This window comes from Micropterus salmoides, unplaced genomic scaffold (assembly GCF_014851395.1).
Source record: "Micropterus salmoides isolate LMB-PRFRI ecotype aquatic unplaced genomic scaffold, ASM1485139v1 Ms_hic_scaffold_12, whole genome shotgun sequence".
Classification (NCBI taxonomy): domain Eukaryota; kingdom Metazoa; phylum Chordata; class Actinopteri; order Centrarchiformes; family Centrarchidae; genus Micropterus; species Micropterus salmoides.
Window position 1 is genome coordinate 14,598,860 of NW_024040263.1, and position 129,986 is coordinate 14,728,845.

The window sequence follows — 129,986 nt, forward strand, 5'->3', positions numbered from 1 at the left end:
GTCCACATTTACTAGGGTTTAGGTCAGAGCTGTGAAGTTGTTTTCCTCTCTTGTTGTTCCTCTCCTCTCTTGGATTTTTCTTTCAAGGCTGAGAGAGGATCTCTGTTCCCCAAAACATAGAAATTTAGACTGTGTAAATGATTATGCATCCCTTTGCTCTGGGCCAGACGCCCGAAGCTGTCCTAGGCAGCAGGTCTCTGGACCAGCTGTACATGTGTTTTAGTACTTCTCTGATTATTCTCTTTTTTATTAATAAATTCTTCAAAGACAACGGTTGGTTGTTACTCAATTATATGCTGAATCCCTCACCAGGAATATAATTTCCACGACATTGGGTACACCACATTTGTCAACAGAGCTGGACCATTCAAATTAAATATTTGCCCAACATTTTCTGTGATGTCAGACGGGGGGGTGTGGGGATCACCCCTGAAATGTGATTGGCCATCCCAGGTGCCACCCAATTATCCTAAAGCATGACTGGCTCTCTGCACAGTCAGAGGTGGGATCTTAGTTCAAAAGGCTTGTTTGACAAGTATTTTTGAATGTGCATTGTCTTCTTTTCATTTACGGTATATTTAGAGCCCAAACACAAAAAGGTACGAGGACCTAATTGGAACTGAAGGAATAAAATATATTAAGGGCCCAAGCACAGAATGTGTGCACACCTTGGGGTGGGGCAAAAAATTATGTATTTTATGGGTCTCGCACATGGGCTAGCGCCCCCTACAGAGCAGCCACCTGCTGGCAACCTGAAATGACGATTTACTTTGTGATGGACTTCTCCAAGCAGGTTGGCTATAACAACTTTAAAACTGTCACAGAACACCCTTAACACATTGATAACGCCACGTTGTAAAACGTATGAGTTTTCGGTCAACAGCGTGTCTGTGGCATGGTGGCAAAGTTCCACACTTCACCATGACACAGAAAGTTTGGTACATGCTCAAATCTGTGAGTTTTTGTTATATTTTTTATCTCAGAGACATCTTTTTAAACAATAATAGAGACAACTTTTTAAACAATAATAATGATTATAATAATAGTGAATGTAAAATCATTTGTGTCTGTGATACAGCTGTGAATAATTTAGTTTTATTAAATCACAACTGTACAGGTTAATTAACTTGTGCACACAGGTTACACATTGGTTAAATCTTGTTTCCCACTTCATTGAATTTACACTCCAGCTGTTTCCATATTGAATTGTAATCAACAACATCAAACAGGTTTTCTATCTTGAAGTTAAGATAGACGGCTGTTGTTTCAGATCGTTTCAGAGTCAGACTTTCCCCACTGTTAGTGGCATGAACCACAGTGTTCAAGAACTCATTCAGTCTTCAGTGTCTTTTATTTCATTACACCTCTTAAATCAAATTTGATCAGATGTACACATTAACTTCAAGATAGAAAACCTGTTTGATGTTGTTGATTACAATTCAATTTCAGGTTCACATTTTTGATTGACATCGATCTGTAACATTGATTTAATGGTAGTGAGGATTGCGTCTATGTAACAAGACACAAAAGCTGTTTTCAGGCAATTTCCTGTTTTTATCTCAAGTTAGCCACCAGCCCCAACCCATCACCGGTAGTCTGTTACAATTCAAAGTGTGATAAATAAGTCTTTCAGGAAACCCACACTGATACACAGCCCCTCATATGACTGCAGAGCCCAACATGCAAACAGACTGAAGCTGCTGATTGGGGGCCTGCTGATGTAGGTGGAATTGAGTAAACACTACAAATTGTTCACATGGTAGGAATCTTCACTGACTCATTGGAAAGAGAGGTCAGTTGTTTAGTTAGATATTGTTAAAAATATGTAACTACAGTCAAGCCAAATCCTGGTAAGAATTCAGCATCTCTGTAGCCATAGATGTATCTACATCATATCAGTGACCACAACATAACTTTATGAGATCAAATCAGGCCAGCTCTGTTCACATTATGTGTGAGTGTGATGTGTTTGGAGGCAGATGCACTGTGGTTTCATAAACAGACATTATGGTCAGTGATAATATTCAAAATATGCTATTTGTCAGAATCCACTCTACACTACATCTTCTGACATTTTTGGATGGATAATCGACAATTGTCTGTTAAATTATTTTTATTGAGATGTTTTACCCATTTACACATATTAATATACAATTTACAATAACATGCACTGAGGATTGGTACATTGGAAAACACTTAAACATGAAATGTTTTTTTTTAACAGAAAACGTTGAATATGCTACTGATAATGTAATCTCTAAACAGCTCCAGGTGAAACTCTTCTGACCTCTAGTGGTAGGAAGTAAACAAAAAAGTCCTCAGAAAGCCAATTCATACACCGATTCCAATATGTACCAATCAGTGAAGGCATGTTAAAGGGAATCTGCTGGTAAAGCACTGAATTTTGTATCTTCAAAAAAAGTTCGTCATCTTATTTACAAAAAATGTTAAATGTTTTGTAGCAGCTTATGATTTCATAATGGGCAAGATTTTAGTGTAAACTTAAATGAACATAATCCGTTTGAATTGGTTAATACATCCATCTATTTCCTGCTCTTTATCTGGGTCTATGAGGCATTAATTAATTTAATTATATTAATAGGAATTATTGTTAAATACTGCTGGGAATATCTGAAAAACTTGATGTAATAGTAAATCATTAATGTCACTGTTGGTTTTCCATCACACTTTCATACTTTGTCGGTATGATCATGAAACAGACTGAAGTTGCATTATGTGTGGTATTAAAATGGTATATGGTAATGGTATACTGTTATTCAACCAGCAAGTTGTTTCTTGATTAGAAATGACACAGGCGTCTCCCAGAAGATAATAAGACGATGTACAAGAGGCATCATTGTGGAGGCATCATACCCGTCTCAATAATCAATCAAAAAGCCTTTATTGGCTATTACAGCAATCAAACGCTTGCTATAATTGCTGACCAGCTTTCTGCCTGTCTCCAGTGGTATTTTTGCCCATTCATCTTTAGCGATGAGCTCCAACTCCATCACCCTGATCTTTAGCTCCCTCCACAGATGCTCAATGGGATTTAAGTCAGGACTCTGGCTGGGCCACTGAAAAACGTTAATGTTTTTGTCTGCTAACCATTTCTTCACCGCGTTTGCTGTGTGTTTTGCGTCGTTGTCGTGTTTAAATGTCTACTGGTCCCCAAGGCCAAGTTTCTCTGCAGACTGCCTGATGTTGTTGTTGAGAATTTTGATGTATTGCTCCTTTTTCATGGTGCCGTTTACTGTGATTAGGTTCCCTGGTCCACTGGCTGAAAAACAACCCCAAAACATTAGGTTCCCACCACCATGTTTTACAGTGGGGATGGTGTTCTTAGGGTTGAAGGCTTCTCCTTTTTTACACCAAATGAAGGCTACATCATTGTGGCCAAATAATTCAGTTTTTGTTTCATCTGACCATAAGACAGAAAGACCAGAAGTCTTATTCTTTGTCCAGATGAGCATTTGCAAAGGCCAAGTGGGCTTTTGTGTGCCTTATCTGGAGTGCTGTCCTCCTTGGTTTGCATCCGTTGAACCCAGTGGTGTGAAGTGTCCGTTGGACTGTCTGCTTTGAGATGTTGCCACCAGCAGAGCCCAGATTCATCAGGATGGCCTTGGTGGTGATCCTTGGATTCTTTTTTACCTCTCTCACCATCATCCTGGACAGCACAGGTGTCACTTTTGGCTTCCAACCACATTCTCTGAGATTTTTCACAGTGTGGAACGTCTTGTATTTTTTAATAATACTTTGCACTGTAGCCACTGGAACTTTTTACACATTTAGATATGGTCTTATAGCCCTTACCTGACTTCTGGCCAGCCACAATGCGCAGCCGCAGGTCCTCAGTGAGCTCCTTTGTCTTAGCCATGACTGTCCACAAACCAACAGCAGAGAGCTTCTGATTCACACCTGTTGAGTTGATTAAGACAGCTGTTCCCAATGACTCAGGGTAATTAGGGTGCTTTAGAACAGCTTGGACTATTTGGAATGGTATAGATCTTTGGATTTTCCCATAGACTCTGACAGTTTGCAAAGGGTATGAATCATTTTGGACATGCCACTTTTTGCTCAAATGTAAATAAAAGATGAGTAATAATTTTTTCCACAATGATGCCTCTTGTACATCGTCTTATTATCTTCTGGGAGACGCCTGTGTCATTTCTAATCAAGAAACAACTTGCTGGTTGAATAAAAGTACCTTTAAGTCAGAATTTGCCACGGGTATGAATAATTTCGGGCTTGACTGCATATGTGTACATGCATACTCGTGAACACACTGAATAAGTAGTAAACCTTTTTTTTCACAATTGAAAATAAATGAACAATTTGGCCCTCAGTTGGAAGTTAGTGTAGTGTTATCTGAAGAAATCGTGTTTAATCTTTACATCTAAAACATCACTGGAGTATCACACCAAGAACAACCACAGAAATTTCCATGTAACGAGCCAATCCCCACTTACATTTCCTTTCATGGAAAAGTTTGCGCATGTCATGACACCCAGCAGTAAGAGCTGTTCCATCATCTTTCTACACCAGGTCATCGCACATGGATGGGCTGTGTATTTTTCTGGTCTTTCTCCTTGGTACGTTTCAGTAATATTATTGAGAATTATAATATTTATCAACATCTCAGTGATTTTGTATTGATCAGCAATCTGCATTTAGTGTAATGTGACACCCAGTGCCCAGGAAGTATGATTACTGCATTTTGTAATAGAGATTGGATATTTTCATTTCTATATGGAGAAACCATAAGGCCCACATTTCTTGCAGCAACAAAACAATCTGCTCAACAGACAAGAGCAGTAACAATAGAAACAATTGATAACATCCCCTAGTGTGATCAGCATATACATTTGATTTTAATGATGAGGTAAATGATGTCTTGAAAGTTTCAAAGCATGGCAAACTATGTTGGCAGATGGACTTGAAAAACGGAAATTGTTAGGCTACAAACAAAGGCATAGCCAGGGGGTTAAATAGAGTTTGGGTTTGAACCCCCAAACCTCTTTTAGGGTGCAACATACTAAGGAGTATTATAAAGTGTTACATGAAACTATGCTTACATGGTGAAAAAATGTCAAAAATCGAAATCTCTAAATATTTGATCCAGACTCCAGTGACACCAGCTCATGCCCTGACTCCACTGGTGTGTACTGGATGATGATGTTCACTCCAGCTTTTACTCTTCTCTCCTCCTTCATCTCCTTTGTTTTTGTTTGTGTACTCTGTCAGAAAACAGGTAATGAACTATAAAAAAACTTTTTTCCACTCTATTTTACTCCGGTAATACTTGAAATCTCCATGTTCATTTTCCAAAATCTTGTTTATTCCAGCATATCATATCTATTTATGTATTATAGGCATTTAAGGAAACTTGTATCAGATTAATCATTTTTTAATAACGACCTCCACTTGCAACCTCTGCTGGCCAGCTGGTATCGCCATAGCTCAGAGCAAGCATTCGCAGTGGTTGATCTCCCGGCCAATGTCAGGTCAGCAGAGTGCTCAACATCTTCTGCAAGAGACTATCAATTATGAGTGCTTGAAACTTATTCTACTGACATTCATTCTCTAGCGAAAGTGATCTATTGCCTTTTTACTTTCTTCGGACAAATATACTTATGGTAAGTGTGTAGGATAATGGTTCAGTATTCATTTGCGCAGATATAGAACCTCAAGTTCATCAGAAAAGGCCTGACACCAAAGGCCAAGCAAGGCAAAATCAGGTAACCAACAATAAGAACTTTTGTCTTCATATCTCTAATCTGCATGTTACTGATTATATTATATTATAGCACTTTTTATTTGTTTATACCTCTTATGTTGATACATGGCACACTAACAGCACCTGTCCAGCATGTTTTACAGTGGAAGTGATGTAATAATGTTCTAAATGACAAATGTCAAATTGTCCCTCAGGATGAAGATGCGTTTTTACCACGAGTTGTGTACCAGGCTCAGAAAGGATAAACACAGCAGCAGGCAGTGGCTTCACGGAACAAAAATATTTATAAATATTTTTAATATTTAAAAATATGTATAAATTCAGAAATTTCACTATATACTTTATGAAAATATATTTTAACCCCTTTTTATTCTATAATGACAAATATAACTGTCTCTGGCTGATCTTACTTCCTGAATAATGTCGTTATGTGTTTAATCTTATTTTTCTTGCTATTGTTTTTACATGTGGTTTTTGTGTGATTTGGTGCCCTTACCGTTTCAGAGTGTAATTCAGCACTGCGGTAAATAAAGAAAGCTGTACAGTGCATTTGTTATGATTACATTACAATCAAAAACTAGCAAGTAGCCAACTTTGCTAACACAGCCAAACATGAAGCAAGTGTAAAAATGCAACAGCAATACTACTTACGAGTCCAACTGTGTACACAGAAAGAATTCTAGCTTGGTGTCTGTCTTGCAGCCTTTTATTTCATGAAGCTCTCACCCACATCTGGCAGCCAATTGCTTGGTCACTCTTTTTCCTCCTTATAGCTTCTTCCATCAACATCCTCTTCCGTTTCTTTGCCTCTGTCATTAGTTAACATTATGTCCATAGAGGCTGATGAGTCTGGTTATGTTTCCCACTCGGGGCTCGCCAGCTCCGCTCAACAGACAAAGCATTTCCCTGTTCTCACAATATAAATCCTGCCCTGATATTTCAGCCTTAAATAGTTTCATCAAATAGTCCCATGGTCTGAAGTGGCAATGATAGAGACGTCATTCACATTCAAGGCAGTGGACCATCAAAATTAATCTGAAGCTGTTATTTTAAGATTAAAATACAACATAATGTTGCTTTAATGCCTTTGTAACAATCCGTTGCTTTATAACTTTGTTTGCTTTTGTTATTGTTATTTCAATTTATTACCATACTTTGTTAACAGGATTTTGAAAAGTGCTCTATAAATAAAGATGTTCATCATTGTTTTTATATTCATGTGTGTCTGTAAATGATTTCAGGTAATTTTCCTGTTCTCATCTCAAGTTAACCATCAGCCCACATATCCTTCACCAGTAGATTTGCGCAAATCCGCATATCAGTTATGGTGCAGTCAATTATTTTATGGAGAATTACGTACTTATGCGTTTCATTCAAACATCCCAAAAACATTCAGCTGCTTAGAAATATTTCTTAGCTTATTAATTTCTTGTTTATTATATATTTGTTAAATGCTCCTGTCATCCAAAAGTTACTGCACAATACAGAGGTGATAATTAAGTTAACCTCAACCATCATGTACTGATTAATTCTCTGTGGGCACATTAATACATTGCTGATATAAAACTATTGAGTATAGCAGCTTTAAAGATGACCAGTAGCTGTCAGACAATCACAGATCTCATTATTCTGCTTAACGTAAATTCTAAATTAAAAACACAGCATATGGAACTATATATTATGACCAATAATCTTGCAATGCTGGTTAAGACCAGCCAGTGGTGTAGTAGGATTTTTTAAGTTTTATAAACTGTACTCAGTCACAGCTCAACAAAATCAAAAGATTTTTTTAAAATAAATGAGCTTGTTTTTTTTTTTTTTAATACTATCAAAAAAGTGAGAGTCACCATGGCGATCAAGAAAGTCTCAAACAAACCTGGAAGTAAAAACAGGGCACTTTAATATGAAAACACATTACACTAATGCTAATAAAATATTATTTTAGTGCCACTGTGACCCAAAAACATCCTCATACAGACAGTTTGCCAGACTTTCTGCTCACTGAGTGGCAGAAAGAGGAGCAGCAGTGTTAGCTTTAATCAGCTAAAACACAAACAACACATCTAAAATGGGAAAGAGCTGGACCACTGGTTCTTTGGTAAGCAGTTAGGGATCACTGTCGAATCCGACTGCCTTTAATTTGAGCAAATAATCACTTGTTTTATGTTTGCTAAATGCATCCATGGTAACAGATGTTTTGCCACTCAGTCCAGCCTGTTCCGGAAGGGGAAGTGACATCACCTTATACCCTTTGCTAAGCCACGCCCCGAATACACAGCTGGCCAATCAGTGCATTATGGGACTCGCTCTAACTGTGGTCTGACACTTTCATGGCTGCGCTCCATTGACTCTAATGTAAAAAGAGTTGTTTTCTAGCTGTTTTTGGCTGTATTTTTTTAAGATATGGTCAAACACTGTTCCTGGGGCACTTGTAATTGTTACAGTCGCTACCCAGAGAGGTTGATAGAAGAAGTATGATTTATTCTCTTTCCAAAACCTAAAATAAATCCAGAAAAATGTCAGCTGTGGATTATTCCTAATGTAATGTTAGTTAGCTAACGCTAGCTAACTTACTACAGAATGTAACGTAATAAAGCCCTACTGTTCTGCTTTTTAATGATTGTAATAATGAATAGCTTTAAAACTATCAACACTGTTCCTGTATTTACCAGAACAGTGTTGATCCTTAATATTGTTGTCTTTTGTCTCAATCGTCGGGGGATGCGGTGGGTCACTTGAACTGTGTGATCGGTAGGCTTCTATCTTAAATTTTTTAGTTTCACATCCATTTGAGTCAGTTTGACATCCTGAATACAACCTTCAAATGTATAATGTAACTGTCTGCATCTTTCTGAGATTGCTCTTTCCAACAAATTTGACAATGTTTCTCTGGGGAGTGCAGTAATAGACTGTGGCAGCGCCAACAGTTTGTCGGACTTAGCCACAGTAACCAGCGAAGGTTCAGTCAGTGCAAACTCATATTCACTTCCTTTCCTCTCACAATCTACCACATCTGCTAGTCAAAATCTCTTTTATGTTTCAAAACGGCCACTTGCTAGAGATATACAGTATCTGTGAAGTCTCAGAACTGCTGCTCCATATTGTAGAAACATGCTTTTAGTTCACCTCTGTATTTTTGGAAGGTTGTCTACTTCTAGTATGCATCAAAACAGTCATGTCTGTAATAATCAATGCCAATTATACTGTACAGTGTACAAAAGCACTGTGATTCAGTCCCCAGTTGGATGTTACAGTGTAGTGTTTTGAAGGACTCTTGTTTGATCTTCATATCTAGATCATCACTTAGCATCACATCAATAAACAACCACAGAATGCTAAATGCTCCATTTAACCATAGGTGTCATTTAGACTGGGGAGGCTGGAGACATGTCCCACCACATTTTGAAATGGTTGATTTTGTCCTAATGACTTTTTGAAAGCAGTTGTTAAAAATGTTCTGAAAAATAGCTTGCACCAAGAAATGTTAACTAACAAATGAAAATGCTTTGAGAAAAGATGCAATACAATTGAAATATAGAAGAAACAAATGTGCATTGTCCAAAAAAGTAACTTAAGCTAAAAACAAACAAGCTGCTGATTACTACAATATATTATTATATTGTATATTATTATGTATTAGATTATTATTAGATTTTTATATTTATGATTTGTAACCTGCCAGATGAATTGTTAGTTTGGTTTCCTCTTAATATACAGTATCTCACAAAAGTGAGTACACCCCTTGTAAATATTTAAATTATATCTTTTCATGTGACACATGAAATGACACAATGTAAGGTAGTGAGTGGACAGCCTGTATAACAGTGTAAATTTCAAATTTCAAAATAACACATCACACAGCCATTAAGGTCTATACCACTGGCAACAAAAGTGAGTACATCCCTAAGTTAAAATGTCCAAATTGGGCCCAGTTAGCCATTTTCCCTCCCTGGTGTCATGTGAGTCGTTAGTGTTACAAGGTCTCAGGTGTGAATGGGGAACAGGTGTGTTAAATTTGGTGTCATCGCTCTCACACTCCCTCATACTGGTCACTGGAAGTTCAACATGGCCACTCATGGCAAAGAACTTTCTGAGGATCTGAAAAAAAGAATTGTTGCTCTTCATAAAGATGGCCTAGGCCATAAGAAGATTGCCAAGACCCTGAAACTAAGCTGCAGCACGGTGGCCAAGACCATACAGTGGTCCAACTGGACTTAAAAGATCTCACCATGGTCGACCAAAGAAGTTGAATGCACGTGCTCAGTGTCATATCCAGAGGTTGTCTTTGGGAAATAGACTTATGAGTGCTGCCAGCATTGCTGCAGAGGTTGAAGGGGTGGGGGGTCAGCCTGTCAGTGCTCAGACCATCTGCCGCACACTGCATCAAATTGGTCTGCATGGCTGTTGTCTGAGAAGGAAGCCTCTTTTAAAGATGATGTACAATAAAGCCCGCAAAAAGTTTGCTGAAGACAAGCTGACTAAGGACATGGATTACCGGAACCATCTTGGTCTGATGAGACCAAGATAAACTTATTTGGTTCAGATGGTGTTAGGTGTGTGTGGCAGCAACCGGTTACAGCATGGCGCCTGTGTTTGGCTTCGCCGCTGCGGCTGGTTGTTCGTCCGTCTCGTTTTGTTTGTCAACAAATGTTGTGTCTACTGCATGGGTGTACGATTGCCAAACAATGCTGTTGATCCGAATGATGTACCTGGAGTGGTACAAGCGAGTTTGCAGCCCCGTTCATACGTCCGACTGCAACTGCTGTCTGTATGGAGAGGGCCTAAAATGACCTACAAATAGATGGCAGAGAAAGCGAGGAAAAAGGGCAAGAAGACAGGTTCATCTGAAAAAACTCTTGAAGTTGGGGGTCTTGGTAGTCTTTGGCAACTCCAGACCTTCATGTCATTCATTCTGTCTTCCCTGACATCCCCAAGGCTCTGGTCCCGGTGCCCTGGAGAAACCCTACCACTGGTCGCGGTGTGTTTTCTGTGCATCTGAGGTTGCTGGCGCGAGCCTCTTTCTCTGTTTCAGGTGTTCCTGCACCACTCAGGATGGGTCTGATAAATGCCCGTTCAATAGCAAACAAGTCTCTTTTACTCAGTGATTTATTTACTTCCAAAAACATGAACTTCATGTTGCTCACGGAAACTTGACAACGGGATATGGAATACTATCACTTGAATGAGCTCTGTCCTGTGGACTGTAATTTTATTAGCACGCCAAAGCTCACAGGCCATAGCGGAGGTCTTGCTGTGGTTTTTAAAAAAAACGTCAATGAGCCCCAGTCAATGAGCACTGGCACGTACTCTTCTTTTGAACTACAGATGATCTTTTCTGACTTCTTATCATCTATTATTAAGCTGGACAGAGTGATCATGTTGGCGATTTATTACTGAATCTTTGAACTTCACTCAGCATGTCTCTGGTCCTACGCACAGCAGGGACATACGCTCGATGTTGTTCTTTGTCATGGTATAAACATTGTGTCTGCATAGGAGATGTATTTGTTAGTGATCACAAATGCATCTTATTTGATGTTGTTTGTGATGAGGTTCCTCTGCCTGCTAAACGAGCACCCTGCTCACGTTTGATTAACCAGCTTACTGTTGAGAATTTTTCAGCCACATTTGACTCAAGCTCGGTTCTTATTTTGATTGACGTGGACGCAGACTTTTAATGATCACTGCACCCTGCTGTTGGACAAAGTGGTGCCTCTTAAAACTAGAGAAATTCCCTCTGTTAATACATCCCCGTGGATGAATGACACCATTCGCAGCTTAAGGCGTGTCTGTCGGAGAACTGCTACTAGTCCACCACCTGCATCTTAAATAGCTCATATTAGACTTAAACGAAATGATCAAGGATGCTAGAGCCTCTTATTTCACTAATCTGATATCTGCTTGTAAAAAAAATCCTAAAGCTCTGTTTGAGACCATTAACAACATTGTTTCTCCTGCTGCATGTATTGTCCCTGTGTTTTCAAATGTTGACTGCAACCACTTTTTGTCTCATTTTGTGGACAAGGTTAGAGCTGTCAGGGCAGGCATTGTTCCATCAGCAAACCCCCATTTAGTTAAACATCACAGACTTTCAATACTGGACTCCTTCTGAGTAGTAAATAGAGGCCAGCTTTGCGCGCTCCCGTGAGAAGTATAATGTATTATAATCCTTATGCATATCACAAACGTTTAAGAACCCTATGAAGTTTGTGATATTAATTAAAGTGTAATAAAATCCTTATGCACATCACAAACATCAAGGAAATTCATGATATTATACAAATAAATTAATTAAAGTATGGCGTATTATAATCCTTACGCCTTGCTAATATGTTGGGACATATATCTAGATTTTTAACATAATGTAGAGAATCTTGCTTCCTTGGAGGTAAATTGTTATTTGTGTGATAAATGAAGTGTTTTCTGGGGTTTATCTTTTGACATTGCCCACCATGGGGCCACAGCGGTGCAATCACAAGTGTAGTTCAACAAAACACGTTAAGCCCTATTAGTTGCTGTTATGAGTTGTATTTTTTCCTGTGGGTTTTCTGAGTTTTTGTCATTGTTTCATATGTCTGTTTATTTGCCTGTTTCTCTCGTTCCTTGTCCTTAGTAGTTTATGTCTTGTCTTTTATCTTAGCTCTTGGTCCTGTGTTTCAGTTTCCAGTGTTATTTTCCAGAACAAACAGCGCAGCACATCCATACCATGCAGCATTTGGCACAATATTGTACAGCATACAAGTAATTAATGATTCCTGGTTAAACGATGATTGAGGTATTCTTTTGCAGAAACAGAATCTCCGCTTGTGTTTATTATCCTCAGTCATGGTTCTTTTTGTGTGTCGCATATCATCTTAAATTATGTTGGGGTTGTTTTTTTTTGTTTTTTTTTATAGCAGGGAGACTTCAGGGAGAGTCAAACAAGTGTCTGATTATTTAGAAAGGCTTTAGGCTTTAAGCCTATACTACTCAGAGGTATTTCGATATATCTACACAGTTGTAGGACTATTCACTTCAAACAGTTTCATCCTTCTGCCCTGTGAGTCGCCATTTCGCATTTCTCCTCTTTATGTGCGTACACACGGTTCAGAGTTTACTTAGGCCTACAGGATGCACATTTTCAATGTCTTCAACGAGTTTGTTTTTTATAGATCACAACCTTTGCTAGGGAACTGGCGTTAGTTGTTGTCACCTATATTGTAGTAATATTTCTTTCTATTTACTGTATTGTCGTCTTCTGTGTTTCTTTCTTAGACCAATCATGTGTTTTGCCTGCAACATCTTAATTATTAGCTAGTAAACAATACGTCAGGGCCAAAGTCTTTTTTCCGGTTTTATCCTGCATCACAGAGTGTCGGACATTATGTGATTTAAGCTGAGATAGATGTCACCCTATCTACTATCCTAACAATATGAGGCAATTTTAAGTATCTGAGAAATAAAAAGGCTTTCGAACTAAAAAATAAAACATATGCAGTTCTTCCTGATCTGAGAACTTTACCATACCATGGCTGTTAGGGAGACTGATGGTTTTGATTTTAGACTACAACATCCTTTTAGTCTAATTGTGTCCGGTCCTTCAAACAGCGGTTTATACCTAGTTCAGAATTTGTTTTTTCAAGGCAAAGTTAGCCGTACTATTAAATTGAATACCAATTATCTTGTGGTGTTTAAAAATCCCAGAGATAAATACCAAGTCATGCTAATGGCAAGACAAATGTTTCCTGGGAAGAGTCATTTTTTTTTATGGATTGTTTCGACGATGCCATGAGTGTTCCTTACGGTTACTTGATGATTGTTTTTTTTTTTTTTAAAGCTAAGACACCTGATGATTTCAGACTCAGAGCTGGCTTGCTTTCAGACCTGCCATGATTGCATTAAAAGAAACCTGTCTTTACTGCAAACTATGCACGGAGCATCTCCATCTCAGAGTAAATATTATTAAATCTGCATCACCAGACCTTTTGGTAGCGTTATGCGAAATAGCTCACAATGTTTTAAAAGGTAAAATTCCTTTAAATAAGACACAGTATCAAAAATTTAAAAAGAAGGCGGGGATTAGACTGCTTGCCAATAAATAGTTTGCGCTTCAAAGAAAAAAGACGTTGCTTAAACAGTCTGGCGGTTTTCTTCTCCCCCTCCTGAGTATCGCTGTGCCTTTTTTATAATGAGTCTTATTGGTTCAAGACAAACTTAGATGACTATGGAGTATGAACAAAAAATGTTTCTGGTACCTAAACAACAGCTTGATCTTTAAAGAAGACCTCTGGCACACGATTCATTTGGAGAAACTGTAAAAAATGACCTGGATGGTACTATAAAAGACATTCTAGATCAAAAGACTGAAGATCTTCATGGAAAAAGCAAAAAAATATTCCATCGCAATGCAGAGATTTCTCACCATGGTAAAACAAGGAGAAAAAGACCAGAACACACTTTGTCAATGCCGGTTGCTGAGGATTTTCACTCTTCAGAGCAGAAGAATCAAGAAGGAAGACATTTTGTTTTTGAAGAAGTCAATAATGTTATTAAAGGGTCTCGTGTATGATTTGATAAGAGGAGTAACTGCTTCTCACAACGTGTCTGACAGCCAGAGACCTACAGGTTGGGATGAATATCTGCAATCGTTGGCTATATTGAATGTACCTTTATCAGTTGTACCAAATCAACAGGTCAAAAGAAAAATTGATGAGATTAAGAGAAAGACTTTTGGAGAATCTTCTCCTCTTATTACTGGACCACCAGTAATGGGCATCGATTAGCAAAAAGTCCTGAAATATCTCCTGAAATGCGATTGAGTGATTGGATAACTTTTTAATTGTATATCGTTATTGTTTTTAAATAAATAGAGACATAACTTTATCATTTCAAAGTGTTTTTATTTCTATCACCATAATAACAAAAACCATTGTCGTACATGTTTCAATCTATAAATCATTTTGATAATGACTGGCACACAACTTCTAATATTATACACATTTAAAAGAATCTGATACTTGGACACACTGGTTACATTCTGTATAATTATTTAGACCACATACAATCAAAGGTCGTATTTTTTTCACTAATTTGCACACAATAAAATCATTGCATGACCGTTTATTACTATATTTAGTCATTACATTGTCATAAAATTATCCTCTATCCATATGGTAAAGAAAATACACACAATGCTGGCCGCACACTACAGAATCCACATCTTGCACTTGTCTAACAGAATGTTGCGTGGATTTACAATTACTGTTGAGAAAGACAAAAGGATTCAGGAAAATGTGAGTATACCGGCTAGTTCCCAAAACTGTCAAAGAATGATCCCACACCCTGCTTGTCAATATAAATAGCAACCTAGTGTTGTCCTCCCAGGTGGGAGGGGTCTGTGTTTGCCACCAACATGGCGGGTCTTTTTAATAACTGATTTAGGAAGCTGGTCACTAGCAAATACTCCAAGAAAGACTCTTTGCTTCACTACCTTATCAAGTACTTTTGACAGTTCTGTCGTATTCACACTATCGTTTGTTAAAGTTGGAAAAGTCAATGAGAACCTGTCTTCTTGATGATATCTCAATTATAGAATCATATGTGGCAAAATTGACTGCATTTATTGTGCGTTGAAGCGGATTTCTAAAACGAGGCTCTAATCTAACACTACCGTTTTTAATGAGCGACATATGGTCTCCGCATCCTTCATCAGGGCTCAGGTCAAAACGGAACAGACTATATCTATTACAAAATTTGTTGCGGGTTATGGCCATAGTGTTGTTTTTAAGATACTTTCCAGTTGCCGAGTACAACTGATGATACTCCCTGATGGCATTCCCTCTGGTAAAGTTGGGTTGAAATGGTTTTGAAGGATATTGTTGACTGTCAATGTATAAACAAACTCTATATCATAATGGTTAAATGGATTACGCACATAACTACCTGTATATGCTTCATGATCTACAAATCCTCCTACAATAAATTTAGGTATTTGTCCCAAGAATATTTTCTTGATTACAAATACGAGTGCCCATTCAGACGCTAACATTTTTAAGACACACTCTGTCTATGGGATATTTAATGTTGCTATGCATTAATGCCTTAGCATACGCCAGCTTAACAGCCGGAGATACGGTGACTTTCTTTACAAACAGGTTTGTTGACAAAATGTAAACCCTGAAAGTCGTCAGTGTTGCGCATTAAGCAAAATTCGTTTTTAGCTCTTAGGAATTTTATCTTGAGGTCTACGCCATTTATCATTAACTTGTCTTGAAAAAACAAGTCAGAATGTAAAGGGGATATTAGCTGCACTACGCAGCTACCTTGTGTGTACTCCATTCTTTTAACTAGTCCTTCATTGCGTCCTCTAGCCGTTGCGTCGTCCATGTGACCTGCTGTATCCATGCAAAATAGTCCGGATCCGGTCTGCAGAGCGTCCTATCCATAATTCAAAAGGCAATCTATTATACCCCTGTAAGGATATGTGTTTGATGATTGCGTTATGAGTCGGTCGACCTGTGAAAATATTGTACATCCAGGGTAGTTGATAAAGCCCACTTCGTCTGCTTGATCCAGGTTTCCGCCATTAGCTTAGGTGATTTTTACGAGCGTGTACAGAAACGTATTGTTTAGATCCAGGTAGTCAAGGGGTGCAGAGTCTGATACCGCTGCTAGAGGAGGGAATTCGACGTAGATGCATTTCTCAATACTTGTTTGTGTTAACGGCACCATAAACAGGTCTAGCTCCAACTTAACGCACTTGTGACTATGTACCAACAACATTCTCGTTAGAAAATGTCTCTTGTCTTCTGACGTTTTGTCGACTTGCTTCTCCTTGCTTGTTTATTTTTTCTAGTCTTAGTATGGGTCTTTGTTGTTCGGCTACGCCTCTTTGGTAGGGAACTCCCTCTTTTCCCAGGAGGTCGTTTTATTGGTCAGGGGGCCACGGCCACTACACCCGACCCCTCTTGACGTCTGTTCATGACATTCGTAATAACATCTGTAGCTATGCTTTTAGCAACTGTCTTTAAATGAGCGGCAACAAATGTAAATCCTTTCTTGAATAAGGGGAATGCTAATCTAAATAAACCCCTAAAGATACCCCCTAACCCTGCACCATACTGAGCACCGAGGCCGCTGTATCCTGGTAAATCACCACCCGCTTGGGCTGTATAATATGCAACGTACTTGTCCGTATTGTGAGCATATGGATGGTACATGTTTGCTTCTTGTCTAATACTGATATTTTACTTGTCAAAAGTGTAGCTTTATTGTCAATTTGCCGTACGTAAAAGGGATATGATATTCTGATCTGTCTTGAGAGAAATCTCGATACTATCAATGTGTTTTTTGCAGAGCCTCAGATAGTGTGGTCTGTCATAAGTATTTGTGATCATATGGTTGTTTGGCCCCGATATATGTACTATTCTTAAAAGAGGTCTCCTACTGTTTGATGATCAACAATATCGGTATAAACAAATATATTATACATCCCTACATTAACATCGGCAGAATGTGGCACCAAATATGGCATCTGTGTCAACACTGTGTTAGTTCGTGGCTGAGATCTAAATATTGCAATTCGCTCGTGAGATTTAAAAGCTACTCCGGGGATAAATCCCAACATTTGAAACGTTAATTCTACATCTCTCGTTGGTAAAATGCTTACTCTGTTGGTAATATTGTTGTAATCAAGCTCAATGTGACCCATGTCGTTTTCAGATAAACAATAGTTCAGCTATTATCTGTGACATTGTTGTATAGAACCCCTGTGTCGCTGATAGAACTACCCTCTGGTGGATTTTTTATCAAACAACTAATTTTGAGACTTCAGATGAAAACAATTTCCATGTTTTTGGATATTGTATTTCTATCAAACCCACCTCGTATGCTGATTTAAAGTGTAAAGGCTTGGATAGTTTTGTTCTAAAGTTTGCTATTGTATTGCTCGGGTAAAATAATGCAGACGAGCTGCTGGGCAGGGTGACAAATCCTTAAATATATCCATTTATACATGTGTTTGTAATCTGCTAAGGTAGCTAATTGACCTGTTTTTCCAAAATCCATGAGTTAAATTTATTTGGCCATCCGACCCATTTGACTAACACCATGTCACGGCCTTGTCTTTTCTTTCTAGATAAAATCTTTTCTATTTTAAATGTTTTGTTTTTATCTATAATAACTTTTTGCATCTCTTGCTCATAAAATGTTCCCTGTAATATTTTGCTGTCAGTCTTTTAACCTGTAAACAGGAGGGTCCCTTGACACGCATTCCTTTACAGTGAAATATTCATCAGTATAATTTTGCCCATAATCTTTTTTAAAAGGGCCGCGTAGTTTTGAAATTCTTACAGTATCGCCCACCTCATTTTTAAAATGAATTACTCTTATCTTTTGTTTTATACAAGTTGTTAAATACGATATCTTCATTGTCTTTTGTTACATCAATCGGTTTCATTTTAATACTACGATAACTATGATTGTAGGAGGTGACTAAATCCTGCAATATATCTACGTATCGTTTAGATTAATTGGCTGTTAAATAACGCCACATTTTAGATTTCAGAGTCCTGTTAAAGCGCTCTACTACAGATGCCTTAGTCTCATTTGATGTAGTAAAGTGTACGATACTATTAATTTTCATTAACGCATCGAAATCCTTGTTTAAGAACTATTTTCCCTTGACTGTTTGAATTTTATGCGGTATTCTACCTTCAGCTAAGATATCTTTAAAGGATGCTGTGACGCATTTACCACTCTTATTTTTTTAAATAACGCACCCATGCGTATTTTGAAAACAAATCTATACACGTTAATAAATACCATACCCCATCATTTTCAGTGTCAACTAGATCTAGCTGGAATTGCCAATCTATTGAATTCACTAAAACCTTGTTTCTCAAAATGCACTGGAGCCGTCTTGTGTAGAGTATAGGCATCTTGCTTCATGAGCCAATTTTCTACGTCTGAAGATTTCACATCTGCATATTTATCCACTGTCATTTGCACCATGGTACACCATCTTGAGGTCATTCGTCTAACGCATTGTTACGACCCCCTGTTGGTCTAGGGGAGTGGGGGCCATAAACATATAGGGAAAAACTGTTATAGTTCTTAAAAAGATAACTTTTATTTGGTAACCGGAGATGGAGTCAGGTAACAACAAACAAAAGGAGGGTGGATGAGGGTGCTGTGAAAATAACAAACCAAGTTAAAATAAAGAGGTCCTCAAAAAGACTGTACCTAACTATATATTTAAACAGAGTTAATTCTTACTACAAAAACACAGAGCACAGCACCCACTACACCTGATGAAAACTAACACAAGATTACTACGTGTGGCGGTCAGTGAGGACTCTAATTCCACCCTTTTGTTAACCACAAGCTGGTGAATGCACATAAACCAAAAAAAAGGTACTGTGATTACTGGCTACTAAACATAACCACAAATAGACTATGACAGACCTAAGTGAATTGCTCCACTAAACACAATGCAGAGTTAACTAACAAGGTACACAGTCAATACAAGCGGCACACAAGTCAATTGGCTGTGACAAGCTGCCTCGAGCAACTGGTGGGCTCTCCTTATGAGCAGGAGGTAATCCTGATGTGGTGACCAGCCATTGGTTGAGTGGGAACAGAGGGAACCAATGGGTGGGACTGAAGTCAGCACCCCAGAAACCAGGAAGTAGGCGGGTCTTCATTCCACCGGGACACACAGCCTACTTGGTAGAGGTGAGACAGAAAAGGGGGAAACACAAAGATGCACCAGTTGAGTCTGGTTTGAACCCCACAGCAGTACCCTGAGAGTCTGAGTCCTTTTTCCTAACATGATAGAGTTTTAGCATATTAATGTGACAAACACGGGTTTTCCTACGCCGATCAGGAGTGCTTATCACATAATCTGTCACGGAGTCTTTTGTGAACCTCATAGGGCCCTGAAAATCTGGCGGACAACGCGGTACCTGGTACCGGAAGTAATGCCAAGACTTTGTCTCCTACACTGAAGTCACGTTCTACAGCGGAACGATCGTAATTTCGTTTCATAACAATTTGTGCGGCAGTCAACATGTGCTTAGCGAGAGTATTAGCTCTGTGCAGTCGCTCGCGAAACTGACTTACATAATCGAGCACGTTGTGTGCAGGAACAGACTGCAGCGACAGGAACTGGTCATGCAATGTTTTCAGAGGACCACGCAGAGTGTGTCCAAACACAAGCTGGGCAGGGCTGAATCCTAGTGATTCCTGTACAGCGTCGCGTGCAGTGAACAAAACAAAGGGGATGCTCTCATCCCAGTCAGTGCCATTGTCATGGCAATGTTTCTTAAGCATAGACTTCAACGTCTGGTGACACCGTTCTAGCGCACCCTGTGAGTCAGGATGGTAAGCAGATGAAACAATATGGCGCACATTTAGTCCCTAGTACCTGTTTAAATAGTCTGGACTGGAAATTAGACCCTTGGTCCGACTGTACTACATGAGGTAAACCGAAAGTTGAAAAGAATTTAGTTAGAGCCCTAAATATGCTCTTTGCAGTGACGTTTCGGAGGGGGACAGCCTCAGGGAAGCAAGTAGCTGCACACATGATCACAAACAGATACTGGTTACCGCTCTTAGTACATGGCAACATACCTACGCAGTCGATAATCACTCTGCCAAAAGGTGCTTCAATCACAGGTATGGGATGTAGAGGGACGGGAGACTTTTTGGTTAGACTTCCCTGTCACCTGACATACATGACAACTACGGCAAAATGTAGGTAATCCTGATGTGACCAGCCATTGGTTGAGCGGGAACAGAGGGAACCAATGGGTGGGACTGAAGTCAGCACCCCAGAAACCAGGAAGTAGGCGGGTCTTCATTCCACCGGGACACACAGCCTACTTGGTAGAGGTGAGACAGAAAAGGGGGAAACACAAAGATGACAACGACAACCATGACACGCATTCTGTCTGTCAAATCTAGAACAACATGGTGTCCTATCTGTGTCACATATTGCATTGTTAACAGCTTCATACAACAGTGTTCTCATCTTATACACAATGTATCTCTTTTTGACATAGTTTAGTAGACTAGACACGTTCCCCATTGTTTTTTAGTGTTCCCCCTTCCAGATGTCCAAAGATTCCTTAACTATTGTGCTCACACTGTCCTCCACTCTAACTACCCGTTTAAGCGAAGCATTAAGAAAAGGGTTCCTCAGCCAAATCTGTAGAGCAGCTGCTGCAATCTCTCGAATACTGCATTCACATGTTGGCACTAACCCAAGACCACGTAGGACGTACTTTTGAGCATCAGCGAAATTTTTGTTAAAAAGCCTCTGCGTAATTTCTCTCATGTCCTTTGATATAAAAGAAGGGCAGCGTGTCAATGCATGTGTGAGGTTGTTTTCTACTCCATTCATCTGTATAAGCGCAATACGCACATGTTTGTATAGCTTTTTGCTGCAGTATATCGTATAAATAATAAGCTATGGTTACCTGTATAATACTGCTAGCTGTAGTGTTAGGAAGTGTGTCCTTGTCGCAACAATCCAGAGTTGTGCAAACAGGCACCCTTAAATGGCTTGACCCTGCTCTTGTCCTCTTCTGCTTTTTCTTCATGAACGAGAAATGTAAAATTTCTTTTCCCCAGTTTTTTGCCATTGTCATCCACCCATGAGTTATCATCATCCCGGAGTAATGGAAAATATTTAGGGCTGCTCGTTAGACCCTCACCCACTGCACATGTCCTCATACCTGCACAAAACATTTTAATTAGAACAACGTCACTGTCAGCCCCGTTGTGGAGGACTTTGAGGTTGTCTGCGGTGTTTGTTATTCATCTTGCTTGTCCTCAGGACCAAAAAGTTCTTTTAATCCCTACATAGCTAACATAAGGTTTATACCATCTGAATAATTTATCAATGTGTAAGAAGATTTCAAGGTTTCTATCCCATTCTCCAACACTGGACCACAAAGTCGGTGCTGAACCACGTCTCCCACTCTTTAGACGTGATGGGGTAACCTTTCTGTTGCTCTGGGGTTCCCATCCTTGCATTTTGAAGGATAGAATCGCCCTTGCATGATTTAAAAAAGATGTAGGATTCTGGGTTGTAGACTTCAAGATCTGTCTCTACACGTTAGAGTTCTCCTGGCACTGAGCCGCACTATTGTGTGCTCCTTTTGAAGCACTCATATCTTTACAGACTTTGTTTCTGAAGTAATTCTAGTCTTTGGCTGAAAAACTAATGTGCGGTGTGCTTTCACAAAGAAAAATTTCATCAAGCTCTCTTGTATAAAGATGAACTGATCCGTGCTCAAACAAGAATCCCGACATTCTAGTAATCTTCCACCGCCCATTCAAACTGAAGCGCCCAAGCCTTTCGGTCCAGAAAATCAGCCAATGTCGTTGGGGGAGTCTTCCTTCTAGGAGCCATACTCATTGCAACGGGATCTATAATTATACATCGTTTTGGAGTCGTTACTCCTAAATGATTACCTGTGACGTCCATGATTGTGATGCTGCAAAGATGGCACTGTACGAACATAGCTCTGTCTGATACGGATTCACTCAAAAATCGTTCAGTCACACTGTTCCACGCTCTCGGTCAGATGTAAGTCAAAAAACTAGCCCGCTATATATACAACCGATTGCTAAAGCCACTCCCAAACATCTGCTTTTAGAGGATAACATCGGACATCCCATATACACAAACCCCCCTTTTCACGCCCCTCTTCACCTTTTGGTGATCCACCACCACCGCTAATAGAGGATAAGGCTGGACACGCCCTAATACAAACACCCATTTTCACACCCCCATGTCTTTTTTGTTCAACCTTGCTATGACCCCAATCTTATATATATAATTTTTTTAGTTTTTTTAATTATTTTTCGATTAAAGAAATTTTTTTAATCAAAAATTGATTCACGTGCACGACTGTTACGCACGTGGACATTCACGCGCTTTGCTAACCTTTATTTACTACTCTTCTGCTCCTTTACCCTGAATGACATCATTAAGTTAGTGGACACGATGAAACATTCCCAAAGCCCTGTTGAAGATTTTGGACATATTCACTTTTGTTACCAGCTGTTTAGACAGTAATGGCTGTGTGATGTTTTATTTTGAGGGGACATCAAATTTACACTGTTATACAAACTGTATGCTGACTACATTGTAAAGTGTCATTTCTTTATTGTTGTCTCATGAAAAGATACAATCAAATAATTTCAATAATGTGAGGGGTGTACTCACTTTTGTGAGATATAATAATATTTGTTGTATTGCCTCCGTCTTTTTCTTCTGCTGAAAATTTTCAGGGGATGCCGTCCTTTGGCCATCCTACACACAAGTGGCTGACTGCTGGCACCAACTGGAGGGGGAGGAGTCTTGTTACTCTCTACGCTGCACACAACCTGTGGGACTTGCACTTTCCGTCTTTGAGGAGACATAAAAAAACAGCTGATACTGCAGTAACGGTGTGACCATGGAATACGTTAAAACCGGTACCCGGCCCATGCTTATAAGTGTATCAGACGAGCCCTTTTTAAATGGGCTGAGAGCAGTCACCAGCTTTAGTCAATCATAATCACTCAACCTAAGTTAGAGGGCCATTTCACAAAGTCAATTTGACTAACACAACTTTCTACATCACCAAAACTGATCTTTTGTGTTGCTGTATGTACAGGTGTGGTCATATAATTAGAATGTCATCAAAGTTGATTTATTTCAGTAATTCCATTCAAAAAGTGAAACTTGGATATTACATTCATTCATTCCACACAGACTGATATATTTCAAATGTTTATTTCATTTAATTGTGATGATTAAAACTGACAACTAATGAAAATCCCAAATTCAGTTTCTCCGAAAATTAGATTACTTAAGACCAATACAAAAAGATTTTTAGAAATGTATGAGCATGTACAGCACTCAATACTTAGTTGGGACTCCTTTTGCCTGAATTACTGCAGCAATGCGACGTGGCATGGAGTTGATCAGTCTGTGGCACTGCTCAGGTGTTATGAGAGCCCAAGTTGCTCTGATAGGGGCCTTCAGCTCGTCTGCATTGTTGGGTCTGGCGTATCGCATCTTCCTCTTCACAATACCCCATAGATTTTCTATAGGGTTAAGGTCAGGCAAGTTTGCTGGCCAATTAAGAACAGGGATACCATGGTCCTTAAACCAGGTACTGGTAGCTTTGGCACTGTGTGCAGGTGCCAAGTCCTGTTGGACAATGAAATCTGCATCTCCATAAAGTTGGTCAGCAGCAGGAAGCATGAAGTGCTCCAAAACTTCCTGGTAGACGGCTGCGTTGACCTTGGACCTCAGAAAATGCAGTGGACCAACTCCAGCAGATGACATGGCACCCCAAACCATCACTGACTGTGGAAACTTTACACTGGACTTCAAGCAACGTGGATTCTGTGCCTCTCCTCTCTTCCTCCAGACTCTGGGACCTTGATTTCCAAAGGAAATGCAAAATTTACTTTCATTAGAGAACATAACTTTGGACCACTCAGCAGCAGTCCAGTCCTTTTTATCTTTAGCCCAGGCGAGACGCTTCTGACGCTGTGTGGCTTGACATAAGGAATGCGACAGCTGAAACCCATGTCTTGCATACGTCTGTGCGTGGTGGTTCTTGAAGCACTGACTCCAGCTGCAGTCCACTCTTTGTGAATCTCCCCCACATTTTTGAATGGGTTTTGTTTCCCAATCCTCTCCAGGGTGCGTTTTTACCTATTGCTTGCACACTTTTTCCTTCCCTTCGCCTCTCTATTAATGTGCTTGGACACAGAGCTCTGTGAACAGCCAGCCTCTTGCAATGACCTTTTGTGTCTTGCCCTCCTTGTGCAAGGTGTCAATGTTCATCTTTTGGACAGCTGTCAAGTGAGCAGTCTTCCCCATGATTGTGTATCCTACAGAACTAGACTGAGAGACCATTTAAAGGCCTTTGCAGGTGTTTTGAGTTAATTAGCTGATTAGAATGTGGCACCAGGTGTCTTCAATATTGAACCTTTTCACAGATTTTCACTGATTTTGGGGTTTCATTAGTTGTCAGTTATAATCATCAAAATTAAAAGGAATGAACACTTGAAATATATCAGTCTGTGTGGAATGAATGTATACATTATACAAGTTTCACTTTTTGAATGGAATTACTGAAATAAATCAACTTTTTGATATTCTAATTATATGACCAGCACCTGTATATGTTTGACCCAGTAGACAATAAACTTTGTCAAATTTTCAGAAGACAAAACTGTATATTAACTCCTTTATATTCCATAATGATAAATATAATTGTCTCTGGCTGATATTAGTCACTGAATTATGTCTTTGTGTTTCATCTTATTTTTCAGGTACTTGTGTCTCTTTTATGCAGGTGCACTTAATACCTTTGTCTAACTATCCAATCCTTTGTAACTTTCCATTTACTTTTTTTATCGTTAAATTGTTACCACGCTTTGTAACCTGGATTTTTAAAAGTGCTGTGCAAATAAAGGTTTGTATTCGGGAGCACCCGATCTTCTCCCTTCATCTGAGCTGGTGGAGAGGGCAGACAAGAATACCGGCAGCTTGTGAGCAGTGCCAGTACACTATTAAAAGTCCTGGTACGCCAAAGAGTAAAATGTAATAGTGCCGTACTGGTCAAAGCAACGCAGAAATACATACAATAATTGCAACTGTAGGGCAAAAGCTAAATCCCGGACATTGTGGTCGATTTAGAAATCCTGGCCGGACGCATTTTTTAGCTCCCAAAGACACTACGTGTCTGGGAAAAAGAGAACGTATGGTCACCCGACCATAAGCCCATATTTCCTTCATCAGTAGATTTTGTTTTATCCTGTTTTTTTACTTATTGTTCATGTATTTTCCTATTTATGTATTATCTATTTTTTTTAAATGTACATAACTACTGGTTTTATTGTAAATTGTCTTTGAGTGTCCTGAAAAGCACTATAGAAATAAAATGTATTGTTATTATTTAGATTGTTGTGCAAATCCACATATCTGTGTGCAGTTGATCCTTTTTATGGAGAATTACACAATAAATAATTGTGTTTATGCAAATATCACGCAAAACTTTCAACTGCTGAAATCTTTCTTAGCTTATTTATTTTTGTTTATTATTTATATGCTGAATGCTAGGGGTGTGATGAGATCTCCCGCCAAGGGGTGTGACGAGATCTCCTCGCGAGATGAAATTGACGATATTTGTCGTCAGGTAAAAAGCTGTCTGGCGAGGTTCACGCATATGACATTTTTCACACGCTGTCAAGCCACACATTAATTTTCTCATGCAGTGAAATACAAATGTATAACTGATAAGATGAGTGAACAACTCCACCCAGCTGATTGACACCGGCGTAACCTGCTCCCGCTGTGAGGAGTGGTAACATAGCTGATAGAGTTTTGCAACATAAACATCTAAAAACTGAAGCCAGCCTTGCTGTTTGGAACTGAGAGCTTCACTTTATCTGAGCTGCTGAAGTTAACGTGTGGAGATTTTGTGGTGAGATGAAAAGTGTTTCATTTACTTTCGGTTCCCCTTCGAGGGAACTCGAACTGCGTCAGTTAAGACACTATGGGAACGCCTCTAGGCGTAGCAGGTCTGAACGTGAATGAAATCACTCCAATCCTATTGGCTTGTTGCTAGAACGGTAAGGTGTGACGGAATAACCGGAGGAGTATAAAGCACACCTGTACACACTCATCATTAGCTTTTTTCTATTCAGCAGGCGCTCTGTATGTTGTTTGAAGAAAGCTCCAGTCCTACAAGCAGTGTGTCTTACCTGAAGAAGAAGTCTACCAGCATGTCAGGCAACCAGATGTACAGAAGGTGTGTTTTTTTCTTGCCCTCGGTACATCACGGATGGAGATTCTCATGAGACGTGTGTATAAATGTAATTTGTTAAGCTATGAGGAGAGGAAAAGTCCGCTAGCCGCTAGGCTACATTATTATATTAAACCACATTTTATGTGTGGTAGTGGAGTCATTTTAAAGTTGACTTTACTTTAGTTAACCACTAACTATTTGTGGTGTTGTTTTTTCTTTTATGGCCTAAAGCACTGAAGACGAGGCAGCATGCTGTGGTCATCACACATTCACACACCAGTTTTCAGATCACCATTTACAAGGTTTCGAACCTGGAAAACAAACTAATACACTGGGAGAACACTGACAAATTTGAAAATCTGAAAAATTGTTCTGAAGAAGGAAAACTCAAAAACAACATAATGTTTGCAGAGATTTTTTTTATTTTTATTACATTTTGCAAGCTTGCAAATCTTAGTTTTCGATCTTCCAAAACCTTTTTTTATAAGATTTTGAGTTCTCAAAATCACTTAGCTTCAACCTTTCAGAACTTTATTTTCAGTTTTGAATCAAGGCAGGATATTAATCCCATAAAACACAGGAGCTATTAAAGTCCAGGAGTTTATAGCTAAATTAAAATTGAATAATTTATCATTGAGGTGACTAAATCATGACTCAGCAGGGATGATATTACATGAGAAAAGTTGATCTACAGGAAAAACAGATCTGAAAGTAGCACAGAATGACTGAGAGCTGCACTGCATTATATTCTTAGTTAGGCTATAGAATTTGAATTGTCACTTGCCACCTGAATTTTGTGTTTTTCTTTATGTAAATAAAAAAAATCTGCATAAACTGGTGCAGAAAATTCATCATAATGCAGGAAATAAAATGTTTAATGCTCAAAATTTTCATACAATTCAGCATTAAAGATTAAAAATAAAAAAGTGTTAAAATCTCGTCTCGTCTCGATCTCGTGAACCCAATCTCAAATCTCATGTCGTGGGTTACGTTTTTCATTACACCCCTACTGAATGCTCCTGCCACCCAAGTTGCCCGAGTTGAAGGTATGAGTAGGACTTTCCTAAAAAAAAAAAAAATCAATATATGGACTCAAAAGATTCCCTCTCAATCATCACTTATGACCCAATAGTAACAAAAGTCTGTGACAATGTCTATATCTTCAGAGACCTCTGCCTGTATTTTCTTATTATTTTGCTATGTTCGGGACATTTCTGAGCAGGTTACATCACTATATCCATCTCTCCTCTGCTATACCTGCTCAGCACCAAACAATTCCGATTGAAAGATACAATGATGAGATCTCTTCTGTTACTTCCCTTTCTTCTATTGTAATCTCAATTCAACATACATTTTTCTTACCTAAGTCTCAAAATCTCGGTCTCTCCTTATCTCATATTTTCTCCTGAGGGGGTTTTAGGAGCAACAATTTAGATTAAATTGATCTCATAAAGATATACAATAGAGATCTTAGTGCTTTATCAGGAGTTAAAGAAAAGACTATTCAGAGCAAAAGATTTTTCCCCTGGGTGATGGATGAATATCTAGGAAGTCTCACAGTGTGTCAAACTGTGGTACAGACATACCTAGAAACCTGGAAGTAAGAACAGGGCACTTTAATTTGAAAACACATAACACTAATGCTCTCAGTCAGAGAAAACATATAAGTAAACCACATTTCATTTATCTTTTTTTTTTTCAAATTCAGGCACAAATCTCTGTCTCATACTGAACAGTGTTACTTGGCGAGTGTTTTCAAAAAACAGAGCAACAGTGGTTGCCGAGCTGATCACACCATTATATATTTGTATGTGCATACTCGTGCACACATTCAGGTATGCACTTTAATTTGAAAACACTTAACACTAATGCCCTCAGTCAGAGAAAACATATAAGTAAACCACATATCATTTATCTTTTTTTATTTTTCAAATTCAGGCACAAATCTCTGTCTCATACTGAACAGTGTTACTTGGTGAGTGTTTTCAAAAAACAGAGCAATAGTGGTTCCCCTTCGAGGCAACTCGAACTGCGTCGGTGACGACACTATGGGAACGCCCCTGGGCGTGGCAGGGCTGAACTATGAAATGAAACTACTCCAATCCTATTGGTGTTACTGGAACGGTAGTGTGTGACGGCGTAACCGGAGGGGGTATATAAGCACGCCGGCACATAGGACACATTAGCTTCTTTCTATTCAGCAGGCACTCTGGCTATGTTTGGAAGTTTCATTTTCCTACCTGACATCGAGACGAAGCAGCAGATCATGTCAAAGCGATTCCGACAGTGTGTCTTCCCTTGTGAGCGTTTCATCACAGAAGGTGATACCCATGGCATGTGTGTCTCATGCCTGGGGATGTCGCATGCTCAGGCGGCTCTCGAGGGGGCTGCCTGTGACTATTGCGAGGCCCTGCCCCTGAGGGTGCTGAGGTCTCGAGCGGCTCTCTTCCTAGAGGATGGTCGGATGCGCTCCCCTCGTGGCACAGGCCCCGCGGTCACTGAGGCGTCGCGGCGGCTCCGATCACAACGCGAGATCGCCGAGGGTGCCGGAACGGCTGAGGCCTTTTTCCGGTCCTCGTCCGCGGAATCCTCCTCCCCTCGTCCCCGATCGGGAGCCCGTTTCTCAGTTTCTCCCACTCGAGGGGCGAGTCCGGAAAGGCTCACACGATCTGGCTCTGAGGAGCTAGATGTGCTTAGCATAGAGGAAACGGAACGTCATCAGCCCTCGCCAGGATACGAGGAGTTGTTGGAAGTGGTGACACGGGCCCTGGCCAAGCTGCACATTGATTGGCCACAGGCGGTGCAGCAGCCATCGGCAGGCAGCAAACTAGATGAGCGGTTTCTGCAACACCGAGCGCCACCCCCGCGTCGGCCCCTACCATTTTTTCCGGATCTGCACAACGTGTTGTGTAGATCATGGAATAAACCCTTCTCTGCGCGGCTGTCTACGTCCCCCCGTCTGTACTACGGCAACGTGACGGGAATCAGACAGCACGGCTACGGAGCGATGCCACGAGTGGAGGAGGCACTGGCTAGCTACCTCTCTCCCAACCTCGCCTCATCCCTCCGGACGCCGGCGCTCCCCACCAAGCCGTGTCGGATGACGTCCGATTTGGTGGTCAAGGCCTACATGGCAGCGGGTCGAGCTGGTGCCAGCCTACATACGATGGCTGTCTTGCAGGCATACCAGGCCGATCTCCTTTGGGACTGTGACGTAGGGGGAGGTCCCTCTGAGGAGGACCTGACGGAGCTCCGTAGAGCGACGGAATTGGCTCTCCGTGTGACCAAGGAAACGGCCTGTTCCATCGGCCGATCCATGGCGGCTTTGGTGGCTACGGAGCGCCATCTGTGGCTCAGCCTATCAGGCATCCAGGGGAAGAGAGGAGCTTTTCTCCTGGATGCGCCCCTCTCGCCTTCTGGCCTGTTTGGCGAAGCAGTGGATGCTGTCATCAACAGGTTCCAGCACACCAAAACTCAGGGAGAGGCATTTGAGTGATATCTCCCCCGCCGGTCAGACTCCAGGGCCGCGACGGCTCAGGAAAGGTGGACGCAGCCTTCATCCAGCACCTACCGCCACAGCCAGAAGCAGAGCGTCGCTTCGCGGGATCCCCCTCAACCAACCTGGGACGCAAGACGACGCGAAGAAGAGTGTGCTGACACCCGCCCAACGGACTGCGTTCCTAGGGGTGGTGTGGGACTCAACGACGATGCAGGCCCACCTGTCTCCCGCACGCATCGAGTCCATTTTATCCTCAGTGACCAGAGTGCAGTTAGGCCGTGCCATCACTGTAAAACACTTTCAGAGGGTGTTGGGTCTTCTGGCAGCAGCGTCCAGTATAATACCTTCCGGACTACTGCACATGAGAGCCCTGCAGTGGTGGCTAAAATCCAAGGGATTCTCCCCGAGGGGAAATCCGCTCCGTCTGATACGAGTTACGAGAGGATGCCTTCGTTCCCTGTCTGTATGGAGGAAGCCTTGGTTCCTGTCCCAAGGTCCTGTGTTGGGAGCAATCTGTCGCCGAACAATTATTTCAACAGACGCCTCACTCACGGGATGGGGCGCGGTCATGGACGACCGCTTCGCGAGAGGCTCCTGGGAGGAGCATCATTTCTCTTGGCACATAAATTGCCTGGAAATGTTGGCAGTTTTCAGAGCTCTGAGGAATTTTCTGCCCGCTCTCCGCGGTCGTCACGTCCTTGTCAGGACCGACAATACGGCGGTGGTGGCCTATTTGAATCACCAGGGGGGTCTGCACTCGTGCCCATTATGCAAACTGGCACATCGGATCCTCCTGTGGTCCCAGGAGAGACTGCTGTCCCTCAGAGCGATGTACATCCCTGGGACCCAGAATCAAGGAGCAGACCTGCTGTCGAGACAGGGGTTGAGGCCCGGGGAATGGAGACTCCACCCCGAGGTGTTGGAGTTATTATGCAAAAAGTTCGACCCCATAGACGTGGACTTGTTTGCGTCCCGAGAGACGGCACACTGTCCCCTGTGGTTCTCCCTATCACCCCCAGCCCCGCTAGGGCTGCATGCCATGGTACAGACGTGGCCGAGGCTGCGTCTGTATGCGTTTCCCCCAGTCGCTCTGCTCCCGGGGGTCCTGGAGCGGGTCCGCCAGGACGGCGTCAGCCTACTACTAGTAGCCCCGTTTTGGCCGGCACGAGTATGGTTCTCGGATTTAATATCGCTCCTCGAGGCCCCGCCCTGGCAGGTCCCTCTGAGGAGAGACCTGCTGTCCCAGGTGGAGGGCCGGATCTTTCACCCGCACCCCGCCCTGTGGCAGCTATGGGTCTGGCCCCTGAGGGGGCGCAGTTCTTAGAGGCGGGTCTGACAACAGGAGCAGTCGAAACGCTGCTCAGCTCCAGAGCCCCGTCCACGAGAAGGATGTACGGCTTAAAGTGGAATGTGTTCACCACCTGCTGCAGAGAACGGGCGGTGGACCCAGTTACCTGCTCGGTAATTGTGATACTGGAGTTCCTCCAGCAGCGTTTCTCTGCTGGCCTCTCCCCGTCCACACTCAAAGTATATATGGCTGCCATTGCAGCATTCCACGCCCCTCTGAGTGATGGGCCCTTGGGGAAGCTTCCGCTGGTCGTGCGCTTCCTCCGTGGAGCCCGGAGGATGAGACCCGTGACTCGTTCCAGGGTTCCCACCTGGGACCTGGCAGTGGTTCTCGAAGCGCTGGCCTTGAGTCGGCTGAGGCCAAGCACCTGACCCTTAAGATGACCTTTCTCCTCGTTATCACCTCTCTGAGGAGGGTGGGGGATCTCCAGGCACTTTCGGTGTCTCCCCGATGCCTGGAGTTTGCCCCGGGGAGGGTCAGGGCCATCCTGCACCCTTGTCCAGGTTATGTCCCTAAGGTTCCGGCCAGACTGGCAGGGTCCACGGTGCTGCAGGCGTTTCATCCCCCACATCATGTGACGGCGGAGGACGGGAGACTTCATCTGTATTTACACTCTGAGGTCTTCCCGGTGGAGGAAAGCAGACCAGTTGCTTCTAAACACACCATCAGCAACTGGATCGTTCAGACTATTTCCCTGGCCTATCAGGTGCGCAATTTGCCTCCACCTATGGCCGTAAGGGCGCACTCTACTCGAGGCATGGCGGCTTCTAGGGCCCTCCTCGCAGGGGCGTCACTCCAGGATTTGTGTGATGCGGCTGGCTGGGCCACCCCTCACACTTTTATCCGGTTTTACAATCTGGACCTGCCTTCTGCACCCGGCACCCGTGCGCTCTCCTCCTAGTCGTGCCATCAGGTTCTGCACGCTGGGGGCAGGCGGTGTTTCGCTGCGGCCTAAGTGGGTATCTCATATCTCGTTCCCATAATGTCGTCACCGACGCAGTTCGAGTTCCCTCGAAGGGGAACGTCTCGGGTTACGTATGTAACCCTTGTTCCCTGAGAAGGGGAACGAGACACTGCGTCGGTCCACCACACCTCACCCCGCCTGGAGTGCCTTGCTTCATAGAAAGGGCTAATGTGTCCTATGTGCCGGCGTGCTTATATACCCCCTCCGGTCACACACTACCGTTCTAGTAACACCAATAGGATTGGAGTAGTTTCATTCATAGTTCAGCCCTGCCACGCCCAGGGGCATTCCCCAAGTGTCGTCACCGATGCAGTGTCTCGTTCCCCTTCTCGGGGAACAAGGGTTACATACAATGCCGTTGTAACTATGAGTTTTCTTTTTGCTTTTATGATTAAAATGTTTTATCATGGGAGAACGCTTTGAAACTGGGATTTTGAAAAGTGCTCTGTAAATTTCAGGCATTTTTTCTGTTCTCATCTCAATTTAAGCATCATCCCATACACCCTTCACCAGATTTTTGTGGAAATTTAATCCACATATCAATTATGTTGCAGTCAATTATTTTATGCTGAATGCTCCTTCCATCCAATTTGTCAGAAGTTACATCACAATATAGAGTAGACAATTAAGTTATCAGCAGGACTTTCCTGACAAAACAAAAACAAATCAATATGTAGACTCCCTCTCAATCATCACTTACCACCCAATAGTACCAAAAATGCGTGACGATGTCTATATCTGCAGAGACCCTGCCTTCTACCTGTATTTTCTTTTTAATTTGCTGTGTTCAAGACATTTCCAGGTGTCAATCTTTGGGCAGTATTCCAGTCATGACTCAGCAAAAATGTAGTGAGCAGGTTACATTGTTGTCTCCATCTCTCCTCTACTCTCTGTCTGTGTCATGGATGTATAAAGTTCTGCAGGTCTGAGTGCCTTTTTTACCTAACTACACACACACACACACACACACACACACACACGTATTATCTCACGTTAATACAGTTTATTATTATTATTATTATTATCATTATTAGTATTATTATTATTTTGAAAGTCTGTTGCTCACTGGCTCTGAATACACATACTGTACAATCAATCCATGGGTCATAGGAGGGGTAGGATGTTGTTCAGCCTGCAAATCACCCACCCAAATTAGCAGTGGAGGGAGGCTTCAGCAGACTACGCTGGATGCAGCGTGTGGGAGAAGTAGATAAACAAAAGCAAGACAAACAAACAAGCGGCATAGTGAAGTGGATAGCTACACACTGCATGCTGATTAGTATTGGGGAACGTTCTTAAAAGGCAAGCACAAGTGTTTCGAAACCACGTTGTTGCACTTTTGTGTATATAGCAGTAAATTTTAATTAAAAGTTCGCAATACAGTACTTTAGAATTCATTATTCAATTTTGCGCATAACAATGAGATTAATCGCAGAAAATCATACACTTAATTGCAATCACATCTTTTAATCGTTGCCCAGCACTAATTATAACACATGGGCAGCGATTGTACAGAGAGAGCTGGAGGTGAGTAAAAAGTGTTTTGTAGTGAAAAAGTAGCTGCCTGCTCTGTCAGCTACCTGTTCTCACTGACTGGATACATTTGTAGTCGTCTGACTCCTCCAGATATTTAGCATGCTAGATATCTGGCTGGCGTCGGTAACGAGTCAGGGATGTGCTGGCGAGCCATTTTGGTGCGTCGTTGAGTAGTTCACACATTGATTGTTCCCACAGGTGCCGATCGATCGCTGATTTGCCCTTGATCACAGCCCGACAGTCAGCGAACTCAGTAACCAAAACAGTACAGGTCATAAAACCAAAACAATTAACTGAAGGATTCCAAGAAGCTCTGTACAGCTGAGGAGAGCTGCAGTTGGGTATTAATTCTCTGCAAGCACATTAATACAAGCAACCGCTTTCACATACATCTAGTCATTTTACGCGTTGCTGATAATACACTATTGACAGCGGCTTTAAAAAATCTTAATCTTGAAATGCTGGTTATGACTAGGCAGTAGTGCACTTGGAAGAAAATCTATTTTTTCAACCGGTTTTCCTAAATTTGATGCAAGGCCATTTATTCAACAAACCAACTATGGAGGTTTCACACCAGAAGTTTCTTCTCACTTCCTCAGGCAGATATTCTCTGAGGTGAAATGTGCAGAAAGTCAAGACAAGGGTTTATTTTTTTCATATTGTTGTGGTGTGAAGACATCACTGATCCAAAATGTGAACTTTTCACAAGTTCAGAATAACAGACTTGGTTTCTGATCCATTCAGTGTTCAAAGGGTTAATCGAGGATTCAACACAGTTCTGAACAAAGAGCCTAAAATTTTCTAAAATGTTGCAGCCACTGTGATATTACCCACCAACGTCTTTGTTACCGACAGTTTGCCAGACTATACTTGCTCCTTTAAGTGGACTACATATAGACTATGACTTAGCATCACACCAATAAAAAACAACCACAGAAGAAAATGTTCCATTCAACGAGCCAATCATCACTTACATTTCCTTTCATGGAAAAGTTTGCGCATGTCATGACACCCAGCAGTAAGACCTGTTTCATCGTCTTTGAAAACCAGGTCATCATCGCACATGGATGGGCTGCGTATTTTTCTGGTCTTTCTCCTTGGTACGTTTCAGTGATATTATTGAGGGTTAACATCAACATCTCAGTGTTTTTATATTGATCAGTAACCTACATTTAATATACTGTGACACACTCATCACATTTTAATTTGCTTTTATATTTTAGGAGGTGCTTTCTGCAGTCAGGGTTGGATCTCTGGATCAGTGTTAGAGGTGACAATCAGACCAGGAGACAACATCATTCTGTACTGTGACTGCAAAACATCATATGGAGTAAACATAGTGTGGTACAGGAACTGCTCTCATAAGAACCAGCCGTCTCTTGTCCTAAAACAAAATCTTAACGCATGGATACACAGCAGTGATGCTTTAGTTGCTCTGAATCCCATTCCCCGTTTCTATTTTGTGAAGAACAATTTCTCTGAATCCTACGACCTGCTGATCATGAACACCACTGACTCTGACGAGGGCCTCTACTACTGTGGAACTGAACAGACCAAGGTGGAGGATAATGGATACATTACTCGCAGATTTGTGTATAGATATGGCAACATCACAACAAGGATCCTATTCAGTAAGTATTGTGGTCTGATTTCTCATTGTGCATTTGTTACAATACTCAAATATTACACCCATATGTGTAATTAAACACCTCATCCCCACAGCATGACCATTAATATTGTAACATACTCCACTCTTTTGGTAATGCTCTCCACAAAGTGTTGGAACCTGGCTAAAGGAATCATTGTTCATCAACAATAGTGAGCTCAGATAGTAATGGAAATGCAGCATCAGTTCATTGTTGACCAGTGAAAATCTCAGTTCCCCGCAAAGTTGTCCATTTAATATTAATTGTAAGAGTTACAACCATACACTGCAGAGTTAATTGACAGAACTTTGTGTTTTATCCAGACTCCAGCGAGCCTCACCTCCTGATTACACGAGACTGTGGTGTGTGTTGGATGCTGCTGTTTTCTCTGTGTCCAGCATTTGCTGTTCTCTCCTCTCTCCTCTCATCTCTTCTTGTTTATCACCTCTATCGGAAAACAGGTATCTGCTGTAAGTTACTTTTACCCACTCTAGGTTTTCAGCTTAATGTGTAATTCAGTGGTTCCTTTAAGGTATATGGTGGGATATGGGGTGTAACGGTGTAATAATGCTGTTTACAGCTAAGGAACCTGAAACCAATGAGACAAGACCTGACACCAGAGGCCAAACCAGGGGGAATAAGGTAATTCACAGTCTGATGAATCATTCTTCATATGTAAAGATTTTTTTCATGGCAGACATTTTGTATTATTAAATAAAGGTAGCTAACAATATTTATAATTGCTGCATTGCATGTGGTGTTGCAGGGGTAGGACCCTGGTATTGTGCATGTTGTCTTGCTGGCACAGTTTACTGGCAAACTTAAATGTACAGTAGCTGAGTCATTAATGTTACGAGTAACACCTTTTCCTTGCCAAATGGAAATGTTGGTTGTCACGTTTCCATTTATTTTTTACCACAGCCATCTTTCCATTTTTGCAGCTTCACACACACGCTGCACAGATCAGACACATTACTTTCTCATTAAAAGTAGTTAATACTGCATTTTAGTAAATCATTGCATTGCATCAATACATGTTTATGACTGAATAATATAAGGCACTGTAAATATGTTTTCTGCTTTATGTGCTCAAGTGCAATTGAATGTAATAATTCATTGGTTTATATCTCTCAGGTTCTACTTACCTTGTAATTAATTATTGACAGGGGTATGGTCTCTGATACTTGTGTAATGTGACGTAAATGTATGGTGTGAACTGTATGATATATGTGAATGTAAAGTCCAAATGTGTTACTGTTGCTTACGGCAGCCTCAAAATTTCCCTTCGGGGACAATAAAGTTGATCTTAATCTTATATGTCAAATCTTAGGAGGAAGATCTTTGTTATGCTGCGCTGGAATTCCATCAGACATCACAGAGACCAACAAAGAAGAAAGTCCAGAGTTCTCACTTCAGCACCTATTCTGCAGTCAATACTTGTAGGATGTAAAGGGCCTAACAATTTACACAAACATAAGAAATTGTAAAATGAATTCATTAAAGCTGATATTTGTGTAATTTAGTTTCCCTTGCAAACCAGAGGAGCAATCAATACCACTTATGATATGCAGTATATACAGTATTAAAATATTTATGGAATACAGTTGGGGGTTTATTTTTTAAAAGTTCCAAAGCAAAAATGTGTTTTCAAAGTTGATTCTAAATAATTTTATCTGCATCACTTTTCCTCTGAGAATAAATATACGTTACAGAATTCTGTTGTGCGCGTGTGTGAATGTTGGAGCTGATTAAGAATTAGACTCCAAGTAATGCATGTGTTCCATGGAAAGATCACACAAAAGTGATAAACTTAAAACTTCTTCCTCCAAGAAGTTACAGCATAATGCAGAGTGACAATGAAGTTAACTGTGACCACACTCTGTCCCCGATGTGATCAGGCCACAGGAAACCCACATTGAAAAACAGCCCCTCGTGCAGGCAGCCTGAAGTTATATATATATATAAATAGGTGGCCTGTTGAAGGTGTTGGTGCATGGTTTCACTCAGCGTACTTTAACAACACACTCACCATTATACCATGGACATCAGAATAAGTTCGTGCGCCCAGTTTTCCAAACATGGCATAACTTTTCCATCTTACATTATGTAAGCCAGCTAAAATTATGTTTGTTCTTATACAATCAACATGGTGCAGTTGAAGAATTGATTTGTTAATCCTGGATGAAGGTATCTCAAAGAATGGTACACTCTTATTTTAAAATAAAGGTAATACACATTTGTTTTTTAACAGCTGCACAGTACAAGTAAATTTAAAGCTGGATGAACAACCTTAAAAACACTCTATGCAACTATGTAACTATGCAAAGAAACTAAAATCTCTCACAGAGCAGATTAAAGGCAAGCCAGGGATTGCATCATACATACACTATAAAGTGAGTTCAGCAATCAATATTATCAAATATTTCATTCCAGGTCATAGGATTTCTAGATGCTGGGGTTAAAATGTTCCCGTAGCAAAACAACATTTGGCAGTGGTGGATTTAATCACTTGACACAGAATCAGAGACTGGAACAAATCAGGGTGAAAGTCTCATTTGTTTTTTCCTTTGGTCACATCACTGAGGAAGGATCACCATCTTGCTGGCTGACAAAAGGAGATGCACAGCTGTGCTCAAGCAGACTCACCACTACAAAGTGATCACACTACTCTGTGATACAAATACAGATGAAACACTAATGTGAGTTGGTCTTAGCTGCCTACAACATTTGGAGAAAGGTCTGATCAGTCCCTTTATCATTGCCTTTACACAGAGAAGTTACTACCTCCCTCAAGATACACAGGAAATGACAAAATATTTTTGGTTTTATAAAATAAGACAATCCAAGTCCGCGAAGTCCAAGCCTTTACAGCTCAGTTCAGTAGACAGCAAACGTGAAGTTCACATGGGAAGACATCAAAGACAATAGGTGGGCTTTCTCAATCAGTACAGTACACGTCACAGAGGACAAAAGCCTTGATGCTGCAGTTTATAGGAAACCCACACACACAGTAATCAGTATTCACTTTATTGGGAAGACGAAACAACTGCTGGGCAAGAGCATTGCCCAATGGAAGAGGGCCGGCTCCTCAGATAAATACTCAACATGTGATGATGGCAAAGTATTCACGCTCATTGGATAGAGAGCACAGATGTTTTAAAGAGGAGTGAATGAGGGCATGTCTGTCAGTCTGGAACAAAGACTATCAAACTTTGAGGCGCATAGGGGTGGACACTGGAGAGATGAATGGAGAGGCGCTGAGGGAGAGATGTGAGGCAAAGATACTATGTGAAGTGAAGTGGGAAATTTGCGTCATAAATAGTACTGAATCATAGCTCATTCAAATTTGAATACACAGAACCAAATTTTTAGATTCACTATCACAAACACTTCTTGAGGATACAAATATTTACAATGTCTATCACAAAAAAGCATTTAGGCTAAATCTGATTAGAATTTTAAAAGAGATATTCCTTATAACTCAAACACTAAGAATCAAGACTTTATTAAGTTTTCGTCTTCTTATTCAGTGACAGTTATTGCATCATATTATCATCATATATAATATTCATTGCTGATAACTAATTCAGTATTCTTTCAATGGTGCCAGTTTGCCAAAGTGTAATCAAATACAGGCTCAAGTTGTCGCAGCTAACAAACTGACTCCATGGCGACATCATAGTTCCTGTTTACAAGCATAATGGGTCTTGACCACAGCTATCTGTAAATAAACGTGGACCAAATATACTGTATATAGCCTACAAAATGCATTACTATAGGTTTTGCATGTCTTCAGTCAAGCTGGAAGTGTAGCGACTAGAGATTTAACTGGACAAATCACAGAAGACAAAGTGTTGTCTTTACATCTCTGCATAGTACACTGCGTAGTATCACGCTTACAAAAAGCAACCACAGAAGAAATTGTTCCATTCAACGAAGCCAATCACAACTTACATTTCCTTTAAAGGAAAATTCTGCGCATGTCATAAATAAAGAGTAACAGCGGTTTGACTGTCTTTCAACACCAGGTCGCACATGGATAGGTTGCACATTTTTATCATCGTTCTCTCAGGGATTTCCTTTGGTAACGTTTTTTAAGATTAAAATTAAATTGTTAGATTTCCCTTGTAGTAACCTCCATTTGTTGTGAGCTAAAATACTGTAAGATTGGAAACTTTTTAACTTTCTTTTGTGACTTCTTCTTTTGTGTGATTTCAGGAGTCGTTTCTTTCAGTCATGATTGGATCTCTGCATCAGTGCTGGAAATGACAGTCAGACCAGGTGACAACATCACTATTTACTGCGACTGCAAAACATCAATCGGAGTATACATAGTGTGGTACAGAAACTGCTCTCATGTGAACCAGCCTTCACTTATTATGGGAACAAGATACCCGCATGAGGAACTGTTGGAAAACAGTTACAGTGAAGACATTCTGAATCCCTTCCCTCGTTTTCATTTGGTGAAAAACCAGTCGTCTGAATCCTATGACCTGCTGATCATGAACATCACTGATTCTGATGGGGGCCTCTACTACTGCGGAACTGAAAAACACACGTTGGAGGAAAAAGGATACATTACTCCCAGATATGTTTACAAATATGGCCACGACACAATAAGAATCCTAGTCAGTAAGTATTCTGATTAAGTTCTATTTGAGAATTAGTTTCCAATGCAGTGAATCTAACGATACAATTGGGTGGTCATACAGTAGGAATGTTCCGCTGGTATTATAATGTTGAAGTAGACCAATCATCAGGAGGATAACATTGCACATTTCACTCGTTTATTTTTTGCATGGTGGGTTTGGAATAACATCTAATTTAAGTTTTCAGAAAACTCGTATATGTGGGGAAAATGGTTCTCATGCACCTTATTTTGAAGTTAAAACACTAGCAAACTAGAGACATTATTTAAATGAGGATGTTTGATTATTCCCATTTGTTTACTAGAATCTTAATGTTGTCAAAGGTCTGTAAACTTGGAAAGAGTTGAAACTGAGCCAGAAACATAAAACATTGGTGTTGACATACTGGATCACAATAAAAACCCAACAATATCTTTGTAATTCTTATTTTGAGATAAGCCTGTATGTATTTGTGGAAATATGGGTTTTGTAAAATTATAGGAGATGTAATACATCAAAAATGTTGAAATCAGAATCACAAAGCTAATTGACAAAAATTTCTGTTTTTCTTTTGTTGTTGTTTTTTTACCAGACACCAATGAGCCGTATCATCATGGCACTCCACAAGACTGTGGTGTATGCTGGATGCTGCTGTTCTCTTTGTGTCCAGCATTTGCTGTTCTCTCCTCTCTCCTCTCCTCTCTCTTGGTTTATCACCTCTGTCGGAAAACAGGTAACTACTGCAGATGTTACTGTTTTTCCACTCAGTTTTTCATTCCTCAGTTCTTTTTATTGTCAACAATTTCATATCTTCTCTGCTTGTTTGAGTACATGCTTTGATTATTTTGTCCATGAAATAATTTTTCTTACACATGAGGAAAACTGTCATCGCCTTTTAAGGTATTATGTGAGGTTCATCATGATATAGTGATGCTGCATTCATTTCTGCAGCTGAAGAACTTCAAGTTGGTGAAATGCCTGAAATCAGAAGCCAAACAAGAGGAAATCAGGTAATTAACAATAAGAACATTTATCAGTTTTACTTAGTTTTGGTTGTCATTGTTTCACGTAATCTCTTACTACAGACATATTGTTTTTAAAGTTGTTATTCAATATATGCTTCACAACTGCAACACAAAATAGATACATTCAGAGAAAAGTATTTAAAGGTGAAATACAACAAATCATACTATTCCATCATGATTCTAAACAACAAATTTCAAATCTTAGGATGAAGATGTGTGTTATGCTGCGCTGGAAATCCATCAGGCATCACAGAGACCAAAGAAGAAGAAAAAACAGAATTCTGACTTCTGCACCTATTCGGCCGTCAATACCTGTAGAGTGTAAAGGTCCTACAACGTAAGAAATAGTATAATAAATTCACAAGTAATGGTATTTATAAGCCATTGTGCCATTTACCTTCCCCTTGAAAAACAACAGTACAGATCAAACTACAAACACATCCCCACTAGTGACTACTACACCAATCAGCCATAACATTATGACCACTGACAGGTGAAGCGAATAAAGCTGATGATCTCGTTACCATGGCACATGTCAGTGGGTGGGATGTATTAGGCAGCAGGTGAACATTGTGTCCTCAAAGTTGATGTTTTAGAAGCAGGAAAAATGGGCAAGTGTAAGGACTTCAGAAACTTTGACAAGGGCCAAACTGTGATGGCTAGACGACTGGGTCAGAGCGAAATCACCTGGTGAATGACTCCATTATTATTTACTTGAATAAAACCTGCATCCTGATGTGCACAGCTCTAAAGGATGTTATTTAGTTCATTTGTGAACACATTTGGAAATTATACATCAGCTGAATCTTACAAATATATTAACAAATATGATCAAATAAAAAAAATTATTATAAAAGACAGATCTTTTTTGCAATTCTTTATTTTTTGTACTTACTTACCTGGGTTTACTTGGAAAACTTAGGCTACATATATTAATTTTAAACCACAAAAAAAAACTCATCAAAAGCTTTTGTTTTACATTGTCCACATAGCTGGCAGCTTTGGTCAAATAGTACTGGACAAGTTTAAGTTTTAACCTGATGATGGCGCTACATAAAGTCAGAGGGTCTTCAAAGATGTTACGATTCATCCTCAAGGGCACACGAATGTCTGTGCCAGGTTTTATAGCATGTCAACCTCATGATGACCCTAGCAGAAAAGTTGAGGGATCACCAAAGTCAATAGGCGTCTTCCTCTGTGGACAATGCATATCTGTACAAAGTTTAATGGTGATCGATCAATGTGTTGAGATATTTCAACCAGAACCAAAGTGGCCCGACCGACCGGCATTGCCATCCATAGAGCCACACCTCTAGAGACCTAAGGGCTGATAAGCTGTATAGAAACCCCTATGTGGGAAATGCAAGTTTTTTTTACATACAGATTTTCTGTTTGATTGAACTTGGTCTGTTAAATTTTATCATGGGAATGATGACTAGGCGTATTTGTCTGTAACAAGACAAAAAAGCTATTCAGTCATTTCTTGTTTTCATCTGAAGTTAATCATCAGCCCCGACCCTTTGCAAGTAGAGTTCAATATAATTCCAAAATGATGGAGCTAATTCTGCTACAGAGAGCAAGACTCAAAGTTCACAAATGTGTGTTACACAAATACCACACAAAAACCTCTTATTTTATGGTTCCCTGTCACCAAGTTTCTGAGAAGTTACAGAACAATACATATGACAGTAGAGTTGATCTCAAGCATCACTAAGACCACAGGAAACCCACAGAGACAAACAGCCCCCCATACGCCTACTGAGCATGCAGACAGACTGAAGCTACAGATTTTGGTCCAGAAATGCTTTATATTTATATATATTTAACAATTGTTTTAAACTGACTTGCAGTTAAAACAAGTTGTCGGGTTGTGTGGTGTTAAAACTTTATGTAGCTACACTAAAGCAAAACACTGATTTGAAATTGGCAGCTCTGCAGCCACCACAGCTACTGAATGACTCAAATCTATAATATCTAATATAATAATAAAGTAATATAAAATTTCACCATATCTGAGTTCAATACAGATTTATGACCCCATACAGGGGCGGCTTTTGCTCAGAGGTAAAGCAGGTTGCCCAATAATCTGGTCAGCAATTAAATTCACAGATTTTCCTAGCCCCATGATGAAGTGTCTTTGGGCATGAAACTGAATCCCACATTGCTCCCAGAAGGCTGTGCCACAGCGTGTGTGTGTGTGTGTGTGTGTGAATGATTAGTTTCTTTCTTATGAGCTGTTGGTAGCCTCTGCCACGAGTGCATGAATATGTGAGATTTGTCTGAATGTGACATGTAGTGTAAAGCGTTTCGAGCAGTCTAGAAAGGCGTTTCGCAAGTTCAGTCCATTTACCACACGGTTAAGTGCGCTTTGTTTTCTGAGAGATGCAGAGTTTGGTTTCATCCACAGATTCTTTACACAGATACCACGTCAGTGAGGTCATATGCTAAAGAGAAGCTGTTTGTCTGCATCATATCAATGTGCTCAAGTGCAAACAGATTGTGGTCATTGTGGTGTCAAATGAGCAAAAAATACTTTGGAAAATCTAATCATAAATCAGCTGTAGACAACAACTTCTTTGAGAGATGTTAGTGTCTGAGAGGCCTTGCAAACATTTACTGGGACAAACAAGGTGAAGTGTTTCATAAAGAAAGATTACCAGTTAAACCAGGTTTACCTCATTAATGCAGGCTTTTTTCAGAAAATCTAAAGGTCTTTAGACAGTTTACACCAGGCTGTTATGTAACTACAAACCAATTAGCAAAATCCAACTGATAAATAACTGCACTTTCCAGAAACTTTATTTTTTATAGTCTTTTTTGTGTAATGTTATCTTATACATTTATCCATTAATTTTTAATTATTTTTTTTTACTTATTAAGTACCCATCACTCATTACATCCAGAGAGATGCAACAGACCAAGCTAACAGAGGAGTTCACTAGAGTTTTGCTTTAACATTTCACTGTCCATATCATACACAGTATTGCAGTTTTGTCTTTCTATGTCTGTTTGGGTCCGTCTTTCCAAGTCTTTCCAATAAAAAATTATAGATAAATTATAAACTGACCTAATATCATCAACTTTGAGTTTATGGAACAATTCAGTGTGTCAGGCTAAATAATTGTACAGACAGTAATAATAATGAAAATAACTGGAAGTCTAGCATTACTACTGACCGGTTTGACATGCAGTGTGTGTGGAAATGTAAAACAAAATCATGTTTTAAATTGCTGCCTCTGTGAAGAATATGTGTTTAGATTCACTACAAGAACACAAAACATGGCAATCACTAATTTGAAAAGCCCACATTTTACCTTACATTGGGTGTCTCTTTCGTCATTTAGTAACGGGTTGGAGCTGTGTGTGTTGCAGTGGCAGCCCGGCTGTTGGTGAGTGCCCTGTTTCTCCTTTCCTCCCTCGCATCCTGGTTTCTCCTGTGTCTCCTCTCTCTCCCTCTGTGTGCTCTCTCCCTCGCCACTCCGGAGCCCGGCTGGTTACCCACATTACCTTCCATCCCCGACCACCGCACCTGCCAGCTATCAGCCTCATCACGACCAGTACTTCTACCCCGGCTCTCCACTCCATCCTCGCTCGATCGTTGCAGCTCCAGACTTGGTGCCACAGATACGCTCAAGCATTTATGAACCTTTTTTCTCGCTATACCTTCTCGTTACCTGCCATCCCACGCTAACTCTGTCTGCCTGTTTCCTCCCGCCAGGTCCACTCACCTCTGCCTTCCCGTTCGGCCAGGCTTGCTCACCTGCCTCCTCCTCTCGCCACCCCCCCGGTCCTCCCCCTCGCTCCCCGCCGGACCGCCAGCCACCGCATCCTCCCCTCCACGACCACCAGCTCCCCTCGGTCCTCTTGCCTGAACGCCTCCCGCTCCTCCAGCTCCTCGGTCCCCTGCATCCACATCTGCCGTTCCCCTTTTTCCTCCAGTCCCTCCTCATCCCCCTTTCCCTTCAATAAACCTCTTTTGAAACCTGACACATAGCATTTGGGTCCGTTCTGTCCCCAATCGTCACAGAACGATGGAGCCATTATTGACCCAGCACGCTCCCCTTCCCCTCCCCCCTCCACCGACCCCACTCCGTTTGAAGTCATTCGCGCCGTCGCCTCCCAGGGGGAAGTTCTTGACCAGCACGTGGCCCGTCTCCAGTCGGTGTCCGACGCGCTCTGCTCCCTGGGCGAGGAGGTGCGGCGTCTCGGCGCGCGGCTGCCCGAACCCTGCTCCGGGCAATCGCTGTCCCCCTCTCAATCTTCGCCTCACTCTCTCTGCTGACTTTACACCGAGCGCCTCCGTTGGCGCGTACTTTCCCCGCGAGTCACCGGTTTCCCACCCAGACAAGTTCTCCTGCGTTCTGGGCACGTGTAACGGTTTCTTGGTGCAGTGCGCCCTGTTACAGAGGCAACCAGTATCTTTCCAGTCCGACGAGGCCAAGATCTGTTACGTCGCTGGGTTACTCCGCGACCGGGCCCTGGCCTGGTACGCAGCCGTCAGTGAGGGCCAGCCCCACGTCCTCTCCTCCTACTCCTTCTTCGTTGAGGAGATGCGGAGAGTCTTCGATCGCCCGGAGCGGGGAAGAGAGGCGCCGGGCCGCCTTCTCTCCCTCCGTAGGAACGCGTCGCCCGCGCTTCCTCCTCCTCACGCTCTGGCCTCACACCGTCTCGGGCCTCTGCCCTGCCGTCCCCCGTGCTCCACTCAGCCGTCCCGTCGGTCCCGCCAGTGCTCCTGGCTCCCCCTGTACTCCCTGCCTCACCACCTCCCGAACCCATGCAGCTAGGCCGCACACACCTCTCTCCGGATGAACACGAACATCTTCGCCTCGCCGGGGAGTGCTTCTATTGTGGGAAACCCGATCATTTTCTGTCTGCCTGCCCCGTGCGCCCAAAAGCACCTGCTCGCCAGTAGGGTTGAGACTACTGTCGAGCAGAGTTCCCTCACCCAACCCTCGGGTCCTGCTCGACGCCTCCATCTCCTGGGAAAATGTCACCCTTCCTCTCAGGGCCCTGATCGACTCGGGGGCGGACGAGAACTTCCTAGACCGTGAAGTAGCTCACCAGCTCAAGATTCCCCGGGGCCCCTTAGATACCCCCCTTTATGCCACGTTCCTATACGGCCAGCCCCTCACCACCGTCACCCGCCGTACTCCCCGGTTACCTCTTGTCACCTCCGGCAATCACCACGAATCCCTCGCCCTCCACCTGATCTCTTCCCCTGCCGCTCCCCTGGTTCTTGGCCTCCCCTGGCTAATCGCCCATAACCTCACGGGGGAAGATCAGGAACTGGAGCACCTCTTGTCATTCCTCCTGCCTCCTATCCGCCTGAGCCACCGGTAATTCGGCCCTATCTGTCTCACCTCCTAGCCCCCCCCCAACGTTTACCATGATCTCGCTCCGGTTTTTAGTAAAGACCAAGCCCTGTCGCTACCCCCCCACTGCCCCTACAACTGCTCCATAGACCTCCTCCCGGACGCTCCCCTCCCTTCCAGTCACCTATACAACCTCTCACATCCGGAGAGAGAGTCTATGGAGCAGTATATCAAAGACTCCTTAGCCGCCGGCATCATCCGCCCCTCTTCCTCTCCGTTAGGAGCGGGCTTCTTCTTTGTCGCCAAAAAAGACAAGACCCTCCGGGGTCTTGTCTGCCCCCGCATCGATTACTGGGGGCTCAACGCCATCACCATTAAAAACAAGTACCCACTTCCGCTCATGGATTCAGTCTTTGAATCCCTCTCCCGGTCCACCATTTTTACTAAACTGGATTTAAGAAACGCTCACCATCTGGTGCGGATCCGGGAGAGGGATGAATGGAAAACCGCATTTAACACCCCCCTCGGTCACTATGAGTATTTAGTCATGCCCTTTGGCCTTACCAACGCCCCCGTGGTTTTCCAAGCCTTAATCAACGACGTCCTCCGTGACTTTCTCCACCGCTTCGTCGTCGTGTACCTTGATGTCATCTTCTCCCGCGACCCTGCCCAACACACAGAACACGTCCGTCTGGTCCTGCAGTGGCTTCTAGAGAACAGGCTTTTCGTCAAAGCCGAGAAGTGTGAATTTCACACACCCTCCATCCAGTTCCTCGGGTTCATAATCGAAGGGGGGCTGCACCGTCGCCGCCCCCCTCACCCGCCTCACCTCCACCTCGGTCCCCTTCGCCTGGTCTCCGGAGGCCGCTCCAGCCTTCTCCCACCTCAAGACCCTGTTCACCTCCGCCACCGTCCTCACCAACCCCGACTCCTCCCTTCAGTTCGTGGTGGAGGTGGACGCCTCGGACGTGGGCGTCGGTGCCTGCCTCTCCCAGCGCTCCCCGAAGGATAACAAACTTCACCCCTGCGCCTTCTTTTCCCGCCGTCTGTCTCCCACCGAACGTAATTACACCGTGGGGGACCGAGAACTGCTAGCTATTAAGCTGGCCCTGGAGGAGTGGAGGCAAACACCAAACCAGATGCTCTCTCCCGGCTCTATTCCCCGGACACTCCCCCAGACCCCCCCGACACCATCCTGCCCCGCACCTGCCTCGTCGCCTCTGTGGTCTGTGAGGTGTGCGCCCGTGCCAAGCCTTCCCATCAGCTCCGCCCCCTCCCGGTCCCTGGGCGCCCTTAGTCCCATATCGCCTTAGACTTCGTCACTAGTCTCCCCAAATCCAACGGGAACACAGTCATCCTCACTATTGTCGACCGTTTCTCCAAATCCGCCCACTTTGTCCCCCTACCCAAACTCCCCACCTCCTTGGAAACTGCCCGCCTACTCATCGACCATGTCTTCCGCCTGCACGGCATCCCGCTGGACATCGTCTCCGACCGGGGCCCCCAGTTTACATCCCAGGTCTGGAGGGCCTTCTGCTGCGACCGCCAGCTCCCCTCGGTCCTCTTGCCTGAACACTTCCCGCTCCTCCAGCTCCTCGGTCCCCCGCGTCCACGTCTGCCGTTCCCCTTTTTCCTCCAGTCCCGCCTCATCCCCCTTTCCCTTCAATAAACCTCTTTTGAAACCTGACACGTAGCATTTGGGTCCGTTCTGTCCCCAATCGTCACACAGAGTCTGATATATGATTTCCTGGAAGTGTGTCAGAGCCCCAGTCTATGCATGGACAAGGCAAGTTCAAAACAGATTTGCTTAAATCTTTCTGACAATTGCAGACAGATGATCTTGTCAATGAAGTCTACAAAGTGTCAAACTCTGGCAGTGGACTGACGGTGATACAATAACTTAAATTAAATAAAACAAATCAATTTAATTATGCTTGAGTGTTCAGTACCTACTTTTAACCTGACCAAAAACGAAACAACCTTTTGTTTATCGAAGACGTGTTTGTTTGCTCTCATTTGAGCACACAAATCTTTGCGTCTCCCAGAACAGAGTAGATATGGTGACCAGAGAGCTATTTTAAAAAAACAGGCGGTTGGTGATTTCCCAGCACATCTCACCTCAAACATACACACACAACCTGCATTTGAATACTCATGCACACATCACAGGAACCGGCTGCGTCAGTGGTGTTTTGAGACTTTTTTTTTAATGTCATCTCACCTCGCCATATCCTCTGAGGTGTCATGTGCTGTCAGAGACTATGTAAGTGTAGACAAGGGTGCAATGCCTTTCTGATAGTTGTTGTCTGTTAACAACATCAGAAAGTTCAAAATGTACTCTTTCCAAGAGCCAAAAGAAATCAGCCTTGGTTTCTGATCCATGTGGGCTTACAAAGGTTTCATCAAGACATTTCTAGACAGCAGATCCAATCTAATGAAAGTGAAAAGTAAAAATTAGTATTTTTAAGATAGTGTATTAATACATTATTCAACAATACTCATCCCCAAGTCAGTATGGTCTTTAAACTTTATAATGAACACGATAAATGTTTTTTTTTTTTTGCTTCATGTAGATGGTAATTTCAAATCCCCATTTCCCCATTGCTCTGAATTATTTTCTTCCCAGTCTAACCTCATAGACTTTAAACTATGCAATAATAAAAGTTTGACAATTTATCACCTCCCAGTGTGTATGACAGCTATTAAAGTGGATCTGTTACCAAATGGATACTTGCTGGAAAGTTCTACAGTCTAACAACTTACTGTAACAGTTACATAAATTGATCTCTGAAGTTTGTCAAATTCTGGTTTGTATGCATCAGAATTGCCATGTCTGTAATGGCCGGGACAAGATACAATGCACAGCCAACAAATGCCCTATTTCACACATAATGAAAGGCCCCATGCAATAAGGGTTAATTCTCCTGTGGAGGTTGGTTTACAATAGGTTTTATTTGACTGTATGCCAACAAGGGTCTTCTGAGGAAATCTTTTTCTTCACATCAATCTTCACATCAGTTCATCATCACACAAGCCATCAATACTTACATTTGTTTTGATGTGCAGGGGTTAAATTATATTTCTCAGTAAGGTCTGATATTTTTAAATTCTCTCTTCCAACCATCATCTTCATCATCTCACATGGACCGGCTGCAAAGAACTTTCATTCACGTTTCCTTCTTTCTCTGTGTGTTTTTCTGTCAAGCAGTAACCTGCATCTGCTGTGAAGTGAAGTGAAGTGAAGTGACGGACACATTTTAATCTGTCCTTGTGATTGTGTTTCCACATGTCAGGATCAGATTTCTGGATCAATATTGGAGGTGACCGTCAGATCAGACAACATCACTCTCTACTGTGACTGCAAATTGTCAACTGGAGTGTACATAGTGTGGTACAGGAACTGCTTTAACAAGAACAGCCATTTCTTGTTCTGAGGACAAGATATGATTAATCTGTTGCCCTGAAAGCTAACGACATCCTAAATCCTTTCCCTCATTTTCATTTGCTGTTGAACCAATCCTCTGAATCCCATGACCCGCTAATTATGAGCATCACTGATTCTGATGACGGCTTTTGCTACTGTGGAACTGAACTTTTTAAAGATTTTATAAAAATGGATATTTTTAGATATGTTAGTCTCAAATCAGATAAAGTTATGTATTTGATTAATACCAAATCAGACGTCTCTTGAGTCTGGAGTTTGGTAGGAGAGTTTTAAATTGCACCCAATATTTTTCATCAATCTTTTTACAGATAGTGGGTTTTGAGACAATTTTACATTTGAGGCTTCAGAAAACAGGCTCAAATAAGTATTTAAAAAAAAAGATTCCATATTGCACCTATGGCTGAAAATGAATAATGTGAGCTGGATCATTTCATCATCAGTCATCTCTGCTTGAGGATAGCGGCTCAAGGCTATATTAAACGCTACTAGCATATATGTCTGGTTCTGTTTCATCGTTTTATCTGTCCATCAGTCAGAAATAACACTGCAATACTAAATCCCCTTCTCTCACACAAATACATTCACAACCTGTTTACAATTTCATATATATTCAAATAGTATCTGTGCCTATGTTGTTAATGTGATTGATACTGCTGGATGTCAGTGTCAGTAGGTCAGTCCACCTCTTTGGTCCAGACTGAGATAATTCAGCAAAAAGCTGATGGGTTGCCATTAAAATGTGGGGAACATTCATGTTTCTCCTCTATAACTTTGGTGATCCCTTGACTCATCAGCCTTAACTTTAGCCTACTTTTACCTTTAGTAATTGCTAATATGCTACACTAAGATGATAGTGAGCGTTGGCAAACCTTATTTTCAATGTGTTATTGTTATGGTATTGTAATGTTGTCATTGTGAACATGCTGATTTGAGACTCAATCTCAATGCACCATTGTCTGAGTCGTACAAAGCCACTGTACTCTTAGTCTTGTTTTGAACAAGATTTAACTAGTTACCTTCCATTTGTGGTCCCTGAGCAGGTAAATTTAAAAAAAATTTAAATTATGTAAAACCAAAATGATGTGTGTTTGTGCTTGGGGATTTTGATCACGTTCAGGTGAAGTTTATTTCCATAATATATATGATTTAGATTATGTAGGCTAAATTATCACTTACAAAAGAAACTTACCACAGTTTTAATGTGCCCTATAGTATGTAAATTTAGCAGTGCACTAGTTAGTTGACAGGCAGTTGAGGTTGATATTTCCTGTCAGATATTGCCCTCTGACACAGAGAGAATTCTGCTCTGCGGTAAATTCAAATGTCAATAGTGAGACGATTCACTTTCTGGGTCACAGCATCAGAAAAACCCACAGCATGTTCAGTGACCATCTTTCTAGACCATTAGCATTAAATAGAAGCATTCTGTCATGGCCAACATTTAATTTAATATCTTACTTACTTAAAAAAAAAAGCAGGCAACAGATATCATGTCATTGTGATTTTTTTGCTGCTTAGTCAACCACAGTGCATAATAAATGTCATTAATGTCTTTAAATGTCTCTGTTTTAACCTTTTTTTAACTTTCATCTCATATCTCTATACAATTTAATGTAGTAATGTTGAAGCTGACTCGGCTGCAGAGGTCTAGCCTCAAAGTAATCAGGGTATTCAAAATCACACACACATCATATCTTATCTTAAATTCTTCTATAGCTTGTTTCATTTTTTGTTTATTTTGTATTATTTTCTTATTAAGACCCTATTCAGTTTCAAGGACAGAAGACAGTTACAGCAAAGTTAACCTTAACCATATCATGCAGCCCATGAGATCAGTACAGCTCACAGGAAACCCACACATGGTCCCTCATAGGAGTGCAGAGCTCAACATGTTGTTGATTCTTGGTTATAGTTTCATAGCATATTTTAAATATATTTGAATATTGGGTTTTGGTGGCGGTGTAAATGGCTGGATGGTTTTGGGAGTGGTGGTCACAGGGACCGTCCTGCCCCATAGCATCAGAGCGCAAGGTGATCAAGTACAAAAGTGGTTTGGATTTACACACAGCTAATGTCACTGAGGTTATATTGCAGGTAAATGTATGCTGTTTTTCTGTACCTTTATATTTGAATCAACGTCAATATTTTGTCAGATTCGCTAAAAATATTCATTTTCACTATTCACTGTCCACTATTTTTTGATATCACTAATTCATAGATCAACTGTTATTAGCAACTTCTTTCAGAGACAGATGGTGGAGAGACACTAATGAAGTAAGCTCTGAACAGTTAAGACTTGCTAGCTCCAGTTAACACTCCAATGACCTCTAGTGGAGGCGATAAGTAAAAGCCCAAATAGGGCACAAGAACATTTCAGACCCCAAGCTTTCCCCAACTGTCAAAATAAATTATATTGTGCTATCTTGCGTCTAAATTCTGTAGAACTTATCTCTAAGAATAACTTCTGATCAACACAATTACAAAGCCAGAAGACTCCTAGAGGTCTTTGGCTGTATCAACATAGCCCAAGTAATAGAATTAAAGCAATATAACACAGATTAAATTTTTAAAATTGATATCTAAGCAAAGAGAAACTTTTTAAGCAAAAATAAAATAATTTGATTTTATCTGAAAATCATTTGGGAATGCTTAGATTAATTACAATTAAACTAAATGTGACTTTGCCTAATCTGGGTGTGATGAAAACTGGAGGTGAATAGGGTGGAGGAGGGTTGGATTAATCTGGCACTAAAATGACAGCTGACAGCAGGAAAGAAATGTGAAGCATGAGTAAAACGTTTTAAAGTTTGACAACATTTGACTGGTTTAACCGAAACAGACCAGACGCGTTGAACTGAAAGAGTGGACGACATCAGCCTGCTGATTGAGTTTTGCTTCATTTGCGTAAAATTGCACCAGTGCAAGCATCACAAATCGAACAATGATGAAATTGTCTTTTAGGATGAAGATGTGTGTATATCGAGTTGTGGCTCACAATGGACAAAAACACCTGTGGGCAGGGGCTAGACAGAACCAGGAGATTTACTATAAGCAGACACCACGCATCATGATTAGCTCAATTAGCTCAAATTCCAGAAAGTTTAAATTCAAGTCAACAGTTAAACTAGTCATTTCCTCATGTCTTTCTAGCCAATAATGGTCAGCAGTCTGAAAACAACAAACACTTACATGTAGCCTATTCACAACCAGATTAAATTTGTCATGTATTTTCTAATGAATAATGTGTCACCATGTTCACCAGTGTTCTACTTACATTTGATATTGTCAGTGTTATTGATTTCAACAGCCTACAACTGCTTATACTATTTTAAAGATATATTTACAGTATATGAAAGATGTCTATCAATACTACTTATAGATTACTCAATGGGTCTAAATCAATTGTTCCTTTTTAATGTAAGAACACAAACACCACCCATCAAGTTTCCTAATTACTGAGCATGAAGGTTCAGATGGGACCTTGAACATTAACTAATGTTGCTGCTACCATTAATATGGGGATGTATCTTGCTCGACTAATTATAATAAAATGGCAACCATATTGTCTAGCACTAAAAAACCCTTTAAAAAATTGTCCTTTTTAAATGTTCTGTCAGTTACGATAATGGTATGGTAAGTTTTATGGTAATGTTAATGGAATATCCTATGCTGACGATAACTAAGCAATTGCTTTTAATTTCAGAGGGTAGGAAATTAATTATAAATTAAAAATACATGGACAATTCATTGAACATTTTTTAAGCTGCAATAATTTACGTGCTGGTATTGTTTCAGTTCTTTATTATAGAACAATACACAACATTTAATGTCACCACCTTGTTTATTTTGCCATCATCAGATGTTAATAAACCATCAGATAACAGACTATGAACTCTACTACATTAACTTTACAATTCAGTGCTTGTCCTTGTCTAAGACAATGTAAAACATTGTATTTATATATTCCTTACACTTGTCACTAAAACAAAGAACTAAATTACTTTTCTAGTAAGCAATTCATAAATCAATTGAAGCCACATTTCTGAATTATTTGAATTAAAATAAACTTCTTAAGGTACTGAATGTATGCCAGTAAATAATAGAAGAAACATAAATCCTACATCAACAATTCAAGCATTAAAAATATGCATTTAAATACACACATCTGAAAAATAAATTTAAAAACAGTTTGCAAGCAAACTGTTCATGAGCATTTGACAAATCAAAGCAGTACATTTTCATTAAAATGTGGGTTGTACTGAGCCGATCCACAGGATCAGGGTCAGGACAAATCCTTTTTTAAATGGACCAATCTTGGCTTTGTTAAACCTGACCCATTGCCAAACCTGTGGGCTATTTTTTTGTTCCTGGTACTCCAGTTTTTAAAAATGCCCCACTGCACCACAACAATGTTGTGACTGAATGGTAGAGGCTGCAAAAAAAAAAAAAAAAATGCAGCCACCACTTTCAATTATGGCAGCATGTGTATGAGTGAACAATTTATTTATGCCAATTTCAGCTAAATTTAGCTGGTGAACCACACCTTAAAAATGCTGACGTTGACTGCAAATGACATTTGAACCTTTGATCATTCTGGAGATAAAAAGAGGTTGCCTAAACTATGTCCAAGGCTTCCTGCTACAACTGATCCTCCCAACACACCTCTTTCTATAAACAATATGTGAGAAAATATGTGACATCACATTTTTCCAACTGAGCCCTATGTCTTTGTGAACATGTGGAGATTTGACTTTAATACAAGCATTAACTCTGTTATACAGAAGAGCAGTATCAGTTTAAACATCATCTAATCCTTCAACTATAGGCAAAACCTCAAATAATCTGCATCTAAGATAATATATGGTATCAACCATATATCTACATAAGACTTAATAACAGACAAGAGATCAGGATCAAATATAAAATAAGTTATATAAAAACTATCAAACAGTGAGAGCTATTTTGATCTCCTCACATGTGCAACTGGAATCATACATGTATTATGATTCTGTCAGCACTTTTAACATCAAACTCAGAATAGAAACATCAATATTGTATTCGTTTCTCTTACTCTACTTTCATTTTGTTATTCTGGACACCACTGGCTCTGAAAACGACCAGCTTTAGGTAACCTTATGCTTTATAAAACTTTGTGTCTTTTCTCTAAAAGATTTCTTCAATGAAGTCAAACTATTTTTGGTTCAATAAAATGTAAAAACATGAAAATAAGAAAACATTCTAAGCTCATTGTCAGAGTTTCTGAAGACCACTTTGAAGCTTCTCTGGAGTTGACTCAGGTTTCTTTTTAAAAAGATTTTTGAGCTTTATGGATTTCTTACTCTTTTCCTTATCCTTGTGCCTGTCATCTCCAGTCTCACGGGCCAATGCAGCAGATGGGCAGGCAATCCTTCGTGGTGGCAATGGTGGCTCCACCTCTGCTAGGGGCTTGCTCTGTGGCAGGTTGGGTGTTGAGGCAGAGAAGTTGGTTGGGTTTGCAGCCATGGAGTTGCAGGACTTCTCAAGGATTCCATCATAAACAAGCTGGCTCAGCGGGCCAGTGAAAACGTCTGATGATGACTTCCGTGGCACCTGGGAGGTTACCATAAGGTCTGGCTGTCCAATTCGACCTGGAGATGAACTTGATTCGGATGCTCCCAACTCCTCCCTTAGTTTTAATTGTTTGGGTATTTCCATTGGAGCACCAACTCTATCCCATGAGACTTTTCCTGTGGGAGTGTCTATGCAACTGTCAATGTCATCTCTTGCCATTCTTGATATTCTCCTTCTGAGAGAACCAGCAGACATCTCAAGTTCATCTCTCAGTATCCTCCTACTTGTTGATGGTTCTAAACTGAACTCTTGCTTCTCTGTAGGAGACGCATTATCCATAAGTGCTTCATATCTCTCTCTGGGCAGCATCTTCATGGAAGAAGTATCTATAGAATACTCCAGCTCATCTCTAGAAATCTTTCTTGATAGTGTTCTAGTAGTCTCAACCATTTTGTCCATTGCTAATGCCCTCACAGAGGAATCATGCTGGCATTCCCCTTTATTCCATGGAAGCTTCCTAGAACCTGTGTCTAGTGACATTCCCATTGAATCTCTTGTAGTCCTTCTGGATACCGAGTCAAACGGACGCTCAACATCATCTCGTATCATCTTTCTTGAGGCACTGTCCATTGAAGCCCCCATCATATCTCTTGATATCTTCCTAGATGCCACGTCTGTTGTTGCTTCTAATTCGTTCCAAATAATCTTTCTCACATCAAGAGGTAAATCACTTCTTTCTTTGTATACATTCCTTGACGCAGTGTCCATCAAATCCCCTATTGCATCTCTGTCTACTCTCCAGGCTGGAAATTCTGCATCCAACTCATTGGACAGCACCTTTCTAACTGCAACATTCTTAGGAACTTCACTCCAGTCTCTGGATATCTTCCTTGATGTAGCCTCTATCAAAGACTCTTCTTTGGACATCTTCAAAGAAGAGGTTTCCGGAGAAGTATCCAACACTTCTTTTGCCAGCTTTCTGCAGGAAACATCTACAGAAGCTTCTGGTATAGAGAGTTGGTGAACTGGAGCTTCTATAACATCTTCTACTTCTTTACTCAAAGGCTTTGTAATGGAGCTGTCTGAAAGCAGCTCAGTTTCATCATGACAGAGCTTTTGAGACGAAGTGTCATCAGTAGGACTAGGCAACATTTTGTTGAGAGTAGGTGAAGTCATATATTCTGTGTCTGAAGGCATCTCTTGGGATTCTCTATAGGTGAGAGAAAGGAAAGGAAGAATAAGGGAAGGAAGGAAAGGAATGAACAGCTATATCAACATAGGTGTTTCTAAAACACAGTGGTTTAGCATTGGCAGTGCGTAAAAACAAATTGGCCTCTAAAGCTGATAGCTGATACACGGGGCAACTTTCTGAGCAATGTTGCTGGACAATCTTGCTAGTGGCAAGTCTTACTATGTTTTGAACGTATAGCGGCAGTGCGGGGCGGGTGACGGAGTGGTGGGGAAAGGGGATCACGGTAGTAATCTTTACTCATTACCATTGATGGCAACGTTGCCCTTCACGATTGCTCTAAAAGTTGCTCTGTGTATCATCAGCTTAAAAGTTGTGCATAGGGATACATACTGTTTTTTTAGAGTTTTCAGGAAGAGCCCCTCTTCCTCATCAAAGCAAGGGTATGGGGCTCGGATGGGGATGAGAAGGTCTGGGTCCGAGGAGATCATGGAGGCTGGGGGCTGAGTGATGTTGCCGGTACGACGTGACCGACATATGGTGGATCCCCGTGTTTTGGGAGAGCGTTTCAGTGGTGGAACCGGAACTGGATGAAGGCCAAAGATGAACCATTCAGCAAAACTTATCAATCCATACAGGAAGTGGTAGAGTGGTAGCAATGAATATGTAGGCTACCCCTAGTTTTTGATCTTAAATGTCTGGTAACACAAAAAACTGACATCACTAAATTTGTCCGCACGTTCTTGTGAAATATGTGGTTCTAGAAGCATGGTGATAGTGGGGCTACTCACAGTGCTTCTTGGTAAATTATTGTAGCTGGCGAGCTAACCATTAAAATGCTAGCCAGCAGGGAACATGTTGGCGCTATTCAGTTGAAATAGCTTTTCAAGCTTCTTTTTAGTTTCTCTGTACCAGTTTCTGTACTCTGTAAAGAGCTGTTGAAGAAGGAAAAGAAGCTCTCTGAGCTCCGTTTCAGTTAGGAAACTTGCTAAGTTTCAATTAGCAAGATTGTTAGCTTGGTTGCTAACAGAAGTTCCCACAGTTTTTTTAAAAGACATATTTGTCCTACTGGTTCATAACTGTTGGTTCATAACTGCAAACAATGTTTTTGTGGACAGAGAAAGTTCATTAAAAGTAATTGGGACAACACAGCCTATAAGCTATGATAGCATCTTCCATTTTGGACTCTCTGTCTATGTTCCTTCGAAGGTCAGCACTGTCAATATGGCTTAATATTGGTCAATTGCACACATTTCACGTGTCAACGTTTACCAAAGTTGAACTCAATGCAGAAATATGTGAGGCTAGCCCACATATGTTGGCCCCATGGGGAAATCCAGTCATTGCAGCAATTTTAGATGCTGGTTTGACTAGGCTTTATTAATACTGGAGGAAGTTATTGGAAAGTGTGTAGCTGTGTGTTCTCATTGCATTACTGTATTGGTTATGGTAATGTCACAAATGGATAATAGTAAGGGGTACCTGAGAGTGTGCCTCACAATGCTGTTTTAATTCATTGTGACATTAGCAATATGTGAAACTTTAAAACAGAACAACTGAGTTACATTTGATCCATGTTGAGAGGGTTCTTAGCTGCATATAACACAACACAGCACTGCAATGTTCAGCATTGATTTTGAAAATGTGTCATCATTCAGATTTTGATCATTTGGTTCACTGAACACATTTGCTGAATTTACAGCTTTGTGAAGACTGATACCATTTATCCCTTGGATATACACAGCATTTACGTACATACAGATGGGTGACAAATTAAAGGAAAAACATGTGTTGATTAGTATGAAAAATATGCAATTCACATGCCATGACCTCCCCAGTCACCTGATCTAAACCTGGCTTGAACCCTTTGTAGACACTAATGAGATGAAAAAATCAAAAGCTTATCCTTTACCTTGCATCTGTGGTAAGATTGGAGAAGCAGACTCTTCTAACAGATCCTCTATAGATCCATGGACGGAGCTGTGGCAAGAGCAAGATGGCTGGGGCACTCGGGACAACCCAAGGGCAACTGAGTCTGAGTAGAGCTGAGCAGTGAGGTTTGCTAGACCAGGATTCCTAATTATTGGAAAGCCACAGATGCGCTCAATCTGCTGCCAGCGATGGAGGCGCTCGCGTAGGCAGGCTGTTACTTCAGACAAGGAATTCCTTAAGGAGATAGAAAGATCTTTGTGACATATGTTACACCTTTACTGTGATATACAGCAAATGAAGTGTGACTGACTTTGCCTCCAGGATCTTGTGGTCAACATGGTCTAGAGAGGAGCTGTGGGCGACATGGAGAGTACCCAGCACAGAACTTCTCTTCTTCTTAATCTTCTCTGCCTGCAAGGAAGCACAGGTGCCCATCAGTTGATAGATATATGGATAGAAATGTGCTCCATTCATGACCCTGTGTCTAAACACTCCCTTTTTTAAACTTTTTTTGCAATTACTTGCTAATGTATCCAGTTCAGTCCCTCTAAATATTACTGCAGTGTTTGTCACGTGTTTCCCTTTTTTCATGCATTACCTCTTCCTTGGCAGAGACAAGCTGTAGTACTGCACTCTGCTTCTTGACATTGTAGTACTGGACTTCTACTTCATGTGTCAGCTGCAGCCACTGCTGGAGAGCCTCTGAGGCAGTCCAGCTAGCCTGCATGTCCATCTCCGCCTGCTTAAGTGCTCCAAGGACCTGAGAGTATGGCATCAGTCAAATGTTAGTGGTCAGTATGTAGAAGAATTTTTTAAAACTGCAGTTAAAGCTTAAATTCTTTCCTTCAAATCCTTTAAAAGTTTCAGTCTATAGCAAGGGTGAGGCAAGTGCAGCATTTCTAAGCTGCATCCTCTAGCTGTATGGTTTAATGTCTGTCTACCTGCTCCAGCTCTTCCTCTGCATATCGGAGGCGGCTGAGCTCACTGACAGCTCCCTGCCTCAGCTCGTGCAGACGGTAAGCCTCCTCCTGTGCTCCCATTATCTCATCCCTCATCTTCTCCTCTAGGTTCAGTTTTTCCTCAGCGACATTACGTTTTTCTTCCTGGGCTCGCTCCAGTCTGAGAAAGAGAAATATTTTTGGTAAAATCAAAATAACTAAAGTAAATTGAATACCATACAATAAGTGAGAGGCACTAAATACTGAATACTTACTGCTCCTGCAGATCTATGAGGCTCTGTTCAGCACTCTGCAGACTTTCCAAATCTTTCATCATCTTGCTTATGTGGACTTTACTGGCTTTGTTCTGGGCCTGGGCAAACCAGCATCCTCCAACTCCCATCACCACCGAAACAATTAGCACCAGGTCCTTCATGTAGTTATGAGGGGGGCCTACAGTGGAATAGAAGATCATGACATATGTATCATGAATGTACAGAGTCATTTTAGTAACGCATAAAGCAACAAGGAATAAGCAAAAAACACAAACACCTTGTATATTTCCATTGACAATGGAAGCCTCTTAAAACCCCTGCCAGCCACCCACACACACAGGAGCTTTCTTAATGGGAACATGTCAATAGCGGTCTCTCAAATACTGGAAAAATCTGAGGAAACTGGGAGAGTTGGTTGGTATGCAAACTAAAGAGGCAAGTAGGCAGATAGCCATCCTTCCATAGGGGTGGATGAATGTTGCACATACAACGTAGTTGCACTCAGCTGGGGACTTGTGAGTATCCCTACTCCCACCTGACAACTCACACCCTGGACAGCTCCAGAGAAGAATAGAGTCCATCCCCAATCCAGTAGTACGGTTCCAGAACCAAGACTGTGTGTGGAGATAAGCCCCACCAGATCTAACTAGAGCTCCACCTCCCGCACAAGTTCCGGCTCATTCGTTCTACATCCCTAGACCCAGCCTCAGCTGCAGCGTGGTCCGTCGAAGCCCAGGCAACTCAACCGACCCCCGCGGGGCACATAGGAGAGGGGGCTGCCACTTTGCTTCTTCCTGCTGTGCCCGGCCGGGCTCCGTGACTAACCCGGCGACCAGGCCGATAAGCCCTTCCTCTGGGTCTGGCTCCAGACGGCTCCTCTTCCTCGTTTTTTCATGGGGTCTTATGAACCATTCTTTGTTATAGTTTTATTAAATTACATTATACAAAAAGAAGTTATGTTATAGTACATTCTTTGATGCAACATTTCTTTGTAAGGCTTAATGAACAGCGTAGCTCTAGTGTATGAGACATTCTCTGGATCCCAGTTTTTATTTTGTATCCCGCTATAACTTTTTTTAGGAAACAACAAATGTCTCAATATTCACCCCTGTTATTAGCCCTGATGTGAAATATACCCTCAAGAATACTTGATAGTAGGGCATCATCTATGCATTATAAAGGGGATACTTATTTTGGCAGACTGTATGTCCAGCCTGGTAGGACCACAGGTTACTGTTCTCGCTTTTTGTGTATGAAAAGTGCTGTTTAAATGCAATGTATTATTAAATAGTTATGATAATAATTTACCCTTTAAGGAGGGGGACTCCGAACAATTTCCGTCAATATCCAAAGGCTATCAATGCAGTGGAAACATGGATTACAAGGACAAAATATTGTCTACAATGCTGCATTCAGTTTAATGTACATTTCGTCGCAAGGAAGATATATTACTATGATTACTGTAGACCAGGGCTATTCAATTACAGATTCGATTGGCCCGGATTTCTCAGGAGTTGGGATCATTAAGATTGTATTGACACTATCCTTATTGGTTCAGTTCTTTATTGATGCTCTTATCAGTCCTATTTATTAAATAATTGCAAATATTATAAAAAAATAATAATAATTTAACATTTTTTATTAACTAAATGTTGTTTCTAAAGCAGCAACAGAATTTACAACAGAAAATTCACTAATATCTCACTGGAACTAAATCTAAAATGTCAGTAAAATAAATCATATTCAAGACATCAACATATGATGTCTGGAATATGGAATATATATACAAGTTTAGAAAGAACTCAGTCCCTCCTGTCCTCCTTCTGCTGCTGCTGGTAGAGAGGACCAGCTCCTCTCTACCGCTGGTCTGTCTCAGCCACCAGCTGAGTATAATGTGCCATATTTTAATGTACGTGGCAAACTAAGCTTAACAGTTACTAAAGACAGACAGCTTTCACTTCAGCTTTTACTATAGACAGACAGCTTTCACTTCAGCTTGTTTGTAACAATAAGCTATTAGCTGAACTAGCGCTGTGCTTGTGTAAAACCAACACACAGCTGCAGTGGATGAGATATTGGGCAGATTAAAACATCGCGTTTTGCGTGTTTATGCTTATTAAACAGGAGTGTTGGCTTTTTACTAAGTTTTTATTGCAGGTAGGATACTTACGCTAACGAGCCTAGTTGTCGTCAATGCCCACTGTTCAACTGGCTGATCCGTGTGTGCGCGCACGTGTGTGGAGTGGAGGCGCTCTGCAGACACACAGGAGGGGAGAGGCTGCAGGTCCGACAGTTACGTTGAGCCTTGATTGGCGGTGATCGGTACAGCGCATATGAAACTCAACAAAGATGGGAAGGAAACGCTAGACCTAAAGTTCACTCTTTAGCTTCCATTCACTGTAATATGTAGTTTACTTTTGTTGTCATATATATTAGATTATGTGCTGGGCAACATGGAGGTTGCTTCGGGGCCGGATGTGGCCAGCGGGCCGCCAAATCAATAGGGCTGCTGCAGACTTTTCGTTCAGTGGGGGGCCATAGGGGGGTCCAAGGTCTGTGTTACAGGGGCACTGGCCCCTGTTGCCCCCCCCCCCCCAGTACCACCATAGGCGGACGGACAACACAGCCCTCAACACACAAACCTCTCTGCCACGATAAGGTGATGGTTCCCAGGGAGGTAGATAGCCAACAGACACATTAAAGAGACTTAAGCTGATCATACACAGAGCAACTTTTAGAGCAATCGTGAAGGGCAACGTTGCCGTCAATGGTAATGAGTAAAGATTACTACCGTAATCCCCTTCCCCCACCACTCCGCCACCTGCAACGCATCGCCGCTATACGTTCAAAACATAGTCGGACTTGCCACTAGCAACATTGCCCAGCAACTTTGCTCAAAAAGTTGCCCTATGTATCATCATCTCATCAGAGCAGGGAGAGGGAAGAAGCTGAGGACTTACGTGTAGGTGGTCCAAACAGAACTACATCCAGAGCTTTGATATTGAGCTTCTGTTTGTCTCTCTGATCCTGAACCCTCAGGTGGCCACTCAGGAATGAAGGCTCATTAGCTGCAATCCTGCACACAGATGTCATGGCAGTTCAGCGTGTTGATTTGACAACTGACTCGTTTTTACAGTGACTCACACAACAGCACACAAGTGAGTTAGTCTTGCTTGACTATAGCATCGTCATTGAATATTCCTACCTGGGGAGTGTGTTTCCGTTGACCTTATAGTCTTTAAAGTTCCTCTCATATTGTGGCAACTCAACAAAGTCCTTCAGCCAGCGAAGCACATCATCTTGAGTCCAGTTATGTACTGAGAAGTGAGGCAAGGAAAGAAGACAAAGTGAGACAAAAAGTGAGACAAAATAAGCTATACTCTCTCTCTCTCTTACACACACACACACACACACACACACCTTCAGATGACTTCCAACCCCTCCAGAGCTCCTCAATTGTGATGTGCTGGTCTTCTCTGTGCAGGTTGCTGTGTTTGTTGGTCTGCTGCTGCTTCATGTCTTCAATAATGAACTGCAAAGACAGAGAGGGACAGAAGGAAGAAGGGAAAATAAAGACTGTCACATTTAACAAAGGTTAGGGGTCACAAGCACATTTGCTGAGAACAAACTCTCAACCTCTCTGTCCGAAATAAATTGAATGGCTGTTGCAATGTGTTATGTACTTGGATTTCAATCTAGCAATAAGGAGCGGGTGTTTTGAAACTGTATTTATTTAGAAGGCATGCAGAAGCATGAGTGTGTATTGCACACTTCAGAGATTGCATGAGTGTGTATTTGTGTGTGCGAGTGTTGTCTTGGAATGTGTCCTTGGCTGTAAACGGGGGCTTCATATGATGGCTACAGGAATCTTGTTCTGATGAGCCCAGGCCCCCCCCCCTGACATCTCTATGGTAACAGCAACTCGAGCCCTTGGATTCTGTGTCCCTGAACTGCATTCTCGAAGGCAAAGGCATTCTAGAATTCTGGATTTACCACCAATGTCACACACGACCAGAGACAAACACTCCTTGGACAAAATATGTATTCACTCTGGATATTATTTACTACAAAAACACGCTTTTACATGCAGTAAATATGCCTTTACACACACACATATACAGAGACACATGCAGAGATGAAGCATTGACCACTTGTTACATGACTAAATGAAAAATGTGTCTTGTTTTTGGCTCATTAACAAAATGTTTTTGTAGAAAAAAACTATGCTTCCAATGGTACAATTTATTATAGGTCTGTTAAAAAGCAACAGATACATGTTTCAAAACTTGCTTTGCAACATAATTTTGTAATATTTAGGATTGTTTGTGAAATATCAGTTTATCTCTGCTTGTGACAGAAGTTTAACAAACTGGCTGAAGAAAAATACAAGCTGCAGTCATGGAAATATTAGGCGGAGATATACTGAAGTGTGACTATGAAGGTCACCAGCACTAAAGTATTCTATTAGTGCAAACCAATTTTGTCACCGAGCCAAAAGCAAAGTTATACCGTTGCTATCCTTGAAGTAGCATTTAACTCCAGCCAGGGCACCTGTTGTTGCACTGCTTTACCCTGTCTGTCTCTTGCATGCAAGAACATACATGGACAAGGATTTAAACACGGCTAAGAAAATGGGGTAAACATTTCATGAAGAGTGAGTTTTGTACCTCCACACTCTCCTCCACCTCAATCCCTCCATCCTGGTCATCGTCCATCATCTGATGGATGCTCCGCAGGGCCTCCAAGCTGTAGCGATCTGCCTCGCTCATACATGGTGGAGACACCACCATGCAGGGGTCTACATGGGTCAGGAAGGCAATTGATTGATTGATTGATTGATTGATTGATTGATTTTTATTTAGAAGGGACCATGTGCAATTAATAACATAAATGTAAACATTTGATGCATTACACCAGAGTTAGCCTTAGGCTAATTTACATCTGCAGTCCCCATGACATTATATCAATCATTATTTCACTCGGTTTCTTCAGTGACTTTTATTTATCCATTAATCCAGCTCAATTGATCAGTTTATCTGATCTATAGATCAAGAACTTTCTTCGGTATGTTCACTGCTCCTTTTAGAGCAGACATGTGGTGAGAAAACATGTGGTCTCAGTACTGAGAGATTGTCATTATTTTGGCTTATACAGAGAAAACACAAAGGATCTTTCCAATCATTTACTTATTCATTCCTTTCTGCTACTGTACATCAGAGAAGGATAGTGATAGGCACAGTGGATAAGACACACACCTCTTATAAGACACACGCCTCTTATAAGACACACGCCTCTTCACGCAACTCCTAGTTGCTCCAGAGGCGTGCAACCTCTGACATTTATAGCAAAAGTTGCTTTGGATAACAGTGTCAGCTAAATGAGTAAATGTAAGTCTCCTCTATTTGTCTATCCAAAATGTCAACATTTCAATAGAAAATCAACATAAGTCTATGGCCGTGGTTTCTCTTAAAATACAAAGTATGGGCCAGCAATTAATAATTATATGTGTATCATCACTAAATTATTGGTTAAGACTCATACAGTATAATAAGACACTTCTCAACACCCCCAATTTGATTCTGGCATTTGTGGCATTTGTCTCTTCCTCTCTCTATGTTTTCCGTCCATCTCTGTCAATAAAGCACAGAAAATAACAATGAAAATATGACCATTTCTACTGTATTAAATAAATATGAACAACTACATAATCAGAATACTCCAATTGTTGATAAAACAATCTCCCCTTGTGCATTTAGTAGCTACTATGGACCTTGCACTGTTTCCAAGGTCACAAATAAACTTCATAACCTCAATCCATTGGTTACAATGTTTGTAACAGAAATAATGTAAAACATGACGTCTGACCTGTCTGTTCATTAATCATTTAAAGAATTTTTTACCACCATTATCAAGAAAAGTTTTACAATTAGCCTTATTAAACAGGTTTAATTTCTCCCAGTCAGGATTTCAGTGGCAGATCAGTCTTAGTAAATTTTGATCTCAGTGCATTTGAGACTGACGACCACCGACTGGAATCCTAATTGAAGGACAGTGATACTTTGTGTCTATAGGTACAACATCAGAGCTGACAAAAATTACCTGTTGAGTTCCCCAAGGCTCCTTTCTGGGGCCTCTTTCACTGGCTCAGATTATGAAAATATACAAAATATGTTACCATAATTATGCAGATGACACACAAATTTACATAAGTTGTTTCCTGAGTTGTTGCAGGAAACGGAGGAAGCGAGGGAGAGGAGTTTGTTGTTTGCAAAACTATTTCTTAACATTACTCCAACACAGCTCTTTCGAAGTGTGACGCACGTTTCCACTGTTGTCTTCCTGCAACAACTTGGCTCTCACAAGATTTCAGCACTAGAATTATCATAATGTTGTTAGACTCCTAGTACAACAGTCAGCACTTTTTGTGGACGTAATTTTGATGGGTGCAATTGCCCGATAGAATATTTTCCAGCCACTACAGCCGGTTCATGGCTGCCGGCTGAAGCCATCTACTGCACATATTCCAAAGCTTTTTGTATTATTTTGACACCAAAATATACGAAAATAGGGCCCAGGTTTTAAAATACCAAAATGATCCTTTAAGACGATCACAAAGTCAGCCTATGATCACCTGAAGAATTTATCAATGATTAAAGGACTTATGTCTAAGCAGGCCCTGAGACATAAGTCTATGCATTTATCTTCAGATGACTCGACTATTCAAACAGTGTCTTTACAGGTCTCTCTAAAATATCTATCAGACAGTTGCAGCTGATTCAGAACGCTGCTGCTCGAGTCCTCACTAAGACATAAAAAATGGATCATATCACTCCACTTCTGAGGTCCTCACACTGGCTTACTGTCTGTCAAATAATTGATTTTAATATTCTGCTGTTGGTTTATAAAGCACTAAATCGTTTAGGGCCAAAATACATTTCTGATCTTCTGCTATGTTTTAAAGCACCAGACCTCTCAGATACAGGTTTGCTTTCTGTCCCCAGAGTCAAAACTAAACTTGGAGAAGCAGCGTTCAGATTTGATGCATGTTATATCTGGAACAAACTCCCAGAAAACTGCTGCAACTGTCAGTTCTTTTAAATCAATACTGATGACTTCACTTTTTGCTGCTGCTTTTTATTAAACCAAATTTAAGGCTTTTGATTAATATCTTACACAGTGCTATAATTTTACTCTATTGTTTTATCTTGTTTATATTTTATATTGAACTATTTGTTTAATTATGTTTAAATGTCTTTTTTACATTGCCTGTTGCTTTTATGTTTCATGTAAAGCACTTTGAATTGCCTTGTTGTTGAAATGTGCTATACAAATAAACTTGCCTTGCCTACAATTGTAACAGCCTCCACTGGTTTGACCAATGAGTTTGAGATTTAATCCTTAACTTCGGCGCACTACCAGACAATGTGTGCTGAATGTACTTGGTCGCATGCCAGTTAGGACTTTCCGGAAATTCGGTAATTAGGATTTAAATTGTACAGTATGTTCCAGGCGTAAGTAAATACTGGAAAACCAATACATAAGTAGATGACGCACAGCTTTCTGTCTTCTGAGTCAGAACCCATTTTTTGACTCTGTGACCGAAGAGTTTTGGTGCTCTAAGGAGCTACGGAACTTGGAGGTCAAAGGTCTGCTAGAAAAGCCCACTATACCAAAGCAAGGTCCTAACATTAAACGCTCCCTGTCCACAATGTAAGGATGAATAAAACCATGGGGAAAAATGACTTCTGGGACAAATGTGAATTCTTATTTCTGACGTTAATGTCAGAACATTTTTGCAAAAACATTGTCATTAATCTCAGAAGTTGATGTTAAATAAAATATACATGGACTGACTAAAAAAAAGTGCTTAAAAAACACTCAAACTGAACATGGAGGAGGAAAAGCCTTAAAATGATTAATTGTTTCTTTGACTGACATAGGTATGCATTTGATACATGACAGATGATGGATAGCTGTTCTTTTCAAGATAGCCTAATTATTGGCATGGCAATAAATAATTAAAATGTGTGAAGACAGAGTTTCATTGTTCTGCTCACTCCCGATACCAGGAGGTATTCAAGTGTGCAGAGCAAAAACAGTAAAGCCCTGGTTGTTGATGAAGCTTGCATTTCTCAAAACTGAGGAGAGTTCTCAGCAGGATTGGCTATCAAATAGCAGTGTTGTTTGCAAAGGCCCTCTGAGCAGTGTGTGTGTGTGTTATTGGTGTCCCTGTGGGACCTCTAAATATGACCTGAGTTTAACCCTTCCCACAGGTGTCCTAGGCACATGGGACTGGAGCACAATGCACCAAGAACAACTGCTGAAACTTTACAAAATAAAACCCTTTGACAAAGTCCTGCAAGATTTAGGAGACTGAAATTCTCAGCAGCGCCAATGTGCAAACGAGAAAGATGCCCTGCCCATTATAATTGGCGCAATATTGGTGATGACAGGACAGATTTGAATACGATGCAAAGACTTTGTCAAGCATAAGTGTGATAATTGATGCCCTGCTTTCCTGTTTGATTCAGACTGTAATTTGTTGGCTCGACGCATCATTCAGCACATACCTGTTGGGTCGAAAACTGCGCTCCCACCGGGGAAGGTGAAACCCTGGAGGTCCCCGGCTCCTTGCGCGGCCACAAAGAGAGCAGCGGGGAAAACGAGGAGGAACAGAGCGGACAGAGGCAGCATTTCAGATGGTAGATAATATTGTCGTCAAGAGTTGAGAAACTGAAGATGAAGAAAGAACATGCGGTACCGACCCACATTCAGGAGGCACCAGCGACAGACTGCGAGAAGTGTTAAGCAATCTGTGTTGCTATTATGGGTACAGCCAGAAGCGAGACGTGAAACCGATGATTCACTTGACAAACCAGGCAAGCTGGGTAATTGAAATGTATGAACAAAAAGTTCCAACACTTCAGAAACTTCAGAAAGTCTGCAGTAGTCATCCAAACACAGGAGGGATGTGCGTAAAAATACTCCAAAAGTGGGCAGTTGTATTCAATAATACAAATAATATTGCTAAAAATCCAAACTAGGTGTAAAAACAAAGTCCTGAGAAAAAGTCCTGAGGCTCATCCATCATTATTAAAATCCAGTGTCATAACCACATGCGCAGCAGATCTCAGGAAACGCATGAAAACACTATTTTTTGGTCAGATGATGTTTAGATGGGAAGACAGCATAGGCCCATAATACTTTTAAGGGTGCAGACTCCTTCTCTGTTCCGCCTGTCCAGTTGGAGTCTGTTTTGTATCAGCTTCTGATCTCTTTATAAGCCAGCTAATCGTACTGTCCTCTTTTCTGTTCTGCCACCCCTTTCCTAACAACACAGACGTCGAGCTGTGACGTTTTGACTCGGAACTCTTGAGGCCTCTCCCCCCTTCTCATCTCTTTTGGGCCCCCAACACTTTGATCCAGTGACCTCCATATGTAGTTTTTGGATAGGCTTAGTCTACCATTTGTAACAGAACTGAGCAACTGCTTCTCATGCATGTGTGAAACCAAGAGAACAGTCATTCAAGATGATTTTATACCCTTTGTGGTTTTATGGCTTTACTGATCCTGGTTTAGGTGGAGGATCTGTTAAAGCCCCCTAGACCTCACTTTGGGACATATTGCTTGAGCTCAAGGAATAGTGTCTGACGGTTGTTCACAGATCCTTGTTCACAGATCTTCAAGCTATGCAGAGGGACCTAGTAAATGTTTGTACACCTGTTCATGGAGTTTCTAACTGTGTCTATATGTAGCTTGGAATTTCTTCCAACACACTTTTGCAGAAACGCTCAGACACAGTATACCTCCTTAAACTGAAATGATTAGTAGAAATGTCAAGAGTGTGAGGGACACAAACAGACTGCACGACTACACAGGCACATACATGCACAGACTTTAACAGTAATAAAGTATCAGGTTTCATTCCAGCAATTCGGCTCCCCGTTTAAAAATAGTGGGGCAGATTTGACCTCTACCCTGTGGAGCATGCCCAACTGGCAAGTGTCCAATAAGCCCTCAGCAGGGTCTGAGAGAGTTTGCAGTATATGTGCATTTTACATGGTATAGTCAAATTAGCTCCTATTTTACTTACTGATGATGATGATGACAGAGAAAGGAAGAGAAGGGGAAATCGAAATAGCAAAATAAACAAACCTTGAATGGATCAAAACACTTGACATTCAACTTCAACTTGTTTTTATTCATGACCTTTCACTTAAGAACTTCGACAGATTGAGTTACTTAAAGAGTAATACACCAGAATGAAAACACGGAGGGATATTATGATATATGGAACGAGCAGTAAGAAACAAAAGGCTGTATACGAGAGTAAATACACTTTTCCATAAAACACAAGAGCAGTGAAAATGCTCATAAAGCTGCCAGTATGATGACATGATGAGGTTCATTTAACATGCAAACTCACAGTTGACCTTATGACAGTACTAACTTAGATCCAACCTAGCCTTGTAGATATTATGTAGTACATGGTGACTTGAGTGACAAAAAAAACAGAGTTGAGAATACAGACACAAAGAAGAAACTAACCAGGTACTTAGTGGAGATCCAATGTCTGGGCAAAGACATTATCAGGTGTGGAAATGGGGTGACCAAAAATGCCACATCCCACCACCTCCAACCAACTACAGTGTTAATGGATTACTGAAAGTACGCCCTTTAGCAAACTGCTGTGATATAAAACATTAAATCAAGAATATTCTATACTGGCCGCAGGAAAAGGAACTGTTGTGGCAATAGACAGACTGTTCAGATGTCACTTGATGCTACCACAAAGAGGTGTCGTGTCGCTGGATTGTTATGATGTAAATACTTACCTATACAACCATAAATCTACTTTTTAGGCAATGGTGAACATATAAAAGAAATTAAGTGATTCACATCATTGTCATGAAAACATCCACCTGGCAGTAAGCTGGCCAACCTTGCACATTTACTTGAAACTCAGTCCTGAAACATATACAGTATAATACAAAAAGCATGAGGAAGTCAGGATACTTTGTGAGACATTTTAAGCAAGACAGATGCTATTGGTAGTGGTTTTTAAGGCAACATAACCTGAACGACAATGTCATTCCTGACTAGTTTAGTAAGTTAAAGATCCATTTTTTTAATGTTCAACCGGCTGAAAAAGGTAGGTAGAGAGGCAGTTTGAATCTGTACAAATCATCACCTCATCACATAAGTACCAAAGCACAACCACGGGTGATTAGTTCAACTGCATTTGCAGTCAGATGGTGTGTTTGACAAAACATGACTCAGCAACGCTCAATCCCAAAGAGACATTGCTGAGCTCAGGTGGGCTGTGAGGAAAGTGCTACAAGCTAGATGGCAGAGGCGGTGTTAAAGCTTCTCCTACAAAACAAAAGCACAAACTCAAAAGGAAACTTGAGGCCTCTCAAAAACAAATGTGCCATGTGCACAAAATGAAATTTTTTTCAGTAGAAAGATATTAGATTTTCTTTCATTGCTCCTTTCCTTAGTAATTTATATAAACTTAATACTGTAATTTTGTTTACACTGCTGTGTACATAGCTATGGTAAAAGAGGGACTGGTCATATTTAGATTTGAGTTTAAGCACTCTGGTACAAAAACAGCATACTGAGTAGAAAACACAGGCCTTGGTCTCCCAGAATGCATCAATGGCGTTTTACATACTCACTCACTCACTCACTCACTCACTCACTCACTCACTCACTCACTCACTCACTCACTCACACACACACACACACACACACACACACACACACACACACACACACACACACACACACACACACACACACACACACACACACACACACACACACACACACACGTAAAAAATTAGTATCATATTTCTGTTATAAAAAAAGTATTTTAGGACTGATCAGTCAAGCCCAGTGACCTAGAAGAGAACTATGGGCAGATATGCGCATGTCTTAATTGTCTGATGAATCTCCTAAAAACCTTAGCCTGATCATTTCAGTCATTGTTATACAGCATGTAGGATAGTGAAATCGGCTGTAATGACTCTTAAGTAATTATGAATTTGGCAGTCTAATTCCAAAACACACCAGTAGAGATTAAAGAAAGGGGAGAAAAGCAGTGGACCTGAAGTCAAACTATTAAGAGACACATTACAAGCCATTTCCGCCTTGACCACCCACTGAGGCAAAACTCAAGTAGGAGTCAATGACATGACAAATTCTATTTGGTAACAAAAATGAACTGACTTTGCAGTTTCATACAAAAAAAAATGTCAAAATGTACCTTAGCAAAAGCTTATAAAATATAATATGAATAAAATAGTATAATAATATTCCTTGGTCCGTAAAAACTATGTTACTTTTACAACAATTTTTTTCCCTTGCACACCACATATAAATCAACAAGTTCTTCAGTAAAAACATGACCTTGGTAGAAAGAGAGCATAGTGAAAATAGCTTGCAAACCCTAAGGCATATAAAAACAAAATGGTTCTTGGACAAATCAGGTTGTTGTGGGAGTTAGAAGGCAGATTCATCTTCTTTTAGGTGAAGGTCTTGGATATCAGGGTCTGTTTAAGTGGGACTTTGACATACCCACAACAAACCACAAGAGGGAGTCAAAGCGATGCTTCAGTCACCCCATCAATTTAATTGTCTTTTTTTTCTCCCAACTGTAGCATTCCTGATAATCACAGTTGCTCTCCGATGAAGAGTTTCCAAATCTGTGTGCAATTCTTCACAGGTCCATGAGCCTCTTTGGGAAGTACATGCACACATTTTCTAACTCAGTCATTCAAAGCACACACACAAAAAAACAACAACACACACATAGTAAGTATTACTATGACAGCACCGCCATGGTCGACGCCCCTGACGACATGCCCGAGTCACTATTGTTGTAAGCCCCATGGCCGTCCCCGAGCCCGCCCAACGAGGAAGATGGTGAGGCCGAAGATGCTGGTGATGAAGAAGAGGTGCTGTGTGACCGCAGGATGGCCCCAGCAGCACTGCAGTGGGGTCGGGGCCCTGGTTCAGGGGTGTAGGTGAAGGTGAGGGCGGTGGAGTAGATGATTCCATCATTGCGGACCAGCGTGACGGGAACCTGAACTGGCTGTCTCACCCAGCGCCATCCCTCCCTGAAGGCAGAAATATCTGGCACCACACACAGGACGCTCTCTCCACATCTAAGGCGACAGAAGGATGAGACAAGGTTTGAGCATTTGAGCCATTTCACACTAATGAGCACACACGGACATAAACACCCACCTGTACATGGTGTCAGCCTCCACATCTCCGAACCACACTCTGAGGTTAGGGGTGAAGTTCTGCCCCGTCAGCTCCAACATTGCCACATCTCCTCCCCCGTTTAACTTGACACAGACACACAAAAAAGGTTTTATGTCTTTTAAAAAGTCCAAGCTAAGTAAAAACTCAAAGAGGAAGCAGTTAGCAAACATAATGACACTCATAACTTTATTTATATAACCTTTATTTTAACAAGAAAGTCCCACTGAGACGCAGTCTCTTTTTACAAGGGAGTCCGGGGAGTCTTTTCCCAAATAACAAAAAAAGATTTTCAACCATAAGTTTAAATAAAATACAATGCAATACAATACAAAATACAATACAAAAACCGCACAATTCTTCAAAATACTTACATAAGCAGAATACAATGCATTCTCAATAAAAACCATGCATATTTATAAACAGAAAAGGCTGTGTGCTTACCTGCAGACTTTCCACCACAGGGACAGGTGTGACCGGTGTGTGGACAGGGCCCATTCCCTCAAAAAAGGTGTACTCAGCCTTGTCAGTGCTAATGATTGTCCAGGAAGCCCCATCGTTAACAATCTCCTTGTTAGTCTCTTTGGAGCACTGTGTGGCCTGGAAAAATAAATGTCACTTTTCTCTCTCTCTCTCTCTCTCTCTCTCTCTCTCTCTCTCTCTCTCTCTCTCTCTCTCTCTCTCTCTCTCTCTCTCTCTCTCTCTCTCTCTCTCTCTCTCTCTCTCTATATATATATATATAGAGAGAGAGAGGGATATATATATATATATATATATATATATATATATATATGAAAATGTTGCTGAATTAAAAATACTCCAAGGAGACAGGGCACATCTTGCTGCCCAATATGTATCAACATGCCACAACCTGAGGGACAGTGAGTGATCTAGACACACATAGCACATGCACACACGCACATTAATTAAAAGGAAATGTTGCAGTGAATACATAGTTCTGTTATTTATATTTTTTAACTGAAAGTCTACTTTATCTGGGTGCGTGCGTACACCAGTGTTGGGTAGTAAGGCATTACTGTAATAATATTACTTTTCCCAGTAACTAAGTAGTGTAACTAATTACTTTTCTAAAACAGTAATATTATTACTAGTTACTAAGGCAAGTAACGCCGCGTTACTTGTTGAACGCACCATTCTTGACGTGAATCCACGACTGTGCAGCAGCTCAGCGGCACCGGACTTTGTTGTTCATGTCGCTGATAGCCAAATACTAAATGAAGAAAGGAGAACGAGGGAGAGAGGCGTTCTGTCCACAGCTGTAAGTAGCTACTGCCATTATTGTGTCACAGTCTAAGATGCAAAGAACATTGTCGTCTATTGTAAACTGTGCGACCAGCAAAAACCTTTCAACCGCGAACAATTCTACATCTGATTTTTTGAAGCATCTGCTGAAGCAGCACAGCAACGTGAAACAGAAAGAAACTCAGGCAGCTACTGCAACTGATGCTTGGACTCGTCGGGAGAGAGTGGCGTTAACGTAACGTTTTGTAACTATTGAATACTGCTCTTATGAACAGGATACATGTGCAGAAAAACAGCTGTTTAAAAGTCAGGATTTACTTGCTTTATTATTTATTTATTTTTCAGCCGCTGGTGTTAAGAAGCATTAGGCCAAGGCACTCCTTGCTGCTGTTATGAATATGATAGGCCTATTAGTTAAAAAGTTGGGGGAGAGACAGCTTTGTTTGGGGGTGAAGGGGAGTGGTAGTGAAAGCGGTGTATTTGGATAATTATCAACACTTACTGCCACGTATTGAATTTCAATTTTTTTTACTAGGCGTATTTAAAATCATATTTGATAGAGAAGCTGTATTGAGGAGCATATATTCGTGCAGCACCTCCTCGCTCGCTCCCTCTTTCTCTCTCTCTCTCTCGTGAACACCACTGCACAAACCTGTCCAAAGTTAGAACCCCCCCCCCCAATGTCATTCTGTGGGAAACACTGGAAAGTAATGTAGTAACGTAACGAGTGATGTAACTAGTTACTTTTATCTCCCAGTAATTAATAAAGTAATAATATTACTTTTTTAAGGAGAATAAGTAACTAGTAATATATTACAATTTCTGAGTAACTTGCCCAACACTGGCGTACACACACATATATTTAATAGCACAATTCTTCTATTTATGTGCTATTTATGCACATGTTTTTATTTTGCATTTCTTTGGCAATGTAAATGTCCAATGCCAATAAAGCCCCATTGAATCGATTAGTCTTCTCTTCTCTTACCCTAGAATGCTCATTAAAATAAATGGGTAAACCTCTTGTTTGGATACAAATTTCACAGCACATTCCTGCTTGCAGACAATGCTCTCAGCAGACAGGTTAATGTTACTGTTGTCTAAAGGCCATTAACTGATGGCTACAACATAAACCTATAGCAACATAACATTATCCAAAAGAGTCCCATGTTTCTATGGTAAGTAACACTGAGATAATCATTGAAAACATTTTTGAAATGGGAATACAGAATGGGGAGGAATACATCCGGAACAAGCTGAAGAAATAAAGGTTTTTATGTAAAACTGTCCATTGATTTTTATCAATACAAAAAAATGGAATTGAGATTTTATAAGAACTGGATTAGAATAAAATCAGAATTAAATACTACTTAAACCCGTGTGTGTGTGTGTGTGTGTGAGATTCGGAACCTGGAACTGGATGATCCTCTCCTGTGAGAGACAGAGATACATTCGGTCTGTATCTTTCAGGTAGAAGCAACACTTGTGAAGCTGGGACACTGGGTCATCTGCATCCATTAATGCAGTCTGCTTGTCCACTTTGCGAATGACCTGAGGAATTGAGTCAAAAAGACACCCATCATGAATACACAGAAACAAGCAATATACATGTCCAAATGGACACAAACATATTTGCACAGTCACAAACTCTGCATACATTTAAGTACACTAGTGGTACAACTGCTCACTGCCTCAAAAACAATGGACAACTGACATAAACACATGCATACCAGTCTGGGCAGGGCCATGCCAGTAACAGAACAGACCAATTTGACCGTCTGGCCATAGTGAATATAGCCGTCTCTCACAGCAAACTCCTCTCCTTCAGACTCATCATCGTCCACTAACCAAAATGACAGAGAACACAAAAGTAAATGTCTATAACTCCCTCGCTACCTTTAAATAGGTGCTGCCAATCAGTGCAAATAGTCAATGAACACATGAAAGAAGATAACAGTACCATTAAAATGTGTGTATCTGCTTTCATGCATGTAAGGTCAATAAAAACTGAAATTAAGGAAATTAAAGAAGGGGGGGGGGGGACAAGAAGCAACACAAAGACAATGTGTGATCTTACACAGGTGGATGTAGAAGGCACCCCACTGTTGGGAGCTGGCATAAAAGTTCCCCCCCTCCACATGAAGATACCTGGTGCTAACCGTCTGGGAACGCAGGCGGTTAAACAATGCCACTTTAGTCCCTGAAGCGATACACACTGGGGAGAGAGAAAGACAGAAAGTGTATGAGTGAGCGAGAACGAGGATTAAGGAAGAGAGGTAAGTGATTCTGCTGTCAAAGGGAAACTAAAATCTTTTTCACATTAAAATTAAATGCCACTGTGTGGTGCAACCATACATGAGCTAGTGTGAATGTGGACACGTTGCAACTCACAATCTGCATTTTTCAAGGACTGTTTCTTCTTAGAGGGCTTGGAAATGACCTTGATCCTCTTGCTGAGGAAGACTCCTATGTTGGCGCTGTTGCCATATAACATCTTCACAGACAGCATGAAGTGTTTCCTTTTATCCGTGTCACTGATATACAGTGTCTTCGCTGTGCAGAAGTGCTAATGCAGGGGAAATACACATATTAGGGATTTTTGTAAGAGTGTGTTTGTCCCCCTTTCACTTCCCTCTTGTCTCCTTTTGAGAACAAGTTCACTAGCGGCATTTAGGTGGAATGGGAAAATGCAATGACATGCAAGAATATCAGCTACAGTGTGAATATAGTTAACAGGGTTGTGCAGCAACAGAGGATATGGTCAAAATGCACATTTGCACACTGCACTATACATTTGTGGTTAGTTTGCATGGTTTATCAACAGTGAAGTGGAGCCAAAACACGTCCCTTGTTTACTACTAGAATGCGTGAAGTATTGGAAGAGTATGTCAAACAGTGTACAATATTACATGAAAATATGATTAAAACCCCTGCAGTACTGTGGTATTATAAGTGCCTTCTCACCTTCCCCTCCAGATTGAGTTGCTGCATCTCCTGCTCACTATTTCCTATCCCAATGAACGCACACGGCTGAGCCTCCTGCTCTGTGCAACCCTCCTTTTCCATAGTCTCTAACTTCTTCTGCCAGCCACTGCCCATCAGATACACACATGGGGGGGGGCAGAAAAACCTAATTGACAGAAGTAGAGATAAAAACCAAGCAGAACACACAGGAGTTCCAATCAATCCACTTTGAATGGGTGAGATTTCTCTTTCAAACACGCACACATTCAACAACGTTTAAACAGTCCCACACAAACCTTTTTTCATTGCCATATGACTTTTTGAGCAACTTTTGCATGGAGTATGAGCACTGTTTGATCATCTTTCCCCTTCAAGTAATTCCTCATAGCCTCCCTGAAATTGGGGGGAAAGACAGGTGAACACTTTGACAGCATACTTTCTGCAATGATTTAAACGTTTTTTTGGAGTTGTTTGCGCCATGTTTCTGCCTACCTTGTCAAACGCTGAGGCTGATGTCGCTCACCAAACTTCCTGCAAAAAACAAAAACATCAAGGTGCAAAGTGTTTGGAAGTGGTTTACAGTGCTGGGGTAGCAGTGAAAAAACAACACAAGGTTGACTGTGTGAAGTGTGTGAAGTGTGTGTGTGGGGGGGGGTGGGGATGTGTGGCAAAGTGCACAATGTCAGTGACATCTGTAAAGCAGGGAAGCTTGTACTATCATTCTGTGTTAAGAAGGTAGACAAACGTGTGAGACCCATAGTAACACCAAATATTGGTGTTATGCCTGTTTCTCGGTTGTTTATAAACTTGGAATGGCGCTACTGTACAGTATACAATTATGAAGACGGGCGTTTCAAAATTCAATGTTACAGTAACACTGTGGACTGATGAAGGGAAATTAAACCAATAAATTTTAGGGTGATGCTTAAATAATCCAACGAAACTTACTCTAGCTACAACATAACGACTTAAAAATTGATATGACGTTAATGTAAGTTACGTTAACAATGTTGCAGTCTTGACTTGAAAATATATTACATTGTCACTGGGCTCAACTTGTTAAAAGTGAAATTAAATAAACACAGAAGTTGATGCTGTAGTTAAGCCAAAAATGCAAAACTGCTGACTGACAAAAGGTTTCTGAAATCGTTTTGTCGATATCGTGCGACAATTACAAATGGCAGAGAAACCAGGCGATACTGCGAAGAATAGTTTTGCACAACTGACCCCACATCAAGCCACAAAGTAGCACTGTGTGAAGTAAGCTTACTGAGGCCGAGCCAACAGTACTAACACCTAAATACAGCACCCAAAACACTTCAAACTAGCGGTTTACCACAAGAAACACAACTTTTTAAAATAATATTATGCTTTGAATTTTAGCACTTACCCCGTAACAACGGGCGCCATCTTCCAAATAACCCCCCTCCCCGAAAAAAAGTCCAACAATCGCGAGATCCCTCCCCCAGCTCCCCTCACCAGAGCCAAAGGCACAACAGAAGAACCATACTGGAAGGAAAAGCAGGGAGTGAAAGAGGGGGAGTGACACGGGGCAAAGGGGTGAGAAGAGGGGGAGGGAGTGGCGACGGGTAGAGGGCAGACGGCAAAACAACAGGCGTGGGAAAGTTACAAAGTCGCGCGAGAACAGAAAAACTCTCACAATTGACAGGAATGCAGATGGAACAATTATATCGCGAGATGAGAGATGACTAGGCACTCTCACAACCACCTTTTTTTTCTCCTCACAAGGCACCCACATTAACTCGATTCCCACGCCTTATTGAGCAATAAAGCAAACTACACCTCTCCACGGTGAAGAGCTGGAAACACAGCTCGAAGATAGGTGTTATGTGTACTGTAACACTGGAAATATAGATTTATTATAAATATTCTTCTATATCTAGTAATAATTATTCTTAGAGGAACGTCTCCTGCTTGAAAGGTGTAGACTGAACAGAAATTATTACAACATTACAAGAAAACTCACCCTTAATCGCAAGGAACAGCAATAATATTTTATTACAATAAAGTTTTTACATAAACTTATTTTCAAATGGTGGATATAAAAAATAAACATATAAAAGTTTGACAAAATTAATTTCATCAATTTATACAGCACTAAATGAACAGTTATTCCAAAATCTCCCCCAGCATTTGGATATCTTACAGATTTAACATATGAGCTTCCAAAATGTGTTAATAAAAGGAATATGTGTATAAACTATCATAAAAAGCATGCACATTTACACAGTATTATGGGAGTAATGCCAACACAGTTTTGTAGTGAGATAAGACATTAAATATATATAATCTTTTGTACAATTATACTACTGTAACATCCAGTAGAAATCATTTTAATAAATTCATGACACATTTAACAAAAATGGTGACTCAAAAATTACAAACTTTTGACACCAGAAGGCAAATTGTTTCTGCTAATGCTAATGTAAAAGGGGCATGTATAACAAAATAAAATAGTGGCTTCTGTTTTTGAAAACCTAATCAAAAAGATTAACTCACATGCATGATTCTGATTTAACCAAAATGCTAAACGAGTGGGTTTCAATAGTCATCTGACATGCCATCCTTCACTTCCCCTCAGCACAGCGTCACATGTCACACCACTGGACAGTTGCTGTGAGAGGGAGCAGGGTCGGAGAGGGAGCAAAGGATTGCAAATGGAAAACACTTGCACTTTAGCAACCTTACAAATTGACACTGCAGTGGAACTGATGAAAGATCGCAACACATTCTTGGTAGCTTTCTCTCTTCAGTGTACATCATTTACTGTTTCCTTCTGGTCTTGAAGACTTAATCTCACAAAAACCCACTTCATTTTCCAGGTTAATGAAACAGTACTTAAAGATGGCAGCAGGGATTCCCCCAAGGGGAAGTCAACAAAGGCTTGTTTAACCACTACTGAAACACCCTGATACTGTAGTCTGTGGTACAAGGCGACAAATGAAAACCAGTGTCTATCCCACATAGTCAAACAACAGATTAACAATGTCAATATCAATAGTTCTCAAATTCTCAAGCTATACTTGGACAAGTTCTTCCTGAGTCAGTTTATATACAGTGAGGAAAATAAGTATTTCAACACCCTGCTATTTTGCAAGTTCTCCCACTTAGAAATCATGGAGGTGTCTGAAATTGTCATCGTAGGTGCATGTCCACTGTGAGAGACATAATCAAAAAAAAAAAAAAAAAAAATCCAGAAATCACAGTGTATGATTTTTTTTTAACTATTTATTTGTATGATACAGCTGCAAATAAGTATTTCAACACCTGAGAAAATCAATGTTAATATTTGGTACAGTAGCCTTTGTTTGTAATTACAGAGGTCAAACGTTTCCTGTAGTTTTTCCACCAGGTTTGCACACACTGCAGGAGGGATTTTGGCCCACTCCTCCACACAGATCTTCTCTAGGTCAGGTTTCTGGGCTGTCGCTGAGAAACACAGAGTTTGAGCTCCCTCCAAAGATTCTCTATTGGGTTTAGGTCTGGAGACTAACTAGGCCACGCCAGAACCTTGATATGCTTCTTACAGAGTCACTCCTTGGTTATCCTGGCTGTGTGCTTCGGGTCATTGTCATGTTAGAAGACCCAGCCTCGACCCATCTTCAATGCTCTAACTGAGGGAAGGAGGTTGTTCCCCAAAATCTCGCAATACATGGCCCCGGTCATCCTCTCCTTAATACAGTGCAGTCGCCCTGTCCCATGTGCAGAAAAACACCCCCAAAGCATGATGCTCCCACCCCCATGCTTCACAGTAGGGATGGTGTTCTTGGGATGGTACTCATCATTCTTCTTCCTCCAAACACGGTTAGTGGAATTATGACCAAAAAGTTCTATTTTGGTCTCATCTGACCACATGACTTTCTCCCATGACTCCTCTGGATCATCCAAATGGTCATTGGCAGACTGAAGACGGGCCTTGACATGTGCTGGTTTAAGCAGGGGAACCCCTCCGTGCCATGCGTGATTTCAAACCATGACGTCTTAGTGTATTACCAACAGTAACCTTGGAAACGGTGGTCCCAGCTCTTTTCAGGTCATTGACCAGCTCCTCCCGTGTAGTTCCCGGGCTGATTTCTCACCTTTCTTAGGATCATTGAGACCCCACGAGGTGAGATCTTGCGTGGAACCCCAGTCCGAGGGAAATTGACAGTCATGTTTAGCTTCTTCCATTTTCTAATGATTGCTCCAACAGTGGACCTTTTTTCACCAAGCTGCTTGGCAATTTCCCTGTAGCCCTTTCCAGCCTTGTGGAGGTATACAATTTTGTCTCTAGTGTCTTTGGACAGCTCTTTGGTCTTGGCCATGTTAGTAGTTGGATTCTTACTGATTGTATGGGGTGGACAGGTGTCTTTATGCAGCTAATGACCTCAAACAGGTGCATCTAATTTAGGATAATAAATGGAGTGGAGGTGGACATTTTGAAGGCAGACTAACAGGTCTTTGAGAGTCAGAATTCTAGCTGATAGACAGGTGTTCAAATACTTATTTGCAGCTGTATCATACAAAGAAATAATCATACATTGTGATTTCTGGATTTTTTTTTTTTTAGATTATGTTTCTCACAGTGGACATGCACCTACGATGACAATTTCAGACCCCTCCATGATTTCTAAGTGGGAGAACTTGCAAAATAGCAGGGTGTTCAAATACTTATTTTCCTCACTGTATTTGGCAGGGATCAGCTGCTTCATGTCCGAAGGTCTTTGGAAAAAGTAGTTATGGTCGTATAAAGTAGTGAGTAAAAATAAAAATAAAAAACTGAAAAACGTGGGAGAAATATATATATATATATATATATATATATATATATATATATATATATATATATATATATATATATATATATATATATATATATATATATATATATATATATGTGTGTGTGTTCAGAGACAGAAAACCACCATAGTTTTGACAAGAAAAAAAAAATAAAAAATCAGTCTCCTCTTTCCTAATATTGTCAGATTTTAACTCCAGCAATTTTGATGTAAACACTGTCCTCTGGTTTCGCTGTCCCTTCATTTAGGGACTCTACTTCTATATTTTCCAGAAAATCTTCTTTCTGTAAAGCACGTAGGAGATGAAGACCCAACAGGAAGTAGCCACAAGGTTCTGGGTGAGGTGCTCCGCGTGGGATTGGCTGTTGGCCATGCGCCAACGGAAGGGGAAGTACTCCTCAAACACTTCATGGCTCACGTACACGAGGATGGAGTTCATTCCTGGAAACACACACGTAGAGTAAAAGTCCAAATGACTTTTTGAGATTTTCACACCAATAGTCTAAAACTCTAAAAGGTACTGAAAATATACAGTACATTTGGCAGATCCAATTTCTCTGTGCCCAAACAGACAGACCATGACAGTAGTTACACATTTTAGTGATTGCAAAGACTTTATGATCATAATTACTAATATCCATCTCCAAACATACCAGAACACTTTACTCATCTCAAACTTAAAGAGGTCATATTATGCTTTTTGGCTTTTTCCCTCTCCTTTATTGAGTTATATATCTTTTTTGTGCATGTAATAGGTTTGCAAAGTGAAAAAGCCCAAAGTCCAGCCCAAAGGGAGTTTCCATCTCCTACAGAAAACTCTGTTCTGAACTGCCTGAAAACAGCTCGTTTGTAGTCCAGCCATTTCCCTTTCATCCCTGACGACACAGGGATGAAAGCAAAATGCGCCTCATATAATGCTCGCGAAGCGGCTACTCCGCCACGCCCTCAAAAATACCGGTGTAAAAACACTGAGCTGCAGCACACCTCTCCTCTCCCTTCCAAACCCTAGCTTCTCTCCAAGCAGTCAATGGACAGAAAAGTTTCACCCAAAAATGAACTTTTTGGATGAAAGATACTTTTGTTACAGATTAATAACTCACCACTCTGAAACTCTTGCTCCAGTCTATGTTGCCAAGCTGGTATGGGGAACATTTACAGCTGAACTGGTGTTGTTTTTACCGGCTTCTCACGACCCGCCCTACTCTGCTTATGATTGGCTAGTAGTCCTTAACTAGGAATCGCGCATGTGCAACTGCCAACAAAGACCATGTAGAGGCAAGATGTATCACTCCATAGTTAAAACGAAGCCTTCAAGACACAGCGTCTTGAAGCTGTGCAATGCTCACCAGGGTAGTAGAAAGGTGCTCCGGACCACCACTTCTTCACATCCACTGTGTAGTACACCAGCACAAGCAGCACATATGCAAAACAGGCCAGTGTTGTTACATATGACAGAGACCTAGAAGTGAAATGAACAGGTACATGCAGCATTATTAAAATACATTCCACTGCAAACATTTATCAAGGATATCCCTGCAAGTGTGCCAATATTCATCAAAGATATCCCTGCAGGTGTGGGGAGCTTTCATTTGTCTGGAGATTTTCTATAGTTTATCTCCAGTCTAACTTCACAAAGCTACTTTCATACATGACAAAACAACACCACACCTGTAATTTAAAGGCCATTATTGGCAGCGGCTTGTGCTAAAGTTTAACAACTTTTGATGGTTCTGATTTTCAGCGGCATGGATGGGTGACCAGCATGACCCTGTGCTAAAAAATTTAGGCTAGTTACACTCTTGGACTACATTTTCAGTAAAAATTTGTGTGTTCAATATTTAGGACTAGGGGGGAAGCTGGCTAGGAATTAAATGCAAATGTGGGAAATCTGGACAGTACGGGGATTTTGTTTTAAAGCAAAAAAACGAAGGGCCTAAAAAATGTATTATCCACCAAGCTGGGAAATTGCCACTGGCCCACCAAAAGATAAAATATGATAGGCACAAGAAGACATAGTACACAGCAGATGAGATGGAGGGTAGCGGGCAAGAGCGTAACTTTGTGTTGAAAACTGACGGGGACATAGAGACTCAGATTACTCAGATTACTCTTGGCTCAGGAAACATGAAGAAACACAATTCTGGGTTTACAAGGAAAAGACAAGAAGATAATTGTACACTGGTTTGATAAAACGTTCAATGTGGATCATTTTTGAGCATTAAACAGTTAATTTCCTGCATTCTGGTAACATTTTCTGCCATCACCTATAATCAGTGCTTGAAGTGGAAAATATAGGTGCGGGGCAATATGGCTGAAAATGTTATCACGATAAAACATTTCACATCATTCAATATCGATTATTCTTATGATAAATGTCAAATCATTATAAGGCAGATTTTTGCTCCTGAGTGAAAGATGAAGAAACCAGATGGATTAATTGTGGTTTTAAACTATTTTTTGCCAGTGTTTCCCATACAGTTAATTTTTTATTTTATTTACTAGGCCTATTTAAAATGGTATTTGACTGCAGAGCACCGTAGCGCATTCACGCAGCACATCCTCTCGCTCGTCCCTCTCTCTCTCTCTCCCTCATGAACACCGCTGCACAAATCTGTCCAACACAAGGCTGTGGACGCCCAGCTTAAAAAAGTTATTAGCCAGCACGTAAGGAGCCTAGCTAATAAGAAGAGCTAAGTTAACGTTAGAACCATACAGTCTATGGTTAGAACTGCCCATTCACATGGGAGCTCAAGGCTGCATGAAAGGCACCGAGCTTCTACCTGCTCCGTCTCGGCCGACAGAGATTAGAAAAGTCCCGGGACGCCAAAGAGCGAAACGTAGAAGTAACTTACTGGTATCGGTGGCCCACTTCAAGCACTGCCTATTACCAAAATTGACACCACATATCTGTGAAGCCGCACTCCACCGGTGGATTACATTCCACAAAAATGGCCTTGTTGAGTTAAGTTGGCAAAGGTACAGACGATCCAATCCAGTAAAATATTTAGTCCAAAACGCATTATTATTTCAATAAATACATACGGACTGCTATTGCGTCGCTTTATATTAGCGTAACTACAGCTAGCATGTAAATAGAAAACGCGTCTACACCATAGGCTATATATAAAAAGGTCTACACGTTGACTTTTTGAGTGACACCTTAATTGACCCAAAAGAAACTTCCATGCCCTGTTCACGGCCTACAATAGCCAATGAGTGTCCACGTCGCCAGGAAGTGTCAGTCCCCTTTCTTTCGGTATACACCGACACCGAGCCACCAATTGTGCAGAGGAAGACTGGCGCTTCAAACACACACCTAACATGCGACAGTTAAAAAATATCCAAGAATATTTTCCACAGACATATTTATATATTGTCGAATACAAAACCGCCTCGCGTCGGAATTCCGGCACAGCGCCGGAGAACTTTAAGCCCTGTGTTACACAACAATAAATGTCTCATAACTTTTTAAACTGCCTATTGATTGCAGCAACTTTCCCTAATGTTAAGTCATCAGATACCAAGAAAAGCAGCTGCTCAGCAAACATTGTTCCATCTGAAAGTGCATAAAAGCAAACGTTACCATAGGTTCTTGTTTACAGGAATGAAGCCCTGGTCTGTGGAACACTTGGTCAGAACTGCTGATATGCCTCCCTGTGTGTTACAAGAGACTTTATTATTAACTCAGGAAAGCAAAAGTGTCACAAAATAAATGTGTGAAAACATCTTATTTAGCAAAACAGTGACTCAACTATAAATACTTTATGCGCACATACTGTAGAAGCACAAGATGTTACACAACAAGTGAATGGGCTTACCAAAAACAAACCCCATATAAGAAACCTTGACATTATACTTCTGGGGAGATCTCTGTAGTGTAAGATTATTTTTCCTGCCTGGGAACAAATAAAAATACAATTAAAACAAGAGCAAGAGACAAAAAGGAAGAGAACTAGCAGACAAATACACACTGCACACCTGTAATCCAAGAAAAGCCATGACGATAGAGTTGATGCTGCCAAGAACACCTTCTGGGTCATATGGCATATGAGTTGCATAAGTCACCTTAATTCAAATGGAAACAGAAGTGGATTTTTATAATAACATACTTGTGTTCTGACACTGCTTTCCCTTGCATCACTTGTAATGTTAGCATGGCTGGGGTTATAAATTGTGTATGGGCTTATCCGAGAGAAACCTGATATATAAAAAGGTCAAGGTTAACATCCCAAGTTAAGAAAAGACTACCGGTAAATGTGACTACTGTTTGGGTTGTTTTGCTGGTCACTAACCCGTGAGGAGGGGGTCTGGTAGATATGGTTTGCTCCAAGCAGCCATCTGTCAATGAAACCAGCCGCTCCACCCGTGCAGTTAGCATAGAGACCCATGTCCCCAATCCCACCTGGACCCAGGTAGCCTCTGTTCAGAAGAGTGGGGTCAAGTCAGTGTAATAAATGCAGGGTAAAAAGGTATAGACAGAAAGTCCAAGGTTTACTTACTGTCCTGTTTGTTTAAAAAACAAACAGGACAGTAAGGTTGGAATTTTAAGGGATTCAGTCAATTACGATTAAAAGTTTGTTTCATCTCCTATTTTCAATTGTTAATTAAATATCCAATATCAGTATCAGATCAGTGCATCCGTAGTTGTATTGTCTCATCTCTGTTGAGTAAAAGCTTAACAAATATACCGCAAAACAATACATTATAATTACATTTACTCATTTGGCAGACGCTTTTATCCAAAGCAAATTACATTTGAGTAACAACATACAAGCATCTATAAAACATGAAATCAGTAAGAGATCTATTGACAGAAGATACTAGTAAGAAGAGCAGCAATAAATACTAGTAAAAGCTATTAGCACATACAGCATCGATGGGGTAAAGAACTAGGGAAATAGTGCAACAAATACAAGAGAATTGTAAGGAAGAAGAAGAAGAAGAGCACAGGAAATGCGTGTAGAAGTTAGGGGTTTGAGGTGTCATAAGAGGAAGTGTTCTCGACTTGTATAATAATTACAAGAAACAAAAAAAATGTAGCAATTTAGCATTTTACACTGCCAACCACAAAGCAGTCAGAGTGCATTCCTCTGGCAAGCCTGTGCAGTTCTTTAAATATATTTCAATGAACAAAAAAGTTTTATAACTACAACATAACCTTGGTTCTAAATAAAAAAATTTAGCGATAGACACTAGTAAAGCATAGACTGATAATCTGAGTAAGCTGACATTGTGTTTCACACACAAACACACAGAAAACACCAAATACACTTTATAATACTTTTCAGAAGTGGACAAAACTGTGTTGTTTGTAGAACATTTCCCTTATTACATGGATACAAAAAGACACACAAACACGTCATGTTTGACTCACATTGGGCAATCTGGTACAGGAAGTAGGAAAGTGAGGCATAGCCAGATGATTTCTAAGAGAAGCACACACAGCCAGGCTGGCCAGTACAGCAAGATGTCAAGGCCAGGTGACCACCAAACATCCTGGAAAACATAAACACTCCCTCATTTACAGTTTGCACTGTAGTGTTTTTACACTAGATACCGTTTTTTTATTTAAGCTAACTCTTAAATAAAAAGTTAAAAAATGAGGGCAGTTGTTGGCTGACCGTTGTAAGGATGTCAAGATGACCTCTCGCCACCAAGAGATCCAGGCAGGCTACAGCTAGGTATGAAAAGCCCAGGCGCTGCAACACACCTGGGATCCGCAGATTGTCCCAAGACACTGGGGAGTGGATAGGGATGGAGTGTGAGCACACAAGCGAGGAGAAACAGGCATGAAGAAATTACCACACAAGTCCAAATGTTTGGAGCAGTATTAAAGAACGTGGTCTATTAGTCATCTAAATGGTTTGTGTTATTATAGTCAACATCAAAGAGTGTGTTTATACTCACGTGGTCCCTGGCAGTAGTTTGGGTTGATGACAAAGACACCAATCAGGAAGAGCTGCAGGCTCCTCCACACAACTTTCCTCAGCAGTGAGCAGCGGGTCGAGCCTGCACGGAGCAGGGAGTTGATTGACAGAGCGATAGATGTCCCCATTATAAACACAAACCTGGTGAAGGAGGGAAACGCAAAGTGTGAGTAAATGAGACAAAAAGAGGTGTAAGGTGAAAATGAGATAAGGTTCATTCACAATATGAGCTTTTGTTTTACACTTGTTGACTGGAAGCTTTGCTGAGGGAAAAAGGGAATGGTTTATTATTTTGGTTTGGTGTATTCCCTTTTCTTTTTTGAGATGAACTTTAATGTGTGTGTCCAGCTTCAAATCAAAGTGCCACGAAGAAAGCTCAAACCTTTATTGCCTTTTAGGAACATTTTGGTTTGCAGACAGAATTAGCTAATAATAGAAATACAACAAAAACACAGACATTTGCAGCATGTACAGTACAACACATCGACAAACCAGGGTTCCAACTTTTTTCTAGGGATCATTTTCCAGGACATTTTCAGTGATGCTCTAGTAGGTATTACAGACAGATATCATGTCACAATAATATGTTCCTCTCTGCAGAAGTCAGATTTTAAAGACATGCAGTCTATGGCTATAACTTATCTATGAAATCATCTCTTACTGTTGCTTTTTTCCTTTTTACTGTTTATTACTTGCCTTGTTTTAATGCTATGTTTAAATGTCGTTAAATGTACTTTTTTAAATAGTATTGTCATTGAATTTTTTTGTTTCGGTTGGAAAGTCCTTTGTATTCTATGCTTGGCAAGTGCTTTTCTTATGGTTTATATTTTAACCACTACTGCCTGAAGACCAATAACTTAATAGCCTCAACACAAATAACAGCATGCAAGTTTTCCTACTAACAGATCCCATCATTCTGTTGAACCTTAGCTTTCTAACATCACTGTGGTCCTTAACCAAATGCAGTGTAATAGTACAGAAAGCTATTTCATACATGTTGCTCTCTGTACATCCATGGGACCACTGTCACAACGCCACACTTTATTTAAACTTTACAACAATCTTGGTGTACTGATGTGCAAATGTAATATGGTCAAAAACTGGGACTACTTCATAGGTGTGACAATTTCAATTCATTGTTTTGACCCCGGCTTAATGTTAACATGTTGACTAATTTAACATTACTCAACTGTTTAAAACAAGTTCAGAAGAAAACGTTATAAACATAATAAAACTAACATAGTTACCAGCTAGCAGTGACTAATATTTATCTTTGGAGGATAATGCTACTTACATTATTCAGAGTTTCGGTCACCCGAATTAATATCATCCAACCTGTGCTACCACATGACATGACTGTGGGGTGTGTTTACAATGCTGCCGCAGCATAACATAGCAACCGCAACATAACGTTACAATGATTTTCCAGGACAACACAAGACACAGGACACTTTACTTTTTGTCTGTTTTCCATGAGTGCAAAATTGGTTAACTATTTTCCAGGTTTTTCAGGACACATGGGAACCCTGCAAACGCCAGTTGGTCAAAGCATTAACACCTTTATTTAATGGGCAAATTTCAGAATGTGACTGGAATAAAGTAAAATGATTTCATGTTCTGGTGCTCTTTTTTTATATATAGTGTCATTATTATTACAAATAAATATACAGAAGAATATATTATATAAGAATATTACTGTATATTTACTTTAATGCGTGAGTGGAAATTAAGAGTATTCAAATAACTTTCCAATTCAAAAGTGGGCTCAATTAATCTGCACTATTAAGATATGCCAGGGAATTTTAATGAAACTTACCAAGGGAAGACTAGATCTGCAACAGTAAGCCCTGTAAGGAGACAAATGGGAAACAAAATCATTGTTGTCTTCAAAATCAACTACAATACCAAGGAAGGTGCCAAGGCAGGTTACAAAGATCTGCGAATAATGACTCATTGATGACTGGTTAATTAAAAAAAATCAGAACGAGGAAAGGCTCACCATTCCAGCTTTCGTGTTTAAAGAACCAGTATCGTCCCCCTCCATAGTTCACAAACACCATAATGACTAAAGAGATACTGATGGGGAATAGGAGAAAACGCATCATTACTGAAAGGCATTAAGTACTAGAAGCAAGATGTTATACCAAACAAGACAAGCAAAGTTACAAAGACTATTTGTTTTAAAAGATGCAAAGTTTAAATATAACAGAAATATGGACAAATGGTTGACTTCAGGAAGAAGAAATCCCTTGAAACAAATACTGCAACTTCAAGGCACAGAATTCATGTTAATTATTATCAGTAGGGGCTCAGTAATGAGTGGAAATTCCAGTGTCAGCTGCCAAAATGTCATACTACAGTGAGAATCACATGATACAGCATAATGACAGATCAGGCCGAGGGTTAATTCAGCTAATATCTTTCATCTTTCACTGAGAAAGCTGAGCTGCAGGCATGTATGGAGGGGTGGTTACCCTCTGAATGTGTCCAGAGACCGCAGCCTCTTGCTGGGACTGGGTGGTGGAGGGAGGATGTTGTCAGTAACTGCTGCCACTGTCCTGTCAGGGGAGCCCAGTTCCTGAATGATAGTAGTTAGATCTCAACACTGTCCAACTAAAAGCACACTAATAATAATAATAATAATAATAATAATAATAATAATAATAATAATAATAATAGCAGGATGCATCATAATGGAAAAATTTAAATCTTGGCTAAATAAAGTCCTAACAGTTTGTGGTTGGAAGACTTCCCTCCACACAAACACTCACGGAGTTGATGAGCCTCTCTGTCTCCATGGAGCCGCCAATTCGAAAGAGGAAACCCCTCACTACATCGAGCCTGGACAAGAAGCAATAAACCAGTTTAGGAGCAATTCTATAAAGCACACAAGCTCACAGTTCATACATGAGACACATGAATACAGCAGCAGGAGCTTTGTGCTTGGCAGGAACCTTAGCAAGAGAGGCTGAGGACACAGCACTGCGACAAATATCCCAAAAAAATGTTTTAAATGTAATCAGGTTATCCTTAATTTAATATATCATATATAGATATTGTTTTTGTTTGTATATTTATGCAAGGCTGTCAAGATTTTCTAATTAGTATGAACTAGTTCTACTACCTATAGAGCTCTACTCCTACCAATAGAGAAGTAAAAAAAACAATAAAATTACTTTACCCTAATAATGTTTTTCCAATGGCAGACACCAAGGCCAGCCCAGCAAAGATAAGAAAAGCTACCAAGATTGCTGTGTGAAGAGAATGGGTCATTATCTCAATGTAGCACGGTCTTTGTACAACACGGTAGGGATGACAATAGCACCAATAAGTCAAAACACTTGACACAAGTCCATGTCATGCAAACTTATAAATGTGCTTATATAAGCGAGACTCACGTATGTAGCTGTTGACAGGGTCTGCATCAGTTACTACGGAGCAGTTGACCACTGAGGAGTCGTTCAGATTTTTCACCCACAGAGAGTAGTTCCCATGCTCTCCAAAGTGGAATGGAACCCTAGCAATTAAAATTGACACACACATATATAAATGTATATAAATGTTTTAAAACAATAAGAGTCATAGTTTACTTCAACAAAATCATGACTATTTTTATTAGATTTTTTCCATAGAAAAGCACATTTTGTTTTTCGCTTTTAATTTCTGCTTTACCTTTCTCTGTGTTTAACGAGTGAGTGGCAAAGAAGTTTCATTAAAGACAATTATTTATTCCAAATAATAGAATAGTAACTACCACCAACTATAAACTTGTAGGGTAGTAAAAATGTAGGGCTACAACTAACAATTATTGTCATCAATTTACTTGTAGATTTTCTTGAAATATTGATCAATCGTTTAATTTACAAAAAATATGCCCATTGCTATTTAATATAGCCCAGAGTATTATATTGCTTGATATTCAGTTTCATAAGACACAAGCAGCAAATACTTATTATATAACAAATAACTGTGCATCTAGAACTAGGAAATTCAGGCCTCAACTTGAGTTACTTTTCCCCCTGGAAAGCTTCCTGAATTCCTGTTTTTTATAAAGGTATATTCTCAGCTCTGGTGTATGTGAAACATTTCTTTTTTTTTTAACTTACGTGCAGAGTTCCAGGTTGATAGGAGTGCTGTTGAGCTGTAGTGTAATCCCATGCTGTGTGCTCACAACGAAGTCTACTGAACTGGGCTGGCCAGGACTTGGCCCTGCAGGTACCACCCCTAGCTGCTGGTACAAACACTAGCACACAACAAAGGCCCAGATCAGAACATCATCCTCTTCCTCCTCCTCCTCCTCCAACGTCTGACATTTCACCACTAAGCAAATTGAAAATTCCCAGTTACATGTACAGGCACATGACACATTGATGTCCATCACAAGTCTCAAAACATAATCTTCATAGGATAGGCGGGACACAATCAATCATATTAAAGTGTTGACGCTGCACCTAAATGAAGCACACATCGCCTACACCACAGGTGTATTACGCCAGTGTAACCACTGTGGAAATCGCAGGTGAGAGGTCGGTCAGATCGCAGAGGACTTGTCAGGCGCTAGTGAGGCGTTTAAGGTGTGTCACTACTCATATGTGTGAGCCTACCTGGTAGCAGCGCTCTGACATCCAGGACACCACCACCTCAGTGTCCAGCTCATTGTTGACAGTCAGAAATGCCTCATCCATCCTCAGGACTATGTGCGGATGATGATGAGGGAAGCCAGCTGGAGTAAGAAATAGCAGTACACATTGTGCAAATCTGTCAAAATCCATCAGCAAATCTATTTGCTATACAGAAAGCAAAAACATGCAGGAAAGATGCTGCAGTCTAGAGTGTAGTTAACCACACCCAAATGTGAAGCCACTGTTCACTGAACAGACGTTATGGACATCATTAATTTAATCAGAAACACATAGCACTATGTTTGCTATTGCACTGATTACAATGCGTCAAATAACCGCAGCTTCCCTGACTCCATGTTGACGAACAATAAGGGTACAAGTCAGAGAAATCATACCGTGAAGGCTTTGATTTAAAATGCCTTCCTACAGGCTACAGATGTGCACCTAGCTTTCTGTGACTTACCTCAAACCTGTAGTTCACTGCTATCGTCATGGATAGTTAAGTTAGCCAGAGTGAGAGAAACGGCCCAATTTAACTGCAAGCGACATGCAGTCAGCTAACGTTTCTCCCTTAAAGAGGAAACATGTGAAAGGGCTGAAGTTATGGCTGCAGAGCCCCGTGGTCACATGCTGATTTAATCCGTAAACTACCCCCAGGAGGGAAGTTCAAACTGAAGCTCATTCTTAGACTGTCGCCTTGAGTGGGTGCTGTTTTGCCTACACTTAGCCCCCAGCTACTAGATTTTATGACTTCAGTTAGCTAATCGCTGAATACCTAAACAGCATACGTTACCTATCGTGGCGAATCGTCAGTTGGTTGGTGAAGCACCATTGCTGCAAGACGCATTTAAACCACATAAAGAGAAAAATGGTGTAAAACTGTGCAGGACATTAGGCAGGCAGCTAGTTATAGCTAACCTAAGTTAGCTACGAAGCACCATCCTCGTTTTTTTTTGTTTTTTTTAGGTTTTTTACTTCTCAACTGTCCTGGGTTGGTACTTACAGATGGATATTTCAGCTGTCAGTGGAACCACGCAAACGGCTACAACCAAAGCAATGGCAGCAAAGGTAAACATATCATAGTGATATGGTTGGGTCATTTCTTTCTGCCCTGCCTTCACCCCTACAACTGAAGATGTGTCTTTTGAGGTGTTCCTTAGTTTCCTTTTTGCCATAGCCCCTTCCTTGTTTTGACAGTGTAGGGGGAGCGACAAGGGACAAAGTACATTATTGGCGCAAACTGTTGTTCAGGTCGTCTGAGGCCACCATAACACATTGATTGACCTAGTGTGTGATATTTGTGTGATGAACGTTAAACAAACTACCTTTGGATATATGGCATTTGCAGGTGTAAATAGCCAGTTTATTTTGGGGTCTGGGTATTTTCACTGAGTTACACATGAGTCTATTGGATTTACACGTTGGTTTTTGGCCCCACCAGGTACACAAAACACATCCAGGGTCTCACAGACGACCCACTGAATGAAACTTTAATGTGACCGAAACACTAATTTATGGAGTGCTAAGGTTATAAATGGGGTTGCACGTCTATACTTAACTGTTTTTAAGTGTCTAATATATTGTTTAAACTATAGACGTTTTTTCAAATGAGCAGAACCCAACTTTAACCAGATTGCCTTCATCATTGAATCCTCGTAGCCTTCTTTTCAATTGATTTTTGTGAACTGAACTGACGCATGCGCTGTGATAGCAAGGACTCCAAATCGATCATCGAGTTCATCGACGGCGCCTCCCACCGGACATCATCTACCACAATGGCAGATAAACAAAATGCCCAGAAAAGGTAATATTGATGTTAGCACGTTAATAACGTTTAATAGCTTAGCTGAACCTTTATAATGAAGGGAATGATGACTAAATAGCCACAATGAAGTAACCATGTAGCTAGTGAAGACGGATATGCGATTTAGCTAGCTAGCACCGTTAGCTATCGTCAGCATTTTCATCCTTTTTTCTCACATGTCACTGTTTTACTTTTTTCCCAGTGTAAAAATAGCCGCTGGGGCCGTAGTTTGTGTTGAAAGTGAGATTAGAGGAGATGTCACCATAGGTAAGATGTTTCGCTGTCACTTACAAGTAATTACTGTCGACTCGACAAACCTTACATTCCTTTCACGTTAAGTTATCTTGAATTTGGTTATACTTTTGCAGGTTTACTTAACGCGTGTGATCCAACGATCACACAAATTTAAAAAACTCTGTGTTTCCTCAGGCCCCAGGACTGTAGTCCACCCAAAAGCTCGTATCATTGCAGAGGCAGGGCCCATCGTGATTGGAGAAGGCAATCTGATCGAGGAGCAAGCTCTGATCATTAATGGGTAATTTAAGATTTCTTGTACCTGGCTGTATACATGTACATGACTGTTACACATACAGTATTTGGAATCTTTGAAATCATCCTTCTCTGCATGGGAATAATTACAAGCCTGCTTGTTCTGCCCTACAGTTACCCAGAAAACATCACACCAGATTCTGAGGTGGAACCAAAGACAATGACCATTGGCATGAACAATGTATTTGAAGTTGGCTGTGGTATCCTTTTGACTTGCCTGTCCATTCTTATTCTATAAGTCAAATGAGTTCATATTGTAACCATTTCATGAACGTTAACTATCAAAAATCAGTTTTTCCTTAGCTGGGATCTAACAGTATCACAAGCCCTGAAAATTGGGGACAACAACGTGATTGAATCTAAAGGTGGGATATTTGTCTTTGTTTGACTTTCAGTGTGTGTTCAGGTGTGAGCAACCCACATCTGCAGAGATGGATGCAGCATTCAGATGAACAAAGTCACTCAAATATCCTCTATTTTGTTGTCTAGCTGACGTGGGCAGGAATGTGATCCTCACCAGTGGCTGCATCATTGGAGCCTTCTGTCAGGTGAACACCTGTGAAGTCATACCTGAGAACACGGTCATCTTCGGCTCCGGATGTATGAGGCGGGTTCAGACAGAGAGACCACAGGTATGAATGAACATGTGTGGGGTGTAAACGGGTACACCAGGCTAGTGGTTAGCTTTGCAGTATCAAAACCAGAGCATCCCAAACACTTCTTGTGCTTACAGGTACACCATTAAAATATGTTTTCTTGTTGAGACTCTGTCAGAGAAGTGTTGATGTGGTAACGCTATGGTAACTGGAGGCAGCAGTTTCCGGTGGTGTTTTAGTAGACTGCATAGTAAATGTACAGGTTTTAGTGCTAGTGCAGCCACCTGTTGTATGTGGGATAGATAGTCCATTTAATAGTTTCTGGCAGTTCATTTATTACAAGCATCAAAAACAGTCTCATTATCATTCTGATGAACATAATACTGTATGTGAATGTGGACTGTATGCTGTCCCACAATTTAAAAAGAAAACTGTCTGAATGGTCAAACATGTTTTAGTAGACATTGAGTTAGAATCAGGTCTATTTGTCAAACTGAATTTGTACTGAGTAACTTAACTTAAACGCAACTGTTACATACTGTGCGTATTGGTAAAAACCTGCTCTGAATAGTTACACTTTTCAGTCATGTCATAGTTTTTGCTGGTCTTTCGACTATGTCAGCGTTTGTCATGTCTAAAAGCTCCGTATACAAATATTAAAAGTAATTGTCTTTTCAAACCAAAATACATGGTACATAAAAGCATAAAATGAAGTTCAAACACATTTTTACAGCCTTCCACTAACTTAAAAAAAGGATGCAGCAACATTAACACTTACGGTACCTCTATATCCTATGGGATTTTGCACATTACTGCATACATATGCATATGTATTTTATTTCCCAGTCTACCCAGCCTGTTCAGGAAAATGCTATAAAGAAATGTATTTCTGGTCTACTGTGGTTTTAAGTTTTGGTGCAGTATTTTCAAACAGGCCAATGTGACTTTGAAAAACCCCACTCAACCCCACACAAGAAATCAGCTTATTAGGATGTTTGTTTTGTCATCTTCACAGCCCCAGACTCTTCAGCTCGACTTTCTGATGAAGATTTTGCCAAACTACCACCATTTGAAGAAAACTGTTAAAGCAGGCCACAGTGCTAGCTAAGATTTAACTTTACACTTTTTTTTAAAGTTGAATTGTAAATGGCTAGCAAACACTAATTTAAATGGATCTTGCTGGAAAGAAGCATGAATGTATATAATGATATATGTACCTAGCTTCATCAGTACCTTTTCTTATTTACTGATATTTTCTACTCTAACCGCAACAGCTGATTAAGCATTTTATCTTCATCTTGCTGTGCTGATGTACCGTTTCTATGATTAATTAAATAACCTAAAAAATACTGATGGTGTGCAGGATATACTAATTTATGATCCTAGTGGTTACTGGTAATTTCATCATTTGGTTATAAATTGTGCAGTAAGAATACATAAGATAGTGGAATGTTTTCAGTGTATATCCAGATTTTAAAGATTGAGAGAAATAAAGAGTAAATGAAAATACTTAAATTTTCATTTAACACTTTAACACAAAAGTTAGCATTTCAAATGACAACCTACTATAATAAATGTAATGTGTGTAAATCAAGCAACAAGGCAGTATATCTTGTAACTGTAATTTATTAAAATAAGTTCAAAAGGTTTTTGTATTTTAAACCAGTAAGCCATGGTGCTGCAAAGTGAAAGAATTTAAATATTTTTAAATTCCACAAGAAGTCATGTCCAAGATATTTCATGCTGGATGAGGTACCTCAATGTGATACACTGCGTAACGTAAGCCTGTCTTCTGCAATTGCTATTAAAAAAGGACACCCACCTCTTTGCAATATACTAAATAAAATGAAGAAATAAGTATGTACACACTTCAACCTCATTTACATTTTAACACTAAGGCTACAGCACCCCCTCTCAGGATGGTCGTTTTGTTAAGGGCATTCAGCGTCCTTACTGGTCTCCATACTCTTTAATAAACAAACTAAAAATGATTCCACAACACATTTGCTATTCACTCCATGTAATACAAGGTCACTGAGAGGAGTGCAAAGAAAGGAAAATAATCTAGTTTGTTTTGACACAAGAGACAACCATGAAATAGTCTTTCTGCGGCCAGGGTCTGCAGCCATTTCTCATTACAGACAAAATCTCTCCTGAGGAAACGCAGTCAGTGAATGGATTTCACTTCTTAGCAGGAACACCATCTGAATAGTCCTCAAGGACGCCTGCCAAATGGTTGTTGTGGGTCTTGAAGTGTCTCTTCCTCTGCCCACATTGCTTCTTCCGCTTCTGAACTGGTAACTGTAGTGAACACAGAAACACAATCGGCACAGATTAAGATGCTTGATTGACAACTTACAAATGTCAACATTCAGTTGTAAAATGTTCAAGCCTTAATTACTAGTAAAATAAATCAGATCAAGTATACTGAACTTGTGTGGGAAGTTAGAATGAAAATTAAAGTAGATGAGAGACCAGGGGACACTGACCACTTTCTTTGGTCCGGTTTCTTGCATGGAGGAGATGCCTTGCTTCTTCAGGTACTCTTCAATCTTCTCTTCATCCATGGAATCAACTGGGACGCTCCTCCACAGTTTCTGGAATTCTTCAATTGAAAGATGACATTTTTGATCCATTTGATAACTCGATAACGTTACGACACCACTCGCAAATATGAAAAATCATTGTTATGGGATTGATGCTCCTGTTGCATGCGAGACCGGGATAATGATGGACGTCCTCGGACAACAGCAGACAGAGAGCAATGGTGAGTTATTAATTATTTATTTTCACTAATATAATGCTCAGCACCCAGCTGACGTTTTTTGAGCCATTCTTCCTCCTAAATTCACCTTAACTTGAAAAGGCTCTTCACACCCATGCAGGTGTTTTGACTCATTATGCCTGATTGGACCTAGCGTGATGCCGCCTTCACGTCATACGGGATGGATGTTAGGGATGGGAAAGATTCCCATGTTTACAACTTGCAAGCATTTACATCACAGGAGAGCTCTAGAAGGTTGCACGATTACAGAGTTGAGGGTTTCAACAATAAAACAATATATCCATTAAATTTGGGTTTAATCACCTTGAGCAACAGTCTTTGCTGTCTCATAATTATACTGTGGTTGTTGACGTGAACAATATTTCCAAGTCAGAATCTCATAATTACAATAACTAGTATGAAATGAATGCAGCATGAGGGCCGAGTGGGCCTGCAGACTGTGCATAATAGAAAATAGTCTGACCGTATTTCTTTTGTGGCACCTGTTTGGGTGGGAGACCTTTATCATTTTTATTGGTTCACGAAGTTTGGTAAGCTCGCATAATTTCAGCATAGTTCTGCCCCACTTCATGTAAAAACATTTACCATGAGTAAAGCTAGTTTCAGTTTTGATTTTTATATATATATATATATATATATATATATATATATATGGTTTGGACCTGTCCAGGGTGTACCCCGCTTTTCGCCCGATGTCAGCTGGGATTGGCTCCAGCCCCCCGCGACCCTGTACGCAGGGTAAGCAGTTGAGAATGGATGGATATATTTGGTTTGATTAACGCTTAATGAAATCAGTGGCTCCCCTTTTATTGCAAAAACATCTGCTTTAAAAAAATAGACAAACAGAGTTCACCTACTCTGGCATTGTTTTGAATGTGAGAGCTGTACAAACACGCAGGAGACAGGAAAACGGAGATCCGTGTGGGTACATGAGACCCTCAGAAAGGGGAGACACCACTGGTAGTAGCCTACCAGTTGGTTCAGGGGCTTTGTCTTAATGATGGTCAGTTTAAGGCTTATTTTAGTATGAGTCAGGGACACCAAGGCGCATTAACAGCGTGCAGAATGCAAAAAAGGCGCCTCTCACTTTGACAAAAATCTCAATCTCACATCATTGTCTGTTAAAGGCTGAAGAGCCAAAGTTTGGTGTATTTTGTATGACTAAAACAATTTATTGCTTATTTTTGACAACTTGCAGCCAAATCTTTTAAATGCAGAGACCCAGGAACAGACAGAAAGACAACAACACAGAGAGAAAGAGCAATGCGTATCACAGTTGACTGACAAAGCTGATTTATACTCACCTTCATCTACCACAAACTGGCAGTGCTTGTCATTGTAGAATAGGATCTTCTTCTTATCTGGTCGTGTCACAAAGATGATCTGATCCCCCAAAGCCTGTGAACACACGAGAGCACATGTCACTGCTAATGGCATTTAGTCACCACAGCGCACATGTGTGTGTGTCTTCCTTTAATCACAAACATAATGTACAGTATGCATTAAGTGGCATTACTGTGCATAATCTGTATCTATTGAGCATTACCTTGATGGCCTTGGCTGAGTTGGGCAGCCCCTCCTCTACATCGTCCAGCAGCACACCTCCCAGGCCCAGCTGGTCGTGTTTGTCCAGCAGCCTCAGTAAGGCTTTCTTGTCCTTCAGGTTGTACTTGGGCTTGAAGCCATACGTCCCGTCCCGGACGTCAATTTTCGGATTGTTGACCAACGCCTGACATTGGCGGAAAGTCAGGGAGTAGATGTCAGGTTTTAAGTCTCTAGTTAAGTAGTTGACCAGCTAGGAAATGTGCATATGTATTTAAACACTGTGTGGGTGATGTAAATATTATGTGAATATCAAAAAAATGATTTCCTTAATAATGTAAAACTTTACTTAATAGCCCGGGATTTTCTGTTCTTCAATTATAGAACTCAACCTGCTTAAATTTGGGACAGGCGCATATACGGGACTGCATGCATCTATAATTCCTTTCACACATAACTCTTGCTCAGAAAAGATGGGACATACTATCAAATTGTTTATTTAAAGGTTCAGTGTGCAAGTTTTAGTGTGCTCTAGTGGTGAGGGTTGTCAATTGCAACAAGCAACTTCATAATTTGCATTCACATTGTGAAGTCATTCTTCCGACTTCAGCGTGTGCTCTTAAGTCAGAATGTGAAGTCAACATGGACGCTACTACAAAGATGTGTTGGATTAGCATTATCAGCGCATATAAACAACACGCAGATATCTAATTCACTCTACATGGACAGCAAACTAACCGTTCTAACCACAAAGTACATATTTGCAAAATATGTATGTGATTTTGCACAAATCAAAGTTCAGCATACTTCTTTATGTCCCATGTACACACTATTTCTTTTTTTGCAATAAAGATTAAAGAAGGACAATAGATTCTTATTATTCCGATACCACATGAATGCACCACCAGTCGCAGAGCTTAGGAGAAGCTACTGTGGGCCTCTATTTGTCCAGATGTCTCTTCTTTTCTCTAATAAACCAAACAACTAATACTACTACTAATGTTACTTCTTCTTCGTACGTATTCAATGTACAGAGGAAACGCACTCTGTAGAGAAGTTTGTCCATTATTGCTACTGTAGAAACATGGCAGCGCAACAGGGTGACTTCCATGTAAGAGGATGTGCGGTGTATGTAGACAGAAATGGCTCATTCTAAAGTACTAAAAACATAACGGTTCATTATGTAAGGTCTTTATACACCACTGAAAACATGTAAATTGATCCTCCTAAATATTACACACTGAACCTTTTATTTAAACCAGTATGAATTTTATTTGTATAAAAATGAGGCTATCGAATAACATATCAATTACAACTCATTCATTTGTTCAATGGAGGATGAAAGCAGAAGGTTATTTCAACTTGGATTATTAACCTTACGGATGACAGAATTATTATTAATCAAGGAATGGGCATATTTTGACCTTATGGCTTCTTCAAAAAGTAGGGACCACTTTTCTTCCTGTCGCTCTTGTTTACCATGCAGTTAAATCTAAATGTGTTATACTTTGGTATTCAAGGATTCCATAAAACAATGTGTAGCATGTCCATATTGACAGAAGTTTAAACATTTATATTTGTATGTGATTTACGATCTAAGTAGCTCAGAACCAGCTCAAGTGGGTGACGTGGTGGGATTTCAGCTGTAAAACATGTCAGTGACATGGTGCAAGATAAGGACAAGTGTACTCCTGATGATAAATAATAGGCAATATAATACTTAAGAAACACAAACACACCTCAGTCATGAGCCACTGTTTCTGTTTCATGCTGATGTCTAGAAGTTTGGTCTCATCCAGAATCTCATCTAGGGTCAGGAAGTGTGTATCGCCATTCTGATGCCTTGTCTGAGTAAAAAAAAAAAAAAAGAAGACCGAAAATCACATGAATTAACAAACAAAACACACACACAGAGTCAACAAAGTATAAAAGTCCTCCTAAGCACTTATTTTAAAATGTAAGCAATGCTTGGCTCCACGCCTTTGACCGGGTTTTAGCCAAATGTCAACAGTGATTTTGTGCCTTACATCCAACGGTCAGGGTATTTTACACGGTTTAAAACTCTGTGTTAAACAGATGGCATTAAGCACGCACACATTAAAAGGAAATCTGTCAACTTGAGTGTGAGTTCTGCAGCGAGGGATGAGTCAGACAGCTAGTGTGACAGGGCCTCGCTGCCTCTTTGCAGAGCCACAGCATGATAAACAAGCTGTTAACATACCAAAAGAAAGACCGGGGACCAAATGTTACGCAGAGGACACAACTGACTTCGTGGGCTGACACAACAAGTCAAGCTTTTAAAAGAGCTTTGACGGAGTTGATGACAAGTATAAAATCAAGCAATCAAGTGGATGCTGTTGTGACAGCTTAAATAAAATTGGAGAGGAACAAAATCCATCAGACTGAAACACCTTTTTTCTGATACGGTGCTCATTCAATCATACAATCATGACTAAATTGCTCGTGGACATTTCTTTTTCTTTTTTTAAAAGTAAAAAATAAATGTTTTCAGAGGCTTACCTTCATATAATTGACTATCTTGGCTAGGCAGCCAAACTTGTAACCAGAGCTTGTCTTGATGTTAAAGGTTCCATTACTAGACTCTGTGTCGAGACAAAGAGAATGAAAAGTTTAGGCAAAATATTTAAATGTCACATTATGCATATGGGCAGACATAAGCCGTGAGAAATGTTTTGCTGGTAAAACTGTTAAAAATCAATAGAAATTATTTGCACACCAGCTTGTTTTCAAACCATCAGACGACAACAACCAGATGACAATATAAATTTCTATTTATTTAATCAGTCTAATTTATTCTACAGTGTTCTTATCATAACAAATTTCATGAAAATGGTAAATGGTCTGTACTTGAATAGCACCTTTCTAGTGTTTCTGACCAATTAAAGCGCTTTTATACTACATTGCATTCACTCCCTTGACACAGATTCACACAGTGATGAGCAGAGGCTAAGGTGCCAAATGCTCATCAGGAACAGAAATGAAATGAACACATTCATACACATTCGCAATTTGGGGTTCAGTATCTTGCCTAAGGATACTTCGACATGTAGACCCGGGGAGGGAACTTCCTGACCTTCTGATTATTGGACAGCTGCTCTACATCCTGAGCCGCAGATTAAAACCAAATATTTGTCAATCCGTCTCAATATTTTCCGTCCTCTCTGTAGCATTCAGACTCAATCCCATTTGTTCCCACTGAAGATGTAATTCATTAAAAAGGGTCCACAGATATTCAATTATAAACAAGGCTAAGTGATTTCCTACACAGGGGCGCTGTAGTTTGAACCAAATTTTACAGGATTAGTGTAGCTGTTGGGGACTATTTCTAGCTGCGAATTAACACACATTTGGTGTGCTTGTGAGTATTTACAGCAGCAGGACAGTTTATGTGGGATCGACTCAAAATAAGGAAATAGATAATAAGGAAAAAGCTATTAACTTGTCTTTTCATGGGATTTATTGAAAATCACCAGCTGTATTACATTTACTTTTGTCCAAAGACTTACATTTAAGGAACAACATAAGCATCAATAAAGCGTCAATGCAGTAAGAGATCTACAAAATTTTCTTGTTTTTCTCTTATTGTTTAATTTAACAAATGTCCCCTCCCGAATGTCTGGCCTGCACTCAGCACTCAATCAAAGCTGAAAACAGACACTGATTCATGAATGATTCATGGTGTGGGCGGGAGCTTCTGTTGCTGTGAGCAGCGCTGGGGGCAGGACACTGGAATTGTGACAGGCCGATTATCGAATGGTGCAGAGGCAGGGCTAAAAAGAAAAGCCAATGATGGAGAGGAGCCCATGCCGTTCAGCCCAGGCATGAAGAGCTGCAAGGAGTGGCGGAGGAGGGAGCGAGCGAGTGCACGGGCGACGGCTGAAAGTGCATGAGTGCGCTGAGGAGGAAAACAGGTTGAGGAGTGAACGCAGAGCAGGGAGAGAGTGGAGGACAGAGCGGTAGGTGGAGCACCAAAAAAAAAGAGGAGAGTGCATCTGTTGACTTGCATCTTCTAAAGACTAAGCCAGACGCACAGGTGAGTCTGCATATTACTGGGAATAGCATAATCAGAATAACGTGTGCGTGTTTGATATCAACAGATCACAATCCACACTATGAATTTAACCTACATGCTGTTGGCTGTTCTTGGTCTCGCTGTGTAGCTAGGACTACAAGGGTCACTTGTGAGTAATCCGGCGTTTACAGGGTAAAATCATACATTTTTAAAATGCAGCTGGTTTATATAAACCTAATTCCTTCTGCAGTAGAGCAACCTAAAATCACACAGAACCACATCCAGCAACTATGTATGTAAACATGTAATCTATACTAGAACAACAACTAAGCCAAGATATTTAGATGGAAATTGTAAAATTTAGTCCAAGTCTGAGCAAACACGCATTAGATTAAATAAACATGGATCTGTCTGTCTGCTCTCTAACAGCTTGAACAGCAAGCATCAGAGACTGTGTGTGTGTGTTTCTACGTCTTTATGTGTACTCATGTGCGTCTTGTCTGTGTTGGTGGAGATGCATGACTCGGTGCAAACTGCAGCTCTCAAGACAAATCAATGAGGGACTGACATCTGTGAGGTGCTGGCCAGGGGGGACTGGGAGTGTGTTTGGTGTGTGTGTGTGTGTGTGTGTGTGTGTTTGGGGAGAGCCAGCTGCTATGTAGCCAGAGAACAATATCTGGTCCTACAACACCTTTAAGAGCCTGGATGGGGTGGGGCTCATTTAGGGCGAGATGAGCAGATGCTGTAGGGAGCCAATCTGCGTGTGACGGGGGTGGGGGTGGCAATACCAGGCGAGACAAATTAGTAAAATAGGTTGTTGTCATGGCAATGAACTGAAGTGAAGTTGATATTATGAGCTGGGTCTGCGACAAGAGGATACTAAAGAGGGAACAGTGAGATAAGTTGCATCAACTGAGAAGGAAACACCACAAAACACTCACTGCATTCTGTGCACACTGTCAACAGATGTGCTTCAGTCTGCTCCCATAAACCAATTACCAGCAACAGTAAATAGAGTTAACTGTTTGTGACCCCCTTATTAGTCATTATTTTCCTGTTTTACCTAGCCTGATATAAATCATACCATCATGATCTAAGTATTTTGTCATCAGCATGCAGGAAAAGTTAGCTTGAGCTTGAACTATGACCAGAGGCTGATTTATTTTCAAAAGCAAGTGTAAATTGTTTTCAGACAAAACCAAAACTGTACTTAAAGTGGTCATATTATGCTCACTTTCAGGTTCATAAGGGCTTGTACCAGAATAGGTTTACATGGTTTCATTTTCACCATATTTTTGTCATACTGCACATTGCTGCAGCTCCTCTTTTCACCCTGTGTGGTGACCGCTCCGTTTTAGATACCGAGTGAAGCATCTTACTTCTATTCGACCTTTGTTGGGAGTTGCACATGTGCAGTACCCTAGGTAAGGACAACTAGTCAATCCTGTAAGGTGAGACAAATGAAGCCCCTGCAACAATGGCTTCTATCGCATTACAGTTTCAGGTAACACGGAAAAGTTACAATCACACAAAGAGTATTCACCTATTTCCTATAAGTGCACTAAAATTCACTCACTTCTTCACTCACATTCACTAAGATGCCACAAATCTATCTTGCATACATGGAAGCCTGTGTTTTTACACACAGTAAGCCCAGTTGCAAGCTTTCACAGAAAATACACATAAAGACAAGTAACCTTACAGGATTAGCCTAGTGTAAAAAGAAGCACTTATGCCCCTCTCCCTCAACTCATTCCCGTGGTTCACTCCAGTAATCTGGGTCAGCTGAAAATGTCTGCGATCGTGTGTGTGCATGTGTGTGTTTTAGCATGTATGTGCGCACGTGTGAATGCGTGCGTGTGGGCAGAAATACTGGCACACTGTTCCCTGAGGACTAAAGATGGTCGGCTTTGGCTGAAAATGTGGAAGGAAAGCTGAAGAGAGACAAACGGCCTGACAGTGTGCACATTGCAGAACATCCTTTAACTTTATTGCTAGATCCCTTTTTAGTCAGGTGTTGTGGCCAAAGAGATGCAAACCCAGTGTAGGTGCCACATTTCACTGTGCAGCTATCCTTTTCTACTGAGCTTTTAAGTCTATTTTTGTTCCGAGCAGATGGCCTCAGTGGGGTTTGTGCTGTTTTTCAATACAACCTTTTGCTCTAGTAACACAGTGTCTTCTGTAACTAAACATCCTTTCTGTAGGCCAGGGTATATTTTGTGTACACACTGACATTGCACTTTCTCCTCTTACAGCATGTTACCCTATATGATAGATAATTATGTATTACTATCATAATCACATTGCAGCAAGAGAAGCCCTCATGGTTTTAGGCGAGGAAATGGCTCTCTCATTCTGCTTGTGGTCTCTAGTGAGACTACATTCTTGTCAGACTGCACATTAGCTGTGTCAAAGTGAAAATTAAATGAACATCTGTAGAGATTTTTATAATACATCTCTATCTATATTTTTTTTTTGATATATATTATTCTCAAATTCTGGCACTACAGAGCCAATTAAAAGTAAATGTTTATGTGAATATTTTATAAAAAGTAAGTATTTTTACGACCTATAATTTTTCAAATTTGGCTTCCATAAAGCCTTCACCAACTCGCCGTGAAACCTGGAACCCAACACTGTCACAGGCATTAACAATGTGTCTTTCTCCCTGTTCTTTATCGTTTAAAATCAGAAATCATGGCCAACATCACTACCACTACACAGCCAAGTAATCTCCTATGGCACCCAGAGGCGGCACCTCTCTCCCATGTCTCGTTCCAGGTCCAGGAGGTCTACCCTTTCCACGACGGCTGGAATGTAGCCTGCTTTATCATCCTGCTGCTCTTCATCCTCACTGTCTTGTCTCTGGCCGCCTTGGCCGTGCTCTACGAGCTACTGGACTGTGGGTGCTGTGCCAAAGGGAAGACACATCAGCAGCTACAGGAGGAAGGTCCAGCAAGCTGTAGCAAGCTCATGACCAGCATGTGCAAGGAGCCAGAGTCCCTCACTGAGGTGGTATAGGGGCAGCGAGGTGAAAGATAAGAGTGAGCATTCGGGCTTCAATGCTGAACTGGGAAATATCACAGCGTTGACCTCCCCCCTACCCCTCAAAGAACTTTTAAAACTGCCCAATAGTGGTTCAATTGTTCACAAATAAGGATGCAGAGGGAAGAGACAAGGTAACAGGGCAAAGTAAAAAAAGGAAGGGGGTAGTTTATCTGGCAGTGAGTCTAATTAGCTTTTCATTTAAATTAGGAGGGAATCGTCACACATCTACATTCACTACCACTTAACACTTAGGGCAGACCCTTAAAGCTATATTTTATACCAGAAATACTACCAGAGAGCACCTGAGTAGTCTAGTAATAATAGTACTAGGAGTGTGGATGGAAACACACAGTAACAAAAAAAAAAAAAAAAAAAAACACTAATCAGACCCTACATTAGCTAGTATTCTTGTTCAACGACACCTGCCCTGTGAGTATTGCACGTGTGTGAGAAAACGCAGTCCAAATCTACAGACTTGAATATCCTATTTTTCCCAACAGGACCTGACGTACAACAAGAAAATTACCGAGTATAGCTGGACAGCATCGTTGCTTCAGATAAAGCCTGTGTTTTTCTGCTCCTTAGTAAATTGTATGCCAGTGTTGTCAACATGTTTAGCATTGCAACATTATCTCATGACAAGTGAAACTTGATTGCTGCACAGTGGTGTAATTTATCATGTCATATTGAACGCAATGTATGATTTTGTATGCCTTACCACAAAATGCCTAATAAATTGTCACTGAATTATGTGCCGGATTTGTTTTTCTGCTAAAAGAACAGACACATACAGAGAAGAGGAAAGGGGATATAGAGCCTAGCCTAGACTACATTTTAGTGTTGGGTGGGGAAAATCAAGATGATGACTCTCGACTCTCTGGTATTCCTCATACTACTGTTTTTACAATGTTGTGGTGTTAAATGTTAAAACTGATAAAAAGCATTTATTCTAATGATTTTCTCTAAAATGGTTATAGGGTCGCTAGAGCCTACGGGTTCCATTTTTTATTCACGGTATGCTGGACGCAAGTGATTAAGAGTAATGTGTTTCTCTGTGGTCTCAACGTTACAATGAATAAATACAGACACAATGTACGTTTTTTTATCTTACGTCACAGTAACATATTGCAGCACTACGATGTCAGGTATAGTGCAGACCAAGCATGTTCTTTGATATTTGAGAAAACTTTTGTGCCATTGATGAATCAGGTCGTTCAAAAGCAGAAGTGGTGCACTAGAATGATGAAGCAACTTCAGACAACATGGGGTATGTAAGACACAGTCCAAGCAGAGGTCTCTAAAGAAGTCGGATGGATGAGGGAAATTTATATAGTTGCCTCAACTACCTCGACCATGCTGCAATAAACATGTAAGTAGACTAACTTGGGTTTGGTGGGTGGCAGTCTATGAGATTTATAGTTGCCTATGTGTAAGATAGTACAGTATAAACATGGAATATATTAATGAATTACGGGGGAAAAAACATTGTCTGACATCTATAAATGATTGTAAAATTTAATTAAATTGAAAAAAAATATTATTGTTATAAAAATTGTTATTGTACAATGATAAAAGTTCCAAAGTTTACAAGCTATATAATTTTAATATATGGCTGAATCTGTGTTATACAAGTGCCGGGTCGCTAAAGACCTGAGGTATGTAGGAATGACAAAAACATGGCCTTAACCGGAGGGTTAAAATAATTAACAACTTTTAAGAATATGCTGTTAAATTAATGACAAATACTTCAATTCATGGAGGTGTCCTTAGTGCCTGTATTATACAGATATTGAATAGTAGTGCTAGGAATATCATTTCAATTACTGATTTGAATTCCTCAAGTAATTAACTGGCTCAAGGTAATAAAACAGAAAATGTAATACTACCAAAAACAACCATTATTACAATAGACACCATTGGTGGTCTGTTTTAGAGAAAATAAGGTTTAAATAACAATCAATAAAATATTTCTTTCACTTTCTGTTGCATCATCTGAACTCCCATTGCAGTTTTCTTTTAGAGATTGCAAAACTGTCAAAAAAAATCTTTTTCGCTTACCAGCACTGTGTTTGGACCCTGACGAGCTCTCCTTGTCAACTCGGGGCTTCTTCTTCTTGTGTGATCCAGAGTCTGAGGCAGCGTGTCTCTTCTCTACAGCTGGAGTGGACAGAGCTCTTTTCTTGAACAACTCCCTCTCCCTCAGTAGAGCTGGATCCATCCTGGATGACAGGGCACACAATATATTAAAAAACAGTAGTAATTTCAATAAGGCAAAAGGCAACTTAGCTCCCTTTGGTCTTTGACATGTTCGTTTTAAATAATCCATCATGCTTTGGTTCCCCCTCTTCAATCAGAGCCTAGCTGTTAAGACAGACATTTCATACAGCCTGATACATTTCATCATACAATGAGGACATTGAAAATACTCTGTTTTCATATCAGTATGGACACAGGTAGGAAAATAAGGTGGATTAACCCATTTGACGGATCCTGCGTAAAAACGTGCTGCTGGCACCCTCACATAGTCCCTCCGTGCATTGTATGCAATGTTCTCTCTAAGTTAGCCTTCAGGTTCCCATTCAGTACACTGTACACAGCAGACTACACATGGGAGCGTCATTACTTATGCAGAGTCAGATGTATTGGTACATTAAGTATTTTATCAACACGAATGATCGGCACTCTTGCTCCAAGTTAAATTGGCGTCAGAGAGGAAAAGGTACAGATATAAGGCCCCCCAAATCCAACAGCTAAGTTAGCATTAACATCAGCTACCGTTAGTTCGTTTGCCAGCCGGTAACTAGTTAGTCGGCATTGCTCTAAATTCGCCCGGCGTTGTTGCTTTATTGTGATAATGTAAACACCACAAAATAACGTTAGTAAAGGCTAACGTTATCTACTTCATCAAACGTTGATGACTACCGTTACTTTTGATATATGGCTAACAACATAAGAAATCAGACAACGACACAGTGCGACAATTGGGTTTGTTAGTTTGCGTTAGCTCGCCGATTTGTAAGTGAACGTTACCTGACACTTTGTTCCTCTTCTCAGAGAAAGTGGCGATTTAACGTTAGTCCAGGAGAACTATATAATTTCGGACGATATCAAACAGAATGAAAATGCTTTCTTCAGCAAATCACCTTCGCGTTAACGTATTACTCCAATGACAATATAAGTTAACGTTAGCTCACTAACTTCATACACAAAACATCTATTTTTTCCCCTCATGCTTCACTTCCGCTCTTGTTCGATTTGTCGGATATCGACAGTTAATCCTTCTGGACGACGTCATCACGTACGTTCGCAAAAAGAAAAGTACACAAATTCGGATATTACACTAGTATATGATACAATAAAGGCAAATATTGAAAACAAATTATTAGAAAACAGATAATATATAATATATATAATGGGATCATATTTACATTGAATGTAATGATAGCCTAATGGTAAGAACACCTGAAGAAACAACGATAATCTAAAAGAGGAGACTGATTTGGAGGGAGCTCATGTGATTTTGAGTTTTCCCTGAGGCTGTGACATTCTCTGACAAATCTTGCTGCTTCCGTGGCAATGTTAGGTGTTCCCCGAAGTCAAATTAGCAAAACTCATTTAAAAAACAAGAGCTCAATTTTATTTAATTCATAACACACATAAGCTACAATCCATATTGCATGGGCATTATGCAAGGATATCACATTCAGAACAAAAAAACTCTTAATTAAAGCGTATTATGCAGAAAATACTACATAACTGGATCTTATTATTTAAATATAATTGTTGAGAGTAGTCATTAAGAACACATCTTCTCAGTAGTAGCCTACTGTTGGGTATAGTTCTTTAACCACCGCATCTCTGATTATTACACCTCCATGAATTTGAAGTTTTCCGCAAACTCTGATAAATGCTGGTTATCTCCAGGAGTAAATGACACAAGGGCGCCTCTTACTGGTTCGTTTATGCTACTGCCAAACTCACAGGCACATCTCTCAATGTCCCTTCTGTTTTCCCTTCCTGACAGAATACTGAGCATTTAAATTGTTGTTGGTCTGTACATAGAAGTGGTGGCTGAGTGAATTTTTAGGTAGGTAGGTGGGTACATTTATTTGTCACAATATAACTGGTTATATAGTGAAACTGAGTTTGTAACTCTTCTGCTACACAGCAGACAATATCCAATAATCTAGAAGCATTCATAAAAATGGTACAAAGAAATACACTATAATCATTGAGGCAGTGGTTAGGATGAATTAGAGTTTAAGAGTCTGATATCTTCGGGGGAAAGCTGCTCTGCAGTCTGGTGGGGTGGCAGCTGAAACTTCTATATCTCTTCCCAGAAGGTAGCAGGGTGAACAGGCTGTGGCTGGGTGGGTACTGTCCTTTAGTATCCTTTGGGCTCTGTGTAGGCACCTCACCTCAGAAATATCACTGATGCTCGGGAGATGGGTAACAATGATCTTCTGAGCGGTTTTAATCACCCGCTGCAGAGCCCTTTGGTCCTGGGCCGTGCACATCTCATGCCAGTTAGTGATGTTTTCAGTCAGGATGCTTTCTATTGCTCCTCTGTAAAGTACTTGGCACAGGAATTTCGCCTTCTTAGCTTCCTCAAGAAATACAGGCGTTTCTGAGCTTTCTTTACCAGCATGGAAATGTGAGATGTCCATGTCAGGTTCCCTGTGATACTGATTCCCAGCAACCTGAAACTATTCACCTGCTCCACCTCAGCACCACTGATGTAGACAGGAGTGTGTGTCTTTATCTCCTTTTTCCTGAAAACAGTTAGCTCCTTGGTTTTGCTCACGTTGAGCAGTAGGTTGTTCTCCAAGCACAAGATTAGCACTTTACAAGATTATCAATTTCCTCTCTATATAACAAGATTGTTGTTTGAAATCCGGCCGATGATGGTGGTGTCATCTGCAAACTTCACAACAGAGTTCTCTCCATGTTGGGGGATGCAGTCGTGGGTGTACAGCATGAACAGGAGGTGGCTGAGCACACAGCCCTGGGGGACTCCGGTGTTGAGCACTAGAGTGGAGGAGATGAGTCTGAACTGACTGGGGTCTGTTTGTGAAGAAGTCAAGTATCCAGTTGCAGAGTGTTGTAATTAAACCCAGAGTGCTGAGTTTGCTGATCAGTTTCATGGGGGAGACTGTGTTGAATGCTGCAGAGCTGAAATCCACAAACAGCATTCTGATGTAGGTGTTGTTTTTCTCAAGGTGTGTGAAGGCTGAGTGGAGGGCAATGGAGATGGCGTCCTCTGTGAATCTGTAGGCTCTGAAAGCAAACTGGTGAGGGTTAGGATTAGGCTGGCTGAGATGTTGTGCTTTATGTGCTGAAGGACCAGTTTCTCAAAGCACTTCATCAGAATCGGGGTGAGAGTCACAGGGCGGTAGTTGTTCAGACTAGACACAGCAGACTTTTTAGGTACAGGAACGATGGTGGCTGTCTTGAAGCAGGTGGGAACCCTCTCCTGAGACAGTGAGATGTTGAAAATGTCTGTAATAACATCAACTAGCTGATTGGCACAGGTTTTTAGTACACGGCCAGGAATGTTATCAGGCCCAGCTGATTTACTGATATTCACTCTCAGCAGGACTCTCCTCACATCTGCTTTGGATACGGACAGTGGCCATTGTTCTGGAGGTGGAGTAGACTTTACAGCTGGTAATGTGGCCTCACCCGTGATGGGGAAACTCCAGCTATTGTAGCCTGTGATGTTCTTGATGGCTTGCCACATATCTTTGGTGTTGTTGGTGTTGAGGTCTCTCTCCAGTCTCTGCTGATGTCTCCGCTCCGCCTCCTTGATGCCAGTCTTTCAGTCTTTTAATTTATTATAGTAAATAATCTCTGGTTTCCAAAAGTAATGGGATCCAACCCAATGTTGTACTCCCAAAAACCTGGGTTGACTGGTAAAATGGTAAAACTTTTTTTTTGTTGTGTGTACTACTTTTTAAGTTTAAATACGGAGAGCTTTTCTACTCTGACTCTCACCTCGACAACAAACAGATATCTCCAAGTTTAACATGAATGCCGTTTTCAGTGCACGGACATGAGAGAGAACACCATGTGACAGACATACTGACAGAAACAATGTAATTAACAAAACAAGTCCAAGTTTCAAGTTTTTTTGTTGTTTTTAAAAAATATAGATTAGCGTCATCATTATTGTCTTTGTGCAGAGTACAGGTACATAGCTAAAGAAATGCAGTTAATGAAACTAACCAGAAGTGCAGAAATACAGTGTTTTATACAGATAAGTGCAGTAATGCTATGCCTGTATGTACAATATGTCCCTGAGACTGCTGGTGTGAGCTCCTGTTGTAAAGAATTTCAGGGGTTATATGACACAGGTTTCCCCAGGTCATGAAGGGGTCACTTTCTAAGCCAAAGTTGGCAAAGTTGAAAGTCCTTGGTTATCATTGAAGATGTTTCTGGTCCTGCCCAGGCTGCGCTTTTGATAAATGTTCTCGATGGTGGGTGACTGGTGGCTGGAGATCCGTTGAGTAGGTTTTACTACACTCTGTAGTGCTTTATGATCTAATGCGGAGCAGTTACCACACACTAGAGTCTGTTAGTCAGGAAGTCCAGTTGCAGAGGGGTGTGCTGATACCAAGTTGGCTGAGCTTGGAGATCAGCTTGGAGGGGATCACAGAAACTGAAGTAAATGAACAGCATCCAGACATATGTATTTTAACTTTCCAGGTGGATCAGGGCAGAGCGAAGCGTGGCAGAGATGGCATTCTCTGTTGACCTGATTTTGCAACTGGTGTGGGTCTGATGTAGCAGGTAGATAGGATCTGAGGTTTGAAAGGACCAGTCTCTCGAAGCACTTGCTGATGATGGAGGTGAGTGTGACAGGACGGAAGTCATTAAGTGCTAAAGCAGTGGAGTGCTTCGGTATGGGCATGATGGTGGCTGTCTTGAAACAAGTGGGGACACCTGCCCGGGCCAGGGACAGACAGAAAATGTCCGTAAAGGCCTCGGCCAGCTGCTCCTCACAGCCTCTAAGCACGAGGAAAGGGTATTCCATCTGGGTCACCTACCTTTTGTGGATTCACCTTGCTCAGAGTACAGCAAACATCTGAGGTGGAGAATGTGGCTTACCAGGTGGGAGATCCACTTTGGGGGTGACCTCCTTGTTTCCTTGCTCAAAGCAAGTGTAGAAGTGGTTGAGCTTGTCAGGGAGGGAGGCACAGTGCTGGGTGGTTTGAGGTCTGTGATGGTTTGTATTCTTTGCCACATACGCTGGGGGTCCAAGGAGTTGATGCACCCCTCAATCCTCTGTTTGTGTGTGTGTTTAGTCTAGCAGATTCCCCTCCTCAGGTTGGCCCTGGCTGAGCTGTGAGCCTCTCGATCTCCAGACCTGAAGGCTGCATCTCTGGCTTTGAGCTGGAGGCAAACCTCTCTGTTCATCCAGGGCTTCTGAATGTTGATGGTTTTTATTGTTTTGTGTGTGGTCACTCTATCCACACACACCTGTTGATGTAATCCAGGACAGAGTTGGTGTAAGTATGAAAAATAATCTGAGAGTTTGTGGTGGCCTGAGCAGCACACACACTCCAGCCCGGCGAGCTGGAATTGATGCTAAAGAATGGAGTCATCATCACCTTCAACCAGATCTTGACGATCCTCGTTGTAGGTTTCACACGTTTGATGACTGGGGCATTGTTGGGGAGCAGGAACACAGAGAGATGTTTAATTATTTGTTGTTTCAAATGTTAAATTAAAAATATATTAATATACTAATACTGTTAAAATGCTGTTAAAATGGAATAATGTTTCTAAAGTTACAAAACTAACAAAACATTAGACAAGAATAAAATATGTAAAGTGAATCAAACCCTGAGTGCATTTGTTCCTTTAAAGGATAAACATGATATCTATGCAGTGGTGAAAACCCTGTCCTCCACTGTGTTAGAACAGATGCTGTGGCTTTGAAGTTTTCTAGGGATAAAATGTATGGGGGCAAACCCTACAGGAGTTTAGATGTGAGGCCCTCAGCACTTCTAAGCCTATTGGTTTCCTCTGGTATCCTTTCAAAGAAAAATCCCACTCCCTAAAGGAATTGACTATTATTATGTGCCTATAGTGCAACTTTGGCCATGGCTGAGGCTGTAATCTATTCAGCACACTGATCAATAAATATGATTTTGCTTTACCACTTCACCACTTACTACATTCAAAGATGTGTTACATGGAAGGCTTGTGGAAGTTTAAAAAGGCCATAGTGTCCACACTGCAGAGACATGAAACATATACATAAGTTATTAATCCAACTGAAGCTAGACTTTTCTACCTAAAGAGGGAAGGCAACACCACCACTGGGCAAATAGAGAGCAAAGCACACGGGAGCAGCAGAGTGTGGAATGTAAGATACAGAGCAGAGCTGGACCATGGTGTTCAGCTGAAACTGTAAGAGGGGAAGAGAGGAAATTATCCCCAAATTAGTTCCCAATTCCTGCTCACACACAAGCTGTCAGGTGTGGATTAATTGGCACAGAATTTAATACAAATACAAGAGGTGGATGTTATTCTTTTATTATATTATTGAAACAAGTCATTCAGAATACATCTTCTCAGTAACATTGTTGGGCGTAGTTCTTCAAACACTGCACCTCTGATTATCACACCTTGTGCCCATGAATGCAGATAACCAGATGGTATACAGTTTGGACAGTTCACTGAGCATGTGCAGTATGTGTGTGTGTGTGTGTGTGTGTGTGTGTGTGTGTGTGTGTGTGTGTGTGTGTGTGTGTGTGTGTGTGTGTGTGTGTGTGTGTGAGTGGATAAATTACTGTGAGATTGTAAGCTTTTCACCATATTTTAAAAATGTATGTTATTGTAAATAATTCTAACGCACATGCCATATTTCATAATCAGGGTCATGTGTTCATAGAGACCTGTAGATCACTGAACAACTGGTAAGATCTGTAAGTTAGTCATTCCACTTCCACAATGATTGTATTGAATATATTATTAAAAATGCCAGTCAGTCTTTAAAGTGCTTAAAAAAACATTTTCCAAACCAGCTTTTTACTGAGAAGGTAATATTTAGAAAAAGAAAATCAGTCCTCAGACAACAAATTGTGCAGGTAGAAAACAACGTAAAAACAGACATCAGTTCCTCCAGCTTTCAGATGCTCATGCGGATCATAGGACAAATTAGCATCTCCAAAACTCATAATTAATGATTCAGCAGGCCAGTCAAAGAAGTGAGCCCACATGAATGATTAAATATGTGCTAACCTAATTTAGGGCCTAATCCATAATGAATGAATTACACTGTTTGGACATAGCAGAGAGAGAGAATGGAAGAGAGGGGGAGAAGATTTAGACCTCAGAGAATCAGTGAGACTTACGAAGTGACAAACTTAAATTATTCTGCTTCAAATGCCTCAACCTCGCCATTACTTCAACTGCAGTCACTTTCAAGCCACAACTACCTGGGCTCATCATGGTATAACCCTGGCAAATTAGACCGATGCTGTCACTATGGAGTGAATTGAACTGGAGACCAAATTAAATTCACTTTCGGAGTCACCATTCTCTTTATTAATCTGTGGTGGTTTAGTGTCTTGCTTTTTATCACAGCTAAAATTGTGATAAGATAATTTATTAGCAGGTCTGCGTGTGTATATAGGAGAGGGAGTTATTATTAATATTATTATTATTATACAACACTAACAGAGAGAGAAAGAACAGTGTAATCTAGAGGTGAGGAGTAATATCAAAGAGAAGAGACGACTGAAATCCTGCAGCTCCAGTCAACCAGTGCAAATCCCTCTGGAAGAGAAAATCTCAAAGTGACAGCTTTCAATTACAACAGTATGAGAAAGCCTGTGTGTGTGTGTGTGTGTGTGTGTGTGTGTGTGTGTGTGTGTGTGTGTGTGTGTGTGTGTGTGTGTGTGTGTGTGTGTGTGAGAGAGTAACACCTGTCAGCACTTCTGGGCTTCACTAACCGTTCGATGTCCCAGCTTCTGAATTGAAAGTACCTCATGTACACAGACATTGTCTTTTTCTTTCTCTCTGTCTCGTTCTCACTTTTGTCTGTGTGGTGTATTCTCAGGTGTCTGGGTTGAATTGCTTTTGGACTTAAACTAAAGCAAGAAGAGGCAGATACTGCCCACTGGAGCACAGAGTGCTACTGTACATTGTATGTAGGTGTATGTAATGCCCATGAGTGTTTGAGAGCAAGTCATGGATATGGATTGTGTTTTGAAGCCTTTACCTGGGGGAAGCAAATGGCACTAGTGCACAAAATATAAGCAAGGACTATGACTATGACCGAAGCTATTACTATACTACTAGCACTATGGACTAAAAAGCACTGTTTATTGTATTATTAAGATTTTCCCTAGTTCCAGACTAGAGCTCAAACTATAAGAAAACAACCCCAGACCAAAAGTACAAGCTATGTGTCCATATACTTTTGGCCACAGTGTCCTCTGCATCCCATTATGCAGATCGGTTTCGTGATGTGTATATCAATAAAACAGTAATTAAATATACTTAATTTTGGCATTAAAGTAGATTAAATGTGCTAATTATTCATTTTGTGAACACAATAATGTAATTCATATCTAAAACATAATTAGTAATTACACTCGGCTTATTTGTCAGTGGTGCCTTGTAGTAGCAAACATTTTACCTTTGAAAAAAGTGCTAGTGGCAAATGCTGTTTTACTGTAATGAGATCATTTTGTGAGAAGGAGGGATTTTTGGAATTAAAACACTTTCAAATCTCAAATTACAGTTACCACAAGGTGGCAGTAGAACAACATTGTTTTTCTGCTGCAGCCTGGTGAGTGACTCATCGAACCAGAGGGGCTGCAGCCTCTCAGACAGACAGAGGAGATAAAAACAGGCAAACCTGCTGTATTGACCCCAGTCTCAGGGCTGCAGCTCGTATGCTAACCTTTCAGAATGAAAAGCACACTGTGGCTGCAGAGGCATCTGTATTTCCTAGTTTAATACATAGAGAAGACCACGGGACAAAGCATCTCTAATAGAGGAGACGTAGAGGTCTGACATGCTGTCATGCTCTAAACCAGGCCAGCAGTGTGTGTCTTTGTTCAGACACTTTCTTAGCGTGCCCTTTCTTCAGACCTCGCATCAGAGAAATCAATGATCTGATTTTGACTGACTGGTGAGAAGAGCTCTGGTCAAGCTAGGCAATCCTTTGCTAAATCTGACCATTTAAACGACAAAAGAGACGCCTCATAAGGATTTTGAACAAGCTCACTTGCTGTGAGGTGGCTGATGAGGCATCGTTATGTAAGACAGCACAGACACTCAAGGATGGGGCAGAGTTTTGTTGCAGAGGCAGTTTTTCAACTATTCTGTACTTTGTAGCAGAAATAATTTCCCAGAATGAATCTTACAGCCTTGCGAATGTGAGATGACGAACAGCATTAATGCAATATTCTGCTGTTCTAACTGTAACCCGGAGAAGGAGGATTTACATGAATATACAGCAAGGGTTAAAGGCTCTCCCTCCCTTTATTTACCATTGTTTCCCTCTGAAATAGACACACACACACACACACAAACACACACACACACACACTACTACGATGCTATACTTGTGAGGACATTCAATGACGATATTCATTCCCTTAGTTTCATTTGCTGAGGTCAACCTTCATCATTAAATTCTGCTAAACAATAACTCTTACAGTGAGGGAAAATACTATTTGATCCCCTGCTATTTTGTACATTTGCCCACTGACAAAGAAATGATCAGTCTATAATTTTAATGGTAGGTTTATTTGAACAGTGAGAGACAGAATAACAACAAAAAAATTCTGAAAAACGCATGTCAAAAATGTTGTAAATTGATTTGCATTTTAATGAGTGAAATAAGTATTTGACCCCTCTGCAAAACACGACTTAGTACTTGGTGGCAAAACCATTGTTGGCAATCACAGAGGACGTTTTTTGTAGTTGGCCACCAGGTTTGCACACATCTCAGGAGGGATGTTGTCCCACTCCTCTTTGCAGATCTTCTTCAAATCATTAAGGTTTTGAGGCAGATGTTTGGCAACTTGAACCTTCAGCTCCCTCCACAGATTTTCCATGGGATTAAGGTCTGGAGACTGGCTAGGCCACTCCAGGACCTTAATGTGAATCTTTTTGAGCCATTCCTTTGTTGCCTTGGCCGTGTGTTTTGGGTCATTGTCATGCTGGAATACCCATCCATGACCGATTTTCAATGCCCTGTCTGAGGGAAGGAGGTTCTCACCCAAGATTTGACGGTACATGGCTCCGTCCATCGTCCCTTTGATGAGGTGAAGTTGTCCTGTCCCCTTAGCAGAAAAACACCCCCAAAGCATATTGTTTCCCCCTCAATGTTTGACGGTGGGTATGGTGTTTTTGGGGTCATAGGCAGCATTCCTCCTTCTCCGAACACGGCGAGTTGAGTTGATACCAAAAAGCTCGATTTTGTTCTCATCTGACCACAACACTTTCACCCAGTTCTCCTTTGAATCATTCAGGTGTTCATTGGCAAACTTCAGACGGGTCTGTAAATGTGCTTTCTTGAGCAGAGGGACCTTGCCGGCGCTGCATTTCAGTCCTTCACGGCGTAGTGTGTTACCAATTGTTTTCTTGGTGACTATGGTCCCCGCTACTTTGAGATCATTGACAAGATCCTCCTGTGTAGTTCTGGGCTGATTTGTCACTGTTCTCATGATCATTGCAACTCCACGAGATGAGATCTTGCATGGAGCCCCAGACCGTGGGAGATTGACTGTTGTTTTGTGTTTCTTCCATTTGCGAATAATCCCACCAACTGTTGTCACATTCTCACCAAGCTGCTTGGTGATGGTCTTGTAGCTCATTCCAGCCTTGTGTAGGTCTACAATCTTGTCCCTGACATCCTTGGACAGCTCTTTGGTCTTGGCCATGGTGGAGAGTTTGGAATCTGATTGATTGATTGCTTCTGTGGACAGGTGTCTTTTATAGAGGTAACAAATGTGATTAGGAGCACTCCCTGTAAGAGTGTACTCCTAATCTCAGCTCGTTCCCTGTATAAAAGACACCTGGGGGCCAGAAATCTTTCTGATTGAGAGGGGGTCAAATACTTATTTCACTCATTAAATGCAAATGCAAATCAATTTCTAACATTTTTGACATGCGTTTTTCAGATTTTTTTGTTAATCTGTCTCTCACTGTTCAAATAAACCTACCATTAAAATTATAGATAATTTCTTAGTCAGTGGGCAAACGTACAAAATTAGCAGGGGATCAAATATTTTTTTCCCCTCACTGTAACCTGTTCATGCTTGTGCACATCTGTGTGCGTGCTACACCAAATGCATGTATGTGTTAGTGTGCTGTTTGGTTGTGTGGGTGGCACCCAAACACTATAGGACAGCCAGGTGAAATGAGTGTGTGCTGTCCAAACCCTGCAGGGGCAAGCTAATCCTGGTTCCTGATGTTAATCTGAGTATTGAGCTTCTGTATGGGGGGGCCATGCTGACACCTGATGGTGTGGAGGCCAAAGCTGTTTGTGTGTGTGTGTGTGTGTGTGTGTGTGTGTGTGATGCTTCTCTTGCCCTTTCCAAATGTCACAGAAGGGCCAACTCCTGAGGAGCAGGCCCATAATGTGGGCCCACACATTATGTGTGTGTGTGTGTGTGTGTGTGTGTGTGTGTGTGTGTGTGTGTGTGTGTGTGTGTGTGTGTGTATGTTTGCATGTGTGTCCTGATAACCTCCAGCCTTTCAAACGCATAATTTTGATAGATGTGTGGACAAGACAGTATGTGCGCATGTGTGTGTGCACAGTCTGTTTGTGTATAACTCTTCTGCATCCCATTCTCTATTCTCTTACTGCATCTTTAATAATCATCATACATCACAGTACAGTGCAGTTCACAAAGTCTTCAAAACAACATCTGCTTACCAGAAATTTCAAACTGGATTTTCATATATTTTCCCCAAGTGTTTTATAGCTAGTCTTGATTTAAATTCATGAACATCTTTTCTAAAGTTAGAAATAAGAAAGTCAAAGCACTGTTCTGTTGGGCTTTCAAGTTCCACTTAAGTGAATGGAGGCCCACTTTTTCTAATACTACCATATTACGCTAACTAGATTTTCCAAGGATTTGTGGGACAGAAGTGGCCCTGCTATGAAATAATTAGTTCACACATGTATAAAAACATTGTGAAATTCAAAATGAACAATCTACAAGCCCGGCTTAGCTCGAATCCCCATTTGTGTTTTTGCTCAAATTTATTCCATAGCCATGTGACTAATGTGGGTGAAGACAAAAATCGAGTGTTCCATGGTGCTGGATCCAGGCTAGCATTGTCCGCCTACAGTCTGTCACCATTCGGTCCTAATCTATTCCTTACGGCATAAAAAACAATTAGCAGAGCTACAGTATTTGCTTGAGAATTGTTGACCATCATTGCCAAGGAGAAACAGAAAACGTACGTGTCAAGCATTTCTTTATGAAGTTAATGTTTGTTTTTTCATGTGGACTTTTCAGCAGCACATCATTTTTGCCAGCCGGGAGTGTGCAAAACACAAGACAATGAACAACTGCAAACAGACAATGTTTGATGTATTCCTTCTCTTTTCACTGCTTGTGCCTCATTTTCTGTTTCTTCTCTTGCTTTTTTTCGGTTGGCTTCTACATTTGAGGGAGAATTGTTTATGTTACAAATACTGATTAAGCTGTCCAGAATTACAGGTATAATACATGATTGATTTTTAGCCACCACACTGAAGTATGATTTTCACAAAATCAGAGCCAGAATAATAGAATTCTCTGAGTTGCCCAGCAGAACAAACTACATGTCTCATATAGAAAAGCACCTAAGGTGAGTTTACAAGCTTTCATGTGCAAAAACATTATGAAAAACAAGTAAAATGTATCCAATCATTCTGTGTTCCATTAGTACATCCTGATGAAAAGCACATATTTACAGCTTACAGTCAAACTCTGCAGGGAACTGGGAGTGGTGGTGGTACTGATGGCAGGAGGTCGCATAAATAAAGCCAGAGTTTAGTTTATAAAACAGTTTCTATGGCAATCATAACACGACGGGTTGTTTTACTCATAGTCAGAACACATAATGATGATGTTTGAATTCTTACACACTGCAAAATATCATTATTAGAACAACAAGACTCCCAACACAGTGCAACTCCACAACAACTTTTTATCAAAAGGACAAAATTGCCTTACAGATAAGGCACTAATGGTTTAAATGTAAATGTTAAACAACTTTAAATAAATACTGTGTTACGGATCTCCTTTGTATTCCTTCAAAATACAGAACGGTTAAAGGATAAGGTTGGTGATATTCTCTATTTTTCTTGTTGTAAATTACTCCCATAAAAAGACCAACACCAACAATGAATTGATTCTACTAACAAGTAATGTCTGTGTAGCCAAAACCTGATATACTCTATCTTATTGCTCTATTGTCATGCACCTTCTTCTTCAGAAAATACATTCTGACAAGTCAAAATAATAAAATCATAGGTGTGAATAAAATGATTAATAATGGTTAAATTCAATTTAGTTGGTTCAGTTTCGGGGTCCTGGTATGGTGCATGCTGGCTGGGACACTTGAAAAGAAAAACACAATTGTTATTGTTATTAGAAAACATCTGTGCTGTTCCTACATTACTAAGACAAGTCAAAATGTCTGCTGTGAAAAAGGACCATTGTTGTCCAAAACTATTAAAAACACAAAAGTGAGGCACACTGCCATACCGGGTGACTTGTTCCATCATATGTTTTCTATTAATATAATAAAGAAATGTTGTTGGCAGGTCACAAAATGTTGATGCTGAACAGCAAAGGTTTATGAGCAAAATGTCCACTGATGATATATTTTATTTGTTTTCTGCTCAAAATGTTAAAGTTAGGGAAAGATGTGATTATTAACATTTAACTGAAGTCACGATGTTCCCCTAACCATTATCAAAGCATTGCCTAAACCCAACCTAACCACAGACGGGACTCAGGATGTGTTTCTCTGGCATCAAAAGCCAGTGCTTTGTATGACCACCATCCAACCCAACCCAACTCCCTCCCCTCCCTATGACTCCTGTGTGGTACATAAATGTAGCACTTTATTTACTAAAAATCCATGCCACCATGCCTCTGAACATAATCAAGGCAGCAATTACATAATTACATTTTCCAGCATAACGTTATTGGGAAACCAATTTAGTAATATGTAAAATAATTTCTAGGAGATAGGGTTGTCGGTAGGAGTGAATTGGCTCGGGTAGGGAAGTACTGAGGTACAGACAAACACATTATTGGTTTTGTTCTTTTCATGGGATTTGTTGATAATAACAAAAAATATATAGAATAAAACCACCCTTAAGCTTTTAATGACTCACGAGAATCAGGTATTTAATATGGTAAGAATGACTGAGTCACCCATGGCATTATTCTTAGTATTACTAAATTAGGAGTACTGCTAATCACACGTTAATAAAATGACGCAAATAGCACTAAAGCCACTATATCCACTCATCTATTTCTGTTCTGGACCAACTCACTCATGTTTTTGAGTATTCCTCTAATGTTCTAGGGTGGATCATTGTGGCTTTCATACTCGACCAACTGGAACCCGTGGTAGCAGATGTCGTGGGAACAGTAAGGGTCAGTCATTTAAGTGTGTATGTGATTGTGTATGTACTTGCATGTGTATGCATGTATATCTCTGCATGTGTGTGTGTTTGCGGTGCATCATTTATTCCTTATTTCTCATGATATCAGCTGGAACACATTACTTTCCCAGCCTCTCTAATAATCCTTTTCCTTTTTCACAAGTGTTTCCCAGACCAAAATGGAAAAGCAATTGAATAATGAAGTACAATCTGATACAATACAACACATGTTTTTTCCTCTTATCATCTCCGGGAATGATGCAAACAGGGTGTTCACACTGGACATTATTGATAGTTTAAAGACTATCCCTTTAGAAAACTGAGAAAAGAAAGATTCATATTACATGAAGTATATCTCTCCATATTTAAATTATATATAATTATTACATTTTACTGTACCACCACACAATTACAGTTTTTCACAATCACTTTGGCACTAATTTCAGAACCTTGATGTCATTTTTCGAAACACTAGACACAAACTGTCCAGTGTTCAAAACATTGCATTGTGCATGTATAAGCCTTGCACTTGCAGAATCCTTGGTTCAAATAAGTCATCATGAAACACCATAGGAACATTCATTTAGATCACCCACACGCAAATTACTGATAGTTTCACAGTGTAATTGTTTGTCCAATCATTAGATATTGTAGTACAAAATATGTCATACATCTTTCATTTTGGTACTACATGTAAATGTATCACTGTAAAAGAACTAGAGAGAATACTACACACAATGGACTGAACAAAGTCTGACATTTATTGATGAAATAGAATAAAATGAAAACATACGTATCTTTGAATCAAAGCATAAATGATTAGCCACAAAAAACTACAGTAAAACATCAACTGCAGTGTTCCTCACTTTGATTATGATTTAAGGATTTTGGTCTTGTTTTGGTTCCATGTCTTGTGTTCTACCGTTTTGCCTTGTTTATTTTTTTTATTTTGTGTTGGTTCTCATTCTGTTTTTTTGTCTTACTTCTTAGTTCTGCATTTTAATTCTGCGTCTTAGGTCTTAGTCCTGTGCTTTAGTTCATGTCTTAGTGTTTACTCCTGGTCTGTGTACTTCTGTGTTTGTTGTTATTTTGCCTATGTCTGCTCTGTGTTCTGTTCGATCCTAGTTCAGTCTGTTTTCCCTGTTACGTTTGTAGTCTATCTGTATGATTAGTTTTTAGTCTGTTCTGTGTTCCAGCTCCTGTTTGTTTCTTCTCTTGTGTCTGTTGCCAGTGCCTTGTGTTCAGTCAGCTTGTTTCATGTTCAGTTTAGTTTACATCTATTGAGTGTTATCAGTTTGTATTCTGCATTTTGGTTTGGTCCTGGTCTGTTGTCGCATGCTTTACTTCCTGGTTTATTTCATAGTAGTCAGTGGGCCTTTCTCATTCTGTGTTCTTGTCTTGTGAAATGTCATCTTTTGTTGCCCAACTACTGTCCCAATACACAAGTTTGCATTTTGGCAAGTATAGTTAAAATTCCCGGAAGTGTTCTTGACATGCCCATTTTACCGAGGATGCATCGGAAGGTAGCTTGTGTGAACTTGACGGCACAGATATCCCAGCATTCATTTCGGCAATCAAGCGAGGGGCGGAAAGCAGCGGTAAGATAGTTTTAACGTTCATACCGCTGTTATTATGTTGTCATTACATTCTGAGTAATTTTGTAAGGTTTTAACTTAAATCAAGAGACATCTGGATGATGTACAGAAAAATGGTGAAAAATCTGGTCTTGTGAAACTTCGGAAAAAATAAACAGAAATAGTACGAAAGGGGACTGTCTTTGCTTTATTATTATTATTATTAATAATATTATTATTATATCATTATATTGTTAGTGTACAGTAGAGTTGTGTTCAAAGTATTTGCAGGCAGCCTCTGTGCTTGGGGTATTGCGCAATACCAGCAAGAACGCATCGTCTCAAACTGTCAGCAGCGTTTTGTGTGCTTGTGACATTGCAAGTTCATTCTTCCAAGAACAACTAGCAAGAACGTTCTCCCCAAGAACACAAGTCCGTTCTTTGCATTCTTAGTTTTGAGAAACACCCAGTGTCTGGTGTTTGTGTCTAGCTTGTTCCTGTTTCTGATTAGTCCCTCTTGACTTTCACCTGTTGACTCCCTCTCTGCTCTTTAGCCCTATTACTTAATGCCTGTGTTTTGTTCAGTCTGTCGGATTATTGTGGTTTGTTGTGTGAATCTGTCTTGCTCGGTCTCCGGCGTTGGGTGATCCTACCCTGTGTTTATGCCTGCCTTTGGATCTATGTTACACCATGCTCCCTTTGGTTTTTGTTCTTGACTCAGCCTCTGTAAGTGTGCTCGCTTTGCTTTAATAAATCACTGAACTCTGCCTGCTCAGCTATGGTGTCTTGCATTTGGGTCCTCAACTTGCTCACACACACCGCAAGCCCCTGACATTTGCTTACTGTAAAAAGCAATGTTCTCCTCATTATATAAATAAAATTGAATTGAATATTTCCATCAACCCTGTCTTGGGGATTTAGCCCCAGGTTCTCATCTACATCACAATACATGTGTCACAGTTGGCCCTGTGACAGTTGGAGGTTGCTTCCTTTGTTTTCTTTTTCTGTGGTGTGGTCTGTGGGCGTGTGTGGGTGTGTCTTTGCCTTGGCAGGGAGCTGGTCGCCTGGCAAGGCTTCACACCTGTTGCCAATCCTCATCTACACCTGGTCTTAAGATGTGGGGCTCCCTGAGACTTGTCGCCAGATTATTCCTAGCCATAACTTGGTTGAGTACTTCAGGCCAGCTTGTTTCCTGAGCGTTTAGTCTTTTTCCAGTTTTCCTCTGCCTGAGCCCAGATTAATGTTTTTTGTTTCCTCTCCTTTTTCCTGTTGCCGAGTCTGGTGTCATTTGCCCTGCTTGGAGGATCTTTAGGAGAGTGGATTGCCCCTGCCCAGGACTGCCTGCCCCTGCTCACATCTCACCCACTACCATTTTGAACTAGTCCTTTGAGAATAAACTCTTTACTTTGACGGGCTTTGAGTGTTCTGTATCTGCACCCCGGTCCTCAGTCTTACTAAAACCTAACAGAATAATCTGGCTACATTATGGACCCTGCGGATACTGACGCTCTTAGACAAGCCTTGGCTCTTCAGGGACAAAGAGTTGGGCAGATGGAACGTGTATTTCCTGAGGTTATGGACACTTTGCGGAACTTGTCGCTCACAGTCAGTCAATTAGACTCCAGGCTGCAGACGGTCACAGCCGCCCTGCCTACACCGCCCGCAACTGCATCCTCACAGTCTGCCACACCCGAGCCACCAACAAACCCTGCCCCACCTGGACGTGAACCGTTCTTCCCCACTCCGGAGCGATATTCAGGTACTCTAGGAGCATGCGGGCAGTTCATAGTGCAATGTTCTCTGGTTTTTCAACAACAACCTCACACCTATGTCTCTGACCAAGCGAAAATAGCCTACATGATAGGTCTGATGTCTGGCCGGGCCGCACAATGGGCTATAGCCTTGTGGGCTAGTGAGTCTCCAGTTTGTAACTGCTTAAAAGATTTTTTTGGTGGAATTTCGCAAGGTTTTTGACCATCCTGTTAGCGGGAAAGAGGCGGGGGATAGGCTACTTTCGCTACAACAGGCAAGTGGGTCTGTAGCGGATTATTCAGTAGAATTTAGAATTTTGGCTGCTGAGTGGGTGGGGGCAAACTGCTTTACAGCGGGTATTTGTTCAGGGATTATCAGAGGTCATGAAGGATGAGCTTGCTACCAGAGATGAGCCTGACAGTTTAGATGAACTGATCTCCCTAGCAGTTAAGGTCAACAATAGATTGAGAGAGGGAGAGAGTGAGCCGCGTAGCCAGAAGCCCCCAGCCCCTTTTCCCTCCTGTCCTAGCCGATCAGAAGCTAGCTCATGAGGCTCTGCATTCCTCTGCCGAGGAGCCCATGCAGGTGGGGAGAGCCAGTCTGCGACGTCTTAAAGCAGGTCTGTGCCTCTATTGTGGTGAGCCGGGACACCTTATCGGCACCTGCCCAGCGCTGTTCAAAGCCCAGGCTCACTAATGGGGGTGTGTGTGTGTGTTAATGAGCCACTCTGTAACTGAATCTCCTAATCCCCCTACACGCTTCCAGGTTAATGTCTCGATTCTGTGTGATAAGACTGTACCTCTCTCAGCCCTCATAGACTCAGGGGCAGATGAGCGCTTTATTGATGCTGCAGTTGTCTCCGCCCTGGGGTTGGTTACAGAACCACTGGATGAACCCAGGGATGTTAATGCGTTGGATGGCAGACTTCTGGCTCGGATCACCCACTCTACGATTCCTGTGGATCTCATTCTTTCTGGTAACCACCGTGAGTTAATACGCCTTTTTGTGATTGCCTCTCCTCACTCCCCTGTGATTCTGGGTCTGCCCTGGCTTAAACGCCATAATCCCTTGATTGACTGGTCAGCTAATAAGATAATTAGTTGGAGCCCCTTTTGCCATTCCCATTGTTTCAGATCTGCATTAGCCCCCAGTCAGACCACACCTCCTGTAATTGAACCCCTCGATCTTTCTCTTGTCCCTCCTGAATATCATGATCTGGGAGAGGTTTTCAACAAACAGAAAGCCCTAGGACTACCACCTCACCGGCCATACGACTGTGCTATTGAGCTAGTGCCAGGTGCTACACTGCCCTCCAGTAGACTGTATAATCTCTTCCGTCAGGAGAAGGAATCGATGGAAAAATACCTGCATGATTCTCTGGCAGCTGGTCTCATTCGTCTCTCCTCATCTCCACTAGGGGCAGGGTTCTTTTTTGTGGGGAAGAAGGATGGGACCCTTCGCCCATGTATTGACTTCCGGGGCCTCAATGACATCACTGTTAAGAATAAATACCCCTTGCCACTCATAGACCCTGCATTCGAACCATTAAATCAAGCCAAGATCTTCACCAGGCTCGACCTGCGAAATGCTTACCATCTCATTCGGATTAGGAGGGGGGATGAATGGAAGACAGCTTTTAACACTCCTTTAGGCCATTTCGAGTACCTGGTTATGCCATTTGGATTGACCAATGCACCTGCTGTCTTCCAGGCCATGATTAATGATGTCTTGCGAGATATGCTTGACAGATTTGTTTTCGTCTATCTAGATGACATCTTGATCTTTTCCCGTGATCTGGAGGAACATCGACAGCATGTAAGGTTAGTGTTGCAAAGGTTTCTGGACAACAAACTGTATGTAAAAGCGGAGAAGTGTGAGTTCCACATGACTTCTGTTTCCTTTTTGGGATTTATCATTGAGCAGGGGCAGGTGAAGGCAGATCCTGTTAAGATCAAGGCAGTGGAGGAATGGCCCACACCTTCCACCAGGAAACAGCTGCAGCGCATTCTCGGGTTTGCAAATTTTTACCGCAGGTTTATTAAGAACTACAGCAGCCTGGCTGCACCGCTCACTCGCCTTACCTCCCCAGCAACCCGTTTTGAGTGGAACACTGAAGCGGATGAGGCCTTTCAGACTTTGAAATTGCGCTTCTCTTCTGCACCCGTTCTAGTTCACCCTGATCCTTCCTTACAGTTTTTAGTTGAGGTAGATGCCTCTGACTCTGGAGTCGGAGCGGTGCTGTCCCAACGGACAATAAGCTGCACCCCTGTACCTTTTTCTCCCGTAAGCTGTCTTCTGCTGAGAGAAATTATGATGTGGGCAATCAGGAGTTACTGGCGGTTGTGCTTACCCTGGAACAGTGGAGGCATTGGTTGGAGGGGGCTAAATTACCTTTTTTTGTGTGGACTGACCACAAAAATCTATCGTACCTGAGGGGGGCTAAGAGGCTAAATGCTAGACAGGCTCGATGGGCATTATTTCTGGGAAGATTTGATTTCACACTTTCCTATCGTCCAGGTTCTAGGAATACAAAGCCAGATGCACTTTCTCGCCAGACAAGCTCGAAGGATCCCCCCACTGAACCTGAACCCATTCTCCCTCCGTCATGCTTAGTAGTTGCAGTGGAGTGGGAAGTTGAGACTGTGGTACGGGATGCACTGCAGTCCACACCTAACCAGATTACGGGGCCTGCTAACCGCTTGTTTGTACCTGTCCCTGTCAGATCGCAGGTGCTCCAATGGGGGCGCGCTTCCCGTGTGGCCGCCGCAGAGGACGCGGACTGCAGTTTTTGGTTGACTGGGAGGGGTATGGACCTGAGGAACGCTCCTGGGTTCCCCGGAGATTTATTCTGGATCGGACTTTGATTAGAGACTTTTATGCCGAGCATCCCGATAAGCCTGGAGGAACGCCTAGGGGCATTCGTTAAAGGGGGATAATGTCACAGTTGGCCCTGTGACAGTTGGAGGTTGCTTCCTTTGTTTTCTTTTTC

The 129,986-nt window shown here is 41.0% G+C and overlaps 5 protein-coding genes and 1 pseudogene across 5 annotated transcripts; 2 read left to right on the forward strand and 4 right to left on the reverse strand.

Moving 5' to 3' along the window:
- Positions 1-53,725: 53,725 nt before the first annotated feature.
- LOC119899119 (stromal interaction molecule 2-like) lies at positions 53,726-69,145 on the reverse strand. Its single transcript, XM_038713545.1, has 12 exons — positions 68,396-69,145; positions 64,493-64,623; positions 63,246-63,357; positions 63,031-63,142; positions 62,786-62,901; positions 59,826-60,003; positions 59,554-59,731; positions 59,211-59,372; positions 58,923-59,023; positions 58,593-58,846; positions 57,074-57,266; positions 53,726-56,701 (listed from the first exon to the last, which is right to left on the reverse strand). Exons 1-12 carry the CDS (start codon positions 68,517-68,519, stop codon positions 55,192-55,194), a joined length of 3,171 nt encoding a protein of 1,056 aa, XP_038569473.1. The 5' UTR covers positions 68,520-69,145; the 3' UTR covers positions 53,726-55,191.
- Positions 69,146-70,005: 860 nt separating this feature from the next.
- LOC119899120 lies at positions 70,006-78,899 on the reverse strand (annotated as a pseudogene).
- A 3,282-nt stretch (positions 78,900-82,181) lies between these two features.
- On the reverse strand, positions 82,182-93,889 carry hgsnat (heparan-alpha-glucosaminide N-acetyltransferase). Its single transcript, XM_038713546.1, has 18 exons — positions 93,676-93,889; positions 92,655-92,773; positions 92,157-92,293; positions 91,449-91,567; positions 91,232-91,301; positions 90,822-90,891; positions 90,525-90,628; positions 90,050-90,126; positions 89,867-89,897; positions 88,031-88,191; positions 87,745-87,860; positions 87,498-87,619; positions 86,416-86,542; positions 86,102-86,188; positions 85,942-86,019; positions 85,707-85,777; positions 83,470-83,582; positions 82,182-82,564 (listed from the first exon to the last, which is right to left on the reverse strand). Exons 1-18 carry the CDS (start codon positions 93,845-93,847, stop codon positions 82,383-82,385), a joined length of 1,956 nt encoding a protein of 651 aa, XP_038569474.1. The 5' UTR covers positions 93,848-93,889; the 3' UTR covers positions 82,182-82,382.
- A 485-nt stretch (positions 93,890-94,374) lies between these two features.
- On the forward strand, positions 94,375-96,970 carry LOC119899123 (dynactin subunit 6-like). The gene is made up of 7 exons (XM_038713548.1): positions 94,375-94,476; positions 94,679-94,743; positions 94,906-95,011; positions 95,140-95,225; positions 95,343-95,390; positions 95,515-95,657; positions 96,637-96,970. Exons 1-7 carry the CDS (start codon positions 94,448-94,450, stop codon positions 96,727-96,729), a joined length of 570 nt encoding a protein of 189 aa, XP_038569476.1. The 5' UTR covers positions 94,375-94,447; the 3' UTR covers positions 96,730-96,970.
- Positions 96,971-97,231: 261 nt separating this feature from the next.
- Positions 97,232-110,282, reverse strand: gtf2e2 (general transcription factor IIE, polypeptide 2, beta). The gene is made up of 8 exons (XM_038713547.1): positions 110,060-110,282; positions 109,088-109,248; positions 102,469-102,551; positions 101,688-101,795; positions 99,953-100,135; positions 99,711-99,804; positions 98,111-98,226; positions 97,232-97,922 (listed from the first exon to the last, which is right to left on the reverse strand). Exons 2-8 carry the CDS (start codon positions 109,245-109,247, stop codon positions 97,803-97,805), a joined length of 864 nt encoding a protein of 287 aa, XP_038569475.1. The 5' UTR covers position 109,248; positions 110,060-110,282; the 3' UTR covers positions 97,232-97,802.
- Positions 103,537-107,781, forward strand: smim18 (small integral membrane protein 18). Its single transcript, XM_038713549.1, has 2 exons — positions 103,537-104,002; positions 106,674-107,781. The coding sequence occupies exon 2, from the start codon at positions 106,679-106,681 to the stop codon at positions 107,000-107,002; it is 324 nt and encodes a 107-aa protein (XP_038569477.1). The 5' UTR covers positions 103,537-104,002; positions 106,674-106,678; the 3' UTR covers positions 107,003-107,781.
- Positions 110,283-129,986: the final 19,704 nt, after the last annotated feature.

Bases quoted from the DNA above. Each gene is read 5' to 3' on its own strand.
- gtf2e2 (XM_038713547.1), bottom strand. From the start codon at position 109,247: ATGGATCCAGCTCTACTGAGGGAGAGGGAGTTGTTCAAGAAAAGAGCT. The intron at 102,552-109,087 runs GTAAGCGAAAAA...GTCTCGACACAG, and splicing joins AGGGTCCAAACACAGTGCTG to AGTCTAGTAATGGAACCTTT. The intron at 101,796-102,468 runs GTAAGCCTCTGA...TTTTTTACTCAG, and splicing joins AGATAGTCAATTATATGAAG to ACAAGGCATCAGAATGGCGA.
- hgsnat (XM_038713546.1), bottom strand. From the start codon at position 93,847: ATGGCAAAAAGGAAACTAAGGAACACCTCAAAAGACACATCTTCAGTT. The intron at 90,127-90,524 runs GTAACCACCCCT...ATTCCCCATCAG, and splicing joins TCTCTGGACACATTCAGAGG to TATCTCTTTAGTCATTATGG. The intron at 85,778-85,941 runs GTAAGCCCATTC...TGTAACACACAG, and splicing joins TTATATGGGGTTTGTTTTTG to GGAGGCATATCAGCAGTTCT.
- smim18 (XM_038713549.1), top strand. From the start codon at position 106,679: ATGGCCAACATCACTACCACTACACAGCCAAGTAATCTCCTATGGCAC.
- LOC119899119 (XM_038713545.1), bottom strand. From the start codon at position 68,519: ATGCTGCCTCTGTCCGCTCTGTTCCTCCTCGTTTTCCCCGCTGCTCTC. The intron at 60,004-62,785 runs GTAAGTCCTCAG...ATTCCACTGTAG, and splicing joins TCTGTTTGGACCACCTACAC to GCCCCCCTCATAACTACATG. The intron at 59,732-59,825 runs GTAAGTATTCAG...TCTCTTTCTCAG, and splicing joins CTCATAGATCTGCAGGAGCA to ACTGGAGCGAGCCCAGGAAG.
- LOC119899123 (XM_038713548.1), top strand. From the start codon at position 94,448: ATGGCAGATAAACAAAATGCCCAGAAAAG. The intron at 94,744-94,905 runs GTAAGATGTTTC...GTGTTTCCTCAG, and splicing joins TAGAGGAGATGTCACCATAG to GCCCCAGGACTGTAGTCCAC. The intron at 95,658-96,636 runs GTATGAATGAAC...TCATCTTCACAG, and splicing joins TTCAGACAGAGAGACCACAG to CCCCAGACTCTTCAGCTCGA.